Source organism: Amphiprion ocellaris, chromosome 16 (genome assembly GCF_022539595.1).
Source record: "Amphiprion ocellaris isolate individual 3 ecotype Okinawa chromosome 16, ASM2253959v1, whole genome shotgun sequence".
Taxonomy (NCBI): domain Eukaryota; kingdom Metazoa; phylum Chordata; class Actinopteri; family Pomacentridae; genus Amphiprion; species Amphiprion ocellaris.
In genome coordinates this window covers 3,547,061-3,691,239 of record NC_072781.1, presented here as the reverse complement: position 1 = coordinate 3,691,239, position 144,179 = coordinate 3,547,061, and the positions used below count along the sequence as shown (strand labels likewise).

Genomic DNA, 144,179 nt, shown 5'->3' with positions numbered 1-144,179 from the left:
CTACAAACGTTCTGCTTCATCTACATAGATCACTGTCATCCTGCCAGGTGTTTAACACCTGGTGATTGTTCAGGAAACACGTCCATGTCAACTGGGGATAATCACAACTTAACACAGGCTTCCTGGTTAAGAACGAGTCAGAAAACTATTTATTGTCTCACCAATAAAACCCACAACATGAAAGCACGTCCACTGCTGTGTTGTGTGTTAGTTTGTGTGTTCAGTGGAACAGATCCAGAGCAGAACTTCGAGCTTAACTCGGGTTTGTTCTCAGAAACACTCAGACCCTCAGCAGCCTCCCATCAGAACAACACGCAGCAGAACATCAGCTTTATTTGCTAAAATGCATCGGAACAAACTGATGCTAAGTACGGAAAGCACGCGCGAAAAAACGTTAACTTAGCAGATCTTTCAAAATAAAAGCAGTGCAGGCGTATTGCTTGCATGTATTGTGATGATATATATTTGCATTGACTTTTAATATTTTCCAATGACCTCATACGGGCCAGTCAGGGTCGTCCGGCGGGCCGGATGTGGCCCGCGGGCCGTAGGGTGCCCAGGTCTGATTTAGAATATACAGCTTTGGACAAGTAGGCCTACATCTTAAGTTCTTTAATTGTGGGTGAGTTGAAACATGAAAAAAGCCGTCATTAAAAGTCCCGTCTTTGAGCACACATTAACCAAAAAATTGATAAAACAGAAGAAATATATGTGCATGCCACAATAATACAAAACAGAACATACAGAATACTTTTACTGTAAACTACTTGGTCGCAAAATGAAAAAGTTATTTTTGTTTTTTATTTTCAGTACTGATTTAGAAGGTATGACATTTTGTAACACAACTGAGTTCTGGAATTTAGTAGAGTGAATTTTTTTTTTGAATATCTATACAAATATCTTTAATTTCAGGCAAATCACAGATGACTGAACAGATTTATTTATTTTCTGAACATTTTAGGCTATTTGAAACTAGAATCCAAACACTAAATGCATCCATAGCATCCAACAGAAGCAAGTGCATCCATCCGTGAAAATATCACTCAAATTATTCTAAACTGTGTCATCTCACAATAACAAGAAGGACATTTCTTCTCATGAACTATCAAAAACAAAAACTTGAGAGAGAATATATTAAAAATAGAGGTTCAAAAGTATAAACTCAGTGCAGTAAAAATTAATACACACATGTGATAGAAGACCTTTGATCATTGAAACTCAACTGAGCATGCTTGTGATTTCGTGCTGGTATAACAGCAGACCTATGGGCTATGTCCATCTACATGTCTGCATCCTGGCTCCACATGGAAAAGAACTGCCAGATGAACTGAACAATCAGATTATGAGACTTCACAAAGACAGAAAAGGACAGAGGAAGATCTGTGATCAGCTAAAAATCACTTGTAAACAGGGAGAAAAAAAACAAGCCATAGTATCACAAATCAGAGTCACAATCCTCCTAAAATACCCACAGGCAGTGTGCTACTAGTCAAAACAGGCTGGCAAGTGCTTAAAACTTGCACAAAGCTGCAAGATGAAACTGTATTAAAGAAGATAAAAAGAAACTTCATGTTTGTCGTCAGAACTACCACGGTGAATGCATAGTTCTGCCAGTGAAGCACGGAGGTGGGAGTATGATTATGTGGGGCTGTATGAGCAAAACATGTTGAAGAAAAGACATTTATAGAAGTCACGATGAATACCTGTGGATATACCAAAATACTGGCTGACAAGATGATTCCAGAAGTATACCACCTGACTTGGATCTAATAAACACATTTGGGGTATTTTTTGAGAGGAATGTAGAGCAACACAACCCCTCCAGCAAAGAGTAGCAAAACAAAACTGTAGAATGCTAGAAATCTATGCAACACTGGTGTCTTGCATGCAAGGTGGACAAACAAACATCTATTCATCCATTATCTATGTACCACTTAATCCTCACTAGGTTCGCGGGGGTGCTAGCGTCTATCCCAGCTGACTTAGGTTGAAGACAGGGGACACCCGGACAGGTCCCCAGTCTGTCACAGGGCTACATATAGAAACAAACAATCACACTCACATTCACACCTACGGACAATTTAGGGTTGCCACTTAACCTCATCATGTTTTTGGACTGTGGGAGGAAGCCGGAGAACCCGGAGAAAACCCACACATGCACAGGGAGAACATGGAGACTCCACGCAGAAAGATCCCAGGCCCAGGCTGGGATGTGAACCAGAGATCTTCTAGCTGCAAGGCAACAGTCACACATATCAGTAAGTCAATCAGTTTCAACTAGAATCCTCTTCAAACAAAACTGTGCCATTTAGAGTGTAAAATATACTGTTTGTGATTTTGATATGGAAGCTTAAAAGCCCTAAATTTGTCTTTAGTTCCTTGTTTATACATTTATACTGTGTGCTGTGCATCCCAGACGTACAGAAATGGGAGAAAATAAAAAAAGATTTGAACCTCAGCACTGAAAGGCGTTCTGACTTTTGTTGCATTGAGTTCCTCTAGGGTCTGTATTTTGAATATTTTAAATGTGAGCTGTTAGTTTTTAATTTTTCACGATGCCACATATAATACTGTTCATTGTAAAAGTGATGCAAGTACTGTAAGGTGATGCAATTTTGAATCATTTGACATTTAAGTTTTTTATACTGAATTAATATTAACCTTCTATTGAGCAAAATAGAGAGCTTATTTCAACTGTTTAATCATATTCCTTTGATTAACATTAGACACTATTGACAGGCAGGTAGTCTTTGCAAACACACAAAGTGTATTTCCAGAGTTTTTTACCATCAAGTGAAGCCTCTTGTTTAGAAATTTCTGTTTCCAGCATACTGATGGTCAAGAGCACATGGCCTGTAGTGCACAACGCTGTTTCCAAGGAGCAGAATCATTACCGGCTGAAAGGTATGCTCTTTTTTTTAATTTCAGAAAACATTCATAATAAAAACGTCCTTCAATAGGATTCAGTCCAGTGGGTTAATTGAAGGTCAATAACATTAATTCATTATACAATACAATATCATAATCAAATAATCAGTGTAATGCTGGTACAACTAAAGCATTAATGAAATACCCTTTTTTAAAAATAAAACAAAAAACAATATGCTACTTGACACAAGACTTCCATATGCAGTGCTTGGACCTACAAGGCAAAAATGTCAAGTGCTGCCTGTTACATATGATTTTCTACTAAGTGTACAGAAGAATAAAGAATGTAATGGTTCAGTTGAGCAGCTGAAGCAAAATACTTTTTTGTGAACCTTAAAAATGTGTGATAAGAAAGTAGGGTGATGATCAGATTTCTTCATGTTTCTGCAGCTAATAACAGTAAAACTGTATTTTAAAACAATAAAGACAATAAAGTTACAAGGTTAGTTTTCTGAACTGCCCACATTTTACATGTTACCCCAAGAACTATTAGATAATTGTGATAGTTTTAGTTCCATATGCTGATTTTTTTTTTTGAAAAATAAATGAAGCTTTTCTTCAACAGTGACAGTAAATAGACCTTTGTGTTGCTTAAAAAAACTCTTACTTTGAATTGGTTACTTATTCCACAGACCTTGACTATTATTATTTAAATAAAGATTAATAATATTAACAATATTAAACAACACTAACTGTTGCATTAACTTCACAAAAAAAATGCATTTACAGAAAATGAAAGCATCACTAAAGCTATGTTAAGTTACATTTAACAAAACAAAACAACTAGATCAGTTATATATTCTATGTGTGTATTTAAATTATCCCAAATGCTTCTAACATTGTTCAAACTCTAAATAAATCTGTTATTTTATTCAATGTAAAGGTGCGATTAAATTCATCAGTGGCATCATATACATTCATTATCATCATAATCTGACCCTCATTGCAGAAAAGTTTTATATTTACAGGTATTTCAGTTTGCCAAAGATGAGGAAATAAGACAAAATTCTTTTGTGATTTTGCAGAGGTCTGTGTGTGTTTCTGTCAACTAACCACCTGCACAGTCTATTGCTGCTTTCTGTAGCACTTGGATCCTGTAGTTGCATTCAAGTTTCACTGAATGAACTTGACTTAATACATCAGGTGTGGTGACATGGGGTGTCCAATGAGATTTAAGGGGTGGTCATGGCCCCCTCTGAACCCACTCTACAGGCACCACAGCCTCAGGGGTGGAAATTAACACCCCATCTGTCATCATAAAATATAGTAAAACATCAGATTTTTGTTGGAGAAACTGTGACGTGTTGGGTGACTTCACTCATATATTTTGGGATTGCCTGAAGATCATAGATTTTTGGAGGTGTGTGAAAACAGAAATAAAAAGAATACAGGGTATTGATCTACGTCTTGACCTAACCCTTATATTACCTGAAGATCTGATAGACAGAGATAGCAGCTGCCTATTGACAGTCCTGCTCTTGATAGCAAAGGAAATGATCACAATAACATAATGCAATAGACAGACAGAGTAACAAAGGTTGTTATTATGGGGAAAAAAACTACAGCAAGACTACAACTGAAACTAGAACAATTTGAGAGAAGATGGAAACTGATAATACAAACGATACCAGAGCTCTAAATACCTCTTTTTAAAGGTATTTATTTTATTTACATGTGTCGCTTACTCACTCACTGTTGGGGTTATTAGGAAGAAGTCAGAATTCAAGATTGTTGTTGGTATCTATGTAAAATATGTGATCTTGACTTATGTTTGACTTGTTTCATTGCAGCCATTTGCTAAAATCAAAAAAGTTCATTTTATTTCTCATTAATGTACACTCAGCATCCTATCTTGACAGAAAAAAACTGAAATGTAGAAATTTTTGCAAATTTATTAAAAAAGAAAAACTGAAATATCACACGGTCATAAGTATTCAGACCCTTTACTGTGACACTCATATTTAACTCACCTGCTGTCCATTTCTTCTGATCCTCCTTGAGATGGTTCTACTTCTTCATTGGAGTCCAGCTGTGTTTAATTAAACTGATTGGACTTGATTAGGAAAGGCACACACCTGTCTATATAAGACCTTACAGCTCACAGTGCATGTCAGAGCAAATGAGAATCATGAGGTCGAAGGAACTGCCCAAGGAGCTCAGAGACAGAATTGTGGCAAGGCACAGATCTGGCCAAGGTTACAAAAGAATTTCTGCAGCACTCAAGGTTCCTAAGAGCACAGTGGCCTCCATAATCCTTAAATAGAAGAAGTTTGGGACGACCAGAACTCTTCCTAGACCTGGCTGTCCAGCCAAACTGAGCAATCGTGGGAGAAGAGCCTTGGTGAGAGAGGTAAAGAAGAACCCAAAGATCACCGTGGCTGAGCTCCAGAGATGCAGCAGGGAGATGGGAGAAAGTTCCACAAAGTCAACTATCACTGCAGCCCTCCACCAGTCGGGCCTTTATGGCAGAGTGGCCCGACGGAAGCCTCTCCTCAGTGCAAGACATATGAAAGCCCGCATAGAGTTTGCCAAAAAACACATGAAGGACTCCCAGACTATGAGAAATAAGATTCTCTGGTCTGATGAGACCAAGATTGAACTTTTTGGCGTTAATTCTAAGCGGTATGTGTGGAGAAAACCAGGCACTGCTCATCACCTGCCCAATACCATCCCAAAAGTGAAACATGGTGGTGGCAGCATCATGCTATGGGGCTGTTTTTCAGCTGCAGGGACAGGACGACTGGTTGCAATTGAAGGAAAGATGAATGCGGTCAAGTACAGAGATATCCTGGAAGAAAACCTCTTCCAGAGTGCTCTGGATCTCAGACTGGGCCGAAGGTTCACCTTCCAACAAGACAATGACCCTAAGCACACAGCTAAAATAACAAAGGAGTGGCTTCGGAACAACTCTGTGACCATTCGTGACTGGCCCAGCCAGAGCCCTGACCTAAACCCAATTGAGCATCTCTGGAGAGATCTGAAAATGGCTGTCCACGAACGTTCACCATCCAACCTGACAGAACTGGAGAGGATCTACAAGGAAGAATGGCAGAGGATCCCCAAATCCAGGTGTGAAAAACTTGTTGCATCATTCCCAAGAAGACTCATGGCTGTACTAGCTCAAAAGGGTGCTTCTACTCAATACTGAGCAAAGGGTCTGAATACTTATGACCATGTGATATTTCAGTTTTTCTTTTTTAATAAATTTGCAAAAATTTCTACATTTCTGTTTTTTTCTGTCAAGATAGGGTGCTGAGTGTATATTAATGAGAAATAAAATTAACTTTTTTGATTTTAGCAAATGGCTGCAATGAAACAAAGAGTGAAAAATTTAAAGGGGTCTGAATACTTTCCGTACCCACTGTGTGTATATATATATATATATATATATATATATATATATATATATATATATATATATATATATATATATATATATATATATATGTATATATATATATATATATGTATATATATATATATATATATATATATATATATATATGTATATATATATGTATATATATATATATATATGTATATATATATATATATATATATATATATATATATATATATATATATATATATATATATATATATATATATATATATATATATATATATATATATATATATGCACTCACAACACATTGAAATAGTTTTGAAAAATCCACTGGATTTGCTGCCACTTTATTATCAAAGCACAGATCCAACAGACCTGTATAATGAGATGCAACAATCTGGAATCTAGTAGCTGAATTATAGTAGTTTTAATAACGCAACAAAATTCAATGGTCTTTATCACCGCAAACAATCAACTGCCATTATTTTCTGGGTGACATTTATGGCAAAATGCAGACGGAGACAGTCTGTGTTGTGTTCAGCTTCACGTTGTTTATAGGATGAGGAATACAAAGAATTAATTAGAGCTGGAGGGTGTGTATAATTGCCATTAACACTTCAGAAGAATTCATCAGTCACTGTTATAAGGTTAAAAGAGCATGTAAATGTTAAAACTGGTCATCAGTATCTGTCGGCGATATTTAAAAACTCTTCCAGCTTCTGACGCTTTATCATGAGGCCAAATTAAGTGCAATTATTTGTCACAGAATATGTGTATGAAAGTTATGAAAGGCTGAACCACTGCCTTAGCTGGCATCTCAGACACGACATCACAAACTTTGATGAGACAAAGTCTTAAATGAGCTGCTAATGAAGATTCTATAAGCAAAGGCAAGGGAAAAAAATAATTAAAACAACAGTTAGTTGCTTCAGGTGCTAAATATAAACCAAAAACTCAGATGTATCCCTATACATTCAACAAATACACTTTAGACAGAGTAACAAGTGTAATTTAAATAAAAAATGTAAAAATTAACAATAATATATCAAACAATTGTCATTTTTCTTTTTAATTTTACAACATAGCTTTTGTTTTAGAGACTAAGTGTCACTAAAGGTATAATATATTACATTTATGCATTAACAAAATAAAACAATGTTTCTATGCTGAACTTACATTCAACTAGATCTAAGTCTACAAATTACTGCATGTCCAGCCAACCTTGAGCTTACACGTTATAGGTTTTAAATGTATGATTATATATTGATGAAAGCTGCTCTATTTTAAGATCAACATATCAAAAAAAGTCTCTCCTTCTTTCCCAGTAGCTCAGTTCGATGACAACACCATCTCCTTGAAATGAAGTTTTTAAATAGTTTTCTTAGACGTAATGTAACTGAGGCATGTGTTGTGTTCAAGCAGGCAAAGAACTGTGAAGTTTTACGAAACCTTAAAAATATAAATAACTTTTAATAGATAGTGAATTGATTTTCCATTTTGAAGATGAATATCTGGTCGACTGCACCTGACATTCTCATCCAGCGTGATAATTACAGTGGAGAGCAATAGACGGGTAGCGCGAGAAAAGATCACTGATTGAATAACAGAGGAAAGATGGGGATGAGTCATGAGAAGCTGATTATTAGAACAGTGGCTAAGATGTTAGACTTACAAAAGGTCATTAAGATATGGCAGCATTAAGATATCACAGATGAGAGCGGTAAAATACTCAGACAGAGATGTGTGTAGACAGCAAAAAGAAAGCGAGGTGTGTGTTTAATGGCATGTGTTCAAGTCTACTCCCTCCTTGGCATCTTTAAACTTCCCTCTTTCTCTTCGTTTGTCACCTTCTCTTTCCATCCCTCCCCTCGCTTTTGTTCTGTCACACTCTCCCCTTAAATCTCCCTATGAAATCTACTCTTGCCACAGGTAATTACAATGAACAACTTCATATGGCTGCTCCGCCTGCTCCTGAGATAAGGCGTGGTGGCTCGACGCACACACACACCAGCATCCCCTATCTTATCTCCATCGTCACAGAACAACCGCCTCCTGACCAATTCTGCCCTAATCTTCTGCGTAAACAATACTGATATTTCACCACCATCCACAATGAAAGGAGGAGGATGGGAGGAGAAGAACAGAGGGGGAGGAAGGGGAAGGAGAAAAGGACTAAGGCAGGATAGCTGGAGGGTGCAGGACTGATAAAAATCACTTCCTTATAAAAACTCACCTCCCTCACACCCGATTCAGCCTATTAGTCTACATTTATGTGTGATAATTTAGACACACAATATCCGTACAATAGCAGAAGTTAATGTGAAATCATGTAAGCTGCTTCTGAGATACATTTTCACTATTGGATCTTGTGTTTTTTCTGCTACAGTAACCTTGGGAAACCTGTTAGTGGTCGCTTGGTATTTTCAGACCTGAAGTTTCACTTTTACTATACCTCGGTGAGGCTGAGCACACATTTGCAGGTTATAAATCTGCTTCAATGACATCTTTAGCTGTTTAACTGTTTACTGGGATGCAACATGCACTTTCAACCAAGGTTGACAATAATGCACAGTGCATTTTATGGCCACTGCCGCTGTCAGTTTAGGCACGCTCATTTGTTTGAAATTGCTCTAGTTTTTTCTTAAATTGTGTCTATTTGATTAAGGAGGATCATCAAAATAAGAATTTTACTATACGGTGTAACTCTCTGGTTTTCTGTGCATATGACAATAAATCTCTTGAATCTTGACATTTTCGAGTTTCCAAGTACAGTTACTCACTTTAAAACTTAAATTGATTAAACCTGTAACAGGTCTCTGTGTATTTTCTGTGTATTCTTCATTTTTGGCATCCTACATTTTCCATATTAACTATTAGACAGATTCCCGCCTGTCTCCACTCCCTGCAGCTCAAAGCACACCAGCTCACCTACAAGCTACTATCTTATATCAGTTTGTCAAACTAGAGTAATACAGCCATGCACGTTCAAATTGGAAACCAATTCTGAAGAATGAAGATACAGGAAGTCAAAAAAACACCATTAGGGCTAGTAGACACTCAGATTTATCTACCCACGTTGCAGCTGAATTGTCAAAAGGACAATTCTGATTCAGAGCAGTATGAGTCCTGTTTTCCTGTTGCTAGTTTGGTCATCATACCTGATAATCTGTAATGATAACAACAATACATACGCATTTAGTTTCTCAGATCTAAGAATGCAGCACCTTAGATAAACATAAGTCATGTGGGGTAACGAACATGAGCAGTCAGACTAAGTTTTAAACAAAGAGTTTCGCCAAACTTTTTTGCAAAATACAATGAAAGCAAACAGTATAATTGTTACCTAAATTGTGTGTTGTTCATACAAACCTCCTGGTTCAGACTATAAACTGTGACTTGAGTCTATAGTATATAACTACTGTACTTACACACAGTCTTCCAATCAATGCCCTCTCATTTCTAATTTTAGTTCCACATAAAGCTGTTGAAGATAATCTTGCTAAATTATTTGTCATAGTGTCAGATTCAGTCTTTTGCAGACTTTGTCAGAATGTGGTGGATCCACTGGTGGTTGTTTTTTACAAGCATGGATTTTGAGAGCAGTAAGTTCCAGCTGTAAAGAACAAGTTATATTTTTTTCCAGCAAAAACCGTTCTTACAGCTCATGCCCTTTGTGACTCCAGCACAAAGAGTTACAAGAAGCCCAGCAAAATGAAATTAAATGTAAAAAAATCATTTAAATTTTGACAGTCTTAGATTCTCTTTATTGTAGCAGTCTAAATATTGAAGTGCTTGTAAATGCGCTGATAGACTAAACCCTGGAACACACCTACATCAGCTTTGATTGACATCCCACTCAACAAGCTTCAATGGAGGCTCCTGTTGTGAAAACAGTACTGTTTGCTTTTAGTGACCTCAGTCTATACCTCAATGTAAAACAGTGTGGCTCCTCTGAAGTGTCTTGGCATTTAAGTAGTTTTAGCTGACCTGCAAGTCCATAGGACTGAAGCGATCTGAATATTGAGGCTTTTAAGAGGCTGCCCAGCTCCACCGCGGAGCAACGCGAACCGACAACATACCGAGGTTTATGCATATATTTAGATTCATAATTCAGCTCCTACTCTCAGGCAGCTTTCTTCCCTGGAGCCACAACCAAAGGAACACAGACATGAGCTGCATGACCTTTCAGCAGCAGATTGCGACTGGAGTGAAAAAAGAAAGCAATGCCAAGGAAATTAAAGACAATCTCTGTTATGACTAAAGCCCCTCATCATGCTTTGTGTGTGATATCCTGCATGTATATCTTGTTATTTATGTCTCCAGTAAACTACAAAAGCAGCTTCTAGTCAAAGCAGTTGAGTCTCTGTGTCTTCCTGTCATCCTATCAGCCGCCTCCTCCCTGCAGCGATGGTGCAGGATAACCCCCGGGGGTCTGAGCAGAATTAGAAATGAAAGTTGATTTAATCAGCCGTCCACTCACATACACCTCCTCAGTCCAGGTTAGAGGGGGACAAGGTTGTGTGAGTGTGTCATCAAAACACAGCAGCTCAGTCCTTTAAATCAGCCAGGACATTTCTATTGTCAACACTAACAGCAATGCTGAGGCCATCTGTTTTCTGTGGGAAACTGTCCAACAAGCAGCTTTACAACCTGTTCATTCACATAAACATGTTGTTACTTCTACTGTACATCATTATGAGCTTAAGAACAACTGTAGCACCATCACAAAAAAGTATCTGTTGCTAGTTGTTTCTCTCTCAATGGATATTTTAGTATTTTTTAAGTATTAGAAAATCGAGAAAAGTGATATTGTCTCAAAGTTGTGATTAGTAATTAGTCTTTATATGGATTGTATGAGCTGCATGATGATTATATTAAGTCTGTAACTGGCACAGTTGTAGAATAACACATTTTTTTCTTTATGAATCAACATGATGATGTAGAATGTCAGTGAGCAGGACTGTACTTGCATCTGTTTTTCCAGTATCGACTATTGTTGCTTACAAATGAGGGTCTTTCAAAGCATTGGAAGGAAATACTTTAATTAGTTTCCTTTGTTGTTGTAGTAGAAATAATGAAACTACTGGAATAAGCCTGTACAACATTTCGTCATGTGTAAGTTTTCATTTATGTACAATTTAAACACTAACAAATGTCTTCATAACGCACAAAACCCCTGAAAAAAACAAACCAGTTGGCCCTGATCATACAAAGAAAATTCTGAAAAGCTCAGTAAATGAATGAAATAAATTAATTAAATCAATAACAGGTCTCTTTTTATCAACATCAGGTTGCTATTTTTGACATTCATTAATCATTTACAATATTAAAATCTGTGTTTTTTCACAATCCAAAATCAAAATCATTTATACGACTACCCTTTAATAATAAATAGTTATTATTTTGATAGAAAGAACAACAAAAATCTCACAATAACAGCTTATTTTCATTCCCTTGAGGGATGAATCCATGTTTTTGCAGCCTGTCACATCATAAGTAACGTGACGGTAAACATCACACAGCCTGTCCTTAGTGTCCCATAATGAAAGATAACAGTGGACGATACAGAGAAAGTTGATTCCAGGACCTCCGTCTTTAACAAAGTTATGAGGAGTCAGATAAAGGAGTCATCACTTGTTGACAGATTTTCAGTGGGTGATACTGTGAGAGCCCGTCTCAACCTGGTTGGGGGTTGATTTCACTGTGTGCTGTAGAAGCTTATTTGTTGTGGAAAGGATTATGGTGGCCGATCTAGTCGCAAACAAGATTAGTGGCAGCGGATCATGTTTGATTGGGAAGCTACAAAACAGCTCTCGCAACTGTGAGACAAGGTGCTGCCCGGCTCGTAGCCAGCAGACAGGAAATCAGAAGTACATATGCAAATATCAATACAAGGAGACAATCTGAACCCTTTTATTGCTCCCTCTCTGACTAACCTACTTCTACATGTCCCACTGTTTTCTGTCCAACTCATTGTGACAAGCAGGAGACAACAAAGCTCACTCTGAAGTAATTCTGCCTTTAATTTTGAGATTGAGCTGTAGAGTCATGTCTTTTTATAGAGCCGGACACAAACACAAACACACACACACACACACACACACACAGCCATGGTCACACACACTCAGGAGTATCTGTAATCCTAGTTGAGACAGGCAGACACCCTCGACGCATCACTCTCCCATTCATTTCATAGATCTGTCATCGTCCCCGGACAAAAGCACCTCGCCAGGATGACTAATCTGTGCTCAGCTCGCTGTCCTGGCTGACTCAGGCTGCCATGTCGATTCTATTTCAGACGTGACTCAGCAATCACTGGAGCGAGCTGTGATTGGAATGGAGACAAGTCACACAAAGGGGGGACACGGGCAAAGATAGAAAGAGAGCAACGGGGAAGGGGGGAGAAGGAGGAATTTGCATTTACTCTCAACTCATTAAAACTTCTTCAAAAGCTGAGAGGTGAGTGTTTACATCACCGTGTTAGACAGTGTCTCTGCGCTCTCATGTCTCCCCTCCAGCGGTGACAGTGAAGCCTGACACAGGGGACGGCCCACCTCAGCCTGGCCCAGAAACCCTCACCTTGTCTGGGCCACTGAGCACACAGCGGCCCCTCAGTCACCGAGTGTAGCCATCCAGACAGTGATGCTGCTTAGCTGGGGAGCCCGAGACAGGAGCGGTTTGGGGAGTTCGGGTGCAGGTTGACAGGCTGTCATAGCAAATACACACACATACATTGACCTGGACACACACACACACACACACACACACACACACACACACACACAGACACACACTCACAGGGCATATAATATCAATATGATGATAAGTGAGAGAAAGTACATCACTGTTTCCACCTACCGCCAACCTGCAGCGTCCTGACATATCATCCTCAGTGACCCAGATCGGTGCACTAAACCGAGTCTGATGCTCATACACACCGGCACAGACACACAATATACCTACACACCTTACTCACACACAGTCACAGAGCATATAATATCAATATGATGAGAAGTGAGAGAAACTACATCACTGTTTCCACCTACCGCCAACCTGCAGCGTCCTGACATTCATCCTCAGTGACCCAGATAGGTGAACTAAGTAGGGTCTGATGTGCATACACACCGGCACAGACACACAAATATACCTACACATACTCACACAGATACAGGGTAACTTACACAGACAAGTGCATGTTTCCTAAAATGGCAAGAAAACACCAATCTGTGTTTAAAATACCGAGTTAAGACTGGCAAACTGAATTGTCATTCAGATAAAAACTTTGACATCAGCCAGAAAATGATGAAAAAGATCTCTATTAAGATAAATGACATATTTGTGAGTTTTTTCGCTCTTCTTTTGCTATTCACTCTACACATATTCACTTAACTGCTAATTCATTACGATACGATGCATTAAAGCCTATATTAATTCAACAGTGGATATAGTGCAACAAATTTAAGAAATATCAGGAGAAAAATTTAAAACAAACCAAATTATACATATATGCATACATATGCAGCCTTTAGATGTACACTTATATATAACGCAGTAATTTCTGCTGCATCACCAGCCTCCAAAATCCATGAAGTTGACATATTTTTGAAGCTCTTTTGTGTCAGAATCTAACTAAATAGGCTTAATGGCACAATACAAGTGGAATCCAATAGTTTTGCTTTGTGCACTAAATTGCCAACTAAGTGCATTTTATCCTAAACAAAAGGGACTAAAACACAATTTGGTGACTAATGTGTGTTCTTTGGTTTTCTGTGTGTCATCAGAATACATCATGGAAATACAGTGTGTTTTTGTCCTGAGTGGACTGACCAAATGTCTGACACATCCTGGAAACAAACTATAACCAGCAACACAGGACCATCTGCATAAAAAAACCCAATCTGTTGTACTGGGACAAAAAGTTTCAGACAAGCCAAGTCAGCTGTCTGATTTTGGAGACCCTTTCTTCTGGCCCCTCTCTCTCTCTCTCTCTCTCTCTCTCTCGCTGTCTTTCCCACAGATACATTGCAGATCAGTGGGCCTGCTGTCTTTTTGAGGCAGCGCTACACCATTCCTGCTGAATTATTCACATCTTGCGGAGAAGAGGAGCAAAGAGAGGGAGAGAGACAGACCGTATAAAGCCAAGCTAATTAAAGTAGCGGTATTAAATGTGTGCCTGTGTCTCTTCCAAGAAGAGAGGAAAGAGAGATCAGCGGTGATACCTTTCCTCTCCCTGCATCTCTATCACTCGTGCCCCCCGCCTCCCTCCTTCTCTCGCTTCACTTATCCCCCTCTTCCCTCGGCTTTCTCAGGAAAATTACAACCTGACTGCTCACTTTAATATTTCAGCATCTAAGTGAGTGTGACAGGCTGTCCTTTGTGTCCCCATCCCTCCACCACCACCACCACCGTCCCTGCCTCCATCCATCCAGCCGCCCACCCCTCTCTGTTCTCTCTCTCTAGCTGCCCCTACCATCCTCGTGTCGTCTGCTTATAGTTGCCCCGACGGTTCAACTTTTACCATGTGACAGGAGGGAGAAAGAGAAAGGGGGGGGGACAAAAACAAATCAGGCTCAAACCGTGGCCGCTTTGCCAGGCTATCAGGCTGTCTCCCTGTGAGTTCTATGACACGTACACGACCATGAACCCACAATGAGGAGAGGTATCGCTTCGCCCTGATGTACGCCACTCACACTCAGGCTTAGGCGCACACAGGCAGTGTTTCAGAGTGACAGGTAGGGTAGTGATCTCATCCACAGAGACAGACATTGACTCAGAATAGAGATGTGTGTGTTCCTTTGTGTATGAGAAGTCACCTCCTATACTTGAGCCACTTCAGCTCATGAGTTCCCTTTGAAAAGACTGCAAAACCAAAACACCGGTTGTCTTTTTCTGTGTATGCTACACTCATACATATCACCAGGAGTGAATATGAATATGTGCCTGGACACGTATTATACTCAGATGTATTATACATGTTGAGGTGTGAGAGGTGTACTTGTTGGCGGAGTGATAAGAGCATGTTATTGGAGGTGAATAGCCAAGAAGATGGCTCAGTATGTTGTGTGTTCATAGGCACTATGATACACATCAATAATTTAGCCAGTCTCTCCTACTCCCCATTCATTCTATTTTCATCTCTGCCATTTGATATCCCTCTCTGTTTCCACTCTCAAACAGAGCGCATTATGCCCAGAAAGCGAGAAAGAAAATATACAAAGAGCCTCAGGAAACGGGCTTTTTATTCCATTAAGTAGGAAAGCAAACGTGGCGGCACACGAACAATGTATGGACAAAAGCATTCAGGAATTACACGTCTGCACTTACGCATGTACTGGTATGTCTGCACACAAACACTGGCTCGCACAGCAAAAGAATCGCACATACAAACAAACTCTCAAAGTGAGCAGGTAGCGACATTGTACACAGCATTGATCATATAATTTACTCCTCTCTATCAAGCTACAAGGCTATTGATCAAATAATTCCATATGTGGGCCTCGGCTACTGCCAAATTGCTAAAATGGGGCTGCTCTACTTAAAGTGTGTCCCGTAATGGTTTTGGCATTGATCGTGACTCTCCCTCACTCACTCCCAATGCAAACAAACTCCATTCAGCTGCAGGAGTTCAGAGCAAGAAAAGGCTACGTGAATATGGTCAAAGTGATTGCACAAATCACACATTCACACACACAGACAGCTGAGCGGCAGATGCACAGTCTGACACTTCAACATACTCATACAGAACATGCACACACAAGCTTTCAGCATATGTCCTGTTGGATGTTTGTGTGTTCGTCAGACGTTCAAATGAACTATCTGCTGTCGGTGTCTGAGTAGAGTTACACTGCAGAGAGGCAGGAGGGTTTTTACGAATGATTGGAAGATTAAGGGCAGTTGAAAGGCCAATTTGACCCCATTTTTACTCTGATGGCTCAGCTGACCGATTTCCTGCTGCTGAAGTCGCCCAGAGGCTGGAGAGTCACTCACATGTTCACATGTACAGTAGGTGTGTTAATTCATGTGTTCAGCACAAGTGCCTGCATGCATGTACATAAAATACCCGCATATGCATGTTCTGCTCATGAATACTTATCTGCAGCTGGTGATGAGTGTGCAGTTAGAAATGAAAAGACAAGGTGACAAGACAGAGACAAAGGAAATTATAATAGTGCTGAGGCCTAGGTCATAAAGCCTGATTGAGCGATCTTCCGTCACAGCCAAAGGGATGTATTTCTGCTTACGTTTATCTTGAAATTCTTTATTTGAGGCAGAAATATTGTGAAGCAGAAAGCCACTCTTATCTGTCAACACAGGATATGTTTCAGCCAAGTTTTTTTTTTTTCTGTCCACCTCATACACCTGATGGAAAAACATCTTCTATTATAATTAACTCAGCTGTCTGCATAGACCTTGTTAGGGAATTCTGCGATGTCAAGAGATGAACTAGGAGGCAGATTCAGAGACACTCCGGAGACTCAGATGGCTTATGTTGAGAATGAGGTTTACTGATATCAGGAGAAGTGGTACAATGAGCAACACACTGATGTGAGCATCAGCAGCATCAATTCTGAGGATTCTCTTCAACTTTGGGTATATATTGAGTTGGGAGGAATGCCATATTTAGATTACGGCCCCATATGGAGACAACTTTTCTACTCTGTAACATCAGACTAAACAATATCTAATCTTAACCAAGTCATGTTTTTCCTGCAGCAGTTGTCTCTCTCTCATGTATCTTCTTTTGCATCATCTGCCTTTCTCTGGATCAGATTAGGGACGGAGAGGATCTGAATGAGTTCCCAGCCTCAGTTTGGAAGAAGCAAATAGGAACAGGTGTCAAAGATGACAACCTGTAGGATGATTTGAGGTGATCTATAGGTTCGACAACGTGATTTAAAGTGACTGTAGTTTACAGATGCAACCTGCATGATATTCTGGGATGTCTTCAGCTAACAGCTGCGAGGAAATTCCTCAATAAGGGGAAAGACTAATTTTTCCTTCACAGACCTCACAGTTGCTTACATTTTAACTTTTCTTTTTCCTTCATTCTTATCCTTTGCATCTCCATGTTGGTAAAACATAGTTGACCACACGTAAGCACTGTGGCTGATCACATCCTGTAGCCTCCGATAGAAATGAGGACTGAAGCTGCTGTTGCTGATGCGCTGCTTTCATCACAAAGTTTTCTGTAGACATCCACACTAAACTGCACAAAATGTACCTTTTTTCTCTGTGTTTTAGCCATCTGTCCACACCAATGTTCCCTGTAATTTTTCCTGAGTCTGAGCAAACACACAAACTCCCTGAGCGTCCCTTGGACCACTGTGAGCAACATCAGACGTGTGCACTGTGGTCACACCAGCATCACATCCATTCAAGTTACATGGTTCATTAAAAGAATCAAATTACAGCATTTACATTTCTGTTAAAACACTTTGTCAACAGGAGCCAGTTGAAGGCTGCAGTGATTTTAGTGACACTACAATGTATCAGAGTGAAGTTATTGAATATTTGTCTCTCTTTACTGTTGCAGCGGTTTTGCAAATTGCAGACGGACCCTGTTCACTCCATAGACACCAATGTTATTCCTGTAGCTTGAAAGACAGCTACTTTTGATAAAACTGGGCTTGTAGCACATTGTCTGCCTTGCAACAATGGGAAAGAGGCACCGTTTATGTTTTGACAACCTATATCTAACGATTTATTGATGCTGGAAGTCCCAATCTGTGAATATCTTTCCAACTTTACTGAACTTGGGGCCACTACCACCTAAAGAGTGATATATTTAATTTTGAAAAAAGCATTTAGCCATACTTAAAGCTTTAAGTGCTGTATTAACATGGAACTAAAAATTTTGTATTGTTTTATTATCACAGGTTCTGTCTGAAAAGAGGTGGCATCATTTTAAACAGTGAAATCAAACTAACAAAATGTAATGACCAACCAGTGAGCAATACTGGATTCTGCAAAAACATAAACAACATTTTAAAAATCTAAATCTTATCTTAACACAGTTAATGTATTAACTTATTTTTGTGTGTATGCATGTATTTATTGATTTATTTAGTACTGTTAACATATCAGAGTTCTGAGTGAATTTTTCTTAAGATAGGCAAAGGCCATTTATTGATTACATATAGGCTGTTAAATGTTTATTAAAAACTAAAAAGCATTAAAAAAAAAACAACTTAGGCATTTATTGAGTCACTAAAATACTGTAGAGTACAGACCACATCAGCATGATTATAAGCATCCTCTGGTAAATGAACAACCAGATACTGATGTCTCTCACCATATGGACTTCAGGAGATGACTGGGGGATGATAAACTGTGACCTACTGGTTGGGTTCTCTCTGTTCTCATGTTTCTTACATGTTTGTCCCCTGACAGCCAGGTCATAATGTTTTTTGAGCAACACACCATACTATGACGTTTTTACAATGATGGTTCTACTATGGAACCAGTTTAACATGTTCAGGTGTTCTTTGTGTGAAAACTCAGAGATTTCAGGTATCAGAAAGTGGTTTTCAACTTTCTTTGTTAACTTTCTGCTTCAACTTTAAACTAAATTTCCTTGACTAAGCCAGCCCTCTGGACTTCCAGGAAGCTGTGTTCCTATTGGCTGTCCAGGTGGCTGCTTGGTGTTATCAGGAACACCTGAGCAGCTTGGTGTTATCAGGAACACCTGAGCAGCTCAGTGTCTTCCTGCTTTATTTAGCTGCAGACAAACATTTCCTCTGCTTCTGTTCACCAGTGAACTGGGTTTGGCTCCTTTGCTTTAGTTTGTTCTTTAGGCGTTGGCTTGCAGCTTCCAGCAGTAAAATAGTCTTTAATGTGTTTCTTGGTGTGATTTAGGGCTTTGTACTGGATAGTTGTCTTGGTAAATGAGGTTCTTTAGCCACAGTTATCACATGGTGCTAATGTGTGCAGTAATTAGTGGATTTGGTGCAGCTGAGTTGTGTCTTTATCTTGGCTGTAGTGAGTCTTCAGAGGTTTTTGGTCAGACACATTCTGTATTCTTGTGAACCAGCATTGGTTGTCCAGAAGGTAAGAGTTCCTGTCCTGATTCTCTGTTCTCAGAGGTTCTCTGGTAGGCTGCAGGAGACTTTAGCGTTTGGGTTGTGCTAGTTTGGTTTTTGTATGGTTTCATTTGGACGACTGTCTTGAGGCCCCTCCATGTGGTTTAGTGAGGTTTTCTCTAACAGTTCTACAAAGCAACCTGCAGCAGAAGAGACTTTGAGAGTTTTTAGGAAGTTCTGGAGATCAGACTTTAGAGCAGCAGAAACATTTGTCAGCAGTTTGAGCAGGAGAAGGTGAGCTTCAGAGTAGAAATGAGAAGGAAACCTTCTTGACTCGTGTGGTGAGATCCTGTACCAAGAGTTTGAGCAGGTTGTGAAGAGTCTGTAGTTCTTTGGTCTGAAAGTACATGAAGAGTCGACTCATTAAAGGAGAAAACAGGAGATATTGTTGGTTCTTCTGTCGCTCTGCAGTTTCCTTAGACTGAATATCAAGTTTATATATTAAATGATTTCCCATGTTAGCCCAAGAAGACTTCCATAAACTCCCTCCATCCCCTGAACACAACATATTTTATTACCATGTTAAATCTTTTTTTTTTTATGTTTTTGAGTTTTAATCATAGTTTTTTTTGTCTTTGCTTGTTTAGTTTTGTCATCTGTGTAAAAGGTGCTAAACAAATAAAGTTGAATTGATAAACTGAATAATTGACTAACTCATGATTGTGACAACAGAAGTATTTTCATTGTGATTTAAGGGTTTATTTCATTTTCAAGGTTGGGGTTAAAATCTTGACAGAAAAAAAAAAGATTAAAGAAATAAACTACATAACAAAAAGCAATTAAATCAAAGAAAAAAAATTAATACAATTAAACTTTTAAAAGTTTTATTATTAAAAAGATTTACGAAATTTAAGATGTATGTATTTAATGTTTAATGTAGTTAAACATTAAATATGATTAAATGCTATTAAACAGACAAAATATTGAATTAGATAATTCAACAAGATACAATATATGTCATTATGAAATTAAACAAAATTTTTAAAATACAAATATTAAAAATTACAGATAAAATATTTTCCATAATTAAACATTTAAAAAATACAATTAAACAAGAAGAATATGAAACATTTCAAAAAATGCAAAACATTTAATTACATCATTAAACCTTTAAAAAGACAAAACATTTAATTTAAAAAATTAATGTTTAATTAGAAAATTATATCTTAAAGACAATAAAACTTCAAATAGGAATTAAACAGCAAATACAATGAAGCATTTAAAAAGAAAATTAAACATTAAAAGGTGGTAAAACATTTAAAAAGAAAAACCTTAAAGATTTAATCAGAACATTAAATATTGGGAAAGGGAAAAAAAACTCAAACAAGCCGATAAAACATTTGAACAAACAATTAAACATTAAAAAGACGAAACATTTGGAAATCAAATCAGACATTAGAGAAGAATAAAAGGTGAGAAAAGAGCAAAACTAAACGTTTAAGAAGAATCAAACTAAAGACAAAACATTTCGAAAGACACCAGTTAGACTTTAGAAGATCAAATTAAACAGAAGAGACAATAAAACGATCAAAAAGAGCAAAAACAGATGCAGGTCTTAAAGCGTTTTCTAGTCTGAAATGAAAACATCAAGTTGTTCCTTCAAACATTTCCTCTTTCTATGTTCTTGGTTTGATTGTGGACAGATTTACTAAGAATTCATTTCAGAAAACTGCTTTCCAGATAAAGTCTACTAGTAGTTGAAGGCATTTATCAAACTAATGTTACCTTCTGATCTCCACAAACTTTGCTGATTCAGTGAAGAGAATCAAAGTTTGTTGAAGATTTCTAAAAAACCCACAGGTGAAGGTCTGAGAAGAACTCAGATGGATGGTCTAAATGTGAAATCAAGACTCATGGTCACAAGTTTAAAGGCTTCTGTTAACCAGAAAGTTCAAACTAACAGAGAAGTACTGAGAAACTTTTAAGATTTCAGTCCTGAGACTGTCTGAAGGTTCAAACTAACAGAGAAGTACTGAGAAACTTTTAAAACTTCAGCCCTCAGACTGTCTGAAGGTTCAAACTAACAGAGAAGTACTGAGAAACTTTTAAGATTTCAGTCCTTGGACTGTCTGAAGGTTCAAACTAACAGAGAACTACTCAGGAATTTAGAAAATTTCAGCCCTCAGACTGTCTGAAGGTTCAATCTAACAGAGAATTACTGTGGGACTTAGAAAATTTCAGTCCTCAGACTGTCTGAAGGTTCAAACTAACAGAGAACTACTGTGGGACTTTGAAAATTTCAGCCCTCAGACTGTGTGAAAGCTCAGGTCCTGAGGACTCGGGAGGTGTGGAGGCTTTGGAAAGTCTTGGAACTGATGGTTCAACCCTCCAGCACAAAGGCTGAAGTCCAACCTCCTGAGAAAAACGGTCGAGTCGAGACCCGAGTTAAAAAAAAAACTCGAAAACGAAAAAAAATAGATGATAAATGCGCAAAAAAAAGAAGAATTAGTATCTGAGCGAATAGCTCAGGAGGATAAGAAGATAGACTACCAAGTGGAAGGTCGCAGGTTCAAGACCCGCCAGCAGCAGTTTTCTTTCTTTGTCTTTGTCAGGATTTTGATAAAACTTAAGAAGGGTCTGGTCTTGAACCAGCGACCTGCAGCTCCATAGGCAAATCCTTAACTCACTGAGCTACAGATCAGATACAAAGAAATAAATTCGTCGTCCCTTTGGCATCGTAGTTCCTGAAGTGACCACATGGGTGGAGCCAAGGCGGAGTCTGGGTGGAGTCAGGGCGGAGAGTAGGTGGGGAGGTGGGTGGCGGCCTCCCCCCTCTACTCCCCCACCTCCCCTCACCACCCACCACACCTTCCCCCGCCCGACGAGTTCTTCGAGTCTCCACGAGTTCTTCAAGTCTCCACAGGTTTTCCCGAGTTTCTGGAGTTTCCACGAGGACGGCGGCAGAACAAGTTGTCATGAAGAGATGTTGAAGTCGGCCAGGATGGACTGACTTTTAACAGCGACTAGAAGGAAGACCACTAGAAGAGCAGGTCTTTAACCACCATCCATAAAATCCATGGAGTTGCTCCAGAGAAATGAAGGGAGGTCAACTTTTATCAACCTCCATCCAGATGTTCAACTTGATATCTTTACTTGGACATTTTTAGCACCACAAACCTTTAGTATCACACTTTATTATCATTTATTAGGACTTTAATGGAATCCACCAGCAGATTTAGTTTTTGTTGACAAACTTTATTCTTGTCGTCGTGGGACTGCAGTATTTAAAACTGTTCCTTCTATTTGACCTCATGTTTATTAGTTTTAGTGGAGAAAGTTATTTTAGTTGTCGATTAGTCTCTTAAAAACCAAGTAATAAATTGGATTAGTCAAGAGGTTTAAATTTCTTACTTTGTCATATTTTAAATATGACAAAAAATATAAAAATAAAGTGTCTTGAGACAATTTGACCTGTATTTGGCGTTATATAAATAAAATTGAATTCAAATTGTATGTATCTTGTAATGTTGGAGTAATTCAGCCATATGTTGGAAAACACATTTTCTTTTTCCATTAATCTGTTGTTTTCTCCAGTAATTCATTTCTTGTTTTGGTTTATAAAATGTCAAACCCAAATATATTCAGTTACTGTCATAAAAACCAAAAAGATTTACATTCATGATGCAGGAATCAGGCAGTTTTTCACTTTTTATCTTAGTTTAGTCAGAAAGATAGTTGATAATATGTGAATTGTTGCAGCTTGTGAGCCGTAGAAGGTTTTAATCTTTGGGGCCAAGTGTCAAAAAACATTTAGAAACCAACATCAACAAAACACTCTACACAGATTTGAACATCATTGAAGGGAAATCCAACTTTAGCATGACAATGTCTAATTAAAGGACATTAATTTCCAATGTAAATGTGTGATATTCATCCTCTGGAGCTTTCTCTTCACATCGTCTTCCACCTGAACTGGTTTGGTCGGGAGCATGTGCAACAAACATTTGAAAAACTGCACTTTAACATCAATGAATGACACTGAAGTTTAATCGCTACATAAATGAGACTGAGTCTGGATGTGCTGCTCTTTGATTAACTCCTAAGTTTCGGGAAAGTTCAAACAAAAGAGGACAGTTCAGATAAGACTTGAGAATGAGCTTATTTTGAACAAACATCTCAGACTTTCTGAGCTTCAGCACCTCTAGCAAGATATTTTAACAACAAGCAACTCAAGAGATCCAGAAGTTGGAGAGAGTTAGCTTTAGCTGAGCCAAAGAACATGTGGGACGCTAAGCTAGCAAACATTTCAGACTTTTCTCTGTGAATTCTGAGAAATAATTTACTATTTAATGACAGAGCTACACATCTTAACTCAGTCACATTAAAACAGACTCTAATTCAGTGTCATCCATCCATATTAAAGTGCAGTTACCCAAAATGTTTGTTGCATGAGCTCCAACAAAACCTGTCCAGGTAGAAGGCCACTTTGACAAACAGGAAGTGGAAGATTCCAAGCAGATTTATAGACGGGGGAACCGGACTGTACTAAGTATGGTCGAGTGTAGAGGGGTGTTTTGTGGGTTTTTAAGGCTGATAATGATTATTAGTGAGACATTTGGAGTAGATATTCATTTGCAGTAAATGAAAGTATTTAAAATCTTCAGTTAAACTTAGAAGAACACAAACTCTAACAGAAAACTTTGTTGATACGTTTTTGTTTTGTTTACAGATGTTAAAGGAGTTTTATTCGTGATGCATAACCAATCAAATCACTCCAGAAGACAGACCGACCACAGGTAGATAAAGGTTCAGAGCCAAAGTAGCACCATTTTAAAATTTATTTATTACCGTAAATCAGTAAAAAATAAAATACTGATAATCAGTAAATTAGTCATCCAAAGTTGTTTAAATCAATCCAACTGGACTTTAAGAAGGTTCCTTGAAGACTTTTCAGCTCTCATCCAAGAGGCTTCTTCAGTTCTGGTGGTGGTTGATGTTGCCTCAGCTTATAACCTCTGTGAGGTGTGGTCAGTGTCACATTCCGATGACCATTGCCAAGGCCAGTCAGTCCACAATTACTACAATTCTACAATGTATGTCTCTTTCCTTTGACTTGTTATTTGTACAATATACGATGTATATGATGGCGTTTTTTCATCACAAAGGCTCTACTATGATGTTTTCTAAGAGACATACCATGCTACTCTGGTTGTTCTGGTCCTGGGCTGCTGCACTCCTCCTCTGTTGTTTTCTGGATTGTACTCAACTGCATGCCTTCGTCCATCCGGCCTCCGTTGACTCGTCCCGCCTGCCGTCTCTGGAGCTGAAGCTGGATTGGAACAGACCAAAGTACAGTCCAATCACGATGCCAGCTGCCTCTCAAAAGGCTCCTTCATCTGGCAGGTGGCAGCACTTCTTCTGAGGGGAAGCTGAGCTGGCCTGGCAGAACTTTGGAGATGTGTTCCAGTGGTTGGTGGATGTGTGGGGAGATAGACAGGGACCTTTGAATTGTTCAGAAAGGAAAACAGGGAACCCATTGGTAGCTTTAGTTTAGGGTGCTACTGCGGTGTGTTTTTGGGTTTTAAGAGGTGAACAGGAAGAGGTTTTTTTTCGTATTATCGAAAGATATTTCGATTATCTTTTACTTTGTTCCTGGTTGGAATGCCCATCAACGTCAGCGTGAAGTTCACTTTTAGTTCTGTTGATTTATTTTTATTTTACTAACACCCATTTGTTTTTAACCCCCTCACATGTGTTGTTGTAAACTTACTCTTTCAAATAAATTATCGTCTAACCCTCTGGAAACCAGTGTTTGGACTGTTTTTGTGTTGCTCCTCACCTACTGACAGCTGTGGACTAAAGGCTATACTGTGACGTTTTTAGAGCCACATGCTATACTATGATGTTTGTTGGGTGACACGCTATAAAATAGGCTTTTTTAATTGACATATTACTGTGACTTTTTTTTGTTTTAGTTTTTTTTAGCAACATATAAGAATTCGAACACTTTTAAAAGTTACTATACTTTTACTTGTGCAATGAAATTATTATTCTATGGCATTTTTTAGATGACATACTCTGATGTTTTCTTGAATTACATACTATTTTGATAATATACTGCACTATGACATTTTTTGAACCACATATCATACATGACAATTTTAGGCAACATCCTATCATTTTGCGCTTTTTGAACCACATAATAATCTATGTTTGTTTTTTTTTCTTGCCAACATGCTGTACTATGAACTACAGGCCATACTATGTTATTCTTGAGTAAAGCATACTATACTTTGACATTTTATGAACTACATCCTATACTATGGCATTATACACAGAGTGCTTTGGTTACATGTTGATTTATAATCTAGATTTTTTTCTGTTTTGTTTTTTGACTGGATTACCACAGACCTGACTGTGAACACCGTTGACACCCACCTCAGGGAGACGCTGTCTAAGATCTCAAGGCTGCTTGGTCGTGGTCTTTCTGGCACGTACTCTTCCAAGATGAGCCGGGAAGTTTAACACTGATGGAATGACACCAGGTCTAAGCTGACAAACTTCCAATTCCTCCTCAACCCATAGTCTCTGGGAAACCTACATGGAGTAAGAAAAGTAGACAGAGAAGTAATTAAGTCTGTACACAACATATTAAAAAGAAATCCTGCTAATAAATTAAGTACAAAGAACCAAATTCGCCAATATACTGGAGACCAGAGCTATTTAATTTGATAAGTATAACCTTGTTTCATAACATTTCAATTATTTGAGAGCAGTCTTAAAGAACTGCCTGTAATCCCAATCATAAAATGAGTTTGGAGGAAGAACATAGATGGTAATCTGGATACACATGAGTTAGGCTTTATAACTACTGTACTATTACAAATGCTGATACTACTTCTACGACTCTAACAGCTGTTTATACTACTACTGCTGCTTGTACTTTTAGTATTACTACTACTGCTTGTACAACTATACTACAGCTACTATTAATCGTCTGGTATTTGGTTGTCAAGCTGCTAGCTTGCCTTAGCGTTTTGCTAGTGGCTAACTAGTTAGCTCTCATAGACTGGAAGCTCTCAACAAGATTTCATAATGAAAAAAGAGCCAAAAACTATTCTTACCTATGAAAAGTCATTTCAAGTTTCCTTGTCTCAATCGTACGACGTAGTGTGTAATTGTATGCAGCACAGTGAGACGGCATACTTGTTGTTTCCGTTTCCACGCCGTCTACATCAACGGAATGCACTGAAACTTTTCCCCCACTAGCTTAGCCTCGCTGTAGCACGCAGCTCAAAGGGGCGTGTCCTATTTACTCATTCATATCTATGACAACAACGGTAGCTGCACATAAGGACGCCTGACGTTGATTAGCTGCGTAAATACCATTATATACAGTCTATGGTAAATACGTATGTGAATCGCATCATTGGCTGCAGCAGCCAGTTACTCACTGACTCACATTGAAAAATAGCACAGAATGAATTGTTACGTGTTTATTTTATTTACAATTTAGGTTGGATTTTTTTTTTTTTTTTGTGCAGCGCAGATTTTCAGTGCGCGGAGACCGTGTCAGCAGTGCGCAACTGCGCACGCGCGCAGCTTAGAGGGAACAGTGGTCCACACTGACTTGGTATTTCTCAAATGTAAAAGGTAAGTTTAAAAAAATCATTAAAATGCCAACTTTGTTTTTTCACACGGACAGGGAAATTAGTTTGGATGCTGTCTGGCAGAAAATGTAGGAAGACTTAGTTGTGTCTAACTGGTAGAAATATACTGATATTGCATAGATTCTTGCATATGTAGAACAACTGATGTTGCACAGAGTTTTTAAATGTACAAAATCTTCATAACACATTGAAACCTGTGCTTATGAATATTTTGTACATTTCAAAACAGGGGCTGCACAGTGGCGTAGTGGTTAGCACTTTCGTCTTGCAGCGAGAAGATCCCTGGTTCGCGTCCCGGCTTTCCCGGGATCTTTCTGCATGGAGTTTGCATGTTCTCCCTGTGCATGCGTGGGTTTTCTCCGGGTACTCCGGCTTCCTCCCACAGTCCAAAAATATGCTGAGGTTAATTGATCATTCTAAATTGCCCGTAGGTGTGAATGTGAGAGTGATTGTTTGTCTCTGTATGTAGCCCTGTGACAGACTGGTGACCTGTCTAGGGTGTCCCCTGCCTTCACCTGAGTCAGCTGGGATACACTCCAGCCCCCCCATGACCCTAGTGAGGATTAAGCGGTGTATAGATAATGGATGGATGGATTTCAAAACAGGTTTTCTACAAATATACATGTGTACAATATGAATATCCACATATGGAAGAACCAGTACTTCTGTAAATTTTTTCTTCATTTTCATTTTTCACTATCCCTTTTGCTGCTGTAGCAATGCAACCATTCCCACTGTGGGACCAATAAAGGCTAATTGTATTGAACTGTATCATAGTTTTAATCGTCTCTGTGGTAATCATGCAAAACAAATGTTTTCATCAACAGATTTAGTTGTGATCAGATCACTATTTTAAGCAGAAATGAAAATATGTTGGACAGAACAACCAAACTGTGGCTGTATTAGGACATTATATCTATGATAACGGAGAGGAAGGGAGGTTTGAATAGTAATGGAAGACTCCACATGTTGGCTGTGATGTAAAAATGTCCTGTTGTTAGCTAACTAAAAGGAAGAAGAAAATATTTTGTCATTCTCCTTCTATTTAGATGTTTCAGCACAGAGAGAGAGCTGTGCAGAAATGACCAGAACGCATCATTTAAATTTTATGTTTCTAAATTTCCCCAGTTAAATCAGGATTTTTAGAGAGAGAAGGAGAATCGAGTGATGTCTGTAGAGGTAAAGAGCTGATAAGTGTGACAGCGGCGATGCAACACAGGACAGGAGGAGAGCCGGAAATGGACGACAAGGATAGTGTGACAGAAAAGGAGAGAGAAGGAGAGTCCAGCTGGTGGCAGAAACAGAGATGTAAGGATATGACGCCTCCTGTCTCTGCACTGGCCCTCGCTGGTCTTTATGGGAACATACATGACAGCCCTGTCACACTCAGTTACTCTCCCCCTCTCCATCAACAGATATATGGATGGAGGAAGAAAGTCAAACACAGTGGGCGAGAGGAAGACAGAGAGCAAAGAGGAAGGGATAAAAACAAGCAAGCAAGCAAGAAAGAAAAGGTTAAAAGAGACTCTACATTGGCTCACTTCCACTATCTCTCAGCCTGCAACAGCACTAATGTCCTTGGCGTACCACCAGCCTGTCTGCATATGTGATTCCTCTCATCATACAAAACTATCATTTAATCGCTGGGAACTTTCTACAGCTTGTTCAATGAATGCTTATGAGCATCTCTGTCAAATTACTTTGTAACCTTCAACAAAAGTTTTAATCAACAAAAGAGCAACTGTTCTGTGCACACACTCATACTAATAGCCTACTGTCATTTTACTGTAATTGCGCACGTCTCCTTTCTGCCAAAGGCTTTTTGGCAAGTACATTTCAGTTTTGAAAGCACCCATAATATGTAATAAAAAATGTTTTTATGAGGAGTAGAGGCAAGAGTTTGGAACCAGGATTCACAAGAGCTTTACAAGTCTGAAAACTGCTACAAAACAGAGTGATGAGATGGAGATTCCAGATACCAGAAGTCCTGATTAACCAAACAGAGAATTCTACCAGCTTGCAAGTATTTGACCTATGCAATGAATAGCTGGATGGCACTGCATTGTGCAAAAAAAAAAAAGTTGACTCAAGTTCAACTATTTCACCAGACAAGTGTGGCTTTTTCTGAGTCCTCTGCATTGGCGTAACTACAGCGTCCTGCACATGAACCTAATTGAAGTAAATGAGGAGCTGAGTGTTCAAACACAATGCTAATGATGGAAGGCAGTTTGGCTCTAGTGTTGACTGATATAAGGCTTGTGTGGAGACAACAGGTAGTGAATATTCACTTTCCAGTTCCAGCTTCTGTAATGTAGTTTTAACTGGAAAGATCAGGTGCAAAATTATATTTTAAAAAAACGTTCTCTTTGTTGTGAATTTATTGCCAATTTGTTATCATGTTTAAGGTCAGTACTCCTTAATTGGGTGTATGTGTTGGATATGGTTGATATATCTCTAAAAAAAAAAAAACATTATGGATCTCAGACTGTTTTTCAAGCCAAACTTAGAAGAACAGTATTGTCAATAAAATGACTATGTAGACCACTGATTATTATTATGAAGGTAACAAATGTTGCTGAATAAAAGTAAACAAAATACAGATGGTATATTACATTCATTCCTTCCTCCCCTTTTCACATTCACTTTCCTCTCAGCATTCATATTCATGCCTGTAGATGCAAGAGGAAAAAAAAACATCTCTAGGCATCCCATGATTTGCATGTGATAAATAAATGAGGTGAACCAATCAAGGGAGCTTTGGGTGTGTGTGTGTGTGTGTGTGTGTGTGTGTGTGTGTGTGTGTGCGTGTGCGTGTGCGTGCGTGCGTGCGTGTGTGTGTGTGTGTATCACTGTCTGCTTCTGTCCGTGGCGCTCAGTTGGTTAAAATTGCATGACATGAGGAGGATAGGAGGAACCGCGAGAGAAAAAAAAACATCAGTCCGGCACAGTAGTTAGTTTATGCAAAGAAAGAGAGACACTGAGAGAGAAAGAGGGGAGGGGGGCAGAGAGGGGAAATGCAGAGTCTTGGAGGGCCCTGTCGCACCGCTCAACACAATAATGAATTTCAAATAAGTTATTCACTTCAGGAGTAAGTGGCTGGCACCCACTCCTTACAGCTGGTTTGTTGAGATAATTGATTTTCAAATAGTTTTGAGGACGAGGAATGGGGGACGGGGGGGGGGGGGGGGGGGGGGGGGGGGGGGGGCTGGTGGTGGAGGGATGGGAGGAGGGGTGGGTGGTGGGGGGGACGACAACTACAACAGTGTGCATGTGTGTAGCAGTGGCACTTTTGAGCGTGTCAATTATGTGTGTGTAAGTGTGTGAGAGCGAAGTTACAGGGATGTTTTAATTCACGTAGGAAAGAGGCCGTGTCGGAATGAAGGCCGGGCACTAGCTGTAATTAAACAGATACAGCAGCTCTGCACACACACACACACATGTAGGAAAGATGAATTTTTTATGGCTAGCACGTCTACTTCATCTCTGCCGTCTCTCATCCTGGCTCAGGGCGTGTTGGCTAGCTAAACTTTGCGCTGCCTCTCGCCGGGCTGTTAACATGGATGCCTTCCTCTGCTGGCTGCACTGACACAGATAACTGAGCATCCGGGATGACAGCGACACAGACTCAATGAGATGCATTAGTGGCAGGATTTGAATTGACAATGTAATTTACCACATCTCCCCCCACTCTCCACTCTTAACTCTCTCCCGCTCTGTATCTGCCTCCGCCACCCTCTTCTCGCTATCGCTCTGTTTAATTCATAGTAAGAGGGAGAAAGTGAGGTGAGGAAACTCAAGCAGCCGCCAGGGTTTCCATCATGAATATGCTTAACATGTGAAATGTTGTACAGGAGAGGGCCAGAGACGGAGCAGCAGACGCTGACCAACAAACAGCTTTTGTCATCTCGCATCAAATCATTAAAGAAAATCTCTCAGGGGCAAATACCTCATTTTCAAACAACAATTCAGTATACAAGCGCCTACAATGAAAAATGTATAGAAGTCAGCTGCATTGTTTGTGTGTTTATGTCAATAGTAACGGGGAAAAATGCAAAATCAATCAGAATCATGTAAAATTACAGTTTTTAAGTCATAAATGACCTCAATTCTATGTGGAAACACTCATTTACTGTGGTGGAATGATGCTCTCCATAAGCTATCCAAGGTTATTTGTCCGCTTTTCCATTTACGTCAGTGAAAATACTCACATACAACAAACACTGAGATGAACAGATTCTAAAACATTTGAAATGTTTCCCAAAAAGTAACATATATCAGTGGCGTGAGCATTTTATTTTAAGAATATTTCGATTAGACTAGGATTCTGCACTGATGAAAGCCAATTTTTTTGTTTGTTTTTATGCCAGAAGACACATCATGGCTTAAATAAACAGTCAACACAATGGCTGAACATTTCTACCTTAAAACTGTCAATGACTGTCTCAAAAACATGGATTCAGACCTCCAGGGCTTCATATGTCACAAACCTAATGAACCAATCCTGTCCAATTCCATTGTGCAGCTTTCCATAGCATTTTTCTTCTTATAGATCACTGAAATATTTCATTATTGCAATTTGCCATTGTGCAGCACAGTGCAGGTTTACTTGATTTGAGCAGATTTGTAGGTGAGCTGGTGTGTTTGAGCTGCAGCGAGTGGCAGAGATAGAGGAGAGTACTTCATGGATCAACATGTTCTAAAGTAGAGTTACATCAAGGGATTGTTTTAATGGGGAAAACATCTAAATATATTACTTGATTAATGTTTAGGGGTTTAATCAATGACCAGAGATGGATTTTAAGTGTTCCAAAGTCAGAACCAGCTCAGTGATTATGTCCATATTCCATAATAAAGGCATTTTGTCACTATTTCTGAAGGTAGTGTGACTACAATAGCAATTGAATTTCCAAAATCTCAAGTAGCTTTTGCTGCCAAACTTGTGAAGCAGCTGGATTCACAATCACAAGAGAATCTACCTCGCCAAGCTTTGAGCTGTGCACTTGTGGTCCATCCACAGTTAGTTAGTTAATTGGACTGGCAGCGATGGGCGTGCTTTAGTTGTGACAGACAGACGGTTCATCCAATCCACTGCCAAGCATGTTTTTTTTTAAAGTGCCTGCCCTTTTTCCAGACAGTTTCCAAAGACAACTTCTCTGATCTTTCTGTGTAACAACCTATTTGGCTCGTCAGTTTAGCGTAAATGCAATGAACTTTCAAAAACTTTGTCATTGAACCTAATCCAGGGTTTACAGGCTCCTGCACTGTGACGCTGCTGACGGGTTGTGTTGCTGAGCACACCTCCCTTTCCACGACTCGAATTCTCAGGCAACAGCACATTTTGACAGCTTTGGCCTTGGGCCTAGATACTCATTGAGACCATAATTGAGCTATAAGCTAAAAGGGTAATCGGTATACCCTCTGTTTAACACCTGACTGTCAGCCTGTGTGTGTCTGTGTGTGTGTGTGTGTGTGTGTGTGTGTGTGTGTGTGTGTGTGTATGAAATCCACATCTTGTCACAGTGTGAAAGGAGGAGTGAGCAGCAGGATCTGTACAGACATGTACACAACTCTGCAGCCAAATTCTCACACAGGACAGAAGGTTAAAATCAGACACACACATAAGAACGCATGTACACACACATACACACACACACACATATATACACACACACACACACACACACACACAGTGGCTAATTACACACACTTGAAAGCGCGCTCTCAAAACACAATAGTTTTTTGTGTTTGTGTGCATGTGTACATGTGCGTGTTCTTTCTGATTCAGATTGACAGGATGCTTAGGAGGCTGTGTGCTCACTATAATTACACACACTTGAGAAATGTCGGCTCTCAGTGTAGGAGAGGAGGGTGTAATCAACGCTCACACACACACACACACACACATAGACACACACACCTGACATTCTTGCAAAGATTAGCAACACACCTCTTTGCTCTGGAATCCAATCTGAGGATGAAGAAAATAAGTCAGGTACACACACACACACACACACACACACAAAGGAAGCATCACTGTCATCATCGTCATCATCAGTGACAGCTGTTGTCTTATCATCAAATCTGTCACCATCATCACTATCATCATCACCTTCATCGCTGCGTGTTGTTGGCAGCAATCTTTGTTTATTACTTGTTTCAAGCGCTTGTAAAACGTAATCCATTTTCACCAACACACACAGAGAAAGGCTTTGAGTGGTCATACTGAATATTCATAGACCACATCCAAGTTCATTTTGAGGTCAGATATTAGGAGAACATCAGGAGTGGAAAAGAAATGAAAAATGAAAAAAATGGAATGTAATTGGGTTTATTTGTAAAGATAACGTTTACACCGAAGTATGAGTAAAACTACCTGGTTGTGTTACAAGGAATCAGCACTGACCACTGTTTGGTAACATCAAGATTTTTTATGTTAGGCCACTAATGCTCTTTCCTACTGAGACATATTGACAGGACACCAAGTTTTCTCGTCAGGAAATCATAAACAGGCTTTTTTTAAAAACAAATAAATACAGTTAAGAACACATTTTTCTTCTGGATCTGTGAACTTATTTGTTAAAGCAACTTTCTAAAGCCCAAGCTGCCTGAAAGTGTTTGTCTTTTCCGTTCCTACTGGGCACCTTAATTACCTCAGGCACTATTTACCAGAGGCTATTAAGGAACAGCTGTCCCCTCCCTATGTTTATGTATGTATGTTTCTGCCCTCCCATCTCAGCCCTTAGGCTACCAGTTCTGTCTTTTTTGCATAACAAGCGTGCTCTCTGCGGTCCAGGTTCCATGGTCATTATTCTGCACCCTGTGGTCCCTGCATTCCCAAGTGCTCCCCCAGGTCCTGGACCTCCTGCCAGGCAGTGTTGAGGGAACACTGTTTTCATTAAAACGGTCATTTTCTGCACACTGTGATTTGTGTGCGTTCTTTTAAATAGTTTTTAAAAAGCCAGGGCCCCCTTGCATTAAATACCACCGCAGTAGAACTATTAAGTAGAGGGAAGCAGTCGGACGAACTGTCGCTGTTATGGCATTTCAATTCCATCGCAATGGGATGGCGTTAAGACACACACAGGCACAAAAGCGCACATACACTACCTTGGCCTCTGTTATTGGGGCACATAGCTGAACATCTAAACATCCCTATGCGTACATTTTATTCTGTCCTTGTTGTTCTGGCACATACGCTGACATACACGCACTCTCTCCTCTTTACCAACAGCTGCTACTCCCCTTTCGCCAAACTTCAAGACAGGCAAATTAATTATGGACTTCTTGATCTAGAAACAATTATGATTACAGCTCGGCCTCCTCGACGGAGCCTCAAAGTGTCATGGCTGCCACTCCCATCGTCTTTGAAGCCTTGTGCTAGTGGATGGCACCATTAGCACGCCACGGCATCTTATCACCGCGGCCCCATCAACTGCCTAAGAACTCTAAGGAAGTGTACCCTCTAATAATTAATAATTACCAAATATAACTTCAGATAGGTTTTTTTCTCATTAAGAAGGAGATACTTGATCATTTCCCCTTGTGTGTGTGTTTAAATGTGTGCATTGCTGTGCGTATCTTTGCACAGGGTTTTCTCTGGGCACTTTGGCTTCCTCTCAAAGCCCAAAGAAATACATGAGAGAGTATCTCTGTCAGCCTTGTGATGGACTGGAGGCCTGACCAAGGTGTCACCCACCTCTCACCCAGTGTCAGCTGGAACAGGCCTCAGCCCTTTAACTTTGATGGATAAAATTGTGTAGTTAATAGATGAAAGTCTGAGCACACAAAGCAAAGGAAGCTATGGAATGATGTCCTTCAAGTCAGCATGTTCGAGTAGCCTCAATATCACCATGAAAATGCTAATCGTGCTTTAGTTGCAGTCTGCAAAATGTGACCACTTTCACGCTTTCTGATTACCTAATTTTAAAGAAAACCTATACATTTAATTAATACAAAAGCATTCAAGAACATCTAGAATTTACATGCACCAGTTATTACTCAGACATGATGCCACTACCACAATCTGAGCACAAATGATTCTTGCAGCAAGCTTTTGTGAAATAAGTCCCAAAAGCAGAGATAGTACAGAAAACAAATGAAATACATTAACAGTGAAACATTTGTGGCTATGATGCATAACATATAGGCATATATAACATAACACCAGATTCCTGGTTAAAATACTTTGCATTTATGTACATTTTCCTGCATATCTTTACCATGTTGACACTATTCTTTTCAAAATAAAGGCACAAAATGCCAGTCAACCTTGTTCATTATGTTGATGAAAAACAGGAACTTGGCAACATTACATCCTACAAGTAAACTGGTTTGCACAGAAAGTACTTTTAATTTGTTGAAGTTTCATTTGCAGAAGACACTCAAGCACAAACTTATATGCATTATCCACTGTTTTGTCTCAGTGCTCGTCACACTCCAAACTTTATTTAAACAGGTCAGATGCATATAAATCTAAAAAATCATCAGTTCTGTAGAACCGGAGCAGATCCGATTTCCTTAAAGAGTATGAACTAGTATAAATTAATTGTAAATTAACCTAATTTAAGAGTACTTGTTTCAGCATAGCTAGAGATTGTACACAGACATTTTGTTCATCCCCTTGGGGAAATTGAAGGTATCTGGTAGCTCCCACATGTTATATTTAAGAAAAATAAGGAAAATAAGGTGGAAATGGTGCTGGTGCATAAAACCATATGGGTGGTTTTATGTGTTTGGAATTTCTGACGAACAGAAATGCAGGAAAGACTTTGTGTAAGAAGAGCATAAAAACTGTCCTCTGGCATGAATATGATTGTTTGTCCAGAATGGATGAAGAGGAGGAAAGAGGACAGAAATTTTATCTGCCTCCCCTATCATAACTGCGACACACACTCAGTCATGTTCACGTCAACTCACCGTCGGTAGCATAGCAGAGTCTGCAGGGGGGGGGATACACACACATACACACACATACACACACACACACACACACACACACACACACACACACACACACACACACACGCGGCCCAGATTCTAACACAGAAAAGCACTTCATGGACAGGCTGTCTTGGGAAAGGTGCGAACAAGATATTTTGTGGCCTTTTTCTTGGAGCTGCTGAGCTACGCAAATAGTTCTGCATGAACGTACACACACACACAAACGCAAACACACACAGGGCCCAGAGAGACAGGTCTCACTCTGCTATGTGGGGATGAATCTCTGACAGCACCCATGTTGCACAGTAAGAGACCCCTATTTCTGTCACCCAGAGGAGGGCAAGAGAGACGTAAACTAGCGAGAGCGAAGCAGCAAGAAAAGATAAAGTTGTTGCTGTGTTTCCTGCCTCGTCTCGCTCTGGTACAATATGCCAGCAGTCTGAGACCTGCATCTTTATACAGCCGAGCTGCGAAAAAATTGAATTATTTCTCTCAAATGATGTGCGGCCCCAAAGGTCATTCCCTGTTCTCAAGTCTTTGTGTGGCGGTCCATGTTTCCCTGAATGGAAAACCTGCTTATCAATAAAGAGGCCAAGCACTATGAAAGGCCAGAATGTGGAAAAGGGTTTGGTCTTCTGCAAAGGCAGCACAGAAGAAATGGCAAACTCATAAACCCACACTCATTTGGCTCAATGGCAAAACTGACAATAACAATAAAAAGCTGCAACCTGGAGACTTTGGAGTGTGTATTTCTGTGTGTGTTTTCAGATTGTGGTGTACATGTGTGGAATTATGAATATGTGGGCGTATTCTGTGCAAGTTGACTTTTAGCATCATGTTGCTTTAATTTTAGGAAGAGCACAGTGCAAAGATGACAAGACGAGCAAACCATTGGTCGAGGAAATGTGCAACAAAAAGCATCCAAAACAGTACACTATGACCTCTGACTGCAGAAAAACCAAGTAAATCACTCAGCTCAGGTTAGACAGTGAGATGATATGGGAAGTCTGGTTTGTTTGCTCTGAAGTACTCAGCAGAAAAACCTATGAAGGGCTACTCATTTTACAGAATTATAATGTTCGATTCACTTAAAGAACAAAATATTGTCTTTTTTCACTTACCTCTGATGTTTATTATCCATGCAACCAGTTCATATGGATTGTTTTCTTCAGTTCCAATGTTTTCCAGTGTTCTTATCCAGAGTTATTCTGAAAAGAAAAGTCACACTTTTAAATGTAGTTTTTCAATGCTGCGAGCAATGCAAAACTAAATTCCCATGATCTCCTACGTAGTGCTGTGAAATTGTATTGTACTAATTTTGAGGAATGCAATCATCTTTTCGACGGACACATTTTAAACAGCCCTGTATTTAAGTATATTGTGTATTAGAAATGGAAATGACTTTTTCCAGTTACTTACCTTGCATTCCAACAGGATGTTATTTGATTGCCAAAATGTCACTCAGATTACATGCCTGTGTCTTGGCTTGTGTTTTTGCAAAGTGCCGGCGAAAAAGAACAGAAATCTGCTATACAATTTATTTATCTAAAAAATTCAATATGAAAGTATTCTTTAGGATGGAACGCTGCAAAAAAGGTCAAATCCATCAATCAGTTGCCGTTGGTCGTCTCTCGCTGCACACCCCTCCTCCTGCCACTCATGATTTCTGTATTTGTCTCTTTTTGCATCATCCCTCCCTCATCTGTTCCTTCTCCTGCTTGTTCTGAAGATTCTGCCTGGAGGAAAATAACATTACACCCTGCTACTGAATGAACTGTGTCCATGTGTTCAGATGCCGGCGGGCAAGCGGTGGTTTGGGTGTGTGTGTGCCTGTACCTGTTTCCATTCATGCTGTGTTCTTTTTCTTGCCTATGTGTGTGTGTGTGTGTGTGCTAGTGTGAATGGGTTGGCTGGATTGGGTGTGTTAGCTTCACGCCGCCCTTGGCCTCCACACCTCTCCCACAATCAGCCTTCCCCCTGCCCGCCTCGCCACGCTGACCCGAGCTATTGTCCGGCTACAAAGCACTTTGGAGAGCAGGACTGCACCAGGCATTAGCATTTTAATCACAACACACATGTAAACATTGCGGTGAGCGTAAAGCCTGTCAACAGAGAGCCAACATGTCAGTAATAAAATAATCTACATCACAACAGGAACAAGACACAAGAGAAAGTCCATCAGGACGGAATAATAGGAATATTTTTCTCACTTAATAAACTTTATTTCTGCTTTACTACTTTATTTTCCTCACAATTCTTCAATGACATGTCCAGTTTATGCTGATCCACAGGTGCTTTAGCATAATAAAATCTTCTCCTCACTTTGTCCAAGGAGGATATTCATCTGTCCTAATTGTTACTGTTTACATTTACTGCAGTTGTACTTCTCACTGAGCTTACTGCTTTTAAAAGCTTTTACACAAAGAAGTGATTAAAGATAAGTTAGAAGCACCAGCCTTGTTCTTTCAGAAGGAGCCATTTGGAGCAATTAATTTATGCACAGTATGGAAAACAGCTTGAAAAGCTTTAATTTGTAGCCATTACTGTTTGTGTTGTATTGCTGTTTTACGCTGTGTTTTCATACCAGTGTGCACGTTACATGACACGGCTTTCTGTCAATCACTTGACACCCACAGGGAGAAATGGAAATCTGTGCCAGGAAGACGTGTCACACTCAGCTTCACTATAACATCCATGTTTGTCATTTATCTGGGGCATTACTGTAAATTTCAAGTGAATTACTGTGGGCTTGGTTTATTTTGTTTTTAATGATAGAAGCAAATGTCAAAACTTCTAATTGCATGATAACGTGCAACAATAAGATTCAATTCTAAATTGTTTTAGTCTAAATATAAAAAACAGAATATAATATTTTTGCTACTGAAGGAAGTACGTATCAAGTAGAATTCACCCAAGGAGGGGGATGCCTGACGCTACGACTGTACAGATGTGCAAACCAACAGCTGCAGTTGTTGCTATTATACTACTTTCTTAGTTTTTGGTAGTTCGCTTGGATGACTCTGTTTCACACATGCACAGTAGGTCATCTATATATTCCACATATGCACACTTTTGCCCATATGGCGTAGTCGCTACATCTCGGATTGCATGTGGATGTGTGTGGAGGGATTCACACGAACTCTTGGACTTAGGGAGGTGACAAAACTATGTCATGTGAACCAAAAAAGACTCTGGAAAACATCAGAAAAGCCAAACGCTGTGGACAGGTCAGCAGTTCATCAGAGAGTTCATGGTACGTGTCCACAAGGGTGTTTCTAGATGCAAGGAATTACACAGCTCTCCAATACCGGACCCTTCATGAGCAGAGACAGGTTCTCTTCAACAGGAATCCAACACAAGCTTCACCTTCCCACCGCTGTGCAACCACTGGCTGCCCCTGGTTGAATGAATGCTTCACTCAGAGGCTGTCATCTCCAGCATGGAGGCTCGTTTGGAAACTTTCTCTTTTATTAGAAATCATTTGAGTTGAAGAATAAGTCATTCCGTTGTTGAATATGTCTTCATTCTAGATAAATAACGGTGAGTTTGATTATGTTTGATGCTCCTCATTTGCATAAAGTAGCCTAGACCTCAACTTTATGCAAATGAGAAGCAGACAACATGACGGCTCACTCTTTTAAAACGCATTGCAACGCTACTGGAATGCTCTGCAGGGCTGCTTACAAAGCTAATGGATGGGAAGCATCGGTATGATGGATCCTGTGGACATAGCACAGGATTCCTGGACAAATGAGGATTTTTCACTGGGTTGGAGCACCATCATTGGAAAGCAATTGAAGCTTCTCCAAAGTCCAGCAGGTGAATATTTCAATTACAACTCATATAATCTTGACTTTGTGCACAAATTTGGCATGCTTGGACTTCATGTGGATGTTCATGGAGGAGTCTGAGCAGATCCTTGTAGACCCATGCAGGTGTGTAGATATACAGACAAGTGGACGTTGGATGCATTAATTGGCCTTTGGTGTGTCTCTGCAGAATACACAGATCGTATCTACTGCACATGTATGCAATGGAGTCTTTCAAGTGGACTCCAGCATACTAGAAAAGTAGGAAAATATCAACAAAAAATGATTTAACAATGACTCACTTGTCCTGATAAGGCAAACAGCTGCCAGTTTTCAGACATGGGCCAATATTAACATTTACTGGAAGTTCTGGGAACCTCATTTAAGTAAATTCAACATTCACTGTCTTTCTATGGGGAAGAAAAAATGTGGCTCTTTATCTGTTAAATGCTTCAATTTGTTCACCAATGACCGTCTAACTTTGTCTGTTGTACCCTGATGAACATTTGTATATTGAATTCATTTCAGGTTTTTGTTTTATAAACCAAAATGAGCAGAAAGACACTAAAATGTTCCTTAAAACTGAGTTGAGTTAAAGAGGGGTACTAATATAGCATCTCATTTTTATGTAGGTATCTGACCCAGCCCATATATGAAGTATTAACTAGTGCAACTTGAAGCAAACTTTATATTCTATTATTAGATGTTTGTGCCTTAAATGTCTTCTCTCTTAATAAATGACTTTATGCAGCAGGTATCCTGTGTTCTATGTGCTTTCAGTCATAGCAAGATATTTGTTTATACTCCACTTCATGTGTTCCGTCTCCCTGTGTCACAATGTAAACCCTTCTGGGAGAAACAGTGACAGTCGGCAGCAAGTTACCTCTGGTTCCTGCAGATGTAGTGAATGAAATCCCCTCACTTACATGAAAATCACCCACTTATAAAAAGAGGTGTCATGTTCCAGGTGACTCCGGTGCCATAGAGTTATGCCTTGGCTTTGTGAAAAAATATATAATAATAAAATAAAATAACCAAGCTAAAAATATGCAGCCCGTCACACTGAAGGCAATGAGAAGGGGGATGTGATTTCCTCCCATCTTAAAAGCAGTCTTCCTCTTTCCGGTGCCATCCCACTCTCCGATTGGTATAACAGGTAATTAGTGGTGTGTCATGGCCCTGGGGAGCCGAGGAACGAGGAAAAGGTGGGTGAGGAGGGAGACGGAGAGAGCGAGAGAGAGAAATTTCTGATTACCTGACAAGTTAGGGCTGGAAAGGCTACACTTAGCCCATTAAAGATTTTTTCTCCAGCATGACATTTGAGAGCAGCTGTGAAGCCGTGCGCCACCTTGCCATTTCCCTGTACACTGGGCATCCATTTAGGGACAGCGATGGAGAGAGAGCCGGGCAGAGGAAGAGGGGAGGAGAGGGAGAGGGAGAGAGGCCACCAGGCCATCACAGCAGCACAAATGGATTTCATTCACCAAGGTGAACTGTAGTACACTGATAAATGCACTTCCTTGAATGTCAGCAAATGTCACCCGAGAAGCCATTTGCCACCGTTTTAATAGCTTCCCCAGACTTACGGAGGGAGTGACGGAAAGTAAGATGGTATGAGGTGAGGGAAGAAAGATGATGAGTCACACGGAGCGAGAGATAGATAAAGTGAGGAGGACAAACAAATGTGCACAAAAAAAATGGATGGATTAAGGTAGAGAGAACAGATGAGAACAAGGTTGGGCTATTGTCACTTCCACATGATTAAGCAATTAGCTATTTGAGATGTCTCCAACAAGGTGGTGCAGCTCGACAGAAGTGGCTATTTAGAACATAATCCACCTCTTTCTTTTCCTTTTTCTTTTCTCTCCCCCTCGTTCAACTTATCTCCACATCTGTGTCTTTGCACCTGCATATCCCTCAGCCCATGAATGTATTTACAGTATGTTTCCGTCTGCCTTTCTTTCTTTCTTTATGTATGCACTCACACACACACACACACACACACACACCCTTGTCTGTTCAAGCGAGAGTTGGCATCATTAAGTGTAATGTGAGAACTTGCAGGTACAATTGAGGCCTCTGCTTCCTGAGAGCTGTCACACAAGGTTAAAAACACACCAATACATAAACACCTTTTAACACACATGGTTGTCCTGTATGTGTCAGCAGAACAAAACAAAAAAAGGGGGAAAGAACACTAATTACAGCGGCAGAAAATGTGCTAGCGGCTCACTTACCATTATAAGACAGCTAACGAACCCTTTGACCTTTTCCTTTAGGTGTGTTTTTTTGGTAGTAAACCTAAAACTCCTTCTTTTTCTGCATATATTTCACCCACTTAATCCTGTTGTTGCTCTTGCACTTATTTTACTTTTATGTTGTGTATGAAACCTCATTTTGTGCATAACTTTTCTGCTGTTCATGCATATGTGTGCAGTATGCATGAACTGAACAAACACTGTGTGTGTGCAGCTTGTTTTGACTGCATGAGGACAACGCTGGCTGCAGCCAATCCTAATCCCCCATTCATTTCCACAAGCAGTTGCTAAGGTTACAAATTACCTTTGGTGCTGGTAAGTGGTTTCTTTTATGACACTGGACGCCCTAATCCTTTTACTGAATACATATTTCATTTAGGATTAGCACAACAACGGATACAGTTGTTCTTAGAATATTCCAACTCCAGCTCTCTGTTTTGTTCGTGTTCATCAGGCACACCACTTGCATATCAACTCTGGCTCTCATTTAAAATAACTAAATAAATTAATAAATCTCTCGCCTTTTTAAAGCCTGCTCGCTCTTTTTTGCTCAAACTAGAGTTGTGAGAAAGCCTGAGGGAAGTGAAACTCAATCAGGCAGGTACTGTTAGATAAGTAACGACAAGGCTATTATCTGGTAAACAATCCATTGGACCACATTATTCTCTTTTTCACATTTCTATGGTATGTTCAAAATTTTTTTTACAGAAGCCAGCAACGGTTTTCTTTCATTTAATCTCTCCCAGTGGTTGATATGTACTTATTTGACAGTTATAAATTCTAAAAAATAGGAAGGAACTCTTATGTTTGTGAGGAACTGGCTGAAAACAACAAATGACATGATTCAAAACCTGTAAGTGACATTAGCGACGTCCCACTCAGTCCCACTATAACCAGTAAACACTGTGACTGGATATAATCTGATTTACTTCATTTAAAAAAGCGTTAAATTGCTTACATGAAAGCAATGCAAGAAATGTTTACTTACATGCCATCATTTTTACACCAAGGTGATCTACAAAATTCACACAGACGTCGAATTAGAAATAAAGTACAATACATTTAAACAGCTCATTGTTAAGATAGAGACATATAAATATTTGTAATTGAATGATGAAACAAAATAAATTCAAGTGAGTTCAAGATATGCACATGCTGAATAATAGTTCTTAAGATTCAGTAGAAAACAAGAGAATTCTAATCTGGGTTTAAAAAGGATTTTTAAATCTTCTGTGTATGTTCAGTGTAACTAAAAGAAGCCTCTGCTAGACGACCCGAGAGACGGAGAGAGTTCACATCATAAAAGCTACTGGAGGAAAAAATGCTCTTTACCCATGCAGGCATTTTCCAAACAAGCGGCTGTATTAGTTTTCTTCAGCAGGACCCTATCAGCCGCAGCCTTTACAGGTTTATTTGGGGGGAGACCTGAGAAGAGACTGTTAAAGCTCATCCTGCTGGAAATAAAAGGGTGGATAGTTCTTTTTTTAGGAACTTTGTCTAGACTTGAATGCTCTGATTCTGTGTGTGTTTTTAGGTTACAGAGGAGTCAAATACGCACACAACATGCAAGGCTGTCGGTGTCACCCTAGGAATAAGGAAAGAGAATAATAATTTAAAAAAGAAACTATAGAAAGAAGAACAGGGAAGAAAATAGTAGTAATAAAAATAAATATATCACTATATATAGATATTTACAAGCTAGAAAGGAATATATAGACACATTCGTGCAAAACAATAATTGCTAGATGATGATACAGTGCAAAAAGTAGAGAATGCTGTTCTTCTGCAAAAACTGGCATACTTACCTATTTGTCTATTGCTTATTGTACAGGTGTGCAGGAATGGCTCAGCTGTTTATCAAGGTGATGGCAGTGGAGAAGAAGCTGTTCTTCTGTCTGGTGGTTTGAGTGAACATGGCTCTGTAGCGCCTGCCAGGGGGGAGGGGGGAAGAAAACTCTGGAATTGTAGACGACTTCTGAGGAAAACAAAGGTTCTTTTATAATGTACTTCATTCTTTCTTGTGTCCAAGTTGCCTCCTTGTATAAGAGGAGGAGGTGATAACTTAACACTGACTGATTGGGGTGATACCTTCCTACCTGCCTAACTGGCTGAATAAGTTTTGCTGCTACTAACCGACTGGATGCCTGGCTGGATGACTGATGGGCATATTGACTGGCTGCCTGTCTGCCTGCCAAACTGACAGACTGGCTGACTATTGAGGCTTAGTCCTGCTATGTGGTGAGATCATCATCACTGGCAAGCACAACAAAAGACTGATGGGAAGAGGCTGTCTCTCTGTGTGTGTGTGTGTGTGTGTGTGTGTGTGTGTGTGTGTGTGTGTGTGTGTGTGTGTGTGTGTGTGTGTGATGGCTTCATTCCTGTATCAACACAGTTCTCTCTGTGGGTGAGTCAGTAGGCCAAGCCTGACCATCATCCTCTCTCATCTCTTTCTCTATGGCACACACACTCGCATAGAAGAAATCAAAAAGCTCTCAGCGCACACACGCACACAAAACGTGGGCTTGTGGGGTGAAGTGGTGCTTAGAAGGAGTGAACTTGGGGTCAGGGTGGAGAGAGACCAGAGAGGGACAGATAACACTTGTGTTTGGAGACGCTGTGTTTTATTTTCAGCATCTTAAATGGCCGTTTCTGTTGACTAATCCTGCAATTTAAAAAAAAAAAAACCCTCTCTAAACTATTCATCATCTGCTCTGCATTTTTTGCAATCATATCATACTGGAGTTGTATATTTTTTTTTCCAAAGCTCTTCTGCTTTCAAGCATGAGATAAAGAGAGCAACAGAGAAGTGACAGTAAGAGCGGAGCCCTTGTTACTGGAGGGACAGGTGGGGGAAGGGATTTAGCGTAACACCCAGCTGTCTACCTGTCTGTCTGATTGAGGGGAAAGTGAGGTTTTTGGTGTGACACAGAGCCAAGCTGTTCTCCTGCACGGCGGCTATAAAAAGTGTGTGTTTGTGTGCTCTCCTTGCTTGCTCGGTCTCAGGGGCGCCATGGTGAGGAGGAGATAGGCAGACGACCAAAATCTCTCTCTCCTGTCTCCAGTGTGGATGTCTCTATATGAACACAAAGCAGAAGAGAGAGGATGAGAGACACAGAGGAAACACAACAACACAGGCCTTCTCCATGCCAATACAAAGCTTTACTGTACCTCTCACTCTGTTTTTGTCTTCTTTTTATCAGATGAATCTCTATCAGCTGCTTTGAGGATGTATGATGGCTCCATCTTCCTCTTCTTCCATCCTTTCTTTCCAAAGTAAAAGCACCGAGTCTTGCTTCATTCATACACTGTCATCCTCTGAGACGCTCCAAGTTTCTCCGTATTTAATGCCGGTGGTCATTTTCCATCCTACAAACTGTAGAAAACACTTGTGGTTCTTCCAAAACACATATGCTTTTTCCACATTAGTGGCATATAAATATAAGGCCTGCAGAACACTTTGGGTTGTAAAAAACTATCTTAAAATTCAATCAGGATAGAAAACTACTTATTTTTGCATTTTGTTTGCTGCACAATGTCAATGTGCATTAGTTATACTGTCTTTCTGAGCTATTAACTTATATTGAACGCATTTGCAGTTTTAAACACTAAATATGCACAACTAGTATATTCAGTTATAATAGAGAAAACTGACTTTATAAGACTTTATATATAAAAAATATGAAATATTTAATAAGTCATTTTCACGTGTTTGTTTTATGTCAGTTTTCAGCTTCACACAATCTTAATTTTTCCAACCATGCACACATTCACAGGTGTTAAAAGTAAAAAGTGACACCAAATTGCTTTTAAAACAAGTTTTATTGTTGTTTTATTGACAAATCTGAAAGAGAAACTGCAGAACAATCAAGTCTATAAAAGCAGGGTGTCGATTATTTTCTTCTCATCTATAGATAACCTATTTTTTATTTTAAAAAATAAATTTACATTTTTATAACTTTATATGCAAAAATAAGCTGTAAGCTAAACCTAAATAACACCTGCATCCAACAGAAGAGGAATACAATTTAAAAAAAGACATTCTATCCTATAAGAATCCCAGGCTTTAATGATTTCACTTGAATTATCTCCATCATATAGACTTCATTTCCATAATACACACAGTCTCATTACATTAGAGAAAAACCTACAAAAAAATGGTTAAAGGCCTGAACAATGATGCTGTGGCAATTAAAATGGTGGATAACCCACCTGACCTGCAGGCAGTTATCCCTAATGAGATAATAATAATAATCTCTGTACTAAAAAAAGAGAGGAAAAAAAGAACATTTATGTCTGTTTCCTTTCAGCTGCACTGTTATTCTGCTTAAACGTGGATTCATCAGAAAGTTGATGCAAAGGGGCAGAAGTGGTGGTTTGTTCATTATGGGGTGGAGGGTCTCTGACTTCTGTCTGATAGGAGAAATAATTAATGATTTTTGAAGAAAAGTGCAGCAAAGGTGGTTTAAAATTGTTAATGTGTGCGGATGTTTTTGGAAATGTTGTGTTGAACCTTGAGGATAAACTGCAGCAGCCTTGAACGGTCCTCCTGCCTGCATGTGGATATAAATAGACTTCACAAGTCCAAACACAAAAGACTTCTCAGGCAGCCGAGGAGGGATGCAAAGTGCGAAACTCACCAGCACCCGGTGACGTGGTGATGTTGGTGGTTTTTCCTGCCGGGGGAACATTTAATAAACGCAGAAAAACAAACAGGCTGTGCGCAGTTGACGGGGTTGCGGCGGGGTGAGCGCGGTGGCGCACTGGACACATCCTCCGGTAGGAAGGAAGCGGAGCTGTGGAGGAAACAAGAAAAAAAAGAAAAAGAAGAAGAAGAAAACAGAAGCCACGGACGGGTCTCTTTAACCCCGCCGTGAACCCGCGACCTCACCTTCCGACTACTTCCCATTACCTCTGCACGACATCTGGCCCACATACCCGCAGAGCGCGCACGCACACGCGGCATTGTGCGGGGGTCCGTGTGGAGGCTGTGGGGGTGGGTGGAGGGGTGAGAGCGGCGAGGGCGGCGGCGTGCTGTTCATGGAGGGGTCAGGACCAATGAAAACCACCGTGTTGGCAAGGCAATTACAAAAAAAAAAAAAAAGAGACATGGACTGGATGGTCTGTGGAGGCAGAGAAAAGATTCCATGGAAGCATCAGAGGCTGCAGGGATTTCTTTCATTTTTAAAGCTTTTAGAAAACAACTATGTTGCACCAGGATTAAAATGGAGAAGTTTCCTTTTAGCTGTTTTGATGTGGAATATTGGATAGGAGCAATTAAAGTCTGTAAAACTTAATCTATATTTTTAAAATTTGTCTTGATAAGTTCTGTATTTTAGGATTACACAAACAGCCCATCATGTTTCCTGGTTATTACTCTTCCATATTGATTTATAATTACAAATGAATTCAAAAGAATTCAATTTAAAGTAACAATTTAAAGAAGTGACTTTAAAAAAACAGGACAGAAAAAAGACTAAATGATGCTGGGATGTGTATCTACCCAGCAAGGATGATATTAAATAAGAAAAGTTGATCTACAGGAGAATAAATATTTAAAACTCCCTGAGAGTCTAACTGCATTATATTCCATTATGTTTGGATTTGTCAAACTGTGCCTGCATTTAGTGTTTTCTTTGTAAAATTAAAGACATTTCCAACACAAATTGGTGCATAAAACTGAAGCAAAAATCATTCACCAGAATGCAGGACATCAAGTGTTTTATGCTCATAAATTCCCTACACTTCATGTGTCCCCCTTGTACCTTTATATTGTAAGAAAAAAATCAGAAAAGGAATTTATTTCTTATTTAAATTGCATTTTGGTTTGTGATAAGTAGCCTCTAAGCCACAAAAGCAACTTACATCTGAGAAAATATGCGAAGAATAAAATTACTTTAAATTTTCTTGCATATTAAATGATTAAAAATAATAATAATGGTGCCTCTGATGACTCACATCAGAATTAATTGCCGTCTATACAGTCAAACCATTTTGTTATGATCTTTACTAATGTGCAATTAGCTGTAAAGACTAATTGTGTGAAGGGAATCGATACCTTCAAGCAAAGGTTAGTGTAATATTCGTCTAATTTGGTGCTGTGTCGCTCATAGTGACATTATGTAGCATATTTTTTACATTTTTATTCTTGTATTCATTATAGTTTGTTCACTTAAGTCGTATTAGACGTTATATTTAACTTTCTGCGCTATTCGTGATGTTTTTTCTGTCGTTTAATGGACACTTAAAGCTCCATTTTTTAATTCAAAACGATCTATATTCTCTGCTACAAAGGGTTTGGCTTGTCATATACATTTTTTTCTGTGATATAGAGCCTATATGTGATGCTTTCAGATGTTTTCGTTCCTCAGAAGGAGCTGAGCTGCCTCTTAAATGTTAAAAGATAATAGGTTAACCGAGTGGAAAGGTCGTGGCTGCTTAAGAAGAGAAACGAAGCGGCCACAGGAGACACGGCGGAGGGCAGATCCACAACTACAGCTGCCACACATGAATGTTTGATAAGCGGGCGGGATAATGGCTCCTTAAATCAGTCAAACACAAACATCTCCATCACGCTCTGACATCTGCCATCCAGAGCCAATCATCGCCACCTGAATAATGAATGAACAACAGTAACAAAGCTGGAATATGTCGCAGGCGGATATAGGTCAAGTCCACGGTTGGTGTTATTGGAATATTAGGAGGCTGTGTGGTCTGGGTGGCACTTCGGGGGTTTTATTTTGTGAGCTGCACAGAGGAGATGGATGGCAGGTTACACGCATGCAGGCTCCGATGATTCCTGCAGTACACGCGTGTGGAAACATTTATGGTTTCAATAGCGGCCAGTGGGTGTGCATGGTGAGCGCACAGACCTGATATAAACTACTGATACTGCCAGAAGCCAATCAGCACCGTGAGCAGACAAAATACTCAGTCTGGGAATCAAAGAGTTGATCCAGAAGGACATTCTGCTTCCACACAGACACACGGACAGAAGCTAAGGAGGAAAATCTTATTTTCAGGCCGCAGAATTGCGCTCTTTTCATGCGTAATGGTCAGAATCCAATTTAAATGACAGCTTTGGTTATGTTTGATAATTCTTCTACATACTGACATAACAAATGTCAGTATGTTATGGTTTAATCTCAGGCAATAATAATAACAATAACAATAATAGTGATAATAATAATAATAATAATAATAATAATAATAATAATAATTCTTATTTTCCAGCATTATTACACCCAAAATCTATAATGCATGCAGACTGCTTTTTTTTTCCCAAAAAGAAACCTAAATGAGAATAAAATAAATTGACTTCTTTTTTTTGTGAAGTATAAAACAACAGTAGTGCATCAAATTTGTACAATACTTTAGTAAAAGCACTCAGGGATTAGTCTGATTAGTCACCTTCCTGTAGCTACCTGTGCAGTTTCTAATGTTCCTTTTGTATTTAGATCGAGGTCAAACTGTTTAACAACTTTACATACAGTTGAATAGTTTAACCTGAATTTTTGCATGATAAAAAATAGCGGAGTAGAGAGAAATAAACTTGAAACACTCAAATGAAGTACAAATACATCACTTAAGTAAATGTACTGTATTACTTTTCACCACTGTTATATTCATTTTAAGTATTACAACATGCTGTTTTTCATTTACATACATATCACTAGCTCATAACTAAGAGGCCTCATATGCTGCCAAAATGTTGTTTTTATTATTTAACAGGCTACTTTACAGCACAAATAAACTGCCTGTAGGAAAACATTCCACAAAATTTGGTGTATTTAATAGAGATTAAGTTTTTAAAAAACGCATAAAAGGGAGACTAGTGAAAGTAAGTCAAACTTGTACAATACTTGAGTAGAAGTATTCAGTCACTCTCCACTTCTGATCCAGTGACTTTACCTCTGCTACCTTTATAATAGAAGGAAAGATTAATCCTGATAAATGAACCTGCTGGGAGCACAAGGCTAAACTAGTACAACTTCATATATTCCTGAATAACTTAACATGAATTAATACGTCATATTTTTTTTTGATAACCTATTTTGTTGTAAAACATTAATCTGTGCAGCTATCAAATAAATGAGAAACACAAGTATTAATGCAACAGAAGTTCTCAAAACTACTTAAATAAATGTACTCCATTACTTTCTGCCACTAGTTTGCTGTTTAATATGTATTACAGCATATTGCTTTTCATTAATATACAGTCTTATTATCTCATCTACCACGACACAATATCACGAATAAGAAGCTTTTACTACAGAAACGAGTCTTACTTTTTATTAACACAAACTGTCTCAATGCAAAATTTCCATAGAAGTTGGTTTTACGCAGATCTGCTCTGGGTCATTCTCTTACTGACCTGTTGCACCTTACCTGACCTCACCTTTCCTTTCCTCTCATTTCTCTCCCCCCCACCTCTCCCAGACATCATCTATTGATCCGTCGAGCCAAACTGAGTCGCGGACACAAATCAGACCGGACGGGCGCAGCTCAGCCGTGAATAAACGGCTCCTCGTCCCTCCGTTATTATCCTGTAAGCTAATATCCAGGTACAGGACGGTTAGTTCCGCTCCTCACCTCCTCTGATTGGCTGCTGAGTCCAAGCCGCTGCGATGAACTCGATAAGAAATACACCTGAGACTACGCCGGCACTAATCTGTTGCCTAGCAACCACCTCGGGTAACCACGTTTGGGGATCAATTAGCCAAATACTGAATCAATCAGTAAAACAGCGATGTGAACTGCAGAGAAACATCTACACCAGTTAGATGTTGAAGAATCAGCTGCACTTTCTACATTCAAAAGGTGTCAAATGATGAGTAAAAGGAACCGAAAAAGGAAACTCTGGATATATTTTCAGATTCACTGGTTAATTTTGTGAAATTCTTCCTATGTAAAGTGCCTTGAGGTGACATATGCTGTGCATTGATGCTATATAAATAAAACCAATAGAAATGAAATGAAATTTCATGTAGGACCCCAATGCAACTATACAGCAGAAAAACAAAAGCAGCCAAGCAGCAAGAACCAAACCCAAAAGAACATGTTGGGAATAGAAGATAATTCTACCAAAAAATCAAGTCATTTTAGGCGACATAAACATCAACAAACATTAAATAAATACATAAATAGCATCTCTCTCTCTCTATATATATATATATATATATGTGTGTGTGTGTGTGTGTGTGTGTATTCAAAGTATTCCTAGAAAGCCATTTTTGGTAATAATTTAGGGTCATCTAGGCCAGTTTAAGGGAAAAACGTGTTTTTGTAACATATTAAGGTAGATGGGATGAATCTCATTAATGCTAGCAATACCTTCAGATCAGTGTCACAAAATCTCTTCAAAGTCCAGCTGTATAAATGTTCCAGACTGCAGAGTTTTAATGAAGGACAGTCTTAACCTAAATGTGCTGAAAGTAATTTATCCACATGTAAACAAACCCTGCTCTCATAGAAACCCGGACTGAGACTGCTGTAAAATAAAACAAAAATAAAAACTATGAGCAAAAAATGTCCAAGCAGCCTCGGTTTTCAATAATTCTTGCAGGTTTTCTGACATGCTGCCTTCTTCCTGCCTGGATTGTTCTCCTGAACAATGATCAGCAGCACGCAGGCCAACAATCCCCTGCACACTGAGCGGATATGACATGGCCCACCTCTTTTACACTTCATGTCTGCCTCAAACTTGACTTGGGGGTAAACGGGCAATCGAGTGGAGTAATGTCAAAAGCTGCAGTCAAGGAGGGGAGAGGGAGAGAGAGACACAGGGAGACAGGGAGGGAGAGACGTCGGATTTGTTGGTTTTGGTGCCAAGCAAACAGCGTAACAATCAAAATGTGAGACAATGACAGAACTGTGGGTCCTTTCACACCTAAACTCAGTGTGGAACTATAAATATTTCACAGTTACTGACTATAAAATAAAGCTTTGACGAAATTATTGAATTTAACCGCTGAGAAACTTAAATTCTATTTGTTGTGGGATGAATTAAATGATTGTGACGAGCAGCTACTGAGATCATTTACTAGTTTATGATTAATAATAGCATGCTCATCTAATAGAAACATCTAGCAATCTTATAATATAATGGTAAACATTTTCAATCTACAAGAAGAAACAGATCCTTAAGGTTGAATTTAGAGAAGCCTAAAGTGTTGCATTTACTGAAATATCAGCAAAATGTTAAATGATTCAACATAAAAGTGCTCACTATGCAAAATAACCCCCATTTGACTATGTTTTGTTGTATAAAGTATATTTGTAAGCTGAACTATCTCTGCCTCTATCTACCTGAAATTTATACTGTAGTTCTACTTCTGATACAGTGAGGTTACTTCTGCTTGCTCTATATTATGTTATTTAACTATTAATTTTGATGAATTAACATGCAGGAAGCTCAAGGTGACAATTGTTGTATCTTGTAGCTTAATATTAATTACTACCTACTATTTTGAAGGCTATGATATATTAGTGCGTAAAATATTAATTTGTAAGTAGCTAACAGTGTAAATAGTGGAGTAGAAGTAAATTAATCCACTCCAGTGAAGTATAAATACATTAGAACTGTACATAAGGTACTTAAGTAAATCTACTCGATTACTTTCCACCACTGGTTTACTGTTAAATTGTGTTTTTCATTCACTTGCAGCCTTGTGATCTCCTCCACCGTATCACTGGCTCATAAATAAGAGGCTGCTTCGCTACTCAAATGTTAAAATGTAGAAGGTCAGCAGAAGCATGTGGCCTGCAGCCCGCCTGTATCTCAAGCGACTCCGTGGCCAAAGAGTTGAGCAGCCTCTACTGCATACGAGCTGCCTGAGCTGTCCACGTCCCTCACATTAGTGAGCTCTGAGAGCGATATGTCAGCCGCAGTAATTACAGCTCGTCAGCTCTGGTGACACCGGGCTAAAGGGCCACAGCTCCGATCTGCATCTGAGAGCCGCTGCGCGTAATCAGCCTGGACAGGCAAATCCAAACCAGTCTCTTTATAAAAAAGAGAGAGAGAGAGAGAGAGAAAGAGAAATTCTGTCAACATTTGTGCTGATGTAACTCTGGACACTTTACAGGCCTGAAAGTGCAGATTTTGGGCCTAAACGTGCGGCCTAATAGGTGCTGCACAAGAGAGGCTGAAGTAAAGCTGAGGAAGTGGAGAAGGTTTTGTTTTGCTCTTTAAAAAAAATAAAAAAGCAAAAGTCATTGGGGAATGGAAGGTGAGCATCATATGTAAAGCTCGGGGCCATGCATCTGATATGCACCCATTATATTTATTTCCGTCTCCAAATCAGCCCATCTACCTGGAAGAGTGAACACGCGGCCTCCTCCAGCGCTGCTGCTCCCCTGCAACACGGAGGACCGGGCGACTGAGCGGCGTCGAAAAGATACGACACGAGAAAATACGCATTTAATATGGAGTTATCGGCATGAAGGAGGAGGCTGTGTAAGTGATCAGATGGATTTTAGGAACAGTTCTGTGTCTTTAGAAGAATATGGAAACCAAACTGTTTTCTGTCACTATCACCAGCAGGTGACAAAGTGCCAACAACCGGGAGTATAGAAGCCACTTTGTCACCTGCTGGCTGCTGCTGGATGTAGATTTGTCTACGAAATGGTAAACCCCATTATCGTGTACAAACATATTGTGTAACAGTTTTTAAGCGCTCTTCATACTGAAAGGTCCTGTCAGAGGGAACGTTTTATTTACCAATCGCAGCTGGAGTAGAGGCGAAGCTTGGCACAAAATCTATCAGATACAGCAACTTAAATAAGCAAATTATCTCATGAAGGTAGAGAGCAGCCTGGTGGTAGTAGTAGTGGAAATTCAGAATGGTTATAAGGTGCAACTGTACCCACGTTAAAATTAAATAATGAATCCAAGTTGGGTTTTTTAGTTTTAATCCCTCCCAAAATTTGGTGTTTTTGAAATGATGACTGGCGCGCAGGGAGAGACTAGACGAGCCTAATTGATTTTTAAGTGGTGTCTCTGTGGTTTAGCAGAGTAAAGAGGGGAGTCCACTTCAGGGATCTGCCAAACTCCTCCAGTTTGTACCTGAATTGAGGGGCAGTGATGTGTTGCTGATGCGGCTCAACAAGCCACACTGGGGGCCAGACGAGGGGTGGACAGAGGGGCTGGAGTCCGATCCGCGCTCGGTGCTCCCGTGGGGGGATGGAGGACGATGCTAAATGAACTTACTTCTGCAGAGGCAAGAAGCTGACAGGTCAGGCCTCAGTCAACACATAATAGAGGACGTATTTTGTGATAGGGGACAGGCAAACACCGTCCTGATCGCCTCTGATCACACTTGAAGAGATGACTAGACAACCGTTTTTAGATAATATATCCGTTTCAACACAATTTTGTTAGTAATGTGTTGATTTAAAGCGGAATATAGTGAGGTGTTACTGTGCAGATTTTGGTTTACTAAAGTGACATTTTATGAACAGTAGGCTGTGTGCACCACCCACCTTCATTCGACACACATGTTCACACACACGCACACGCACACGCACACACACACACACACACACACACACACACACACACACACACACACACACACACACACACAGCATGCACCACAGACCCGGACCTGCAGAGAAAAAGCAACTCTCCCTGAGTGAGCGGAAGAAAAAGGGGATGGGGGAGAGGGAGGCCGGCTTGCAGCTCCACTCTTCCAGGGTCTCAAACACAAGATCCGGGCGCACGGCTCCATTGAGTACGGCGAGGCTTTTTGCATGGAGGTTCATTAGAAGTAACGAGTTGACACAAGGTAAATCTTAATGTTGAGGCGCCTTTCTCTACCGGCCCGGGGAGGAGCCCTCATTAACTGTCGCTAACAACCCGTGTAAATACACTGATTGGACAGCTCCGATACAAGCTCCCAGCCCTGCCAGGAAGTCCCCCTAATGAGACCACACAATAAAAACAATAAAAGAAAGGAGGGAGGGAAAGGGGAGAGAGACTGAGAGAGACAGACAGACAGACAGAGAGAGAGAGAGAGAGGGAGGGAGAGAAAGAGAGCGATGTTAAAAACTTTTGTACAAGCTTAGCTGTTAAAGTTGGCGCCACATTTAGAGATCATTGTGACAACAATTGCACAAAAACCTGCATATTCAATCGTCGCATTTTTCCATTTCCTTAATTCCAAATGAAGGCAGTGTTGAGTTTAATGCAGCTTCCACAAACAGAAGGGTGACCTATTGCACCTGTGGTTATAATTTAGCAACTGTTCACACTTTAAAGCTGCTGCAGCAGACTCAGTGGTTTTGGCACTGGATGTCAAGCAAATTATAGGCAAAATGGCATGCGTAATTTCAGTTTGGAACGGGTTTAAAGAGGAAAAATAGAATAAAATGGTTACAGGAGCTGGTTATAGGCTTCCCGTGGGAGTAGGGGATAATACACTGCAAAAAATATCTTAAATTTCCAGTCTTGATTTTAGCATATTTTCCGCAAATGCAATGAAAATCTGCCAGTGGCAATTTTTACGCATAAAGAGTAATTTTTACGCACAGCATTTTTTTTTCCAAAAACAAATGTTAGCCTTTTAGAGCAATCAGAATACATTCAGCCCAGAATATCTCCATTACAATTCAGAAAATAACACTGATTTTAAACTGTTTTGAAAAAAGTCCATATGGAAACATAAAATAATCACAATCCTGTTACCAGGATTTGCGCACGTTTTAGCCAAACGAATGATGGATACATTTTCAAAACAGAAATGCCTGTTTTTAAAACTCAGTGTTACAATAAACGACTTTTTTAGATTGATACTTTTTACAGTGTAGACACAGTGTCGAGTCTCCGTACCCTGGAATGGCCAGCATGGGACGGAGGGGATTGTGCGCCCCAACCCGACAGCATCACACATCTGCGCTGCAAAGGCGCAGATCCTCCCCGGTGCTCAGTGATTAAAAATGGCAAAAACACCACATTTAAAAAAGGAGATGCTTCCCGGTTCAAATTAAAACGCCTTATGGGATTTTAAAAAAAACTATAACTATTTTAATAAAGAAATATCCGCAAAAATAATAATAAAAATACTCACAGTTTACGGAACATTATTGGCACCATCGTAGACGGAAACGAGTCAGCTTACAGGTGACAGAACTTACAGGAGCCGCAGTAGAATTTCCATCACGATCTCGGGCACATCGAGCAGTGAAATAGCAGTGAACCGGTGCCACCTCCAGTTGCAAATGGTGACAGTCCGTGGAGTGGTCACAGCTCTGCAGGGAACCAAGAAAGCAAGCAGAAAAAGATAAGACAAAAAAAAAAATAAAATTCCTTACGTGCTTGGCGCAAAAAACGCACTGGGGCTGTCTTCCCAGATCATTAAAATGATATTTTTAATAATCTCTTAATAGGAAATTAACAACTGAAGATCCTCATGCACTTTAAAATAAATCATAAGAAAAAAAAAACTATAATTAGGTGATTTAATTTAGTTTTATTTTTTGGTACGTACCCATCATTTCTCCAAAGTCTCGTCCTGTGTATTGTTGAGATGAATCCAGGATGGAGCAGCAAACACAGAGTCTCTCCTGTGTTTGTAAGGGAGGGGTGTGCTGCCTTTTCTGGCCAGCCTCTGCCAAACTGGGGTCAACGAGGGAGCAAAAAATAAAACAAGACCCTTTCTTTCGTGCCTTCTTTCTCTTTCCCTCTTACCTTTTACAGTCAACACCTTTTCCTTTCTTTCTCTCATCCGGTCCCCTTCTCTCTCTCGCTCACTCCCGTACATGACGTAATATCAGCTTTGTTTATTTGCTCCCCTTATTGGAACAGACTCAATGAAAATAAGTTACTTACTGGCAATTAATCAACGTGGTGACTTATGCTTTAGATTCAGTCTGTGGCACAAGAAGATGTAATGGAATCAAATATTAGTAGTAGCCTATTTCTTAAACAACGAAATTAATAACTTTATTCACACAAAAGTTTTCTAAACAAAGTTTAACAACAGGAATAAGGTGCCACAGGAGCAGAGATGTGGCAGCAGAGCAGAGGAGAAGCATCTGTGCATGCTTGACCAACATTCTCCCAGCGTTTCAGCGTGCAGAATGCTGTTTGTGTTGTCGTGTCTGGAGGTTTAGGCTGTAAATAAACGGACAAGACGCTAAATGCTCGATGTGCATTCAGAGCTCTCGTCCCCCGCTGCTAGGAACATTCAGCAAGCTCTCGGATAAACACACAATTACGGCAGGTGAATAAACTTGTTTGGGGGGTGTTAATTACATGCTTAACGTAAACAAAAGCCATGTAAAAGAATGTGAATTACCAGTGGCTTTCCTCCCTCAATCCCCATTCAGGTTTTACATTTCACCTCTAGTCTCTTCTAGGAGTGATTTCCGAATTGCCTGCGAGGGCTACTCCCAAACAAGGCTCCTCCAGAACATAATGCTGGTTAATACCTGCAGCCTTGGATTCAATGGTGATCACCTAAATTGGTGCACCAGGAACCCAGTCAGGTAGGAGGCTTTGCATATTCGGAGGAGTTGCTGCTAAGCCTGCACTCTCAACTTAATGTTGGGGTCGTGCATGCATGCATGTGTGTGTGTGTGAGGGGGGGGGCAGTAAGGGGGAGAGAGCGGGGAGAGGGGGTATAGGCTAGGAGGTTAGTTTTAACACCAGCATGAAAATACCAGCCTTTACTTCCAGTCCACAGAGCTTTCCAATGGGACCAATTCAAGTGCCACTTGGAATTACTCCTCCTGAGGTTCGTGCAGCAGCGCAGTGGACAGGTTTGATCCCGTGTACCACCCCACCCCCCTCGCACAAACAGGCGCGCACATCCCCAAAACCAAAACGTCTGAGCCTGCAACATCATCACAACCCCACAACTCTGCACCACAGACACTTGCACAGCACGCGTGCGCGCAGCTACACACAAAGTTGCCCCCAAAACGCTGATGCGTAAAGGTGCGCAAATATTGGCAGGGATAATTTCGCACAGACATCCATAAAGTATGTCAGTTGAGGTCAAACGGTGAATATAAACAGGTAGCACTGACGGCACATGCATGGTTTCTACTCACTGTCCCTCCAAGCTTGAAGTCGGTGGTCTATCCGGTCAGCCCCGGAGAATGTGTAAATCGGAGAGGGAAGGAAAAGTTTTGAATTCCTGAATGATTTTGTAGAAAGGCGGCTTAGGATCATTATGTCAGCTTTATTGAGGGCGGATTAAGCGGAGTCTAGATGCTACGCCTTGTACACGGCTCTTTCACAATGTGAGCACTGTTCGTGTTAGAGTGAACTCACACTATTTTAACACCCTGTAAGCCCTGTCTAAATATGAAGCCGTTTTAGCCATAAACATGAAAATCACACCGCCGTGGCTACCGCTGTAAGCCGAATCCTGTGACTGGATGTGGACATTGATCATGTCCTTACCACTAGATCAAATACATGAAAACTGCTTTTATGTGCCCAAGAAGCTTTCATGTTGCCATTTGATTGCAATTCCAATACTAATGGTTTTAATTAGAGGGCCGGACTATGGAAAAAAATAAAGAGCTAAAAGGGCGCTGGCAAATTAGTTCTACAATACCATGATCTGTGTTTAATCAACACAACGCTGCGCATCGATATTCATTTTGAACAATAAATTGTGTTGGTTGGAGAGAAAAGGCAGCGGGCAGGGGGCCAGGGCTGGACCCAGCGTCCCGGAGGCAGGGGCCGGGGACAGCAGGAGGGGGAGCGGCATCACACTGCAGCTTACACCCGGACCAGCAGCACCGAGTGACCACACACCAGCCAGCCCCCGATCATGTCAGAAAAAATGCTTTTTTTTTTTTGTAAAATATGATAAAATCACCGACGAATCCGGGGCAAAAGCCAAACGGTTACAGGACTGTGTCTGATATTTCAGAAAACAAGAAAGCGATAACTTGTTTGGAAAAAAATGCAGCTAGAACACTCTAACGCCTCGCACAAGAGAGAAAAAATGAATGGGCTGATGGAAAGATAAAAAAGTAGCAACTACAGGAAAAACTATGCGAAAATAATGTGCAAATTGACTCGCTTCTATTCAAAACGTGTATTCCCGAGTTGCAGTCATTGGTTGTCCATTTGTCACCCATTTAAAGCTCCCTCTGCCTCCCTCCCTCCCTCCCCGCCCGTCTCTGCTAAGCATCTCCAGTCTACATATCTTCTTTAGCTTTAACGAGCCTCGTTAAGATCGCAATAATATTCCACCCTCTAATTGCTCATTCCATTCAGCAGATAGGCGAGCATTGGCTTGTGCCTGATGCGCGCGGTGCGGTGGGAGGGTTGCTGTGGAGATCGGAGACTCTGATAACCCCCCGTGCGTGCTGCACAAGTGGTGAAAGCCTCGCGCTACGTACTGGCTAATGATTGGCACGCTTGACAGTGATTGGCAGGGCTGCCATGACAACGCTACAACGACACCAAGAAGACCAATAGAAAAGGGAAACAAAATGTTTCAATGCTACACTCAACGGCGGATTTAGGGGGGAGATATTATGAGGCTGGTGTCATTAGGCGATAGCCATTGAATCATTCAATCTTTTTTACTTGCCGTATTTTTTCGGTTTTTCCTTTTTCTCGATAATTTTCTTTCTCTCTCAGGTCATTTCCATGGTTTTCAGATCCCCTTTAGAGCTTTATCCCTCCCATTTCTTCCTGCCAAACTTCGCTGATCGCCCTCTGCTCCTGGCGAACAGCGCTCCCAGCACCAGGTCTCCAGAAGACTTGTCCATGTTTCAGCTACCGACCCTCAACTTCTCCCCGGAGCAGGTGGCGAGCGTCTGCGAGACGCTGGAGGAGACCGGGGACATCGAACGGCTGGGCCGCTTCCTCTGGTCCCTGCCGGTGGCTCCGGGAGCGTGCGAAGCGATCAACAAGCACGAGTCCATCCTGCGCGCCCGGGCCGTGGTGGCGTTCCACACGGGGAATTTCAGAGACCTCTACCACATCCTGGAGAACCACAAGTTCACCAAGGACTCGCACGGCAAACTGCAGGCCATGTGGCTGGAAGCGCACTACCAGGAGGCCGAGAAGCTCCGCGGTCGTCCCCTCGGACCTGTCGATAAGTACCGGGTGCGGAAGAAGTTTCCGCTGCCTCGGACCATCTGGGACGGCGAGCAGAAGACGCACTGTTTCAAAGAGCGGACACGAAGCCTGCTGAGGGAGTGGTACCTTCAGGACCCGTATCCAAACCCCAGCAAGAAAAGGGAACTGGCTCAAGCCACAGGACTCACTCCTACACAGGTCGGAAACTGGTTTAAAAACCGGAGGCAACGAGACAGAGCTGCGGCGGCCAAAAACAGGTTGGTGGTTCTTTTTAAAAACATGCTGTCAAAACGCAACGATGTACTGAAGTTAGTCTAAAACACAGATGTGAAAGAAAAGACGGAATTTCTTGAAACATGTAGTTGTGATTGCGCACAGAGACTGTCTAGGAAAAAGACCAGAGTGTCTGTCAGGTGGAGGGAGGAGGCTGCGGCGACATTTTTGTTCCGAAGTGAAATCCGAATAAAAACAGCGAAAACACAGCTGGTGCTGCTGGAAACATCCACAACTTCACGAAATGTACTAAATACTTTTATTCCTCTTTAGACTGGAATTAAAACATTTGTGGCTGAATAATAATTTAGATGTATTTTTAACAGAATTGCGGAATTACCTATTTTTTTAAAGGCACTACTATTGTTAAAACTCTCCTCTTTTATTCAAAAAACTCTAAATAGTAAAATAATATAATATAAAAACAAACTAGATTTGCTGTTAAAGTGAAGAAACGATTATTGCGCAGCGCTGAGTTTAAAAAGAAACACGTTGTTTCTGTTTCCGTAGCAGTGAAAGCAATAAATGATCAAAAGTGGTGATATTATAAATATGCACATTAGCTACTGGACTTTACATATTTGCAGCATTAAAACTATTTTATTATAATAAAGTACCCAAGCTTATGAATTATTTTTAAACAATATAAAATAAACAACACTGGGTACGTTTCACTGTTTTAAATTAAACGTTAAATCGCTTTATTTCTACTTTTAAATACATTTGGAATCGTCATATTTTACAGATAATTAGAAATAATATTATGCTCGCTGCTAAAGCTGTGTAATGATTTATTTAAGTTGCACTTTATATGTTTGTGTATTTATGTTCTGTTGTGCATTTACGGGTTGGACACCAAATGTCCCTCTGCATTGTTGGAAAAAAAGATTATGTCAAAGGATAATACAGATATTACTGATATTAGTGGACTAAAAGGAGCATGCGTATTAAGAAAAACAGCCATTTGGAGACAAACATAGGCAGTATTCATAACATTAAGTGTAGTATCATTCCAGTGAAATGCTGTAATTGATTAGAAAATACCTCGCAGAGGACTAAGCCATATGAACAGTAGTCTAATCTTTTTTGCTAAATGCAGAGATAGATTTCCACGCTGACATTATCCCGCCGTGATGGAGTTATTATCATGAGTGGATTGGAGAACAACATTTAGGATGATTGGAGTAAACCTGGATGTCACTCATTCATACATGTGTGCCAAAGTCTCACGACACTGCATTTGCACAAAAGCATATAGGTAATATTTTTAGTAGGAAATAAAAGAGGAGTATTGTGGCTTTGAGCGTGCAGAGGCTGCAGAGAAATAAAATTGCGCAAAAATCAGAGCAAATGCACAGAGTAAAAAACAAAAACAGACTCAGCATGTCTTTGGATTGAATTTTTTTTTAAAAAAATGCCACGAGAAGTATTTTTTTTATCCCAGATTGCTGACTTAGGCGTTGGTCAGGCCTACTTTTGCAACAAAAAAACTAAATCAAAACAACAAGAAAAACTCCATCACATCTCTCCCAACATTTGGTAGTCTAATAGCGCTGTGTTTTGTCCCCTGAAAGCTGGCTGGTTTGATAAAAGCATGCATGCATGGCTGGGGCCGGCAGGGGGAAAGAAAAGGCGAGTTTGAACCCCTATTTTGCAGCAGGAGGAGGAGGGGAAGAGGGGACATTCTCAGGTCTAATTGCCATTTCTCTCAATTTTTTCCTTCTCTCTCTCTCTTCGTTTTGTCCCCTCCACCACCACCTCCTCCTCGCTCCTTTTCTTCTTCCAGGCTCCAGCACCAAGCAATAGGACCCACCGGTATGAGGTCCCTCTCGGAGGCCGGTCTCACCCCTCACAGCTCGGCGGAGTCGCCTTCGACCGCGGCCAGTCCCACCACCAGCGTTTCCAGTATGACAGAGAGAGTTGATACTGGGACGTCCATCCTGTCCGTCACATCCAGTGACTCGGAGTGCGATGTATGATACGGAGATGGGGGGAAAAAACCGAGAAAAAACAACAACAAAAACAAACAAAAAGAGAAATATTTACAGGGAAAATGGACCTGAGAGGAAGAAAAAAAAGACTTATGAAATATCGCGGATGAAAAAAGGACCGATTGATATAAATATTAAAATAAAAGAGATAAAAGCACGTCGTTTTTTTTTTATTAAAAAGCGCTTTCAAAGGACCCACGCCTCCCCCTCCTCTTCATACCCCCACACCACCACCACCACCACCGACCACTACTACTAGACTACTTGCATGATGTCTTTTTTATTTTTATTTTTTTCCATTTTGTAATCAGGGAAAATAAACCTGAATGCAAGACTTTTTTTTTTCCATCAGGAACATCGATCAGAGGGAATTTAAAAAAAAAAAACAGATCGTCTTGGTGTCTTCGTCGCACTTTTTTTTTTTTTTTTTTTTTTTGTTGCTCCATCTCCGGTTGAAAGTCCATGTGATGATGATGATGATGATGATATGATGATGATGACGGCGAAGCAGCCGCCACGCAGACAAGATGCAATCCTGTTTTTTGTTTTTGTTTTGTTCTGTTAGTTTTTTTTATTTTTACTTTGTGTTCATCAGACAATCATTTTAAGTCGTAAGCACCTTTTTAATACACTTCTGTCACTGCCTGTGTGGGGTACATGGTCAAAAAAATGTGTCGAACGGAACCGTTTATGACTGTATCAGATTTTTATTTTTATTTTCAAAATTTTATATTGAATTATGTATATCTCAAATAATGCGATCATTCTCCCGGTCTGTAATATACGTGTAGAAATATGCTTGTACATAATTATTGCTCTCCTCCCCCCGTGTCATCCTCTTTTCTATCCCTTCCTCACTTTTCTTGACTTGGTGTTCCTACATAAAATATTTGTCAAAACTTACAACTCCAGTGCTGCAGGCGTTTTTGTTGCTTTTGGTTGGTTACTAATGGCACATTTTTGCAAAAATATCTATTCATAAATACATGAAAAGTGGGATAGTTTCTCTCTGTGTCTCCATGGTGCCCCCTCCTCTCTTCTCTGCAGCCCCAAAGCGTTTATTTACATCTTTTCCCCCCTTGCGTGGTTATTATGGAGCCTCCCATACGTTTCTAAATCAAAAAAGCACCATTCAATTTGTTTTACCTCTTTGCATGATGTCTGTGTTTCCATCCGATTACGGATGAGGACAGTGATAAGTGGCTAAACACATGTTCATATTGGGTCATTATGGGATTGTGGAAGCATTAATGCTCATCATGGCTTATGGGTCCCCGGAGCAGGTTATACAGTCAGAGGGCTGAACTCACTTCAAATGAGTTCGGTTTGATTTCCAGAGCAGCGTTCACTTGTGTTTTAATCATTATTTATCACATTGATTTGAATTATTTGGTATTTAATGATGGAAAAAATGCAAACTAATGTTGGAGTTAATTTCTCAAGATTGCTATATTTTTTATTGTCCAGAGAAAAACATGCTTCACCCCATTTTTATTTTATTTATGCACGCCAATATGATGTTGGTAACGTCGTCCTATATGTCTGCCTGTATACAAATTCTGGCAAACGTCAACGTCATGCAGCACTTAAAAATGTGAGTGCTATTTCCCCTTTTGTTTACCGTTGCTAGTGAATACAGAAATTAAGTAAACGCGCCATTAAATGGGCTAATCACGATGGGACTCCTCCCCTGTCCCAATCTCCCATTGTGGCCCCTGAAAAGAGCTTTTCTTCCTCGGACGAGAACCATTTCCCCCCTCCAAAAAAAGGCTTTCTCTCCTGCAGTCCCTTTTCCATCCAAATCCCCAACCAATTATGCAGCAGACTGGGGCAGATTTGCTATAGGACACTGTTGCATGAACTACAGTTTTTTGGTGGAAACACTTTCGCTAAAGATTTGTCTCCCAGAAGCAGCGCTGAGGATTTCCCCTCCATGTAAATATCTGGTGCTGTAATACGCGTCGAGACTGTGAGGCTGCAGTCGTGTCTTTAGCAGCAGAAAGTAGGACAGGGGGCTGCTGCGTGGCTCAGAGAGACAGCAGGACTTGTAGAAATTGAGAGTGACATAAAAATCTGCGGAGAGGATATCAGCTGCGGAAAACCTCCAGTTCTTTAATCGTGGCAGGTTTTTCTCCCTGCTTCAGTGAAACTTTACTGTCTCCAACAAGTGCTTCTTTGGGGCTACTGTGCTCAGAGATGAGCAGGATGTTTGGATATTTTCCAGGATGTTTGGCATTTTTGTGCAGAGTCTGAAAGTTTAAATATAAATGACCATTGGCGACGTGGGTTGTGTGTGTGCGTAAATGCGCACGAAAAAGAGGCTGAATGGAAGCATTTAACATTTAGAATAGAGACCAGGAAACCAATTCTCTTACAAAAACGTGCCTAATTAGACTAGTTGCGTTTGTTAATCTAATGGCTTTAAGGTGTTTACAAAAGAGGATGTGGGTACGTTGTGTAAAAACACAATTATATCTTATAAATGTAGCTGGTAAAATTCTAGTTCTGCTGTAGTTCAGTGAAACTCTCTCTGCTAAATATGAGACAAAAGTTGGAAGAGACAAAATAGTAAACTTTGTTGTTGAGGTCTTCGATTTGACAATGGATTATGTTCTTTTTTTCTTGGTAAATGTTTACTGGATGAAATGTGCACAAAAGCTATCTCCATGCATAAGTCGTTCCCCAGATGGATACCAATCAAAACACAAAAACAAGTGGGTCAGGAGCTTCAACCGCACGACTCAATGGGCTTCTGATCCTGAAATACTCGAAGCCATAAACGCAAAGCTCAGCTTCCCGCTTGGCTGAAACAAACCATCTCCCGCAGCATTCATTGGCGAGATCGCAGATGAAGTAAATCTGTATCATATTTTAAACCCATTCCGGGTCTTAAATCGGCCTGCTAGAGACAGATAGGCCCTATCAAGAGCACCGAGGGGCCATGGCACCGCCGCACCACCAGACCCTTATCATCCGCCCCCCACCTCTCCATTTACTCACTCCACAAGTTTTATTGGCTGCGACAAGTCCCGGCTATGATTGAGATTAAATTAATCGTAAACTGAAGAGCATTTTTATCGGCAAAGGAGGACACGAGGATTAGGGCTATATCTGAGAGATGGAGCCACAGATAGGGACTCATGAATACAAAACAAGCGATGAATGGGCTTCATTTGCGCAACATTACGTTCATTAAACCCACGGCTCTGGAAAACAGTTTAAATATGCACATAAACTTAACTTACTTTAAAAAACCTTAATAAATGCAATGTGTTTGCTTGAAATGTCGCGTTAAAAAAAGTCAGCTCAAGATGCAAACTTTGCTTTTTACGCCCCTTCATGCGTCTGTAGCGCATGTACTTCTAAAGCCAAACAGTGTATTGATAATAGATTTCCTTGAGTGCTACTAGCAACTGATGTTTTACAGAAATATAACAGGATTTTGCAGCTAGGATGTGACACCAGAGACACGCCAAAAGTCAATATTAATTAAATTTCATAGTGATTTTCCCATTAGAGTGCGTTTAACAATGTAAATGAGACGCATGTAAACAGGTACACAATTGTTCTCTGTGTACACATATGTAGGCCAGAGGAGCAGGAGTAAAAAAAGTGCTGGAAGTGTGAGTCTATGTGTTGCTGGCTGGGGTCATTAACAGTGGGGGGGCTCTTGTTCGTGATCTGTCAACTCAAATATGGATCACAAGACAAAGGAACTTAGCGAGGAGTAATCTCTGTGTGTGATACTTACATGAGAGTAAACGAGAATGTGAGACAAGTGCGGCAACAATGGAGACCCGCATGGTTTTCTCTCCCCTTTTTCGCTCCCTGAAGTTGCTTTGCGTTTATCTGTGCAAAAAAAGAGAGAAGTGCGTCTGTCAAACAAGATTTATAGTAACATCCAGCTGCACGTCAACAACATAAAGACGATTAGTTTTTATGATGGTTTCCAGATTTTAAGTGATTTAAATTATCTTTGAAATTGACAAAAGTACAAGCTGATGCTCCTCTGAGAAAAAAATATAATTGATTTGTGTTTGGATTGATGGTTGTTTGCGTCCTGGTGATCCGCTTAGAGGTCAGAGTTTGCCTTTGTCTTCATTCCCAACTAAAACATCTTGTATGGTGAAGTTAATGCAGGCACTGCCAATCCAACTATAGGGAACAAGAGGAAGGAGGAGGGGGAGACTATTAGGCCGGAGTTTGGCGGTGAGAAATACTTGCCCTGCCCTGTTTTTTTCTCGGATTTCACCGGTTAACTGAACACAACTTTCCCATTGGTGTGTATTCATGCAGCACCCAAAGAGCACCAGTTTCCCTATAGCCTCACCAGCGCGGCTGTCAGTGCAGGAATGAGCGGGGCCCTTTGGACTAAACTTTCTGCTCTGTGTCTCCTTTCTTCAATAGGTAAGACGCAGGGGCAGCAGCATTCCTCTTGACTGAGTGGTAATTATAGTTGTATGACCATGACCTGTCATTCCCGTATTTTAGACGCAGAACTACTGCTCTCCTTTTCTGGGTTATTATGTGAAATATTAGCAGCAATTAAGGCATTTTTGTAAAGGCCAAAAGAACCGAATCTGCATTAATTTCACATTATAGTTTTACCTTGAAACAACAACTATCCTGAAATACATTTTAGAGGAATTAATGCAGGGTTTTACGCAATTTTAGTAGTTTTAAATGGATAAAAGTAGGCAAAAAGTACCATAAAAACTAAATAAATTCAGCTAGAAACATGTTAGGTAATAGTGAGTATTTAAGGAGTTACTATTAACAACTTTATAATGAGACATAAACGTGACGACATGTGTGATATTTTGACTTTCTGAGTAATTTCGATTATGTGCGTCCGTGCCAGATTGTGCGTAATTTTACCAAAGCCAGGCGCCATGCACCTGCTGCTTGTCCTCAACTGATCGACTTCCCCTTCCAACCCAATCACACACACACACACACTCTTACCATTCATCACATGCACATAGACCCTGTAAGATTTAAAAAAAAAAAAAAAAAAAAAAGCTCTTAAATAGCAACGTGGGGGTCACACAAGACTGTAAAGATACAGCACCAGTTTTCATTTATGAAGGTTACCTACATAGGCAGATGGGATCATAGGCTCCTCTCCCTTATAGGTTGGGAGGAGTTTGTGCGTGTGCGTGTGTGTGTGTGTGTGTGTGTGTGTGTGGTGGGGGTGTCAAGAAATACTCCAGCCTAATGCTTATTAGTGTGGACTGCCATTGCACAAGCCTCATCTTTTTAAAACAAGCATAACATGAAAGCAACCCAAATCTAGCTTACTCAAGCGAACATTACCACCCCTCTCCCTCTCTCTCGTGCACACACTCACGCACGCGCACAGCCTTGCACGGACAGCACATATGGAGCCCGGCTGTGTGTGTGTGTGTGTGTGTGTGTGTGTGTGTGTGTGTGTGTGTGTGTGTGTGTGTGTGTGTGCGTGTGTGTGTGTGTGTGTTGGGGTTGGGGGGGACGCATGGGTGCAGGCTGTGATCTCTCGCCTTGTGCACACCGAGTGGACAGAGGGGCTGAGCAGCTTAAATAGAGCCCCAGCACCTGTGTTTTCTGCCGCCGTTCTCAGGCCTTCTTAGCATGGCACGGCACAGTACAGCACTGATGCATGCACTGAGAAACGCGCAGACATTATACACACCATGTGCCACAAATAAAAAACAGGAGGTTGTTTATCTTCAGCCCAACTGAATGAATAAACCGAAAGGACGCTTGTTGTAGGGTTGCAGCTGCAGCTCCACCTTTTCAGGACATGTTTGGGTAAAATCATTACAAGTTAATTAGGATGCATTCTTAAAAAATATTTTAAAAAGCATCAGACGCTCTAATAAAATACACCTCAGCTTCCACTTGTGCCACCCAGCCTTACTGATTCTCACCACATTTCACAAACAGGACTATTTGTTTATGACTAAGAATCCACTAGACTCCGTCCTACTCCCGGCCTTGGTGCATTTTGGTGACACTGTCCCTCCTCGCTCCCCCCTTTCCTTCCATGAATTGGTGATTGTTCCCGGGTCTGATGCTGAGGCCTATTGTCTGTCAGCTGGAGCTCCTGCCTGCTCTGGTACTGAAAGCACTGAATGAACCTGGACACGGACACCCGGTCCCGCTGTGCCCAGACACCTCACAATTACTTTCCCCAATTTTTGTTCCTTTAACCACTAAGATTTGTGACGACAATACACGCAAAAAATCTGTCTGTTTTGGAAGAAAAACAAGGTTCCAGGTCAACTGCGTAAATTGGCCTATTGCCACCCAAGGCCTTTTGCATCACAGACTATAAAAGCTGAATTAAAACACAGATACATTTTTGACATTTCTTAAAATTAACAAAACTAAACTGGAATTGTCTTGTAATGTCAAACTAAAAATAAAGAAAGTGAAATTCTGTTCTTAGAAATTTGATGACAAAGTTACAGATTATGCCTCTAAATAAACCAGCTCAAACTGTTTTGGGTTTTTGTGACTGAAAAATACCCAAAAATATATTTATGACATCATAGTTGACCGGTTTAGGGTCCTTTAAATGTTTGAAAATCAGGTCACTGATGGCTCAATTTATCTAAAAATACATATCATACTATAACAGTTGGTCATATATGACAGTGGTTGATCTAATATGTGACGCCATGAAGAAAAGCCTCAGCCCGCCTTAGTGAAGCTTCCTCCGGTGACACACCTCCTTGCTGTGCCCGTGCAGTGAACAAAGGGTCGAGGATTGACTGAGGTCTGGGTGTCCTTATCAATTTAACCTCCATTTGCACAGCTATAGGATGGTTTATCCCGGATGCCTCCCGCTTACTCCCCCCCGAGTCACAACTTGCCGCCCGCACCAAGAGAGGACAGCGGCGGACCAAAGCGCAAAACCAAGCCGGGAGCCAAACGCGCTCCTCGGCTGCCATCTAGAGGAAGGATATGGAATAAAAATGACTCCAAACTGATGTCTTTCCAAACTGTTACAAGCTGCTCCATTCATGTCAAGTTCAAATTAAAGGGCTCAGTTCAGTTCTCATGGTCCCTGCACTGCGTTACAAAGGAGGTGTCTTCATCTCTTAGACATATTTCCTCAAATTTCAGCAGGTCCTGTTTGTATTTGTATGAGTAACTGTACTCAACATGGACTTGTGCTAATGGAGTCACCAGTGATTCCAGCAGAGAGTATTTGAAGTGGTTTTCCTCCACTGTACTTGCTTGCAGTCAGCAAGACAAACCATTCCATCAATGTGCCAACTGAAGCTTGTGTTTGACTTCTCTGTTAAATCTTCCTTGTGCTCTAGTTAATGTCAATGCAGGCACGAAACATACACAGACATGCTGGCACTATGGGGACAGCTGCAGGAAGTCATACTATACATACTGTACACTCACTGTACAGGGTGCCTTTATTAAAGTTTCATTGCATGAAAGTCAAATGATGTTGGAACGGCTCCTCCATTTAGTGCAAGATCAAGGATTCAGACACCAGAGAGTGTAATGGAACCCCCGACCCCTGGTTAATTTTTCAAAACTGATACCCAGAGTTTCACTGAGGCTGCCAGGGAGCCAAGTGACTGACTGGTGTGCAAGAGATAGAGGAACTGGTGGTGGTGGTGGTGGTGAGGAGGGGAGCATAATGGTGTCCGCTGGAGCGCGGCCTTTTAGAGTTTAACGCTCCTATTGTGGAGAGCAAAGGCAGGGGGAGGAAGAGGAACAGAGAAGGTTTCACTGTAAATGGACAGTAAAATGCTTACGGCAACCGGGTCTGAATCCACCATTAAATCATTGCAGGGGGAGAAGGGTATGCTGGCATGTTACATGCCATGAGCAAGAACTTTCTCTTTATTTCCCCATTTTGTACTCACTCATATGTCCAAAAGTGGTTTCAGGCTGATTTCAGGTTCACATGAGTGTAGAAGCCTCCTTTATTTAGGGTCATCAGAGTCGATTTACAGTTCAACCAGTTAGAAGGAGATACAGCCAACGTTCAGAGACATATTAGCTAACAGACCCTGGAGGTAAAAAATGAACTTTGGATCTGGGATCTTTCATTCACCATTTAAAAGCATGCATGTTTCCGAAATCTAAGAGGCCATAGAATATTAAGTGCATGTTAAATAAATAAATGGATTTAAATAACATACCTGCAGTCTGTCTGAGAAGACAAATTGTTGCATCCTGCATGTGAATTGTCCATCACTCCACACATGTTCAGCTCCCTTCATCCAAGTGAAAGGTTTTACTTGTCTTAGTTGCTCCTGGATGGAGATTAACCATCTGGAAAAAAAGGAGAAAGTTTAATGTAAGTCTTGTTTCAAATTCACCCTTGCAGTTCATTGTCTATGTCTATCTACTTAAGAGGTGCATGCAAGATGTACCTTGCTGGTTAATAACTGGCTCAGGGCTCCAGAGGCCCTCAGCTGAAGCCGGCTGTTTTGTCCGACCACTTTTTCTATATTTAATAGGTTCCCGTACATGAGTCGGTCGTGGAGCATCTTTAAAGCGTCCTATTTAAAAACTGCCTCTGTCCCGAGGTGGCCTCCAAAACACATGCATTATTGAAGCATACACTGGCCTTGTCCTCCGCACTCCCTTCACTCAGTCCAGTTGAGCAAACAGCAGCACCAGCAGCAGCTGCACGGATCCCAGAAGAGCCGGCAAGGAGAAGGAGAACACGGCCCGGTGTTTGGAGCTCAGAGACCTAATGTATGTCTGTGGAGGTGAATGACAGCGGAGCAGTTAGAGGTCAAAGCAGCAAATACCCCTCACAAGTTCACAGTGTCGCTGAACTTCACGTGTTTTTGCTCAGCTCAACAATGCTGTGGAGCTTTTCCATGAGGTGATTCAGTCTGTTAGGGTAAATACAAATACACAGAAACATCAGGGAGCTAAAAGGAAAGATGATAAACACTGGGTAGCGTTTGTTCTGGGATTAAGATAGCACTTCCTCTCGTTCATTCATTCAAATGTCACATGTGCACGCAGGGAACAAGCGCTGCATGTACGAATGCAGATACACGCAGGAACATAATCTGGCACACACTGTCACTGCATTTACAGTCTTTCTGCACTTAACTGCAGCTGTCTCATTATGTGACACTGCCATCTAGTGATCCATCCACCAGAAGAAACATTTCTGCTAACCAGAGTGCAAACTCTCATTCTTAGATTACTGGAATTCATTCATGAACTGCTAAAGAGGGATTGTTTGAGGATTACTTTCACTCTTTTTAATTATCCCATTTTCAGCATGTAAACATTTGCCCGTTTTACAGAAATCAGCATGTATTTGCTCAACAATCAGCCTAATTGAGAAAAAGTAGATATAAGTTATTCTCTGAAATGTCAGTCTGTGACAGCTTAAAGCATAAGCTGTGACTATTGCTGAAATTGTTACTACAATAACATTCATTAAATCTACATTAAATGAACCTGTGGGAATGACAGACTGCTTCAAAGTTAATTTGGTGAATGTCTTTCCAAATAAATCTTTTTTAATTTAAATTGTATGCTTTTCATAGCTATTAGTTTTTGATGTTATCTCATTTCATAACTCCACAGTTTATTATTGCAACTTGAATACATTTCTGTATTAAAATATTATCACCGTGACAACCTTGAGTAGCTGTTTAATCATCATAAGCATCTCCTCTTCTTGACAACCACTATGCCCATGAGCAAGACACAACTATCTCAAATTAGCTTCTAAATCAGCAGAAAACTACAAACATTCAATTTTCAATATTCACAAGTTATTTGCTGCTCTAAAACAGACACAGACCTGCCATTATTTTAACTGTGGCACTGATATTTGCATTATGTAAGCAACGTCTATTATACAAAGAAATGCCCGACTTTAACCACAAGGGGTCATCAGGAGATCAGTCTTCCTATTGATGAAATGATCCCATGCAACAGAACAGAATGCATTCCATGTAAAACTACTCAGTGTACAGCGTCATATATTCACTCTAAAGTGCACGCAGCATTTCCTGTTGTCTATTCAAGCTGCTAATGGCATCCATGGCTTCCAGATCCATTCCAGTAGTTACACGTGTGTGTGTCAAGTCAAGTGTACACTGAATTACAAATGGTGTATACAGAAGCTTAAGGTCACTGACACATACCCCCCCTCTGTGCCTACCTCTTATTGTGTAGTGAAATTATACCCGTGGCATGTTTTCTGCATTTCTCACAACAAAATTTCTTTGGCTGAAACCCAGGAGGGTTTGAAGTGCAGCGGAGAAGCTAATCAAGCAGCAAGTTAATGTCAACAAAGCAAAGGAGACTTCAAGCAGCTGTCACTGCTGTGGGTGAGAAAAAAAATAACAAGAGGAGTCCACAGCTTGGGAGCCAGTCTAGTGTAAGTTATCAGGAAGAATAAGGCAGAAGGGGGGAGGAGGGGGGAGGACGGAGAGAACAGAAAGCTGGAGTTTGTGCTGTTTTTTGTCTTTTCCAATTTTCATGGTGACTTAACCTAAAACACAAATTGAACAAGCACATGCAGTTGCGAAACATTAACGTCAACCATACTGATGTGATCCACCAGTAAAAATGTACCTGCCATCATGTGGCAGCATCTTTTTCCATTAAGTTGTCTTTTATCACAGAACTTTCAGCTGCTACAACGTATTCTAGCTTCTTCGTACGGCAACAAGATACTGCACACACGGCATGAATATTGTTGCAGGTAAGCTTAGACATAATTGGTGATGATTAACAGAGAAAAGTTTTTCTTCTGTAACTGTGCAAAGATAACGCCGAGGTTCCTCACAGTAGTACTGGAGGCCAATGTAATGCCATCCAGAGTAACTATATGCTTTGAAAGCAATTTTCTAAGATGTTTGGGGCCAAATACAATGACTTCAGTCTTGTCTGAATTTAGTAGTAAGAAATTATAGGTCATCCAGGTCTTTATGTCCTTAAGACAATCTTGCAGTCTAGCTAGCTGATTAGTTTCATCTGGAATGTTAAAGTCACCCACAATAATGACTTTATCTGAGCTGAGCACTAAATCAGATAAAAAGTCTGAGAATTGAGATAAAAACTCAGAGGAAGGAGCAGGACGACGATATACAACAACAAATAAAACTGGTTTCTGAGCTTTTAAATCTGGATTAGAGAGACTGAGAGTAAGATTTTCAAATGAACTGTAACTAGGTTTAGGTCTCTGGTTCATTTTTAAGCTAGAGAGGTAAATTGCTGCCACTCCTCCTCCTCGGCCCGTGATTCGAGGAACATGACAGTTAGTATGACTAGTAGGAGTTGATTCATTTAGACTAACATATTCTTCCTGCTGCAACCAGGTTTCAGTCAAACAGAACAAATCAATCTGGTTATCAGTTATCAAATCATTTACTAACAGATTTAGATGAGAGAGATCTAATATTTAACAGACCACATTTAATTGTCCTGTTTCTTCGCTCAGTTGAAATAGTGGTATTAATTTTAATTAGATTTTTATGGTTACTATGTCTTTTGTTTATTTTTGAATTGTTTAATTTATTGAATTTTGGTGGTCGGGGGACAGACACAGTCTCAATAAAGCTAACTGAATTACTGGAGAGTGACAGCTGTGAGGAAACTGCAGAGAGGTGTGGAAGACTACAACTCTGCATCCTGGTCTGAACTCTGGGTTGTCATGCTTTAGGAGTTCTAATAAAATCAGCCATATTCCTAGAAATGAGAGCTGCACCAGCCAAAGTGGGATGGATGCCGTCTCTCCTAATCAGACCAGGTTTTCCCCAGAAAGAGCTCCAATTGTCTATAAAGCCAACGTCGTTTGCAGTACACCATGTAGACACCCAGCGGTGAAACGACGACATACGGCTAAACTTATCATCGCTGGTCAGATCAGGCAGGGGTCCAGAGAAAACTACGGAGTCCGACATGGTTTTGGCAAAGTTACACACCGATGCCACACTAATTTTGGTGACCTCCGATTGGCGTAACCGGGTGTCATTACCGCCGACATGAATAACAATCTTACTGTATTTACGATTATCTTTAGCCAGCAGTTTCAAATTTGCTTCTATGTCGCCCGCTCTGGCCCCTGGGAGGCATTTTACTACGGTCGCTGGTGTCGCTAGCTTCACGTTTCTGACTACGGAGCTGCCAATGATCAGAGTTGGTTTCTCAGCGGGTGTGTCATTGAGTGGGGAAAAACGATTAGAAACGTGAAGCGGTTTGTGGTGTGCCGGGACAGCGGGCTTGAGCTTAGGACTACGTTTCCTACGAACTGTCACCCAGCTACCCTGACTTCCTGGCTGCTCGGGAGCTGCTAGGGGACGGCTAGCAGAAGCTACACTAGCAGAAGCTACACTAGCAGCTATGCTATTGCGGTCCGCACCGGCTAAGGTGGCCTGGCTAACAGCTAGCGGGGTGTTTTCCATGGTGCGGAGCCTCGCTTCCAATTCAGAGAGCCTCGCCTCCAAAGCTACAAAGAGACTGCATTTATTACAGGTATCGTTATGACTAAAGGAGGCAGAGGAGTAACTAAACATGTGACACACTAAGCAGGAAAGAGAAGGAGAGGAAGAGGGAGAAGCCATGCTAACAGCTAAGTGCTAGGCTAGCGGACAGAGATGACAGATTAATTTAGAATTAAGTACTGAGAGGGTGCGTGAAGAAAACGAGTGTATGTTACGATTCAAATATTACTGCTACACACAGATTTAATGAATATCAAATTAGATGGAGTGGATAAGGTACAACAGTCACAGAACACAACATAGCACTACAACAGGAAGTGACGCAATACGCTCACCGTAACGTCAGACGTCAGCAGTCCAAAGCCATCAATGAAGTGTGGAATATTGCTTTTTTTTGAGGTGGTTACTGTCAGCCATTTTTGAAGCATTTTCCTGACACTAGTTGCTGCAGTATTAACATATGAATTAATCAATTTATGTATTAATTCTTAAACATGAGTGTAGATCTTTACTCTTGACCAGGATGTTGCACAACCAATACTGCTGCCATTTTTTTGGGTTTTATATGTCGTTATATTTGTCTTCTGTCTCGTCTACTCTTGTTCTGAATGACTTGTCCTCTTAGTTTCCTGTGTATATGTCAGCCATGCAAAACAGAGTCAATAATACATACTGGCCCACCTTCTATAAATAAAGGCTGCATGAATGAAGGAATTTAATTATCGACTATGATGATGATGATGATGAGCCATGATGGTGTGTCTTTTTAGCCTGTTTAATTGTGACATTTTTGACAGTAGAGTCTGATTTTGTCGTCATGTGTTTACGTTCATGTCTATTTTATTGCACTGCACCTACCTGAGTATCAGATCAAAGCTGTTATTGTCTTGTTCACTTCTGTGCCTTGTATATGTGCAGTTACACTTACTGATCACTAGGTGGCAGCAGCGGTCAGGGTTGTCAGTCCTTTAGCTCCACTGCTTTCCCCTAAATTTTGGAGAAAACCAAACAGTTAGCTTTCATCACTTCAGTCCTGAGGTTTTGTTACTCTTTAAACAAATCTACACAGCACTAAGTGGAGTGAATACAGTGTGACAGTGTGTGTCTGTACAGTGTGTGAGTGGAGCTGTGAGGTTTCCTGGGCATATATGTGTCTCAGGTGATGTGTGTTTATTGTTGTCATAGGATCATGTGAAACTGTTCATGTTTATTAAGCAGACACGTTCATTTATACTCACGTACACTTGTCTTTTCTCCTCCAGTTACAGGTTGGTTGCCATGGTTAAAATCTTCCCAGCTCAGGTGCAGAAGACTCAAACTTTTTTCCTTTTTGTAATCAGTTTTACAGAATTTCAAGTCATAAAGGCATGAAAAAAGTAGCTATCTTTGATGATATACTCAGTTTGTGCTTGACTAAGTGGCTGTACCATTTTTGCAAACTAAAATGTGAAGAATATTGATTTTGTCACCTACAAAATACTTTCTGTACATGCTGTCATGTAGCATACATCATAACTGGTCTGTGAATTTGTCCTGAGCAGTTTCTGAAAACAGTTAAGTCTTTTTATTTTCGGCACAGCACCAACATTAAAGCATGTGTGCTGAGTCAGTGGTCTGGCAGGTTGAACCCGTTACTGTGTTTAGTTGGAAACAGACAAACCTGTACTGTACACACACATAGACAGACACACACACATAGACAGGCCGTGTGTGCACAATCAACTCTAATACTGATTGATCAGAATCAGAAGGAGGCTCCACTCCTGACATAGTACAGACAAGCCTGGAGCAGGATGTAAAATGAGTTGCACAACATTTAATCTCTTAAAGCAACAACTAGTTTCTAGATAAAGTTGCATAACAGTGTTTCAGGTTCATGACCCATCTTTTCTTTGTTTCTGTTGTCACCATTGTCTGTGAAATACTTGAGAAAACATTTAGAACAGGGAAATTTAATCAAAATTAGCTCACATTGTGCAACCTAAAGATTAAAGCAAACACACAACAACTATAAAGGAGCTTTATTTAGCGCAGGAAAGATTGCAAAATGATTCGTATTCGAGTTAATTAAGTGTCGAGCTTATGCAAAACAACAAAGTCAGCTCTTACACACAAGAGTGACAGAGCTAGAATCAAAAATTTTTGGTAGGAAAGGGGGTTTTCTACTTTAAATGTAATTGCATCTGCATCTTGTCTTAAAGTAGGAAATCAAACACCTACCTGATGCGGGTAAATCCAAAATGACAGCATGTAGAAGTTGTCATACATCAGTGACTCAGCTATTTGTTATCACAGTAGCATCACACATTTCACAAGTTTCAGGGTGCAAAGACAAAAGAAAAGAAACAATGAAGTATAAAGACATCCTTAAATTTGTACTGTTAAGTTTCAGTGAACATATTCATTAGGATGATTTAAAATTTTAAAAAATGCGGTGTTTCCTGCACCAAAAAACAAGGTATTCCAATTATAATCCAGAGAAGACTGAATTAAATGTGTTTTTAATAATGAGCAACAATCGTCTTTAATAAACTGCTATATCATAGTTATATTTTTAGGATTATATAGTAAACCAAATCAAATGAATAAATAATAACTAAGAAAAAAGTACAAAAAAAATCCTTGTATTTTTATATGTTATTGTAATATTAGAGGAGTCCTGAGTGTAAAGCAAAGAGGCATTAAACTGATGAATGGACTAGTTTCGCAATAATTTTTCCGAGTGTCACTGCGTGCTGCTAGTTGATATAACATCAAGTAAAAATCGAGATAGACTGACCGTAAAATACAGTGCTATGAAAATCTTGTGCATGATTTAACCTGCCCTTTGGTGCTCGGAGTGAACACCCAGTGAAAGCAGAAAGAATGGTGTAGTTAATCTTTTTGCTGGACAGATTTAATGGAACGGTGTCAAGTGACAATAGCTGGAAAAGCCATCGGAGTGAACCTAATGCGATCAGAATAGCCCGTGTCTGTCTCCCATCTAGGGGTTTACAGTGGGGGGGGGGAAGCCCAGGTGAGCCCTCCTTAAACCCTGGTGCACACACACACACACACACACACACACACACACACACACACACACACACATTAACACTACAGCCTTTCCTGTGTTACTTTTTACATTAACACACTCAAACCTCTAAAAAAATCTATAGTTTTCACAGCAACACTTAACTTCAAGTCCTCTTACTCAGCATGTATAAGCAGTTTATAAAAATTGGTTTACAACAGACTATAATAGAGTTGTGAGCAGATATAAGTAAAATTTAATTCATCATCCATTAGTGTAGTCTACTAAATTAAGAGATGATGTGTGTGTCTTTATAATTGCATGATAATTTATAGCTGTGCATTAAGAAACACCTCTTTATATTGACAAACAATAAGATTATTGTGTTCATTCTCAGGTCAAGAAACAATAAAATGCATTAAAAAAACATTATCACTGTTTAAAGGAAGGAATCTGAGGAAGTTAAATGATCTTCTCTAAGTGAACTTAATTCCTTGATCTGTCTCAGGTCAAGAAACAACAAAATGCCAAAAAAAACAACAATTTGTTCTGTAACTGTATATAGATTTGCTTGTTAAATGAGAGATATCTTGTATAATTATAGTAGGTTGACAAAAAAAAGTTGAATGAATGTGTTTTTATTGGTGTATAAACTACAAGCAACAAAATGCTAAAAATAAGTATTTCTAGTGATATCATTTTGCTGTTGTTTATTTTTTAAATTTGCAGTTCCAGTATCAGTCAGTCAAATAAGTCCCTGTTTAAATGTAAATGTAGCTGCTGAAGGTGAGGATGTAAACTATTTGACGCTAAGTGAACTTTATTTCTTGATATGTCTCAGGTCCCTGGATGGAAGTCAGGTGACCTTTCACTGAGTACAGGGCGCCTACATTGCGCTTACGTATGCGAGCGTGCGTGTGTGTGTGTGTGTGTGTGTGTGTGTGTGTGTGTGTGTGTGTGTGTGTGTGTGTGTGTGTGTGTGTGTGTGTGTGTGTGTGTGTGTGTGTGTGTGTGTGTGTGTGTTTTGTAACAGTAGGCGTCCAGCTCACAGGGAGTGCATTAATGCTTTACTCCCCTGACCATCTCTCTCTCTCTCTCTCTCTCTCTCTCTCTCTTCTGACCGTAACTCGACACCCTGCACCCCCTTCATCCTCTTCATCCTCCTCCTGCTCCTCCAGACCCCCTACAGTTTTATCCTGTTTTATAGGACACACCTGATACAACCAAAAATGCATCGTGGCTGAGGAGAGGTGAAATCAATATGCTCATCGATGAGTGTTTGACCTCTGAAAAACAAGAAGCAAAAGGCAAAAAAAATAAATAAAAATAAGTATTTTCAGTAATATATAATATATATAATTTGCAGTACTGGTATTGGTCAGTCAAATAACTTCAAGACCAAATCTTTCTGGACTATATGAATTACAGATTATAACTAAAAATATAGATTGCTTTGTTGAGAAATATTGCAACAGAACCAGAAACTATTCATATCTTTAATTTCATTTCAGTGTTACTTGATGCATTACTACCAAACTATTTTGAAATACTTTGTTCCAAACTTGTGTTTTAAATTCTAGTATTCAGATTGAATGGAATGTTTGCATTTTACTCCCAGGATGACTTGAGTCTGTTCTCCTTCAAACAGGGTGTTGATTTGAGAGGAATAAGGACATTTTTAAAATCATAGTCTTGTTAAACTTTGATTATATTCTTATTCTCATAGTTTTTTTGTCCTGGACATGATTTTATCTGTTCCTAAAAACTCTATCAGTTCAAATCAGAACCATTTCCATTTATATGTGAATGCATATTTTACTTTGCTGAAAAACTCCCTCAACTCAACAGGCTTTTTCCACCAGACACTGTGGATTTATTTCATACAAGAATAACAACGAAGCTATTTTAAAATATTTTCATAAGATGACAAACATTTATAAAGGTTTTATTAAAAATAATATCAACTACTGTATAATAGGAAATGCACAGGTAAATTTATGATAATAATGATATGATAATTTTTAAAAATCATGATTTTTGGGGGGTAAAATTAAGTGGAAAGTATATTCTTGTGTTTGAGTTTTTAAACTAAGATGTTCACGTCCAGCTTCCCCTCCTCCTGACAACGCAGCTCTTTCATTGTCCAGTTGTGGCTTTTCAAGTATGAAAGAAGAATTTCAGTATGAAACATGTTATTCCCATTCCACTCGACGGTTTCATCTGTGCTGATAAATCGCCTGCTGTTATCTCCAGCCAGGGAGAGAAGAGTTTCCTACTAACTGAATTTGACATGCAGGTTAGATCCAGTAAAGATGAATATGATAAACATGTTGAATCCAAAGGAGAGGTTCCTGATGAGAATTCTGACCTGACAGCACGATAAAACGATGCTTTCATGTCATTTAAAGCATAATGTTGTTTCTGTGGCTGCCTGAAGCATAAAATGTGAGTTTAATGTGAGTGATGGTGCAAACAGTTGGTGTCTCTCTGTCGTCTGACTCGGCCAGCTTCCACTTTGCAGTTGCATTGTGTCAGTAACTTAAATCCCAGCTGTCTTACTCTCTTGTTAGCACCAACCTCTGCAAGCAACAAGTGGTTTGCATTGTTCAATATTCACACTCATACATTCATTTGTCTCTGGGATATTCGTTAATCTTCCTCGATTATCTTGGGCGACATCTGAAGTCAGAGCTCAGTCATTTGCTGCATATTTTATCTGTAAAATTATCAAGATTTTATATTTAGACGAACACAGTGGTTCAGCAAACTATCAGTGAATCAGAGAAGCTGAACTTAATCTCTCTGTTCTGCTGAAGTTTCCTTGAGCAACACCAGCGAATCCCTTCCAGCTCTGAGGCTGCAGCTATAAAAGTTTGACCTCTGACCTCTCTGAGGGGGGTCGAAGTGAAAAGAGAATTTCCCCACTGGGGCCAATAATGTGTCACATTATAACCACCGTCACTGTACCTGACATTTCTGTGAAGGTTTTAACATCGCTTCACAGATCGTCTGCTTAAATGAGAGTGAGCTGCTGCTGGATGATGCCAATTAAAAGCTTGGTGATATTTGTGCATTAAAGTCACTAAGACGAGATAATTTCATTCTAACTTCCAATGAATTGTTGCTGCTTTTCCTTACTCTACAAAAGAAAAAAAAATCTTGGAGATGCAGTCTGTTTGGACCCAACAACAACAATCCAATGTGTAATTTATTATTGTGATCAACTATGATTATTTTTTTTGTTTGTTTTCTAAATATTCCCTGCAGTTTATTATCAAATTCAGTGAAGCAGAGTATCTTTATCACTTATTTATTTTATCAAGAGGGCTTTCTGGTGTAAAATCTGAACTGCTGATTGATTTTAAATAATAATTTAAAAAAATAAAAAGAAGAGAGAAATCAAAGTTCTGAGTCAGAGCAGTGTTTGTGCTCAGTTTGCTGCTCCTTCTTTCCGTGCTGTTTAAATACAGAAGACTAAAAATTAAGAAATAAATCTTTCATTTGCTAAGAGGAAATCCTCCTTTTAAAAGCGAATAGACCGAGTTACACACAGACATCCCTGTTTTAATGCAGCTTTTACGCAATTCCTTTAAAGAGTAAGCCAGCGTATAATACTCATTGATTAAAAGCAAATTATTACTTTTAAAATATCTTTACTTTCTCTCTTTTTTTGGGCCATATTAGTGTCACGAAAGCCGAATACACACCTGATGACTCCGAGGTTCGATACAACCCAGAATAAAATAAGAAAAACCTCATGTGTTTTGCGCAATTAGTAATATAACATTTGATATTTTCCCCCTAAAATTAGGAAACGTGTTTCGCAGCTCGTTTGGAACACAAAAATAACAGAAAATATGGTTTTAAAAATAAGGTCGTCATTCAGTAAATAAACTCAGTAAAATGAAAATGCGTAAAATAATAATAGCTGCCACAGACTGCGCCAGCCAGACAAGTTTAATGTTCAGTTAAATATGCTTTCCCAACTGATCCTAGAAATTAGCAACAATCTAAACCTACTATTTGCTAAAACAATGAAAACGTGTCTATAAAATGCTGCTGAGTTGATGACAAACACCGTCCAACAATAATTAAATGTAGCTCATTTCTTGTCATTGTCGGTTCAGTCATGGACCCAAAAACTGATCTCATTTCAGAGCAGCTCAACGACTGCAGGCCGTTTGCTTATTGTTCTATAAAAGCAAATGGATGTGATCTTTACGAGGCCAGGACTCAACATTCTCCCCTGATTGTTTCACCATTTTCTGCCTGAGGCAAAGCAGCATTAAACATCTATCCTGCGAGATTGTTTGCGTAAAGTTGTCGTACACTTCATCTCGGCGACATCCTCACACTGCATCGACCCGACAGGCCGCAGATGGAGGGACCAGTTCACACCTGTCCAGCTGTTGCTGCTGCTTTCATTGGGATGGTCGTTATCCCCACAAGCCAGCTTGGCAAAAATCAAACCGGCGTGTATAACCAGCGCCTCTTGTTAGGCCTTTTTCTTCAATGCCTGGCGGTTTTCCTAACATCTCCTGCCCACAGAACGTTTTAACAGCCTCCCCCTCTTTCCAGGGGCACACATGGCGCACTCATAATACCAGTTCAAGTTCACATTTCAAGCCTTATGGGAAACAAGAGAGAGTGAAAGTATGAGGAGACGAAGAAAATCGCAGCTCTTTGTGAGGGTTACAGGGTTGGTTTGGTGAAAGGCCAAATATTCCGTGTTATGTCTCCTCACAAGCCGCTGTTATGGGCTTGTTTTGAATAGACCCATATGCATCGAGATCCTTGTTAATTGTCAAGTGTGAGCTTTGAGCTGCATGTGTAGCCTAATTGACCTTCATGCGTCCAACAAGGTGCGACTGATCCTACAGCAGGCAGACACTCCACACCGGAGCCACACGGATAATTACTACCAAAACGGTGCTTTGGTCTTGTTAATACAAGAAAAAAAGTTCTCTATCTGTTCGCAGGCGAACCACAACAACAACAAATCTTTAAAGTCGCATACTGGAAACAAATGTATAATTACGCGCATCCATCAAATGGAAAAGAAAGAAGTCCACAATAATAAACGTACAAACATGCAACAAAATTAGCCAGGAAAAATGCTACAAAATGCACCAATCTATTGATGAACTGAAGAGGGGGAAATTTGAAATATGAACGGCAGAGAAGATGTTGTTTTAGGTTTGTTCTGCAGCGAACAGCTCGGGCTGCAGACTGGCTGAGTGGGGGGGAGCTGGAGGTGTTGCTCGGCTGAAGCTGTTCAAACAAAGTGTCTTCTTTCAACGCCCGATTCCAGCTCTGTTCTGCTTTTTTTTCTCTCCCCGCCAAAAAACACTACGGCACTTTTGTTCTCCTCAGCCGAGCGCGGAAAGATAAGGTGTCATCACTTGAACATCAAGGTCTCCCCTAGTTGGAAAAGCACGTCTGAATTTCGCCCAGCTTTGCCTATAATGGCCACATGCCACATTGCTTCAGACTCTTGACTTGTGTTGTTTTTACAAAGGACTGGAATCAGTGTGGAGTTTTCTTTCCCTCGTTTTTTTTTTTTGTCATCTTAACGTCACTTGGATGAACTTTGACCTTAAGGGATCATTTTAAGAAACATCCACAAAATATCAGAAACGTGACAAATACACTCCATTCTTTAAAACTCTGCAGTTCAATCACAATGCTTGATTATATTCCATAAATGTGAAAAAAAAAAAAGAAAAACCCCACGGCACCATCCAGGCTTGTGGGAAACGCGGAGGAACAGACAATTTGCCTCCTTAAACACTTCCCCTAGCAGCATTTATGATTAGACGGTAGATAATCCCGGGGTATCGACCCGTGCGTGCCGGCAAACTGCCCACACGAAAAGCACAATATCCCCTTTCCCAGAGCAGGAATACGTGTCAGAGGCTAAGAGCTCCTGATTTTAGGTGATGCTATCTGATTATACATAACTCAGCGCACATTCAGAGGAAAGTGGAAAGTGAGATTTGAACAGGCAGTTCGCGTAAAGAGCGCCATGTGTGCGCAAAAGTGCCCAAAACATCCAGAACTAAAAGCGCAAAGACACCATTCGAAATTACGCACGCGTTAAACCTCCTAAAGCATTTCTAGTGTGGGAAAATATTTTCTCAAATGTCCCCCTGCATGCAGCTTAAATAGTTTAAAAATGCTTTAGATGACTAAGTTGACACCGCAGGAGGTAAACAAACAAGCTGTTATTTTTCTGACAAGAATCATTCACAAAAATCCTCGATTTTCTTTCATCCATGTGTTTCTTTTTTCTTTTTATTGTAAAGGGTATATGAAACTATAGGTGAATCGTTTTATGTTTCATCATTTATCGCAAATAACTTTACATGCAGTCTCTTTTCCAAATGAAAATGTAAATAATAATATCAGGAGATTAAGATATTGTCATCTCATCACGGCTCGTATAAGACACTTGAAAATATCATACCCCGTCAGCCCACCCTGCTAAAAAACAACAAAAACACAAACAACAACAACAACAAAAATGTAAATGCTTATGGCTCTCTTGGAAAACCCGATGTAAACAAAAAGGCATGGGGTACCTTTAACTTCGTGCCTACAGAGTCTGCTGATACATCTAAACCCCTAAAATAACAACGGTAATAGTAACAAGAATTAAGACACTTTATTGTTATTGTTTTCAACAATATAACATGTTACGTTATTACATTCCGGTAAAATACTTTTTCCCTTTTTCTTTCTTTTTTTCTTTCTGTGCCACTACTGCAAAAAAATTATGCGTCTTAACAAGTCATATAATCTCAAATCTATTAATCGTTTAAATTATATTTCCCTCAAGCGCATTACGGAGAAATAATATGTGATTGGGTGTGAAAATATTTTTAAGTGCTCTGCTGTCGACACTTTTCTAAATAATCTCCCCAACAAGGTGAAGTTTGATTCGGATTTTGCCCCCATTGACGGATTTTTTTTCCCCACTTGTTGAAAAAAAGAACATTGAAAATGCAGAATATGAGACTAGATGATTTGTTAGGTGGCTGGTTTCGCAGTGTTCCAGTCTGTCTGCTTTGCACCTTTGCCGCAAGTGCTTGAAGCTTTGCTCACGCCACCTCGCAAATTACTTCTCCAAAAAACAACAACAACAAAAAAAAATGGTGCTCTCTGTCCCCCTTTTTCTGCGCCATTTTTAGGAGCCAAGGTCCACTAGATTAGAAGACATAGGGTTCAGTATGGTGTCATGGTGCAATGAGTGGTGATGGTGCACCGAGTCTGCGCCGCTTGGTACCGGGATTGCGCTGGGTCCCGGCGGGGGCGCAAGGCCGTGCAGGGACGGCAAACCGCTGTTGGGGCCGAGCAGCAGAGCCGGACTCGGAGACGTGTGATCCGGTGTCCCCGAGGGGGTTTTATCGTCGTCCGAACTCCCCAAAAGAGTTTTATTTCCATTCATGGAAGAAGTCAATGGGTTGTGACTATTGCTGTTGGAGTTCTCGTTGTTTTCTCTGCGAACAGGAAAACAAAAATGACATGTGAGTCTGGTGCGAGTGCAGAAAAACTGGAGAAAAATAGTGAAGAAAAGTTGATTCATGTTAATTATGCAGAATAAAAACTACAAGAACAAATATGCAAATTAAGTATTTGCAAATTGGCATTTTAAAGTTGCTTTTTTTCTTTGAAAAACGCACGCACACATATGTAATCCTTTAGTGTGTCCTGGAAATAAGAGTGACACCATATTTACAACATCTCTAATAAGCTCATTAATGTCTAAATGCTCAGTGTGCTAATTTATTAATGCATCCATCAGTAATGAATTCATGTGCACGTGTGCCAAGTTGCAAACAACTAGCATGTCAGTGAAATAATTAGAGGCTCAGTTCAGCAGAACACGGTGACTGAAGACAATAAATCTATTCAAAGACTCAACCGGCATTTGTTTAAATTCATTCAACCTGTAGAGGCTCAAAGTGCGCAAACTCTGGGCCTAAACGCAAAGTTCGTCCGCGCTGTCTGAATACATGACAAGTCTAATCATTGGGAGACGTGTGCTCGCTGCGTAAAAGGCACAGCTCATGTGTTTGCAGTGAGGCTTTTCTCAGAGGGAAGACATGATTTACATGCAGCTTTCAGCCCGAATTAGTGGCCAGAGGGTGAAAGAAGACACCAAACCCGGAGAGTACACCTGACTGGAACACCTCTCTCCTCCCGCACGCCTCAATGATCATTTTCAAACTTTGAAAATGTACAAACGAGTCCTAATGAAATGTCACCGGGGCTGATGTGGAGGCCAGACAGGCGAGCCACATCAGTTACACCGCAAAACATCTTCTAAACGTGTTCTGAACTGCTTCCTTACACGCGCTCTGTGCTCACTCCAGTATCTGCAGGGTTAACAGGGTTTTCTTGTCTGATCTTAATGTAAAAAGTCGAAGTTCACGTGATAATAAGTGTGGTTACTTAAAACATAAAAGTGGGGTAAATGCAACGTTTATAACCTTGTAATTTACCTGACAACTCTTTAATTTCATGCTTTTCAACTTTTAGACGCGGCCTGCACAATTATCACAAACAAACAAGCAGGAGTTGAGTTTAAATATGAAAAAAAAAGTCTAATAGAATCCAACAGAGACACTAAGCCGTGGAGAGAAATGTGGCGATTAAATAACAACCAAGAGATATTCAATATTTTGTGGGCGCTATAAATTATCCAGATGTAGGTCAACAAATTATTTTTGCACAGGCGCACAGAGGTAAGAGTGGCTGTTAGTGACTCAGCTGCACTTCTCCTAATAAATTCTGCCAACTTATTACTTCACTGATAAGCAAAAAAGTAAAAGCTTAACCTACTCTGAGATGTGTGTCTTCAGGTAAAAGTAAAGACAGTCTTACCTTTCCTTCGCCTCAGCTGCTCGGTCTCGCTGCCGTCGGTTTTTGAACCAGTTGCTGACCTGCGTGGTCGTGAGTCCCGTGGCCTCGGCCAGCTCTCTTTTCTCCCGTGGGGATGGATAAGGGTTGTGGGTGTACCACTCCCGCAGGACGCTCCTGCTCTTCTCCTTGAAGCAGTAGCTGGTCTCCTCTCCGTCCCAGATGGAGCGGGGCAGGGGGAACTTTCTCCGGACGCGGTACTTCCCCACGGCGCCGAGCGGGCGGCCTCTCAGCTTCTCCGCCTCGATGTAGTGCGCTTTGAGCCACAGCTGCTGCAGCTTCGGGTGGTTGTGCGGCGAGAACTGGTGGCTCTCCAGGATCTTGTAGAGCTCTCGGAAGTTCCCCCGGTGGAAAGCGACCACGGCTTTCGCTTTGAGGACGCTCTCATTCTTGTGGAGGTGCTCGCACGCCGGGAGGGACCAGAGGAAGCGCCCCAGCCGCTCGATGTTCCCCCCTTGTTGGAGGACTTCGCAGACACACGCCACTTGTTCCTGCGTGAAGCCAAACGTCGGAAGCATGGACATGGCGACAACGTAAACCGATACAGATTAGATTGTGCCTTACTTCCACGTCTCTCCTCTTAGTCTGTCATTAAATCAAAACGCGTTAAGTCCATAAGCGGCAAAAAGGTCCCCAAAAGAGCTTAAAAGTGCCCAAGTTTAGGCGACATCCAACTGCGTATTGTGGAATAAACTCAAGTCCATTCAGCCGTGCAAAACCCCAGGCGACAATTCCTCATAAAGTTGTTGAGAAAGAGAGAAAGTTGCTGCTCCTTGCACCGTCCTCCTCCACCTTTTCTATGCCGTTTCAACATAAACTACTCCCGGAGACCGGGCTCGCTGGTTCGTTTTAATAATATTATTCTAAGCTGGCAAGACAAGCGATTATATGAACTCTGATTGGTCGGTTATCTGACCCGGGGATGGTGAGGATAAGACAATAGCCTTAGTCAAATTATTTGCCATGGTTACGCTGTCACTCAAAGTAACCCGATACGCTTTGAGGTGGCTCCCTGGCAAAGTCAACCCGATTGTTCTCTTCACGACCGGCCCGCCTCCCCCAATAGAAATATTGCTCAGATTTTTCCTCTAAAACACTTTTTTTCTTCCCCTTCACTTTGACGGACACCTCGAGCAGCCAAAGAGCGCGGAGCTGCGGGGAGCGTGGGGAAGGAGAGCCGCGCTGATCCCGCAGCTCGGGGAAGGATGGCGCCAGAGCGCACACAGCTGCAGTGTGTCGCTGGCAGCTCACACAAATCAATCAAGATTTCCTTCAAGCCTGGAAATTTAAAGTTAGTTATTTCATTGCTTCACAGGAGTGAAAAAAAAAACCTGCAAAAGGGCCACAACAAATGACGCAGCGTTTCATGGAAAGTTTGCAAAAAGTACCATGACCTATTTAGGGTGCCTGTCAAGAAGCGAAAAATTATATAAACAGCAACAAAAATAAATTGGATTAATTATGACACAGAGAGAGGCAATTTATATTTTCTCACCTGCATCCAGTCTAAGCTCACTGAAAGCCGGTAAAGTGGGTTTACAGGTGACTGGAAATAACTTTACGCAAGATATATTAGTGAAAACAACCTGCATGTCACCAGTGTGACCACAAAAGTGCGTCGAAGGAGAGATGTGTTTCAAATAATAACAAACTTATATATATAGATATATATAAAAATAACACGTCAGGCCTATCAAAAAGTACAGAAAGTTATTTATCTAGAAAAGAAATCATGACAAATATTTTAAAACTTTGCACATATAGGAGCGTGTGCGTAAATGTTCCAAAAGATGCGTAAATTTCTTATTTTTAACACTTGACTTCCAGTGAAATCAATTAAATTAAATACGACATTTTAATATTTGTGATCCCTATATTTCTGTCTGAATGTGTTGCTGCAGAAGTAATTCTAATAGTGCCGTGATAACAGAGATGATGAATGTCTAGATGAGGGGTGAGGCAGTGGAAGCGCACAGAAGGACAAACAATCTGAAGGTGTGCAGCCGCTCTGATGGAGAAATGAAGCGCGCACCGTGGAGCTGCTGGGACAGAGAGCCGAGGAGGAGGAGAGTCTGTCGGGCAGCAGCAGGAGCACCAAAACGGTCTGCAAGCGGTGAGAGAAAAATTTCCGTTTGTATTTAAGCTGACAAGAGTGGATGGAGAGGGAGAGATGATCCAAATGACAAGGAGGATTAGAAGATACGGTATGAAGGAGATCAGTTCAGTATGACAATTTAAAATGAAAAGTTCCAGGATTTTGGAGGTGGAGAAGAGGATTTATGATTCACGAAGGAGAAAGAAAGTGATGTGAGCTACTTGTTGGTGGTTGTCCTGGATTCAGGTGGACTCAGACTCGTGCCTCACGGGGGAGCAGACGTGCGTTATTGACTGTTGGGCCAAAGATTGACCAGTTGGTAGATTTCTATCGTCTCACCATGGGACCTCTTCATTAGAGATACGACTGTCAGTTACACCCACACTCAGTATCACATCACTCGACACTGCTGCCTCAAACCACACACACTCTCTCTCTCACACACACACACACACACACACACACACACACACACACACACACACACACACACACACACACACACACACACTGCTGCTTCTTTTTCTAATCTTGCAAACCTGTTTCTGCGGATCATAAGTTATTATCACCTGTGCAGCACAAAAAAGTTCCAACATTCAGAGTAAATGAAGTGTTGTTGATGCTTGATGCGTAAAAACATAAAAAAAGAAATTGAAATCATTGTTATTAATAATTTTATTATTATTGCTTAAATTAAACGTGCGCAATTTGATGCTCAAATATTAGATTTACAGTTTTAAAATCTAATTTCCCCGGTAGAAGCCACCTGAAATCTCATGTGTGGCCTATAAAAATGTAATCTTGTCATTTTCTGATCAAAATTATTTAATTATTGCTCATTTTTTGCTTCCAGTTTGTGCATATTTATTTCGCTCTACGGGGCCTCTGCGATTCCATCTAAGCCGCGTCCGTTTGAGAAGAAATTATTAGTGTAATTATGAAGTGAGTTTATCAGCGGAGATGGAGAGTCCTGCACAGCAAATTTGGAAGTGTTAATTCAACTCCTACAGAGTTAATCTCAACACTTCTAAAGTGTTTATATTGGTCCACTCTAGATCGAGTTAAAACAACACTTTTGAAAGTGTTCAACAGTTTACACTGTGACAGAGTTGGAACAACACTCTCAGTAGTTGAAATTTAACACACATCAGTGTTGAATTTACACTATACTAGTGTGTAGTGTTAAAAGTCAACACTATTAGTGTAGTTTTTAACACTGAATAAGGTTTAAACTATATTAACTCTATGGAAAGTGTTATAAAATTCTAATCTAAATAAAAATCTTTTATTATTTAGTTTAAAAGTACTACTGGGAATCAAATAATAACCCCCAATTTTACTCCCAAAACAATGCATGTCACTTGACTTTACAAAGAAAACAACACAAGTTGCAGTTTGAATCAGCCTGTATTTCAAACAAGCACACCACATAAAAACAGCACTGCTTTGCAATACAACACAGGTCACAAAATATGACAGTGTGGCACAATGTATATTTTTTCACACATCTCATTAGAAAACTGTTTGTCATAGGGTCTGTGATAAATCAGTTCCTTAACTGGGAAAACAGAAAATGAATCTGCTCTCTCATCAACACAGTATGCATTGAAATGATCATCAAAATAAAGAGTGTCCACTCTGCAAGTCAAAAGGAAAGCTTGCCCATCATGCACAATGATGTTGGTGATCTTTCTGAAAATAGGTATTTCCATTTTTGTTCCAGTACAAATAAACATACCAATCTGATATTCTGTTCCATAGTTCTTCACCCAATTCGTGGTTGACACTTCACAATATAAATTAACATCAAAAACAGAACTTAAAACCTCACCTCCCTCGAGGCGATCAATGGTTTCGTTTTTCACTGGACCAAACTCAAACCTCTGAAAATTAAAATTCTCCCAGTGGTAAGCTAACTGTCTCTGGTGTTGTTTCACCAATGATTTTGTGATATTTTTGAAATTTTTCACTGATCTTTTGAAAAAGTTGTGTTTGGCCTCAAACCTCATGCACCATACATGAAGGAGTGGACCTATTTTTCGAATACAACGTGGATAATGTAGCATGAAATGATGCTTTGGAATCAATCTTTTTTGTGAAAACAAACATTTAAATAGCTTATGGTGGTCCTTAATCAAGTGCTTCAAATAGTATGTCATACCGTTAGTTACAATGGGTGAAAAAACTATATTCACAATCTGAATCAAGAGGAGGAGCAGATTCCAGTAACAGTTATTTCTTTCCAATACATCACCAAAAATAAGAGGAGTATTTCTTACAAGACACCATGACTGAATTGCATTTAATCCAAGATCCTTGCTAGCCTCATCCATTTTCAACCCACTTGGTCTATTTTTTCTCTCAATATAACCATAGTTGAAAGTTTGGATCCTCTGTGACAATGATTCCAAAGACAGATACTTCTGGTTTACAAGGTACTGAAAGACAAGTTTGAGTTCGTACTGTACTACACCTTCAAGTAAATCGTGCATTATGTCAACTGCATAGTTGTCAGAGGTGTGGAAAAAATGCAATGTATTGAGCAAGCATGTCTTTTTGACACCAAATGTGGAACTCAACATAGGATTTTCATGTAGAGCTGCACAGTGTTTTGCATGGATTTCCTTTGTACGAAAAATCATGCCAGGGTCATCTTCAGTAAAGACAGACTGTGACTCATCCTTACTTGTCAAACAAAATCTACAGAAATATGTAGCACTGAAGGACTCAACAAAACCGAACAGTCCATGTAAACCTAGGTTGTCACCCGTTACTTGTATAACAGAACCAAGTAATGGTGAGTCTGAGAAAGGCACCTCAATTCCTTGTGTTTCAAGTATTTTAAGATCGTCAACAAGAGGCTTTAGGATCTCATCAAACCCATAAGTCTTCAGATCTTGTGAGTGAAAGAGTGCCACAACATGTATATTCATCAACACAGAATTATATTTTGGGGGCAGGTTCCTCAATATAAAGTAAATACAACCGAGTTTGTGAATACCTTTCTTTGAACCTAAGGGATTTGCTGTCTCAAACTCGTCAAAATAAAGTTGAATCTGTAGAGCATGCTTTTTCTGAGAAAACAAAATGTTACTCTTGAAGTATGAACCATCACATATGTCTTTATAAATGCCTTCTTCGTGATGTTTGGCTTGGAAGAAACTTTCACATAATTCAGTGTTCTTGAACATTGACTTAAGAGTTCCCAGGATGGGTGTGTACACAAATTTATCTGTTACAGGGACCTGACAGTAAACGCCAGTTGTTTGATCTCTGCGAACATCAAATCGCACCCCAAGAACATATTCGACAGGCTCAACAATTTCCCATTTGTCCTCAAAGAACTTCTGACGTTTTACTCTTGTGTTCAAGGATGAGAAAGGATTTCCTAGTTGATCAAAGCACTTTTCCACCTTCTTTTCCAAATCCGTACCTTGAATTTCTGAAGAACAGCTGAGAACTGCCTCTCTTGCTTGTCTATTAATGTCATTTACAAGGTCCTCCATGGATCCCACCATTGCTTGGACTGTGCTCTCAGCAACACCAGATGCTTGCAACTGTGCTACAACAGAAGCACACATGTTTAACACATGATCATTGTCAACAGAGAGCTGGGTAGTTGTTGGAGAGGCTTTGGTGACTGTCTGTGAAGTTGAGGGCTCATCAACTTCATTCTGAGTGTCCACATTGTCAGCAGTATTAGTCACAGCAACATCTCTGTGGAAATGAACAAGATGCTTCTTGAAACCTGAATAAGTGCAAAACAAAGAAGAACATCCTGGCTGTCCACATTTTAAGCGTAATGTCTTTCCAGGATATAGACCATGGTGAAGTCTTAAATGCTGACAAAGCAGTGCAGAACTTTTGTGGCATGCCTTACAGACATAACAAAGAAAAATATTTGCATCCATGGATATTTATCCCCTCAAGCATCATGAAAAAATCTTGCTCTTAGTTCCTTGACTCTGGGAGTTTCCTTAGCCTTTCCGATGTCAATGTTAAAAACTGTGGTTTGGATGAACGTATAGAAGTTGTAGAGGGATTCATGGTAACTGACGCTGAAGATGAAGTGTGCTTTGAAGAGCTCATCGAAAGCTGCAAGGGATGTCTGTGCCTTGCAAGGGATGGCCTTGTGATCAATGATGACATAGTATCTTTGGATGCTGCTCTTCTTTTCACCAACACCAAGGAGGAAGGGCTGGCCCGGCTCCACACCAGCAAGGAAGGTTTCAACACTGGCTCCCATCTTGAACAAAACATAAAGAATTATGAGAAAATATGCCGTTGTTAAGTTCAAATGTCTACCTAAGCAAATATAAAAAGTGCTTCAACCCAAGAAGTAGGATCATCAGAATAATTGCAACACTACTATTTGCATACCTGCAAATATCTCACAACATGGTCAACAGCCTGGCATGGGCTGATTTTAGCACTCTTCTTGTGGCCTTTGGGGGTGGGAGGAAGCAGGTGAACCAACAGAAGAATGCTGGACAGATCACTGTCCCAGCCTAGGGGAAAAATAGGAGAAATATTAGACTCATTCACATCATAAATAATTGAGACATTTCAAAGAGAAGAATGAGCCAAGCTAACCAGACCCACCTGAGTCATGCTGCAATGACATGAGTTCTTCAATGTGCTCATTAGAAGTCAGTTTTTTGCAGTCTGCCAGGATTCTAGGCTTGAAAAAGGTAGGCCATTTTGCCAAAAATCTGCCCGACACTTCCTCTCCAAACATCATGGTGAAGTCTTGTTCAATCTACAGGAAAACACACACTGTATACTCATGCACCTTAAGCATATACTTTGAGTAACAATTCACTTACAAAAGAAGTTGTCTTTCTTACCAAGCCAGTGATGTCGAGGAATCGTGGGAAGATGTCAAAGACTGTCGAAGAGCACTGCTGATCTTGAACCAGTGTTTGACGGTACTGAAATGTGGCCCTCATTCGCTCTTTGATGGCTGATTCATCAGTTGAATGTTTCAAAAAGGATATTGCTTCATGACAGTGCTCACCAAGCAGCTGCTTATCAGTGCAGAGAACATCCCTCTTTCTCTTTGGACTATCTTGATAGGTTGTGCTTGTGGAGCATCTCTGGGGCTGAGCTGCAGTGTTGCGCTGAACAGTCTTTATCCTCCAGGCCAAGTAGCCAGATCCACTCTCTGGGTCATAGAAGTGTTCCTGTAACATTAAAACAATAGATTGTTACATAAATTCCAAACATATTACTGGTCCATAAATTGACATACAAGTTTTTAATTTATAAACTTACATATCCCTTGTCCGAATATGGATCTCTGAGGCTGGGAAATAGAGAGATGATGCCTAGAGCACATGTACTTCGAACAGAGATGGGTGGGCTCCTCCTGAAAGATAAACATGGCATTGCTACAACAATTCAGTGTTTAAAAGATACAAATTTTGCTTTTTCTTGCTTCAGTTAGTAGCAGTCCCTCAAATTTAGTTTTTGTATAATGTTTTAGCCTTAAAACATTGCTTTACTGATATGCAATCCCTTACAATGAGTATGCTTGTTTTAAAAATAATTTCTATATTAAGTAAAGAACATTATGAATATGAAACTTACCCATGAATTTCAACCATGTTGGCCACAAGAAGGTTTACCAACTTTCTCCTTGTGCTATCCATCAATGTTTTCATTTTGTCATATTCATCCAAAATAAACTGTCCACCTGGTTTAGCCTTCAGAGCATTTCTCACCATCTAAAAGATAAAGAATAATAGTTAGAATTATCCATCACCATCAGTTTAACTATACAACATCTTTGTGTCTGATATCTGATAACTAATAGAATTTGTTACAAAAGCAACACACCTCTTTTGCTGATTCCCGTTCAGCATGGGTTCTCCTCCCTCCGTTTGTATGAACAATCACTGTTGCATCTGATGAATCAGAGGATGCTAGCGAGGACACTCCTGACACTGACCCAGATGAGCTGTCTGACATGGGTGACTCCAGCGAAGTATATGAAAGATCATGCTGAAGTACAACTGTAAACAATTTTTTACCAAATGTAAACACAAAATAAAAAAAAAATCATGTGTTCTCCACAATATTCATTATACTCCTTCCCTAACAAGGTTGAGTCTCACCTGTTGACTTTTCCAATGCCACCCTAACAGTGAGGTTCCCTGCCTGCAAGAGCTCCTCAAACACATCTGCATCAACTTCTGTCCCTGATTCATCTGTCAAGTGCAGCTCAGTCTCAAGTGGAAGATCTAACTTTTGAATAACTGATAAAAATATTAGATTTAGAGCAATAGAAAAAATACAATAAGAACATTACCTGGCATTTTCCATGCTTGTTTTTGGCAGGACATGGCTAACATAAACAAAATATTCGAATACCACATAAATTCAATAGGTGTTATAACATGTAGCCAGAAACGTTGTGGGCTGTATGAAAAGTGATGCCAACCTTTTTGAAGAAATGTGTTGAAATCATCATAGCCATCTTCAGTCTCAGCCACTCTGACATACTTCTGTGTTTCACCAAATCGCACCTTAACCAACATGATGCACTATGAAGAAAAAAGGACAAAAGACATCCACACTGTGCCATCATTTACACTATGATCACCATGGATGTGTAGAGGCAGGAACATTTTGCCTAGCTTTACTAGACTCTGAGTATTCGTTTTAAGTTTTAGCATTACTTGCTACCTGGACGATGGGAGCCACCAGCACAGTGACGTGCTACTGAAGCTTGGCCTGCTTGCTAGAATGACGGCTCGCTAGTTATTCTGCTATAAACACCCACACTTACCCGTAAACAGCGGTACACTATCAACTATGCTCCGTTAGCTTAGCAAAATAACGTCGCCCTGAGACATAAACGTGGCAGCGACGTTAAGATGCACAGCTACGTAAGTGGTATTCACCAGCATGTGTGGCTGCGGTAACGTTAGCTTGAAAAGTTAGCGTTTTTTAAACTTAAAATGTTTTAAACGAAGCAATGCTTGGCGTGGCTGGTGTGGTGGCCCGGTGTGTGGAGGTGTTCCTCCGGTGGAAGAATACAGCAGGAAGTCTGCAGCAGCTGTCTCGGGCAAGCAGCAGCAGCTCAACCGAACCCCCACCCCCGCTCCATGTAATGCCAACAACCATTCGACAAGACTAGATCAAAGCTAATTGCACTCCTCACCAACTTGACATGGATTTGATTGTCGAAATGACAAGTGGCCTTCAGATTTTTTTCTGGGAAATATTTGGTTAACCTGCCATGCACGTGTTACATCACTTTAGCAAACTCTGACCCCTTACAAAATGTGCAGCTGTGCAAATGTAGCATGTTAAACAAATGTGTATTCATGTAGGTTACACATATGTTTGTATATTTATCGACACTTGTGTGCAAAAGCGACAAATAGCATACAACAATCATGCTAACTTACCTTGCCGCGATGTTAGCTGCAGACAGGTTTCAGCGACACCTATTGTTGTCACAAATAAAATACTATTGCATAGAAGTGTTATTAATTAAACGTGCCGACATTCATTTAAGCGCACAAAGATCCTCATTTGTACAAGGGAAAAGACAGTTGTGCTCCGCTGCAGCCGCTCTATCCGTCCCGCTCTTTAGGCAAACACGTCACAGATACGTTGGAATGCTGGGAGTTACTCTATTAAGTGTTGATTTTAAAATCAACACTTTACAGAGTTGTTTAAATGTAACTCTGTGTATTATCACCAACTCTTTTGAGGGACTAACTCTCAGGTAGTTGAATTAAACTAAACAAGTGTTGAACTGACACTGTATTTTTAACTAGCAACACTAACACTGGAATTTTAACACTTTTGAATTTGCTGTGTGTAAGACGAGCCTGATCCCTGTTTCCGCGTTGTGTTCTCCCTCTGTTTAATAAATTGACTTGGGTTTCGCCTGAAGCGCAGTTCTGCGAGTATTACGGCATTAAGCTGACTGATGGTAATCGTCAGGGGACCGAGGCTGAGAGGGGAGAGTGAGAAAAACTATTTAACCTTATATAGACATAGAGAGAGAAAATACCACCGAGAAGGAAAGTTCAACTCCCATAGAAAACATAATAATAATAATAATAATAATAATAATAATAATAATAATAATAATAATAATAATAATAATAATAATATGTGCGATAATTTAATATTCTCATTTCTGACAGTTCATAAAAATCGGATAAAAGCTCCACCAAGGCCAATGAGTGAAACTATAAGCGCCTGTAAACACATTTTGACAGACATGAAATCTTAACCTGATGTCAGATAAAACCTATCGCCTCCATCCATCTAACCCAAACACCCCAAACGCCTCGTAATTGAGCCCAAAGCACCAGCTGAGCTTCTCCCAAAGGCGACAGAGGTGCTACAATTCCACCCTCACAGTGGCCACAGTATTCTCCAGTGGAGTTTATTCCTCGTTTCATATCAAAAGGCCTTTCAGATAAGAGCTGTAAAGCAGGAGTGAATTATTTATCCGTTTGACCTTACAAGGAAGAAAATACCTCTTTCTTTTTTATCTGAGCTGCTGTGAGAAACAAATGTAGAAATGTGTGTTTTTGTGCTTTAATTCAATTTTTGCTGATGTTTTCTGGTAAAGTTCTTCATTTAATTTTTTACTTGAGTCTCCCTGCAGGCTAATAAACCTATTACATCTTGAGTAATTTGAATTCTTTTTTGAGAATGCTGGCTACTAATGTAGACATAATGAAAACAGGGAGCTGGACCACCTGTTGAGGACCACCATGGCCCTTCTAAGATGCTATTCTGAGCTGTTTATCACCTCATTTATTACTGCATCCAGCATTTTTGTTCACTTCTAGACATACTGTTTGTGCAGATTGAGTTGTCTGGGATAAAATGGCATAAAAATCAAACTGTTCTACTTACCTGCTGATGTGTTTCAATCAACACCTGTTAGCATCTTGTGACCCCAGGATAAGCCTGCTGCATCTACCTAGAACTTCTCCCAGAGGGTAGAAAGGTTGAAGATGCAGGATCTGGCTTGTAGCTGCAGCACAGAGGACAAATCTGAGCAAGCAATTAAAATATGAAGATAAACACAAAGCATCGTTGTTGTGCTGGGCTTGGCATGGCCGGAGCTGCTGGGTGTGTGACAGGGGTCCCCCGTCTGGCCCCTGACAGTGTTTGTAAACCACTTGTTTCCACGGATCAGTTTGATCAGAGGGCTCCAGCTCTGCAACGGTAATTATTACGGCCGCTGATGAATGGAGATCACGTTTCTCCTAATAGCCAACCACCTATTTTCACAACCTCCCATCGCTCACCTCGACCACTCTCCACCACGACCTCCACTAATTGAGCTGATTATTGCAAGATGTGTGTTTCGAGTGTGTGTGTTGCACGGGCTGTGGCATGCAAGAGTGGGGTGTGGATTTTATTCTGCAAGACTTCTACACACACCGACATGAGACAAGCGCAACAAGGGGTTGATTAGTATCATTCTCTTGCACGGACATCCAAAAGTTGGGCAGAGAGAATGAAATTATTAAAGCCAGAACCTCTGTGTCTCTACTGGTTAAGGGGATATGAATGAGGGCCTATCCAATAATTGGTTGTTTACATCTATCTTGTTACCCCAGAGGCCAGGGCTATCCTATAGCGCAAGAGGGAGATTTCACTAAACCACACAGGCGAGCAGGGATGGAGGGGCGGGTCGGAGGGGTGGGTGAGCTTGTATTGGAGTCCTGTCTTCATTTCATAAAGCTGCGACTGGTCGGCAGGTTCATCAGATTGGACAGTTTACATTTCAGGCTCACTCTGGAATAAAGAGGCCTGCGTAAAAACACAGCGATTTAAAAGGCAGTTAAAAGGTCAGCGGAGCATCACCTTTAGCTGGAGATCATCACAGGGCACCAACACAGCAGCATCAACAAAATCGGGCAGAAAACATACGGACTTATATCTTTTTATTTTATCTACTCAAAGCCAAACTGTTGGATATAAGAACTGGCCTCTATGAGTTTAGTATGAAAGTGGTGTTGAAAATGACAAATTAAATCATGTAAATTCCAGATTTGTGCTAATATGAGCTGGCAATCAGTTGCAAATATGAAATTTTTCTTACTTTATATATCAATTTTAGACAGGTAAAACATCCAATCTTGACTAATTATTTTACTCCATTAAGGGGAAAAACATCCAAAAAAGACAACATTGGCAATACTAAATTCATCTATGAAACTATGGTAATCAAATTTTATGATAACAAACCCTTTAATAATTATTTTTTTATTATTTGCAGAAGCTGTCATGTTGTCATTTGATTAAATACCTAAATCTAACATAAAATAATCAAAGGGCTGCATTGGGTAGAAATATAAACTGATAAATGTCACTGAAACTACCAGACAAGTTGTTTTCAGCAAATAAAAATCACGCTCTAATTGCTTTAGGTGCATTTACATTGCACATAATTGCAATTTGACCATTTTCTGAAGAGAAAAAGAAAAATGAAACCCCCTAAAATTAAGCGCACTCAGAGCAATCATGCAGTAAAATCAATTACCCGGTGGCCACTGCTCACCCACCACCAACACCACACTGCTGTGGAACAAACTTACACCCAAATTACAGCTGGCCTGAGCACTGAAGCAAACAGCAACAAGTGTCTGTTTTTCTACAAGGCCGGTCATTGGAGCTGATGAGTAGATGTGTGTGTGTTTAAGTGAGAAAGTCAGAGCGAGAATGCTGCTCGCTGCTGAGGTTAATTTATTCGATCAATCACTCCATTTGATTCCTGTTTATTTTCAGGAGTCGAATGGTCATTTCAGCCGCACACTGAGCCCTTTATGCGCTGCCAAGGCGTTTCCCCCTCGACCACTGAGGCTGTAGAGCATGCATTTGGCTATAATTTGGAGAGGAGAGCGGTTCCAGCACTTCTCAGATATTTCACGGTTGCTAACCTTTATGGTGAAATCCCCTCAGACCTGTCTCTTGTCAAACTGGCAATGTGCAGACATGCAGGTATACGAGCTTCACACATACACTGATTTATATCAACGCCTTGGGCTTGTTTTAAACGACTGTGAACACACTCCAGTGTGGAATTAGGCCGTATGTATTATTATCATCTATAACTTGGCAAATAGGGCTACAGGCTAAAGCGTGCAGCCTCTCTGTGTATGTGTTTTCTTTTGTATGGGCTTATAGACTGCAAGATCTTACTATGATTTACTGTGAAAGGATTTTTTATTTTGCTAAAAAAGATTAGCCCTGCTAAAGATAACCCCTTAGTTTAAGTTGAAAAATGTATTTACTGAATTGCAACAGTTTATATGGATTTCCATGTGCAGTCGCTGTAGTTTGCAGTTCTGCATATTCACAATAAATCACAAATCTAGCTCGAGATTAACCTGCTCCTTCGCCTTTGGCGTATTTTGTTACGGCAAGCAACTAAGAAACCACCCTGGGACCAATATGTAGGATCAGATAAACCTCGGCCTGCTCTGCATCAAAGTAGACAGAAGGCTGGGACGTATAATTGGATCATGATAACCAATTGCTTCTGATCATGTAACATTTGAAACAGCAGATAAATCCCACTTTTGGCCAGAAACATGAGGGAAGAGTTTACTCCACCCCTAAAACAAATATAAAGACAGCCTGAATATGATACCACAATGTTATTTCGCTGTGACTAAGGAGGGAGCTGGAATCAGAACCTATTTTGGAAACTGGGTTTACCAATACAGTGAAGGAACTGGAACACAAAACAACACGTTAAAGTACCAACAGAGAGCTATACTGTTGAAGGGTTTTATCACATTTACTCAGAAAAAAATGACTTGGATGGCCGGGCTTCTATTTTTGCTCAAGATGTTGAGTGAATTCTTTAAGAGAATTTTTAGTTCAAGTCAAACCAGGTACTCCAGTGATATTCCTTTACATACAACCTAAGCCTCCTACTTAGAGCTATAACTCTCCAGTATTCCTTAATGTTTTTTCCTCATGCAGCATTCTTCCTTTTTTTACAGTGCTGGAACTCGTATGTCAGGAAAGAATTTATTAAAAGTGGCCGCAGTAATTAGCAATGTGCTAATGCTTGAATTTGTATCCAGTCCTGTATGCAGGGTTTTTACTACACTTAGTGGTTTCACTTGAAACACAAGGCTTGACCCCGTGTCACCGGCCATATGGGCAGTAAATACTTCCATGATAGAGTCAGTGCTTGCACTGATACTGTACTGCAGAGAAATGTCTTATTATACATCATATCACATGGTGTGTTTATGGCGTGAAGATGACTGACAATGAATCTTTAGTAACGGTGATTTGTTTTACTGTGTCCAGACACATCGGATTGAAAAGTTTTTCTTTTCGTAATAATTCTCAGTTGTCTACAGCTCTGCTACAGTAGTGGCCCTGCTAGTATTTAATTTACATGGTAATGCCAGGATTGCAACATTCTCACAGTGACAATGATTTGCTGATTTAATATTCAAGATTTTCACTATCCAAGTTTAGCATGGTAGCATTTTTAAATTAGCACTAAACACAAATGGTAAATTCTGATGGTTAATTCAGTAGTTTTGACAGTATCTGATCATAAACCAAAGCAGTGGACAGATTAAAATTTTAAAAAAGGAAGAAAGGATTTCAGTAATATTATCATAGTTATAACAATTCATCCCGAGCAAGACATCATATTTGACTTGTTGTTGAGACATGTCTTTTAAAACCCTAACCGTCAACCACATGGTTGCACTAGAGGAAAAGTCAGGCAGTCAGAATCATTATGATATGGCATCTGGAAAGAACAAAACTGGTGCCAGTCCATAGGTTGTTTTCTCAACAGGTATTTGCTGGAGGACACGCACAGGTAAAAAGAAAATTTGTTAACAGCAGCCCAGTTCTATTAAGTGGCTCAGTCAGCTACAACAGTGTAAACTTGTTCCTTGGTATGACCTTGCTAAATTGAGATATTGGAGTTTTTCCCAAGAAAACTGATAAGAAGTCAAATGGATCATCAAAGTCATTAGGATTCATAATTGTGGCACCATGAACGTGCCAAGTTTCACAGCAATCCATCCAATTTAAGTTGAAGGTTTTTCTCTGAATACCAAAAATATCCCTCTACTGACAGTGCTCAAGATTAAAATCTGAGAATTATACAGTTTAGCAGGATTCACCTTCTAGTCACCAAGATTTCAGACATTTCAGTCTGAACTAATGGATGTTAATGATAAATTGTTAATCAGTTAAGTGTCGTGAACAATTTGATTGATAAAAGATATGCTAACCAATAAGATAAGGGACATACATGTGAGGAAATGTATTGTAGAGTTGATGTAGTACCTGGATGTCCCACCAGGGGCACCTCTTATGTGTTAATGAGACAGGGTTACAGGTGTGTTTGCTGATCGCCTGTGTAATGGTATGAAATGAGTGCAGTGGTGCTGATAAACTCTGCAGTATACAGTTGTGAGAAAAAGATGTCTGTCAGCTGTCTAGTTTAGCTAGCTACCTGAGGCTAACACTAAACCAGGGTTTAGATGCTTCCAACAACGTTCAAACTAAAGTGATAAAGTGTATTGGCAACACTCCACACTGAGTATGACACATTTAATAATGATGGAAGTGAATACTGACAGATTTCCTGGGCTGATAAATTTGCTGCAACAGTACTTGTGGACATCTGTTCCAGCTGAGCAGCTGTTTCCAGCAGCTAGACTAATCATGCAGATCAGGTATGAAGATTATTTTGAGATCAAACCGCTGTGAAGTGTCTAATAATGTTACAGGTTACTTATTGTGGCCAGCTAGTTTGTTGTGTTTAATACTTTGGATGTTTTCGGGCCAATCATTGGACAGCAGTTTTGAACGAAACCATTATTTTTTGCTGTTTAATTTAGAATTCCAGTAACCTGGTCCTGTTCTTTAAATTCCTAATGTAACAGAGTCCATTTTGTGGCAGACATTAAGTAGCAGTGGTTAAAAATGATTTTATCAGCAGATGGAAAAACATCCACTGCGCTCATTCATGTCTACTCTTGACTAAAATGACGAACCAACCAACAGACCAACGCTGTCTCTGGAGATGTGCTGCTAGCATGGCTAATAATAATGAATACTAATAAAATAAAAGCAATGACTTGAAAATATAAATTCTCTGAAGCTGGCTGCTCATTTTTCCCAGTGAACAGTACAGTAACTTTGATTCTGGACTGACTGATGCTGTCGTCACAGCTCAGATCACCACAAGAAGTGAAGGGTATTCTTCAGATCACTTGTTGGTTGGCTGCTGCTGTGCAGAAAAGCTGTGACTTTCATTTTTCTCATTTTTGATGCATTCAGTGTTTTAGTTATAGATCTGCAAACCTCATTTCTACTCTGAAGCCTTCAAGAAACCCATTAATAACGTGTCTCCTTTCATCATCTAAATGACTTCTCTCACATTAAACCAAACCATCCATCAAACCCTTTGTTGTTTTCTGGTCTCTGATGTGAGATACTGTGAGGATGAAGGCGAGTGTTTACATTGTAAATAGAAGTGTGGCACAGCGTATCACTCATTTGTTTTTATATGGAAGCATTGGATTTCACGATTGCTTTTTAATTCTGCCTGCAGGGTATATTAAATGCCTGCAAACCTCTGAACACTTTGTCCAGGAAACTAACAATTATAGTGAGTCTGAGCATATGGCAACCACAGCTATTTGAGAGAAAAGATGGGGCTTTGGCTGATGGACCGCCGCATGCATCATTACACTTTACTAAGGTTTAGTTTCTCCATATAGGATTGTTGTTCATGCCAGCGGTTCAGCTTATTACTTTTTAAAAACTTCTATTCAAGCAAGAACAAAACTTTAAAATTACAGCAATTTGTATTTGGACTCACAACTATAACAGTAAATCTCAAAATAGAAAAATGTCTCTTCAGTAGGTACAAAACTGTAAACTGTTTTCTACACTTTGTTTGAAAAGGTGTCCAGTAAGTCTGATCTCACGCATATTTTTTTCTAGTATTTTTATAAATATAAGTGAGTGATCTGCACACGTATCTTTTTCAACTCCTTTAAGTCCTGCAGTAAATGGTAATGCTCTTGTAGCCTGAATACTTTGTGATTTTGGGAAACCATCAGTCAAATAATACTACAATATACATTCATATGTGACTAATTTTCAACCAAAAATATGTTTCAAAACAAAATTGCCAGGAGCAGGCTTCTTAATGAAAAAATATGTATCTGGAACAAGTTATTGCTGCTCTTGAGTAAGAAAAACACTTCGGGTTACGGTTAGCAAAAATATACTACCCTTGGTTGAGTTTTTTTCTTTTTAAACAGCGACTTGAGGTTCAACACCATACACACCGTCTTTGTGTCCAACCAAAACCGCAATCTTACCCTGATTTTAACCAAGAGTTTTAGTATCTTAAACTAAACAACATGTGGGACACAAACTTTGGTCTCTGGCTTTATAGTTCTGTGCTTAAAAAGCCAAACCAAATCAATCTCTTTCCCTTGATTTCTACACAGTAGCTCCAACACAGCACGCTGCCTGGATTGAAAAAGAACTTAACGTTGTTGATAAATGCACTGAGGACAGTGGAGAAGCAGTTAGCACCTTTTACATAACCTTTCCACCAATACAAACTGGGTTCTATAGTCCTGGGCTGGTGCTGTTTAGGAATTGGTTCAACTTGGGAACCTTCTAAGAGCCAGTTTGATTTTCTACGTGCTCGAAAACCACCGCAGAGCCACATCATTATGTCACTGCATATGTCTCTTTGAAAACCGGTTTTATATTGAAGTTCCCTCTAGTTTTTTCTGAACTTTTGGACAGAAGTTCAGAATGAATTAGAGGGAACTTCACTGTGAAGGTTCCCTCTGGTTTATTCTGAACTTCTGTCACACTGCAACAAGACAGTTTGTCTTCCCAATGGACGCACTGCTGCTTCAATTTCTCATCTAAACTGAAGCTCTGTTTTTTCTTCTTCTTTCAATCAGACAAACAAGCTCTGTTAGTGGCAGACACAAAGATTTAGTCGGTCACAATAGTCCCGCCATCAGGCCCTGATGTAAGCATTTCTTGGTTCTAGACCAGCAAAGAGTCAATGATGCTCTTGAACCATTTTTTTTGGCTGAGAGCTGGTTTTTAGGTCATCAACGAACAAAGAATGGATTTGAGATTAGGAATCAACCCTCACTCTGCCTTGGTGGAAAAGGGATATCAAATCCTCAGCAACAGAGTGTAATTGCCACTCAGACGAAGAATAATTGCCCCTACCTCCTATTCAGAAGTGAGGAGCAGAAATTGTCTCACCTCTGAATGAAGACTTTCTTTTGTTGGTCAGGTCTCCATACCACCATAGACCGATATAAACTGCCATATTACAGTTGCTTCCTGTTGTAAACTGAAAACAGTGTCATGAATTAATGTTTGTCTGTTGACTGCTGTGAAGCAAGTGGTAATGCTACGGCCAGATTCTCTCTCATAAAGTCAGCTGAATATGCCTGCATAGATTGCCGTCTGCAAGGATTTTTCCTTGAGTTTAGGAATTCGTTGTGAGTAGAGAGGCCTCCCCAGACCACCTAGATAAAGTTCGAGATGAGCTGAAAATGATATGGAACATGCGCTACGACAGACCCACGGCTTTTCCTACCGGCTCCGGAGGTCATCTCTATGAAGACGTGCCTCTCGGCGGGCAGGGGGATGATGAGCTTTCACACAAGCAGAAAGAGGGGATTACTGTCAATTGCTCGCAAATTGCAATAATACCCACTGCGGGGCCACCCACACATGTGCTGAGAGACAAGTGATAAATTGCTACATATGTCCATTCCACAGTGGCACCTCCTGCAACCAGCACACTGCCCACAACCATCTCCATTCTTAACGCTGCACAACATGTGGAAGCAAGCTGAGCAGCGTCCACTGAGAATCTAGAATGTTATTATGGGGTATGCGGGTTCACAACAGAAAGCTGTTTCACTGACTTGATATGTGTAGCAGGCTAAATACTTTTTATTTTAATATTATATATCTGTCTCTCAATCAGGAGCTTTCAGAAGCCAAGAAAAACAAGCTGAAGTCTCCATGTTTGAATATTTGATTAATCTCACATTCTATATCATGTATTTAATCTCATTTTACAATCTGACTCTTGGTGCAATCCTTAATGTTTATTTGCAAAATGTGCTCTTTATATTCACCTTTCAAAAGCAAGTTTCCGAATTTTAACAAGACAAACATAACACTATTACATTTTATCAGTAATATCACATGGAATGATAAAGTATGAAAGAATTCCACCTTGCAGGAAATGTTTTAGCAGCTCAAAATGAATACGGCACATCATATTTTAAAACTAAACCCTCCAATGTGTTCTTATGAAGGGGATTCATAGTAATTAGCTCTGATCGTATCACTTCTCTGCCAAAAAGCCAAGCAGATGGCTAATCCGGCACCACTATCTAATCAGAGCAGTCATTCTAATGACAGCATAATTTCATAAGAGGCCTTTGTCTCCGAATATTCAGAAGCAGCAAGAAGGGGGAGATCGGAGATATTCATCATCAGCGCAGATTGGAAACAGGCCCTAATAAATGACACATTTGCTTCCTGCCTGTGTGTGTTAGAGGAATGGCAGAATGCAGTGAATGTGGTACAGTGGGCTTGTGTGTGAAGAGGGGGTGGTGTGGTTGGAGTGTGTGGGTGGACAGCAGCTGCATGGATCTCCGTGGGCTTTTCTGAATGCGTCTGTGTAGTGGTGTGTGTGGAGGCTAAGTGTGTGTGTGCTGTATCTTTACCTTGTGAGAGAATCAGTCAAGCTAATAGACGAGGCATTAATGTAGAATTTACACCTTCAGGTCAGGGCAGCAAAAACCTAATCAGTGCTTGCAGTGCAGCTGGTGGTTCAAAATGTGTGTGTCTTCTTACAGTTGTTTTAGCAGCACTCTGATCAGGATTCGCTCTCTCTCTTCTTTCTGTTTCCATTAAATAATGATAAAGAATGTCTGATACTCTCTAATGCAGCCACAAAAGAGGAATGTAAAGAGAAACGACACCCATAAAATCAGATGCGGCAGTAAAATCCGGCCGTGCTCCTATGTGTGCGCCGCATGGAGACATCAACCGGTGAAAAGACATATTATTTACAGCACTGCGGGAAGTCACAGCCCAGCATAGACAGACAAAAAATATATAGATGCATGAGGACAGGATCTTCTTTTAGCCAACTGAAGACTTGAGGCCGTTTATCATGACCGATCTCGGCTCGCTGCTTCCTGCAAAGTGCACGTTGTGCTTCTACATTGGGAAGGAGTGTCCTGGGGTCAGGAAGTGAATATGACACGCACACAAAAAACACAGGGAATCTTTGACCGTCTTCTTCTCTTGTACACACAGCCACACGTTAAATTCATTCACCTACACACAGGAACGCAGATGCTACTCGGAGCTTTGCATTAGGCTGACAGAAGGGGCAGGCAGGGCGGCTGCAGCCGGAGTCATATTTACATCAGCCGGTGTAATATTATCAATAAAAGCCAAGAAGACAGCAGCTCGCCATAACTCACAACAGGCAGGGAGCAACACAGCTGTTCAGAGTTCAACTTCCCTCTCGAGCAACGGGGGATATGAAAAGAAAAAGTTACAGCAGTGACAAAGAAGCAAAGGGGGGAGGAGAAAGGGCAAATGGAAGGAAAAGAGCACAGACACAAAAGAAATCAAAAACTGATGTTCGGCATGATGCTACTTCACCAGGTTGGAAAATAATCACGATTAATTTTAGTATCGATTAATCTGTTATGATAATATGTCAAGAAAAAGTGAAAGAAAATGTTGCAAAAATGTCTTGTTTGCCTAAGCAATGGTGCAAAACACGCAAATATTCTAATTACAACAACAATAACAGAGACAAACTACATTAGAGAAGCCGAAACTATAGAATAATTGACATTTTTTGCTTCATAAGTGACACAAATGAGCAACTGATAGATCTGATTAACTTTATGTCAATAAATTTATTGACTGCCTTATTGTTAAAGCTTTTGCTGTCATAATTCATCTTCTGGTGACATGACTGTATGATCAAATCATACTGCTGTAGGCATAGTTCAGCCGCTCAAATGAATGATAGCACATGTAACTGTAAGGAGACTGCAGGAAACTGTTTCTATGATGTATTACTTAACAATGGAGCACAGGTCACTCCTCTGAACATCTGTTCGATCAGTCTATATCATTATTTCATGATATGCTGAACATCAAAATCAGAAAATAATATTCCTTTGAAAGCGTTTAATGCACCTGTAACCTTCAATCTTCCCTCCAGTTTAAGAGCTTGTCAACAAACCTCTGATTGCAAACACAAATTGATTTCCTGACCTGTGGTGAACTGATGAATTCAATATGGATCACTATGAGTTCATTCGCGTGCATGCCAGCAATCATGTTTTTTTTCCCCCTTTTCTTTTCTCTTTTGGTGAAATTAGGTGTCACGTCTCATTTTGGAGCGATGTTCTTCAAATACTTCATCACCGGCCGTCTCGGTTTCACTGCAGACGCTGGCTGACCTCAATAAGTGGCCTCACCAATCACAGATCAAAGTCGTCTGGTTTCCAGCTGGTCAGGTTAATCAGGGGACCACCCCGAAGAACCAATCAGGTAACTTCTTACCAGACTTAAAGGAATTAGGCCCCTTTTGTCGAGCGACTGTGTACGTTTCCTCTTGCGACGTTACGAAGAACGTGTTTGAGGTTCATCTGTTTTCTCTGAGTGCTGCACTTAATCTATTGTGGGGAGATCCAATACTTTGATTTCAGTTACATCAGTCAGTTTAATTTGAATTTGGATACACGCAAAACAATAGTGAGTGAGTCAACTGGAGGGGAAGGAAAATAATTAGAGGCTCAAATGAAAAGGAATTAACTCTAAAGCCTCCTATTGTAATGCTACATATTGTCTATACTTTTTGTTTTCATTTTTAGATTAGTTTGCACAGCAAGCATTTAAATACAAATGTACCGTTTAGAAATTAATCCATGAGTACAAATATTCCAGTCACATTGGAAACTGAATCGTGTGTGTGTCTGTACGTGTGTGTTGGTAAGAATGGAGCGCTTGTATCACTTGCCCCCTTTTGAGGGGAAGTGACATGAGATACTTAAAGACCAAAATTGCCTCACTTAGCCAAACAAACTGGCTCTCCTGACGTACACATACTGACACACACACACGCGCTTTTACTTTCACACACTCACACACACACGTCTAGAGCTCTCTAATGGCCAATAAACTCAGGATGTTCGTTCCTCCTCTCAGGCTCACAAAAACCGAACAGCGAAATTATTGAGAGTAAACGGATTCCACTGTAGCTCTGCCTAATGACCACACACACACACACACACACACACACGCATGCACACACACACACACACACACACACACACACACACACACACACACACACACACACACACACACACACACACACAGTTTGAGGGTCAGTGGAGGCTGAAGCAGATAGGATGTACATAATAACCCTAACATGGCTTTTATAAGCCTGCAGTTCTTTTGAAAGGACATCGGCTGGGAGAGAACCCAGGCCTGCATATAAAAATACTGAGCATTCTGCAGCAAGACTTTGAAGTTTTCTCTGCTCCACTGAAAAGACTCTTAGGGAAACTACATGTGTCCGTGCAAATATCACTTCTGAATAAGAAGATACTTAGTCGAAGTTGCACTTTTTCACATGAGATTAAAGTGAAAAGATTAAAACATGTCCAGAAACGGATCCAGAGTTCAGACTATTAGTGACAATCCCAACAAGGAAAACCTTCAAGCCTTCAAGAAGTTAGATTGAGTATAAATGAGTTGTCATGTAATAGAGGATCTTAATAGGGATTCTTAGCTTGAAGAGAATACATCCTGTGGTGCTCTTAACATAAATAACTGCAGAAGACGATAAGAAGTAGTGCAGAATAAAGTCATATGGGTTTTGATGCTGAGAAACAGACATCGCTCCCCAAAATTTACAGGGCTTTTCCTTCCGTGCCTTAATACTCCCACTTCACCCGTTTGCAAATTATTGTCCCGTCTCAGCTGGTAAATTCACTTTTCCTCCAAAGGACAATTTTTGCACTAATCCCCCTACAAATTTCAAGAATTCTGTCATTTTATGGGGACGGCTAAAGGGTGGATATGGAGCATGTACGCTGTTAAGTGTGTGTGTCTGTATATGTGTGAAAGAGAAAGACAGAGACAGCCCCACCTCACCTCCCACCTCCATCTCCACCCCAATACGTCTAATGGATTCTTTCGGGACCATATGTCCTTGGGTCAGCACAGCAGCAGCTCAGCCTCTACAGTTACAGTCGGCATCGGTGTGAAAGACAGACATGTTGTTTAATAGAAGGTAGGAGGTGGAAGGTGGAGGGCATTAAGTTGTGTGTGGAGAGAGCAAGGATGGAGGGGTGGTGGGTGGGAGGGAGCTGCAGAGCGTTGTTGAAGAAGCAGATCTCTCCGTATTGCCTTACCATCAATAAATCTAGGAGCTCAGTATAGTGCTGACATAAATTAGCCTGCTCAACCCAACTACCACCTCAACCTTTTCTTAAACATGCACACGCCTCCTCCGGCTCCTTAAACTCCCGCTGAAACTTTACAGCAGTGGGTGTCATGCTCCCTACACATGCTGAAATGCAACAAACCTGCAAATACATGCATCCTATCATGCTTCACACTCTCACATTGAGCAGCACAGACACCCACAGAGTTTTGGGGGGTAATTAGTAGTCTTTCTCTGCGGTGAGTGCGTTTCCTCCTCAGGGTCACTGATAGCAAAACGCTTGTTAAACTTTATATTCCCTGATGGGGTGAGAAACAGAAGGAGAGTACACTCATTAACACGGCGCTTTGTGTTTGTGTGTGTGGAGTTTGTGTAGCTGTCTTTGTGGCGTTTCCGTACTCAGGCCAAGGCTTGTAACAGTGAAAAGATACTCTTTAACCACAATTTAGACAGAAATTAAACTCTGCACTGTATATGTGACTAGATAAGAGACAATAAGTGCATTTTATACCGTGTATTGAATTAGTTGAAGGTAAATGTGGAAAGAGTGTCAAATTATTTAGAAAATCTTAATAAAATGACTATGACACTGGCTTTCATGGAAAAAAATGCATTGCAAGCATTGCAAGTGTGAGGATTTTGCTGCTTTTCTGTGTCTTACTTGATAGTCAAATGAGTATGTTCAAGTTTTTAAAGTGCTGGTCCTACAAGACAAATAATTTGAAGACACCAGCTTGGACTTTAGGAAATCCTGATGGTGAAAAATTGAGATTTTCTACACAGTTGTATTACAATTTATGCATCAAATGCATAATCAATTTGTCAAATAACTGGTAGATCGACTCAAATTTTAGATAATCCTTCTATGCAACCTAAAAATTATCTTAATAGGAATTTACTTATTATGCGATTACTGCAAGAACTGCCTTCCATGTGTAATATTTTAACAAAATAAATGAAACATATTCTGTATATAAGTGAATAAAACTGAAAACAGCTGTTGCAGTAAGAAGTAAGAAAAAATAAGAAAGATGTGAAACCATATAATAATAACTATCAGTATTTGCATCTATGCACACTGGTTCACTTTATCACATCATTTTCCTGTTTACAAAAAGAGGGATGTGGGAAATTTTAATGGACTCAGCAAAAAAGAAAAAGCTGCTCTGAGGCACTTTGACATTTTCGAACACACACACTTTTGGGGAATTAAAGAGATTCTGTAGATAGCTCTGAAAGCTTATCCTGTGCATGTCAGCAAATTCTGAAGCCCTTTTTCTTATGTGATCATTTTAGGTAATTTAATAAATTCCCAGAGCTCTGTGTGGAATTAGAAGAAGCTAGACTTTGGTCAGAGGAGAGCTTTTAAGAAACCGGGGGAACGTACATCAGAGGCCCAGCAGTCGATGGTAATGCAATGAACGTTTACATTTACCTGCCTCTCACCTTACCTGTTGGTATATACCCACAATCTAAACTGCACTTGTCAAAGCATCAGTCCAGTTTGTTTTCATAAATATACTGTATCTCCTTTTTTTCCCCTCTTCGTCCCTGCTTCAAAAATGAAATATTTGGTGTTTTAGTGAGGGGGGCGAGGTGTGTGTGTGTGTGTGTGTGTGTGTGTGTGTGTGTGTGTGTGTGTGTGTGTGTGTGTGTGTTGGGGGGTGGAGGTGGCTGTTCACGATGCCAGAACTAGCACTTCTGGCTGGAAAAAAGGGGTCTGAGTTTTCGTCAGACGTGTAGCACAGACAGACAGGGCGAAGGAAAGGCTTTTTGAAAGCGCCGTCCAAGAGCAACAGAAAACACTCCCTCTTGACCATGTGGTCAAAAATGGGTGTAGAGGGGAAAGGCGGCATCTGGCGGGACGCCTGGAACGAAAGGGAGAGGGAATATGCCCAGAGTCGGCCCGCAATGTGCCCCCTCCACTGCCAGCTACATGCATGGGTTTACAGTAGGAGAAGAGAGAGGGAAGCAGGTACAGTGGAGAGGGACAGACAGGCAGGCAGACAGACAGATAGACGGAGCATCAGTGAGAAAGACAAGAAGACGCAGAGACAGAATCCCATAGAAAAGCACCAGGGAGGAGGATACTGAGAAGCATGGAGGCGTATCATGAACAAGGTCAGAAAGACATCGCTTGGCAGAACAGGAAATGATACAGGATATATCTTCTCTTCCACTCTCTCTCTTTCTGTACTCTCCGAGGCCTGTGCTGTAAGTGGCAGCGCTGCAGAGGGAAGTTGACATTGCTGAAGTATGAATTTCACCCATTTGTGTTTTGCGGAAAACACGGAATCGAGGCTGTCTGTCTGGATCAGAGGCTGGGCCCTTGACCCTGGAGTGACCCCTCCGGAGCAGACGGCAGGGTTTTATTGGCCAGTCAGATTCAATTTATTAAACGCTACGCGACTCTAATCTCAGCTTTTTGGTGAGTCTTTCCATATGAAACGCATTCAGACGGCCTCTTACTTTAGATATATGCTGTGGATAGCATGTATGACGATATATAACACAGATGCATGTCTAAACGGCTAAAAACAATGCATTTTTGAGAAAATGTATGTTTTGGAACTTTCTAAACCAGTATACAACCCGTGTAGAGCCGGGCAGACTACATATAACAGATTCCTTTGAAAGGAAAAAAGAATGCATCAAGGTAAAACTGCCCCAAATTTCAAGGTGAAATGAGAGAGAACACACAACTCATGCAGCTCGATTCAGTCAAGACGAGACCTTAATCTGAAACGCAAACAATATGCATGGAGATTGCATGCTTACATAGCTGAATACTCATGTATATTTACACACAGACACACACACACTCACACAACGGCAGGTAACGCGATACGAACAGCTATGGAGTGGTGGGGTAAAGTGAGACCTTCCTGTAATCAAAAGAAACAGTGTGCTACAATAAAGGCTGTTTTGAAACGGTCTTTGGCCTGAGGGATGGATCCCTCTGTTGGAATGAGGAAGAGAAAATGGACACTAAGCTGTGTGTCACACAGAGAATGGAATAAAGTAGAATACAGCTGTACAGAAGTGGCTGGACGCACAGTCTCAGCGACATTGTGCTTTGTTGAGTTGATATCTCTTTTCTGCTCTTCCTTTGTCCTCTCTTTCCTCCTCCTCCTCTTCTTCTTTTGTCCCCTCGTTTCTCCTGATCCTGCAGGTTGCAGTGTGTTTGTGAGCCTCTTGGGCGACATCCATCAGGTGAATGGATAGAGGCAGAGCTGTGGTAAAAGGAGGGCAGAGCGTATTCCCTTTCCCCCTCCAAAAAAACCTCACAGAAACACCAGTCTGGAAACAATCTGGTATCACACTACTGGCCCGAAAACACACACAATCGCACACGTTTTAATCTTTAACCCTGGTGAGTCGGGTCTGTGCTATTTTTCATCTCTGTAAGTTTATGCGCTATAATGTCGTGTCAGGTCTGGTGTACGATTCTACGCTATATCTCCGGCTTCACCTGCTGCTGAAGCTCTTAACCAGAGCACTGGGAGTTAACTGCTGCCATAAATAGTCAAAGGAGTGTGTGCAGCGATCTGCAGGGCAGCGCAGGGCAAAGATATATCTGACAGGAAAGGAGCAAATCTCCTCTCCATGCTACCTGCTGTAAAAAGTCCCGTTTCAGCGCTTCAGATCAGCCGTCACATCAGAGGCCAGCTGATGTTTTTTAAGAGACAAATAAATAAGTGAAGAGAAAGCATGTGAGGTGTGCATGGCACACTTAATTTGATTTGCCAGGTGCTGTCTCAAAAATAGATTACACATGGGCAGGGCATTAACAGCAGGAGATAAACCAAATGAGATCAGGGTGAAAGAGAATCTGAATTCATTTTGAATTTTTAAAGTACGCAAAGCATTTGATTTTACGTAAAAATGTTCTCCTTATTTTGTGGCTGTCTGAAGTGGAAATAAATATCAATAGTACATATTTATCAGATATTTAAGTCTAGAACAGAGTAGTATGTAATAAACAGTATAATAATAGAGGTTTGACAAAAATGTCGAATTCTTGTTTCATTTTTTTCACAAATAAAAGTAATTGTTATTTTTTTCCCCCGTTTTTTAACCAGAAGTGGCAAATTCTATGCAAAGTTTAACATAAACCATCTTTAAAATTATATATAAGACCGCCATGCAGCTTCTAATGCCAGTAATATTTGCAGTGCAGAATGTGATTCACATCTCTGCATGTACATGCAGTACTAATGAGGGGGGTTAGACTTCATGATCGCACAAGTGAAGACTTGTAAAAAGTTCGACTGATTATTGGATCCAATATGTATCATTTTTCCAATTATTGTGTTTTTTATGTAATTTCTAATAGAAAATAAATCAATTTAAATTAGTTCTACTTTGCCTCTGATACATCCAGCTCTCTCAGTGTGTAGTGACTACTCTGTATTATCGAACAATATCTTCCTCTCAGTGATATCTGACTGGTAAAACTGCAAGAGTAGTATTTTATCATCATCAAAGAATAAATGGTCAAATCTCTTTTATTTGAACATATGAAAAATGTCAATGAACAAAGATATTTCAGTCTAATTTGAGTCCAGATTTTCATTTTAACTGCAATTTAACTGTACATTGGTTACAAACATTGGTTAATGGTCTTATGACTCATACTCTGTATGGATATCGGCCCTGGAAAAAACCTAGCAGCCGACCTCTAATGCTGTATGACAGAAAATAAACTGTTGGTAAAGGCTGCCCTGTTTAGTACATGCACTTCATGATATGAAAATGTCAGCGGGAATGTAAAACACTGAGGATATTTTTCTGTTCTTGGGTTTGACCAGGAGCTAAATATGTAAAATTAGGGCAACGCTACAGGAAATGCTGTGGGTTTCTTTCAAACTAAAATAAAATGAGATTATGAAGAGCACTTTAAAGGAGGCTAATAGAGTCCAAAATGGAAAATGAGTTCATCCTGTGGTGACAATAAATGTTTAGAGAATTTTATGAAAGGAAAAGGAAAAGAATGGGAAAAAATGTAGCTTTTTTAAAGACAAAATATATTCAAAGCACATCTGCTGGAAACTGGTCGAGTGTTGGATGTACAACAAACCAAACAACCAACAACCAATTAAACCGATGCACAAACCTGTCATCAATCGTGACATTAGCAGGACAAAGACTTTATTTTTAGAAGGATAAAAATGACTTTAAATTGTTTTATCATATCTGTATTATGAGGAGCTATTAAAAGCCTCTGTAGCACATTTGTCACAAAGCAAAATCCTAAAAGAAACAGATCTGATTGTCTGATTCCAAGGCAACACTGATGCTGATAATAAGCCAAAGTGGACACTACTCTCAGGTCAAAGAAGCCCCTGTGTGGCTCATAAAAATGAATTATTCCCCATTTCTAATATGCTCTGAGCCCTTCAGAACCAGAGTTATCTATCAGCCACCCAGCAGCGACTCAGGCTGAGCCTGCAGGGCCACAACACTCCGGTAAAATGAACAGACAGCGTATTGTTCCTCTGTGGCTCTTTGCTGCCTCACCTCTGCCTCTGCCTTCTTAATTAAAGGTTAATTGCGTAGAATAAGTATGCGCCTCCCGCGAACGCTCCACGCTTCCATTTCCATCGACGCAAAAGCCCAGTTTGTGTGTGTAGCGGGTAGGATATCTGGAATTTATCAACTTGTTCAGGAAATGAGAGCCAAGCTTTTACCTAACTCAGTGTGTGAGCAGGTACAAAACCAACATATGGGAGAGGGTGTGTGTTGCACAGCATATGCATTCACACACACACAGAAGAATTCAGAACTCCCCGTGTCATTTTTAATCAAGAATATGATCCCTCGTCCCATCTGGGGTTTTCTGACTTGGTGGGCTGCAGCGTGCACACAAGAGCATATCTGTGTATGAAGAAGCTACACACACACACGCACACACACACACACACAGAGAGAGAGACACACATGCATACATATACAAACATGGACTGACAATCTGTGGGGTGGCTAAAGCTGAGACCACCAACTGCATGCTGGGAGTTTTTGGCCTTAGCCATCAAAGAGCAGATGGTACTACTCTATTATTCGACGGTAGCCAAACACACACATAAAGTTGCTCAGAAGCAACGCACATGACGTGTAATGGGAGAAAATGAAAGCAGAGCAACATCATATATCTTGTAATTTATCTCAGTTATAAGAGTGTGTCTGTCTGGTGTCATTGTTCTCCTTCAGGTTGATTTAGTCAGTAAATCCCACAACCAGAGGCCTCCTTATCACATCAGGATCACCCCTGTGCACTTACTCAATTGGCTTGGGTGTGTGTGTGTGTTTGTGTGTGTGTGTGTGTGTGTGTGTGTGTGTGTGTGTGTGTGTGTGTGTGTGTTTGTGTGTGTGTGTGTGTGTGTGTGTGTGTGTGTGTGTGTGTGTGTTGCATGTGTATGTACGAGGACACAGGTCAGTAAGATAACATTTGGTGGACCACCTGCCGGGAAGCTCAGTTTGCCAAATACAGAGTCTCATCTAACCCATCACTGTGTGTGCTGTGGATTTACCTGAATGGCTGAGGTGCAAATGTATTTGATTACTGATAATGTTATGGGACATGTGAAAAGAAGAAGGAAAAGAAGTGCAAAACACACAAGCCGTGACTTTTAAGCAGGAGACGTACGAGATCAAACAGCCATTTGAATGCAAATCAAAAGCAGACACAAAAACACGTTGTTTGCACACACAAGTCCTCTAAGATACTGCCATGTAGCTGAACTATTATTCTAACTTTGATTTCAAAACAGCGAAAACAACTTAGACCAATTTAGACAGACAAAAAAGCAAGTTTCTGAACATTTTTTGTTCCCATCATGTTTTTACTCACTGTGGGCTTTTTTCATAGCAATACAAAGTCCTGTACCTCTATGGAAACAGTACAACCATGGCCAGAACTCCATTATATCAATATCTGTGCAATATGGCAAAGTTAAAAAGATATAAATCACAAAAAAAGCCAAATTTCTTTGTTTATTTTACAGAAATTTGGAAAGTTGGAATCAACATGTAAAACATTTTCCCTCAGGTTTTATCCAGTAGTTGGAAAAAACAGGCAACTATACATTTTTTACTACTTACATTTTAAATTTCTTTCCATACTTCTCTACCATCTGCTCTGTGTAAACACTGCCTGCAGTTCAGCCAAGAAGTGTCTGAATTTGTGTCGTGTTATTTTTGTTGGCAGCTGAATCACTAATAGCTTCACAATTGCAGCAAGGAGGCAAGAATTGTTCTGTTTCTTTATGGACACTATTTATATTTAGCAAATTTTGAAATGAGTCGTAAAATAAAGAGATTTTGATGAAATATGATTTCAAGCTAAGATTTGGTTATGTTTCCTGACAGAATGGTGGGATACCACACACAGAAAGAAGGTTGAAGATCCCACAATTCTTTCGTTTCGTTTTATCAGTTTTTTGCTCTGATAAATGGTGGAATTTTGCTTATTCTTAAAACCTTTCAAACTAGAAGGTGTTGGGGTTGAGAGAGTTAACTGGCTTGTATTTTTAAAAGTGTCACTAACTGGGGTCTACGGTGTGAACGCACAACCACGCATAACCTTCGCTTATCACTATTCTGGAGTGAGAAGTAAAGTGTGACGATTGGAGTAGACATTAACAAGTTGTGCTACCAGCTCACTGCCTCATAACCTGGAGGAGAAGGGTGTTGGCTTCATTAGCTTTAACTGGCTGCACTGATTGCAGCTCACAGGGTGGTTCAAGTACAAAAAAAGAGAAAGAAAGAGGCACAGATGGAGATAAAAATAAAAAAACAGAAAAAAATCCTACAAGTTTGTCTTCTGTTGTGTCTCTGTGTGTGTTATAAATGGCATAAACCCGAGCCATTCAGCTAACTGAGTTGTACAAAAGTTGAGGTTCTTATCCCTAGAGATTAAAGATGAGTTTGTAAAAGGGTGTGCACACTGTGGATGTGTGTGCACGTGCCTCCCAACCAGAGGAATTTTAATTGTCTGAGACAAAGGAGGATTTTATTTTTTCCCCCAGTACATGTATCTTTCACTCCTTCACTCTCCTTTGCTTCTTTTTTTTCACCCTCCTTTCTTCCATGAAACAATAAAATCGTCTGGCCTCTAAGTTATGGAGAGCTTTTGAAGTGGCTGGAGGAGCCAGTAAATTTAGTGGGCACCTTTGGGAGCCGGTTCAGTGGTGCAGTGGCTCTACCTATATTTCATGTGAGCATGTGCACGTGCCTGTGCGAGTCGGTGTGTGTTTGCATGTGTGTGCAGGCTCACATGGCTGCAGTTTAGTCTGTGTGTGTGTGTGTGTGTGTGTGTGTGTGAGACACAAATGTGCTTAGATTTGGTGTGTGCACGTGCACGTGTGTGGAAATGTTCATGTTGCTCTCTATTTCATAGTCACACTGATTTGTGGCCGTCTACATCAAGTTTCCCAGGACGCCGTAAATCTGGCTGGACAAACTGCATTAGAGATAGATACACATGCATGTGCTTGTGTGTGTGTAGGTGTGTGTGTGTGTGCGTGCATTGTATGGTTGTGGGTACTTTCCACTTTTGACCATCTGTAGTCAACCTTTGCCTTTTTTCCAGTGCATTCAGTACCAGTGGTGTCAGTCAGATTTTACTGGAAGTTGTTTATTACAATGAATCGACAGCAGAGAAAGTCAATAAAAAAGATTTCTCTGACTATTTGTTCGGTCTAGTAAATCAGAGATTTCATCCATCTTCTTCACCCATAATCTGCCTTCTTTCTTCTCCACTTTGGCCCTTGATTCTCCTTTTTTACAGTGCCAAAAGAGACCAAAATATACCATATAACAAGAGTTTAGTTGCAGCTTTTCAGCATAAATTCTCAGTTTGTATATCCCACATATTATGAGCCACATCAAGTACATGTTAAACTGTTAGCTGCAGAGCCTACGTGCACTTTAGAGGTTCGCTCACTTGTGTAAAGTCTACAAAATGACACAAACATCATAACCTCACGTTTTTTGGTGCCACCGCTTATTTGAGGTCAGTTTAGTGTGTCGCGGCCTCAGTCCATTTTAGACTGGTGACCTGATCCTTGCTTTAACCCCACTCTGCTACTGCAGCTCCATAGAACTCCAAGCACCACAACTCTGGTCACAGTTTTGAGAGATGTCATTCCTACTTTGTGTTATAATAGTTCTAAATTTTGTAGGTGACCACGCTGTCAGGTGAAGGTCCAACTAAAAGTCAAGCAACCCGACACCACTCGGTGACAGGAGATCCACGGTTGGTGCTCATATCAGGTTATTAAGAATAATGGATGTGAACTGTTATCTCAATTTTAAAACAACCAAAAAAAAAAAAAAAAAAAATCAAAAGAAGTTTGCATTTAATCCCGAATTAATGTAACACTCCATGAAGAACATGGTATTGTATTCTGTCACTAGTAGCTTATGCTAAATTTAGTTAAAGTACTATGGAATCTTTCTTATGAAGTCATCATTTCAGCAAGGAAATATGATTGCAGACTGACCCTTTGACCATTGGATGTCTTTTCATAGACAACCCAGGCATCCAAGTCCCTAAATCCTGTGTCACCTCCTCATTTTTCACTTAACTGCCTCTTTATATCTACCAGTATTGAACGCCTACTAGAAAAAACGCACAAGATATGAGTTATCCGTCTAAAGTTTTAAAATTCCTTCTTTTAGGCAATACTGGCCAGTGTTTTAGAGCTACGCATATCTCTGTGCCATCCCTCCACTCATCTGTTGCATCCCAGAATAATAATCATCACATTACAATGCATTCATAACACTCAACGCAGTATTTTAGGTTGGCAGCAGAAGAGGCAGGAATGTAAAAACCAAAAAAGGACAGATGTGGACACAAAGATATGATATTCATCTGGAGGAAATTAATAGCTTTTTCATATAACTCGTCTCTGTCTCCTTCCGCTCCCGTCTGTCTTTTTCCTCCCCTGCCTCTCTCCATCTCCATCTCCTCTCTCTCCGTCTTTCTCTTTTTGCTCTCTCAGTTTTCCTAGACACCTGTGCAGGTCTAGTGTTTCAGCCGAGTCCCTGAAAAATAAATGCGGAGCTCCAATCTCTTAATCCACTCGGCTCCACGCAGCCACGTCACATGACACCGCCGCAGCCATCCCGATGCCTAGACAACGTGATTGTTTTCTGTGTGTGTGTGTTGTCGGGCTAAAGACAGCCAAAGAAAGAGAAAGTGAGGATAAAGTATGCAAGTGCTGAAGTAGCAATAAGGTGAGCAGTGTTAATAGGATGTGTTTGCATCCTGAGATGGACTGCTGGATGTTCAGTGCAGTGTGTTCATTGCACTAGTGGTTTAAGGGTCTGCATACTGTATGTGTCTTAGCAATGAAGCTAAGTTGGGAAAGGAGAAGACGACTAATCTTTTCTGATTCAAATCAAGGTCTTTGGTCCATGTGTCGTGTGTGTGTGTGTGTGTGTGTGTGTGTGTGTGTGTGTGTGTGTGTGTGTGTGTGTGTGTGTTTTGGGATGATACCCTATCCACAGCAATCAGTCTGACCTCCACTCTGGAGTGAACTGCTCTCAATGATTAATGGATCTGCCTCCGTGCTTGGTCGCCAAGGCAACCTGAAACCCGATAGCCCTCAGGAATTCGCTAGCTCGCCCTCAAAGTTAGCTTGTATGTGTGTGTGTGTGTGTGTGTGTGTGTGTGTGTGTGTGTGTGTGTGTGTGTGTGTTGCTAGGCTGTGGGTGGGAGACAGAGTGAGGCTAAATGTGACTCTTTGGAAAGATGGAGTTGGCTGTGGTTAAGGTGGGAGAGGAGGTCCAGTTCAGTCAATAAAACAGGGTGATTTCTGCATTTTTCAGTGCTTTATTGTTGTCTTAAATTTATATTACTCATTTTAATGTACTGACAAGTCAGCCTGGCCATTTATGTCCAAAGCAAGTATTGTTTTAGGCCGGGCGGCATGTAAAACAGCACCGTCGTCGTTGGCCGCCTCTTATGGTGTTATGTGGTTTAAATCACCGGCACCATTTTTCACTGTTCGGTAATCTATTAAGCATGAATATCTGCATGTGTGAGTGTATATTATTATTTCTGTCTGACTATGGTTCTGTGTGTATATGCTCGAGTGGGCAAGTCCACCAGTCTGAACCTGGTGATGAGTAAATCCATGTTAACAAGATGGCAGCTCTTCAGTTGAAGTGCTGCTGTCCAGCTTGTGGACTGTTCACTTGACAGACCAACTTAACACTACAGTGTTATTTTCAAAGGGCCACTTAACACTTTATTGATCTGGAGACCATAGGGGCTCATTAGACAAAGGCTCAGGGTTGGTATGCTATCAGTGTAGCACAGTCTGCTGCTTTCATGCCAATGCTACAGATATATTCTTCACTTTTTTAGTCTCTTCTTGTGGGCAAAGACTCCATTTTTCCATTGAAAATCTGCACATAGTTAAGTGAGTTAGTCTAAAAGATAGTCATACATATGGATTTAAGCTTTTAAACAATAATGCTTTCTAACATTTCAAGCAGCTTATCTCTTAAATTAGGAACTCTTTTAGTCTCTTTAGTGCATCTCTTCTCACATGTAAGTGATTAAAAGCTCAACACAAGCATGTCTACTGCGTGTTTGGATGGGTATCGTGTATATATCTACTGAAGGATGAATCTCTAGCAAGAAAACCACACAGGCAGCACATTTCAACACTCTGCCCTGTCTATGTTATGGACTGAAACACAATACCAGCCTGTGACTGTGTGATTAAGTGAGAGAGAGGAAATGACATTGAAAGTAGATACTTAACGGAGTGATCTCGAAAATTTTGTGCCCTTTTGCGACAACCATGGTGATAAGCAGTAACTGAAGGGGTGTTTTGGAGACTCAACTTCCCAAAGGTCCAAATAACGTCACCCGAGTGATATCATTAAGCAGTTGGCAGTTGGGCCACATCTTCAAAACAATATAAGGTCAAAGTGAAATGACAATAATGTTCTATGAGATCAGAAAACAGCTCCAGAAAAACAGTAAGTGGCTTCATGTTAGCTCCACCTACTTTCTCCTGCAGAAAGATAACCACTGGGTGATGGAACATGCATCAGTAACTGGGATTTTGCACAGAAATGACACCAAAGACACTCAGTTTGTGATACTATAAATGCACGGATTTTCCTCAGAAGGTCAGGCACTCATTCCCCATTGGGCTCATTCATTTGGCCATAAACAGTAACTTAGCAAATATTTAGTTACATGACCAAGACATTAGCCTGATTGATGTGACCAGTTAATTATCTGTATGTGATATTTTCTTAGATGTTTCACAGTTGTAATTTAGGATCCATAACTAACCATAGTTTTTCTTACTTTTTTTTTTTTTTTTTTTAACCATTGTAGGGTACCATTATGGAAAGAAATGCCAAATTGGACAACTCTCTAAAAAGTCTGTATATAATAGCATCTAAATGACATAAGAAGCAGTTAAACGGACACACCTTCTGCAGATAAAGAGCTCAAAAAAGACAAAATTGTAGGTTGGTAGGTAACAAAATTTTTCAATTTTGGTGATAAAAGACAGAAAAAATTTCACATGCTTCTGATGCATGTTCAGCAAACATGTCTGTGAATTTCTCTCAACACTGACTATTAAATATTTCAATTTACATCGGGTAATTTATATGCTAATACTTCAGCAAAAATCAACGTTGCTTGTTTTTTACACGGTCACATCTCTGTGGTTATTAATTTCAGGCGATTTAAAGTATGCATATTTCTCAAAGTGAAGATTCTAATACAAAGTAAAAAAGCAACTAAAGCTGTGTGATTAGAATGAGTCCAACTGTACTTTTACTAGCAGATACTCATCAGAGAATCGTGATGTTCTAGTTTAAGTGTACACATAAGAGTGTATATGTGAGAGGGAAAGTGTGTGTGTGTGTGTGTGTGTGTGTGTGTGTTTACACCGTGTGGTGTTGTGTGTGTATGTGCTGAGTGACGGACGCAGCGGGGGTATCTGTGACTGTGTCAGGCGTGTAAACCCCGACTGACCTGATCTGCTGCTGCCCTGCAGGTCTGTCAGCGCACACACAGATACATACTACACTTTTGTTTCTCTGTTCCTGACAAAGTTTCCTGCGTTCTCACACTAACTGAGACCATCTCACACGTAGACCTCTAGAAGGATGCTGCTGTAAGTTTAACTAGCATAAAAATCAGCTGCAGCAGTCACTGGCTGTTTGGTGGGAAGCATTTTATATATTTATATTTATCACACCCTGGCTTTTCCAACTCCACTGTACGCAGGAATGACAACACACACACATTTAGATTTTCTTGTAATCAATTTTTCCATATAGCTATTTCTTAACATAATTCTTCAGCTATATATATTTTTTAGTTTGATCAAAATGACAGAGAACCTAATCCTTCCAGGGAGAATTTACTGAGTTCCACTCAGTTAAATAACAACAAATAAATTCATTGCCTCAGTCACACAAACTTTCTATCCATAATATAAGCATAAAATATTAAATGTTGAAATAAGCTAATAACATTTTCGCTGGGTGTTATATTAAACTCTCTTCAGTTTTATTGAAAAACATTTTTAATCACTGATTATCTTATTGTGCTACAGTTTGAGTAAAAATAAAGTCAGGAAAATTAAATCATTACATAGTTTTGAACACTTTCACCCCCTTGGTCTCCTTGCAACTATTAACTTGCTTTCCATTCTTATAGTACATCTTACTTTTAAATGTTTATTCCCAACCTGCAATATTCTACTCGTATCTAAACTAGGAGCTAACAGACAGGTGCAAATGAGAGTTAAATCATGCAGAAGAGAAGTTTAGCTCCTTGCAAACTGTCAGCACTTATTATCTTATTATTTATCATCTATAAACGCAGTGCAGTGTGCAGGAGTTTCACTTTTTTCAGCTGATTCACTGGGAGTTTAGAGGGTGTTCTAACACATTAGGGTGCTAACGGGAATATGTGAGGTGTTACATAAGAGTGTTAGAGACAGCTGATACCTTCGGTGTCTTCATAATGTTGTACCAAGAATTTTAATCTGTAAACTGAACTACGGCTGCAAGATACCAGGAGGGAATGGAAACAGACGCATCGCACACATGTAGCACCATTTGTGTAATTCACAGGTAGTATTAAAACAAGCTTTTTGAGGTGTTAGATCAAACTGAATCTGTAAAAACATGCAGAATGTTATTGACATTTGAGCTGAGGACTTTTGAATGGACAAAATAAACACTATCCATGGAGCAGAATGTTGATGACACAGGAATACTCATGCAAACTAATGAGATCAGAGTGTGTGTCTAATATTTGAATGCATGGTTTGATGAGAAATAACTCAGACAGAGGCTGCGGGCTGTAGAGGTTTCAGTAAAAAGCAGAAATTCAACCTTCTATACTGTGTGCTGGCAGATATACAGTGGTAACTGTGTATGCAAACATTATTGGCGTATGTGTGTATTTGCTCATTTGTATGCGTCTATAAACAAGGTGAAGTCACATGAAGTTCAAGTGGACATATTGCACTGCATTTTCAACCACTGAAGCAAAAGTGGAACATCTGACACATCCTCCCATCTGAAATAGTCGGGAATAAGTTTGTCTGCTTAGAAACACCAATGAAGTGTTTATGTGTGTTTGTGCGTAAATATAGTTCCACCCAGAGACATGACGATTGTTTGCGATACTAAAATGAAGCTCTCAGGGCTTCTTAAGCTGTAATTTTGTGTATGTGTGTTGAGAAGAAGATGGCAGAAGAGAGCAGCAGACAGATTTTAGATAAGTGAGGAGGACAGAAGAGACACAGGGAGTGTAAACATTGCGCAGTGTTTTTGGATGCATGTGTTACAGACAGGCGTATGAGGAAATAAGGAAAAACACCTGAGATTCAGCTCAGGTCATCTGTCACAGCTGACAATAAGCCAGGGTAAATCAATGATTGGACCGGTCATTTGTTGATGAATACCAGAGCGGTATTTAGTTCGATAGTATTAGGTTTAACTGCATCTGTCAGCCCGTCTTTCACACTCTCGGCCCTGATGAGTGTCTTAAATTAGCCACAATCATAACATGGACCGGTGTCCAATTTGGAAAAGCTTTTTGGTAAAGCGATAGAACAACTTGTTCTCAAACATTTACAGTGTCTTATCGTTGTGTCCTCCTTATTTATTGTGCTGTGTATTTATGGCGCAGTACTTAAAAGGGCAGGGGTTATGAATGAAGGGAGCCTCTTCCATCTGTAGGTTAGGGGTAATTTTGTCTTGAAGGACAGGTCTGGTATTCTGTTTTTATTTGCCCCCAACAGTCAAATGAAAAGACCAAAAACAACTATTGCCTGACGATCCTTTCAGCTGGAGAGCTCCACTTTTGTCCAAAACCGATTAAAAACACATCAATAAGCAGCACAAGGTGGCATGCTTCTTCGTTAACATAAGCAGTAATTCACTCAAGTTCACTAAAAATAGTTCCCAGCTGTTTCAAGGAGTGTTTTTTTCAACTAAATCATTGACATTTTTGGTACAACTAGATCATTTAGGTAGTTACACTGAACTATACCTTGTTAAAATCTCTGTACGAGTGTATACAGCTATATTGTATAAGCTTTACTATGACCGCACGTACACATCTACCTTCGAGCCAACGTGGAAAGCCACGGGTTAATATCGCTGCATGAATGCACATGTATATTCTCACATGTGTGCGCCTGACAAAATGAAAGGCGGCGAGTGGAGCAGGGTTCAGTACAGGCCAGACCTCTAGCCCTAATCAGGTTACATGATTAATGAGGGAGGGAAATGGGCTCATGTTGTATTAAGAAAATGTGTGTTTGAACCCAAAGCGGCGGGTATCAGCAGCCTAATGCATCAGCCATCGACTGGACACCTGAGATCCACGGTCTGCTGTGCTGTTAGCCGAGTCCCAGCGGAGAGACGCTGCATCGATTCTCCTAAAACTCCCTCTCATTCACTCACTTTCTTCCTGTTTCTTTCTCTTTTTTGTCTTCCTTTATCCTCCACGTCCTTCCATGCCTTTTCTTGCATTTATTTCACACCTCCTTTGTTTCATTTAATTACCGCTTTTCCTGCTTTCACTCTCCGATCCTTAATCTGTCTTCCTCTTCTTTCTCCACTGCAGCCTCACTGGGTTTGCACACACTGCACAATAGCATCAGTGTTTTCTGTGTCTGCTTTTCTGCCTCCGAATGATTTAGGTACATTTCTGGCGTTGGAGCGATGGCCAACACTCAGCCCTCGCAACCCAAACACTGAGCAGTCATTTAATCTCTGCGACTCGCTGCACCACAGACTCGTCTGATATATTAGCTAGCGCTGCCTCATCCAATAAAGGCCCTGTCCACTCTGGAAGTGTGTGAAACATACTGTAGGAGCGAGAACGCTTTTTGACAAGACAAAGGTTTATTCATTACTCATGTACCCAACTTTCTGCTGAAAAAAATGTTTTTGAAAAAATCATTTGTGTCAAAGCAGGATTTACTTTGTGAGCAGAGCAGCGGTTTTAGCTCAGCGACAGTCGGATTCTGACTCAGCTCCTGAAAGTTGTGTTATTGCTGGGAGCCAATTAGACAGCCTCTCTGGCTGTTTGAAGCCGACTGTATCTTGACTCTCTGGGGAGGTGAGTTGTTATGTGCACAGTAGCCGTCGCACACAGAGAGCTGATGAGTGATTAGTCTGGATTCAAAGACAAACACAGCAAAAACCAGAACCGTGCTCATTTTACCCTGAAACAATATTCAGCTTTGGGTCTTATCAACAGCAGCTATTGTGGCGCACTAAACGGTCGTGTTAATAACGATTATTAAATATTACTATTTAGCTTTCCTGGCTCCGCTGTGTTTAAGAGGCTGCTGAGTTTATTGCCGTGAGGGATAGTGGCTGTGGTAAGGAAAAGGCCGAAGGGTCACGAGTTTGACGGTAGCTAAAGTGTCCTTTCGGCAGCATGAGGTGTGTTTCCCCAAATTGAAAAGTAATAGCGTTTGGTAATATAAACAATGAATGAATACGGTTCGAAATCAGGATGCAAAGATGTTATGACACTGACAAGGTTGAGTTTTTTCCTGTTCGTGGTGTAATTTTCTCAGAGTTTACTCCCTGGGTCATGTGAATATGCCAGATTTATGAATAATCAGAGTGCAGCCTGTGTTTGCTCTCCTCAACTGAACCATCATCTCCAATGAGAAAGTTTACTCTGAAAAGTTCAGTTACTGACTCTAACAAAGGAGAAGTATAAGGCGTTCATTAAAACAAAATAACCCCCGGGCTCACAGAATCAAAGCAATAAAGCGGACTGGATAAATAAATAAATGAATGAAATGAAGATCATGGAATGGAGTCAGAGAAACGTTGAGGAGACCACAAGAAACCCCTGAGATATGGAAACAAACCTGCAATATATAGACAAACGATTAGCGTACCATGTCATCAGTAAAGATGATTCATTGTTGCATCCTGATGTGCACACACGTAAACACGCATCTAAACACAAACATACAGCGCAAGCACAAACACACACAAGCACACACAGACACACACAGGCTGCCACTACGGATTCTGCAAAGACAGCAAGGAAAATATCTGTGTTTTGAGAGTATTACCAGTCATATTTTCATATTTCTTTCCCCCTGCTGTTATAATTTTCTCCCCTGTCAAACAAATCAAAAGGCCAAGACCAAACGGAGGCTGAGGGAGCGGCTCACATTTTCCACTGTCAGGTTCACAAACGCAGTGCTCTTACAAACAGGCTCTGTGCAAGGAGACATGACCTGTGTGTGTGTGTGTGTGTGTGTGTGTGTGTGTGTGTGTGTGTGTGTGTGTGTGTGTGTGTGTGTGTGTGTGTGTGGATGATTTTCATGTCAGGGAAAAGTGTACAGCTCACTCTGTTTGAAGTGCACCTCCCGAATAAGCATGAAAACATACAATTAGTCAGTCAAATGATCGTCAAATTAATATTTAATAATTCAAATAATAAGTAATTTGAGGGGGAAAATCTTAAGCAGGCTAAATTAGAATTCATAAAGTTACTATTTTAAGTCTAATCATTCAACGTAATGCCATTTTTTTTCCTTTTTTCTTTTCTTCTTTTTTTTGTCTGCATTTATTCTCATTGTTTAACTCCACAAAAGAGGTGTCAACATTATATGAGATTGATGCATATTTTAGTCTTGCAGCCAAATATTTTAATATTTAGTGCATGTGTGTGACCATCACCAGCGTACTCATCAACGTAATGCCATTAATTTGCTTGAGTTATTACTTAAAATGATTTATACAATCAAGTCTTAATTTTCTATTCTGTAAATTGACACTATTGGCTTAAAAAATATAGACAAGATTGATGCTCAGTGTAATCTTGTGTGAGTGTTTGTATGATGTTTTAGAATCGCGGTTTAGATTTCATGACAAGCGATTGTGTCTGGGCAGCAGATGTTTAACCATTTCAACATCAGCCTCAGCTCCATTCAGAGCTACGAACAGATAAGTAGAATAAGTATAACAAACACATAGACGAGACAAAATGTGACTTATTCGGTAGATTATGCAGATTTTTAAAATTCTCAACACTGTGATTCGAGTCGATACAGGCGAAATGAAATCATCTACCTCATACTGATTCTTTCCTCCACTCTCTGCCTGCAACACTAGACTGAAACTAAATATATAATGGCAAAAAAAAAAAAAACTGGGATGATGAAGCAAGAGTCCATTTCATTTCCCAAACAGGATGGCCGGGCGATCCGCTGCCTCCTGGTTACATTTCCCCTCAGAGCGCCATCCGTCATCGGGGGGTCAGGGGTCGGGAGATTCATCAAAACAGTTTGTGCAGCGTGAGGTACACAAAGGAGCCTCTCAGGATTAGAGATGGCCTGCTGTGTTTATGGCTGTCTACATTAAGACCTATCCCATCATCACCCAGGCCCGCTTGGTGTGAACTCATCAACCATTCCAATGGGCTGACACGGCAAACCTTCACACACCCGGACGAAGCTCTTACTGCACCCAATCCCTTTGCAGCTTTGCATTCACCAGAGAAGGAAATAGTACTTTAGTTACACTTTTGAGTACTGCTGCTTTTTTTTTTTGAGTACTTCTGAAGGCTGACCAAATGGAGCCAGAGCTGTAATGGTAAGGACTAACGACAACTGATGCATGTTTATAAGGACACAAAGCCACTTATTTAAAGTTTTAATATGAACTTAAAAGTTCCATTTTTTACTGAGCTTCTGAAAAACTCCCTCATGTTTTCAATCAACTTGGAAAGAATTCTTTCCACCGCCGTCTCAATGGAAAAAGTGCAAATAGTAGAAATTTACTGTCTCCATTTAGGGTGGCTGAACTAATGGAAGAGCCCACACAAATCTGCAAATCCCACCTCAGCAGCGTATTTGCTGTGGTATCAGAGCTAACACAGTAGTGATGCTCTTCGCTTCGGTACTTTGGCCAGTATATCTCCTCACATGGTACTCATCCACACACTCTAGTTGATGCCTATTGTGTTTGACATGCGTTGATTGCTCGACAGCCGGCGTAGAAGAGGAACTCGCCCCGAGCATCCCAGTGTCCTATTTAGCACATAATATTCTTTGTCATGTTATATTTAAGGCGGTGTCTTTCTGGGTTTTGTGCAGCAAAGTGGCCAAAACTATCTCCATGATGAAGCTTGCTCCACATGCTGCCCATGAGTGAAAAATCTCGCATTGACAAAATGAAATCCATACATCTCACTGGCTCCATTAGCTGGTGTTTGGACACCTGTAGCTGCTCGGGACTCAACGAGGAGGGCTGTCAACGAGGGGCTTTGGTAAATCGAGAGATTATCCAAACAGTGGGACACTGGCTAATAACAACAAGCCCCCCGTTCACTGCATTAGTGCTGCATTAGCGCAGAGGGGACGGAGAATGGGGACCTGTGGGTCTGAGTGATGCACAATCCAAAAGCTGTTAAAGGGATCTTCTGTAAATAATTAGTGATTTATTACTGGCTGTATTTATTAGATTAGTTATTAGAGTGTTTCCTTGTTTGAAACAGGCAGTTCTGACACATACATCTGTACTAGGAAGCAAGAAAAATTCCATATTGTGAGAAAAATATGGTAGATCCTTTTAATATATTCAGGAAAAGTCTTATGATTTTAACTGAGGAATTCTTTAATAGCTGAACAATGAGAATTATACTGTCGCGGAGGAATGTTAAGAAACTTTGTGTCAGTATAAACAACTGAATTTATGTAATTATGATAACTTTGAAAATGATACGTCATTTTCAGCTCAGTTTTCTGCAATCGAGACATATCTCTGTTTCAAATCCCTCCTTTTCAAATCTCACTACAAATGACAAAACGTGACAGAATGCTAATTAAGAAGCAGCTTGTTCTTGTTTTATAGTCAGCTGAGTTTTCAGACGGTGTTCCTGCAGTTCCAGAGAATACAGTAAGCACAGTATATTATTTAGTGCCGTACAGCAGCCTGACTCAGGGTGTGTACACCGGTCATGGGCATAAACTTCAATTTCTGGCCATGACATTTATTAACTCCTACAAATACGACAGCTGCTGTTTTTTCTCTCAAGGCACGGAAAATGAAATCATCTAATTTCCTTCACATAACCTTGGCTTTTTTTGTGCAGTTTCTCAGGGTGAATTAAGGGAATGGTTTCAATGCATTAAATCATTTATTTACACAGTGAAATGCCTCCTTTTCCAACAGTGACCAACACAGCGTAGGTGCCTTAACACACTGTAATCCATTTATACAGACAGTTAATACATGGGCAAGGGGTTAAGGGTTTAATTTAAAGCAAATTAGATTGGCTAAAATAAATCAGCTTCACGTTTCTGACAAATACATAAGCAGAGTTCTCACTGTTCTCACATTTAACTTCTTAGAATATGACATTTCTCCAGAATACATATATTACATAAATATATTTATTTGTCTATTTCGTGATTTGCAAATATCAACTTTGCATATATTGTATGAGTGGTTTTAATGCTAATAACTGTTAGTGAGACAGCATAATGCCATTAGGGGATAATTGCAGGTCTCGGAGGTGCTAAGGACACTGCTGGCAATAACTCTCACAGAGAGGGAATTTGCCTTTTATTAAAAACTGCTTTGGTGACTGGGAGTAAATTCATTTTCTGACTCTATTAGCTCAGCAGAGAGGGAATAAACTACTAAGGAGGTACCATAAACGGCCTCAGGCAAATGTGCTTGTGCATTCTGTATATGAGCGTCTTGTTTTATTTTATTTTTTATCAGGACTTATAAACAAGAGACTGATCAGTGTCTTCAGCGGTGGCTTTGGGTTCACTGCACTTCCACTTTTTAAAACCATAGATGCTCTGATTTTCTTTGAAGGCAAATTTATGGTGTAAAAACTGTCAGTGATGCATGTTATGTTCGTCCGAAATACTTTTTTTTTTTGTCATAATCATAATTAAGGAGTTTTAAAACACGAAAGCTTAACTTTCTTGACTGTCAACTATTAAATTAACTGCCAACTATGTTTTGATAACAGATTAATCAGTTGGAGATTTATTTAAAGAGTGGAAATTCCAATTCCAATTTAAGCTTCCTAAGCTTGAACATTTTCTGGTTCATTTCTTCCTTATAACAGTAAACTGAATATTTTGGGGGTTTTGGGCAAAACAAGACATTTGCTGATGTCGTCTTGGGGTTTAGGAAACAAAAAGCAACATTTTTCACCACTTTCTGATATATTATAGTCCAATCAACTGATTGATTAATCAAGAAAAAAACTAAAGATTAACTGACCATGAAAATAATCATTGCTTACAGTCCTAGTGCTGACCAGTAAATTGTATTTTCATCATCTTTGCAGTATGCAAATGCATAAAAACACGTCACAGAAGACAGCCTGATGTGCAGTGAATAAGAACAACCACTTCATTTACTTGCAACATGCATTTATGCTTAACATCCCATCCCTTAGAATAATTAGGTGAGGTTACCCAACGCGACGGTTGAGGATAAAGAGAAGAGCAAGGAAAATGCTCAGAGAAGTTTTCACCTGGTTTAGAAAGAAATATTTGGAAGGGAGCAGCAGGGGAAATAAACTTGAATTCTTGTGGCTATACAGTTTTATTTAAAATAAGGTTCTGTTCAGTTTGTAGTCGTGCAATTTATTTTTATTTCGTTATTTAGTGACATAACCTGTTGTGGTCTATGTTAGCAGTGCACCTATTAATCAGACAGGAACTGTTCGAGTAATCCTTTAAATATTTGCTTTTTTTTATCTCAGTACTGAACAATGTTATCGCAGATTTTCCTCTGACTGTGAAGGTTTAGTTTAGGACTTTCTTGTTTTAGTAGCTGTTACTTAACTTAACTATCTCGTCTTTTGTGTTGTTATACAGACCATATGTGCATATGGTGTGGCCCTTAGCAGTCATTTATCATGTGCGCATACACATCGAGTCATTTATATCGGGGGAAACAGGCAATCCTCGGCTCATCCTCTCCATCCTCCCATCCTGCTTGGATTTACAGCACAGAGCCCATTTCAGCCTCTGTGCAACCACTCATCTCCCACCACTTCACCCAGTTCTCTCCTTCTACCAGCCTGGTTCTCCTTATAGCCCAGAATAATCCCCCCCAAAAGCCTCTCCTCGGGTCTGCGTTTCCCTCCAACTCTCAGAGAAGTAGCACAATGGCAGCGTTGCAAGAAGTGAGCAGAAGAGATCAGTCAGTTTGACGAATGCGTACACATCTGTGGGAGATTTCCTCTGTAGATAAAATGAACACTTACTGGTTTTTAGTTTTTGTCTTTCCGTTTTCCTCCTGCTGCCATGCGTTAAATATGGATCTGAAGGTCTCTTTATCAAGGGTTTGAGAAAAACGACATGAGAAAGTTCACAAATATTAAAGTTAATGTCTTGTTTCAGTTTTTCTCGTGTGGAAAATGTGTTAAAGGTGCTGACACTGACACAGAAACTTACAGCAGATCACATTCACTGTCAGGTTCCAGCTAAATGCTAACAATCCGCAGGAAATGTAAACTAAAAGCGATGCCCACACCGGAGCACTTGTCAGGCTGGGTTTGCTTTGTCACAGCACCCAGTAAGAGTCACCCAAACATTTAACACAGACAGCACAGTGCAATCCTTATCTGTAGAAGTCAGCCGTGATACAGGAGCACGGCATCGAAACGCCTAATTTAACCTCATCAGCGTCTCTGTTCCCTTCACTGTGACGATGCTGCGGTGTGGAGACTGGAGGTGAATAATTTGTTGGTGAGGCGGTGACAATGGAGGTAGGAGCCTGCAGGGGTTTAGGGACCAGACTGTGTGGTCCTATCAGATTGCAGTATCGACCTGGAGTCTGGCTCGAGTTGTAAGTGAGCGCTCAGAATTAGAAAGACAGAAAAATCAGTCCGTATATGAGAGAAGGAACGAAATAAAAAGCGATACAAAATCTAAAAAATAACTGAAGACTATTCTTTATACTTGAGTGATCAAATCATAGGGCAAGATGATAATTTAAAACAATAAAATAAAAATTGACTTATTTATTGCAATAAAAAAATGGAGCAGCAGACTGTAGTGACCAGTTATATTTATAAAGCTGTTGGGTAACATGAGTCAGCAGTGCTCTATGGTAGTGACTCCAACAAATACTCAGATTACGGTTTTGTATTACTAGACGTAAATCATCACGAGTAAATCATCAGAAATACTTTTGCAATATGAAATAGAGCTGGATGTGTTTTCACTTTTGAAAATTTCCCAAGCTGGAGATGAATGAGACGGCTGAGTATTAATATTCAGAAGATAAATTAAAAAGACATTGACTTAGGTGGAAAGTTCCTATTCTGAAGTGAATAAAAATGCTGTTATATATGACTGAAACTAAAGCCTGAATGCAGTGAAAAATGTTGCAATTGCCATAATAAATTCCTCTGTACATTTGCTATGGGTCAATTATAATTCTGATGAAAGATGAGAAAAAAAATCTGAAAATCCCCTTAAAGATGGATTTCATTTCAAATCAATATTCTCACGTCTTAACTCAGAATATCAGAATATCCAACATATATTATACCTGACAGACAAACGACAGTGAAACATGATGTGCTCTAGATTTCTATGATTTTAATTAGGCCACTGGAAAAAAAATCCAAAGCTGTTTCTGTTTTCTGCTGTTTCACATTTACACAAACTTCTGAGATTTTAAACTTCCCTCAAAAGAGAAATATCCAAACTGATTCCTACTTCACAGATTTTTTTTCTGTGTTGAAGGGACAGGACTTTGCAGGGCGACTGCCTTCCATGTCGGGGGCCAATCAAGAACAGATGGAAGAGGTGATGACCCCCCTCGCAGGCGAGAGCAACAGTGCGACTGCCACTCAAAATCCCAGCGTGTGGATGTGTGCGAGCGTGGATTTGTGTGTCGGAGGACGACGGGGGGCTGTGTTATGGCTCTGAGGGTGCTACGGTAAACAGGGTCCCCCATACAAGTGAGTGACACTCCTCCTCCAACATCTGTTCCATGGAAAACACTTCTCTCTTCCTCACTCTTCCACTAACCATCTCCCTGCTTCTATCTCCTCCACACACACACACACACACACACACACACACAGAGTTAGATGATCTTTTCATTTTACAGTAAAGCCGAGAGGAATGGAGAAATTAGATTAGGGCCGAATAAGATACTCCATTTATGATGTGGCTCTTTGCAGGGTTCTCTGCATGGTTGACGGAGGAGGCTGCAGACGATGCCTTTACCCTTTTCTTCTCCTTCCTCCCTCACTGTCGCCCCTCCACCACCTCCACCTCCTCCACTCCTCGCTCAGCGATCGGGTTTCTCTCTGTCCATCAGTGGAGAGGCAGAGGAGAAGAAGGGGAGGAGGTGGGTTGTTCTGATCAATGGCAGGAAACCAGAGGATGGGAAGGGAAGACGTGAAACAGATAGGCCCCCATAACCTACCTACCTACCAGAATACCGCAATCACATCTCCCTCTCCATCTCCTCCTGTTCCTATCTGTAATTCGCACACACACACACAACACAGTCCAGACACCACACATACAAACACGCATCTGACCGCAAACATGCTGGAAAACACACACACACACACACACACACACACACACACACACACACACACACACACACACACACACACACACACACACACACACACACACACACACACACACACACACACACACACACACACACACACACACACACACACACACACACACACACACACACACACACACACAGCAGTACCTAAGCTTTGGCCTGACACACACACTGTTGCATACTGCCTACCTGCCCCTTATGGGACAACAACTAATAATAAACAGAATTAGAATATATTTTTCTCGCAGCTCTATGCAAATCTCAAACATATTGCTTTCTGTCTCCAGGGGGCCACACATTCCCACACATGAATACTTAGAGGGGCGACCGAGAGGGGCACACACACACACACACACACACACACACACCTCACCCAAGATATGTGTAATCAGGACGGACGGAGAGGGTGGCTGTCTCGTTTGAGTTTATTAATTTGTGGTATTTTTATTACCGTTTATCGCCAGCGTTTTACGGTGGACAACGCCGCCGCTGCTCGTTCCTCAGGGCAATGATTAGCTGAATGAGTATTTGCCGGTTATTTAAATCTATTCCTCTGGATCAAATTATGCAGTATTAGATCCTGGCAAAGTTATGAAACCAACACTGAAAACACAATGGAGGAAGACGGAGGTCTACATTCTATACTGTGCTAAACATGATCTGACTGCTTCATGTTTCAGGGATTTATTTGAAAATACTTTTTAGCAGAGTTGACCGTGATGCTGTGAGTGCATCCCCGTACGTATACGTGGGCAGATGATCTTTTTCGGTGCAGACTGCTGAGCTTTCTTGCCACTCCAGCTAACTCTTAACTCCTGTCAAAACACGGAGCTTTAAATTGAATTAAGACCGCATGCTGCAGTCCCTGCTGAGCCCCCCAACCAACGCCTTTAACGCCATACGCTGCTCTGGAACACACACACATGCATGCATTCACAGACATTTTATATGCAAATACATATGCACATACAGGAACACCAATATCAGATTTATACATATGTCTACATTAATGGCAACCAGTAAAAACTGGAGCATGATTTCAAAATCAGCTGGAACTACAGGGGTCACAACGAGAGAATATTTGAAGTAGGATGAGGCCAACTCAGCCTTGAAACTCTGTCACTGATAATTCACTGCAGCTGAAAAGGAGACAAAGATACAGTTTCAGTGTCTGTAATGCTGGCAGGAGGGTTTTTCTTTTTGTTTTGTTTTTTTGTTCAACTCCAATCGAAGGATTTTCCCTGGCCTGTTTGTGTGGTGAGTTAAAATAAAGCTGGTTGTGTGTGTGTGGTCAGATGCCTTTTATAGAAAAAAGGAGGATATTTAAAATACACACAGTATTCATATATAACATGTAAATGGTTTTACTGAATAATGTAATTTTCTTGTCATATTTTCATGTATTTTTTTGCCTCTGGTGTTGTATTTAGAAGTACAAGAAAAAAGTCTTGCTGCCAAGCTGAAGTCATTTTGTTTTGATTACAGGATAAACCTCCTTACAGACCGTTGCTAATACAAAAACAGCCTACAGTAAATGAAAAACACCAAAAAATGTGAGCCATGTGGCGTTCAAACACAGCAGAGATATTAGCCAATAATTCGGCCCCTCCTGAGCTGCTCTGTGTGTGTCTGTGCTTCGTCCACTGCACTTTAGTTCATGCAGCAAAACTGTCAACGTTCTGTTTTTTATCCAAAGATTGCTCTCCAATGGTGGCAATTCAAGTTGCTCTATTAGAAATCATGCTAAAGCAATATTGTCTAAGTGAGAGGCTCATTAATCATGAGGCTGACAAGAGCTCTGGACACTGTTGACGAGTAATGAGTGTGTTGCTAACCTTTAATACATTTGGGCTGCTGCTAGTCAGGTGGATAATTAGTACACTGATGATGGTACAAACGTATTCTGTACGCCATCAATTCTGGTGATTATGTGTCATTACTCAGCTGCAATAAAAGGCAGGAGTTTTGTTTCATTTTTTTACAGCTTACAGAACATTTGTCTGCTGCCACATGTTTGGAGCAGAGATTCAGAGGTTTGCAGGAGCAGCTAAAAAAATCTTACCTCATCACTGTGAGTGTGTGTTGATAAATGTGTGGATTCTTTATTTAATTTTGTAAGGACATTGAACAGGAAAACATTGATTAAATAACTTTATATTCAAATTATATTTTTAGAGAATAAAAAACAGTAATGTGAGAATAACATATCACTTAATGCTGCTTTTTGCTTCATGTTAGACACATTATTTATAAAGGTTTGTATCGGCTACATAAATTTATGAATGAGCCGTTCTGGTCTGGCTCCCGCAAATGAGACTTAAGTGGTGTGTGGGGCAGAACCTTTGCTTGGGGACTGAGCAAAAGGTTACTGCAGTGTGTGTGTGTGTGTGTGTTTTGTGTGTGTCTGTGTGTGTGTGCATAGTGAGTATTGAGCAAAGGCTACTGCAATGCAACCCAACACCGGCTCTTTGTCTGAGCACCACAGCCTGCTAACCAGAGTGCCTCACTCTTTTCCAAATTCAATTCTTTAATAGTGTATATGATTTAAGTTTCAAGTGACCATAGCCTGATAAAATTACACAAGCATCAATTATGTCATTATTAATAATTAAATGAATGTAATTTGTTTTCTTGTGTCACTATACAGTTTTAACGTTAACATTTTAACATGTTTCTTTGGACCAAAGGTTGAATAAGTGTATGTTTGCTCCTGCTTCAGTATTTCTTTAATATATGTAGCTCAAAGTAAATCCTGTGTTAATGTAAAGCAGAGCTTAAGAATGTATTTTATCACTAACAATAAAATTCACAGGTTTAATGAGCTATACAGAGGTCACCAATTTTCCCCAGAGACAAAGAAACAACAGGATGTAAAGGTTAAGACCAGGAAACTTCTCACCTGTTTTATACTGTTTTGACTTTTTTTTTTTTTTTAAACACACCTGTTGTGTGTAAGGGAAACAATAAAAAAGATATAAAATTTATAATTATAGGGAAGTTTTCATGAGGTGAAACGCAGACACTAAAAGAAGTGAAATACTGATAGTATAGCTTTTAATTTTCCCACACTGCAGCCAGGTTCGTGTTACCACATCTAGCATAAAATATTGGGTGTGTGAGGCCGCTGCTGTGTGCCTTTGTGTATATGCACATGTGTTTCCATCCCTTCAGAGACATGATAATTGTTTGTTGTGATATTGTAATGAAGCCCTCAGGCCCTCTTAAGCTAATCAGCCTCTCCCTCTCTCTTTGCAGATAGATCAGTTGTCAGGGCCGTGGGCAGGACGGCGCACTGAAGCACGGCGTCTGCCTTTTGGCCTTCGCCTTGCGTGACACACATACTCTGCCATTCCTGCCTAACACATTAGCATGCAGCCTGCCCATCAATCAGCCAGTCAGCTCTCCCATTCCGTCCTCCAGCTGTTGTTTCTTGTCGCGCTCGAGGTGATGATACATGAGCAACATTTTAAGGTAATACAGCTCAGCTTTGCTGCCAATGTTGATGCCAACGGTATGAGAAGGGATTTAAACGAATGATATACATGTCAGTTTAAGTAAAGTTGTGACTCTGAATGTGTACTTAAGCTTCATTCAGACCTGATTTGTTTTTAAATAAATGTATACCATTCTTTGTGAGAATAGAAGTTTCCTTTATTAAGCTGATAATTTTTTATGTTGCCAATCTCCATTTCTAGTGAATGTACACCTCAGCTCTCCTGCACTTCTGTGTGTAAAACCAAACATTATAAATCTAAGTAAAACATGAATTTTGTCAATGCAGATTTACACACTAGACTGCAGTTTTAATGATGTGAAAGAAAAGACCTGAAAATACATGAAAAGCTACAATAAATACACTTTTTCAGAAAAAAAATAAATTTTAAATGATCATTTAACCTTGCATTGAATATAATAATAAAATAATGGGAAAAGATACTTGAATATCTATTATTAAATTTATCATTCTCTCTTTTAAACTAAATTGCAGCTTTTCTCTTCTCTGTGTTCGACAACAGGAAAGTAATAGAAATCCTCAGTTAAACCTGGGGTAGGTAAAAATCTGGAAAAGGGATGCAAAGGGATGCAAAAGCCAGAATTGAAAATAAATTGCAACACTTTCCTCTCACCAGATTCACTTCAAACATGTAAAGACAAACAAGCTAAAAGTCAGCTTAATTTGAGGCTTCACAAGGGATTCAAACCCTGCTCTGCCGAGTCCACCATCTAACCTAGTGCTTCACCATTTCCTACTCAGTTTTATTGATCTTTATACTATCTAACCTGCTCCAGGTGAAAAGACTTGTGACTGGCTAAAACCTCCGATCACAAGCTAAATATTCTAAAGCCTTAAAGTACAGACTACTGAATACTGCCCCCTCTAGCTTCTAAAAAAAATACATGCAGTTTTGTACATGTGTGATGAAATTGAACACTTTGTGGGTGTGAACAGCTGCATACCAATGACTTTTTCAGGAAGACTTGTTACACACCGTGGACACTCAACCATTTACTTTGCGTTATCTTCAGGAAGAAACTTCCTGTCCAGGATGCTGCAGGCATCGCTGGCATATTTTACATACTTACTACATTTGCGTGTCTCCAAGACACCCTGAGTGGTACATAATGGATGCATTCACATATCTACTATGGGCTGTGTGCTTGTTCATACAGACACAAATACAAAATCACACGCAAAAACACAAAGACCTAAACATACAAGAATGAAAGCAAAGACACAGAAGCAAAAGACCTAAAAAAGTCTAAAAATAAATGTAAAATTATGAAATAAAAGCCCATTTTCCCGGCATGGATCGATACTGAGATACAAAGTAAATTGTTGAGGACAGGTCAGGGCTGTATGGATTTCGCCGGCGGCTTACGGAGCTTACAAAACAGATTACTCTCCAGAGAATGAAGTGAAAGTTAAACAAAAACAACACTGGTGTAAATGAACTGTGAGTGAGGATCTGGGTCTGAGGCATGCAGTGTGTGTGTGTGTGTGTGTGTGTGTGTGTGTGTGTGTGTGTGTGTGTGTGTGTGTGTGTGTGTGTGTGTGTGTGTGTGTAGCGCCTGTTTGAACATGATGATGACCATGATGAAAGTGATGATGATTGGTTAATTGCGGGCAGCTTGCAGTTGCCATGTAGAGCTTATTCTCTCTCTCGCTCTCTGTTTAGTGTGTGTGTGTTGTTCACAAGTTGTAGTGTGAAGGGAGTGGCCTGTGGTGGCTGTGAGAGGCATGTAATATGTTTAAATAGAGCAAAGTAGTGTTTGGAGAATTGGTAATTACTTACATCCCTCTCTGACCATAGGGACACTGTCCAGATCCCCTTCTAACTCTCTCATACACTGATCCACACATACACCAAAACACGTACACACCAGCAGGAAATGCAGTCAAACACACAAATACAATCTGCCAATCAACAATCATCAACAGAAGGCGACGTAAGAAGCTCACAAAGCAGATTAGCAGTAAAGTTGGTAGTTATAATGTAAAATGCCACCAACTTGTAATTACAAATGGAACTAAAATAGTAAATGAAATGATTTCTTTGTGCAAAACAAGCAATTTCTTTGGGGTTTTCAGCGCTGATCACCAAAGGTCACCAAAGACGATCCCTGGCTGGCTGCAGCAAAACCTAAAACTCCTCTCACCTTAATATACGTTACTGTAGCTCTTTGTGTGGAAGAACGGCAATAAATTACATTTAAATAGCTAAAGTTTTCTGACTTTAACATAACTTTTACAATAGGAAAACATTTGCTCAAAGTCCAGAGTATTTAACAACAGCTTTGCTCATAATCCAGCTCTTGGCGACAGAAGGCAAAATGAGAAGATGTGTTATGAGTTATTATGTTATTTAACCACTATTCTTATAGTTCTGAGTCACATCCACAGCATCTTTAAGTCTACGCCTGACTTTGCTACTGTATTAATATCGATAATGATCCACCGCAGAGGGAAGCAATGTCAAAAATCCAGAGACATGTAAAGACTGTTGTGGTGGTTTCTTGTCACATTGCAGCAAAATGTGCAATTGATATGTTAGTGATATGTTTTGTCTGAGCTATTTTTGTGGTGGAACCCAAATTACCTGGAAAACAAACAGAGCTTTGTGGTTAACATTGGCACAGGTGTATTTTAACCTAAAGCATGGTCTTTCCCTAAACGTAACCAAGTCGTTTTAGTGTCCAAACTTTACCAAAACTAAAGCAAAAGCAAACGGTGACTGAAAGTGCCAGAACATAGCAACTGAAGTGGTCGAAAAGTATCAGCTACTAAAATGCAAAGCACAAAAAAAAGGTCCTACACTTGAGTTGAACTCCAGTCTACTGGGTGAAAGTCCTGTATTTGGTCAGTCCCTCCAACCTTCTAATGCAGAATTTGCTGCTCGTAATGTGGATGCAGGGCAATTGAGAATTGACTAAAAACTGTTTCAGGGCAGTTTTGCTCGTCCCAACTACAGGAGAAAAAAGTAGTTCCACCAGGGTAGTGACCTTTAATCAACCCTAAAAAAACTGCTGCATAACGCTCAGTGCTGATTGGTTAAACTCAGCAAAAACAACGAGCACCATTTTTTAAAGCCAGCAACTGTAGCACTCTTCTCCTCTCAAGCATCGCTATCAACAACATAATATTTGACGTGCCAGCTAACACAACAAACAGTAACACAGCAACAAACTTGGTTCACTACACTGGTTCTGCTGTTTTGATGCACTCAGAAATGACATTGCAGTTTAAGCTGCTGCAGAATTATCACAGATACTTTGCAAGTCCTGTGGATCTTAACCATAATGGAAATTAAGAGCAGATTAGGTGGCTGTTCCTGTAAAAGTTCACCCAAATAAATTCACCTCTCATCATGGTGATTCCAATAATTCTGCCGCAAGATTTTGCTTTAATGAGCGCTAAAGTTAACAGGCCTTTTGCTGTGTCCAAATCTGTTTTTTTAATCACATATCTGGACACAGTGCACTTCTTAGAACACCTCTTTTTTTTTTTTTTTTTTTACTTAACCTTTATTTAACCAGGTCGGTGCCGTTGAGATACAATGACCTCTTTTTCAAGGGAAGCCTGGCCGAGACAGCAGCCGGAGAAACATTAAAATTGCAACAATTAAAAACAGACAACACCAACTCACACAACAAAATGAATAAAATGCAACAGGATTAAGAATTTACATTCAAACAACAAGTGTGATAAGTAGCTACTGCAAGATCTTTCATATGGTTTTTAAAAGTTCCACTGGTGATGAGGTGCTTTAAAGTCAATGTGTTCTGCAGTGAGTTCCAGGCAGCAGGTGCAGAGTACTTAAATCAGTGTTTCCCACATTCAGAAAGAACCTTTGGCACGTTTAATAAGTACAAATCATTGGAAGATATACCATAATTGCTGTAGGTTTTAGAAATGTAGTCACATAGAGAATGTGGAAGTGCCACTATTATTGTGTATGAATGCTATTGTATGGCTTAAATAAATAAATCCATATCCTGCTGGAATAAAATATTGCATACTTTTCTTGGAAGTCCAAAATGCACTCAAGTAAATAAACAAAAATAATCATTATTTGATGAATAATTAATTTGTGAATAATTGTGAAGCTTTTCATGTGTCTTGAGTTGAGAAAACCGAAATAAAGTCTTGACAATTTTAGCGACATGTATTGATGTATAAATATAATGTAAATGTAAGAGAAATGAACTAAAAGTGCCTGTGTGTGCGGGCTTGTAGATGTGTGTGAGTGTGATTTGGGTAAGAAGGTCACAGGTGGCGCCAAACTAGATTCCGGATGGAGTTTAACTTGAGTTTCCACTGTCTGTCTTTTACCAGGTCTGCACTTAGTCCAAGTGAGACATCAAGATGTGACCGCAACACCACATTCTGCGTGCGAGGACATTTTTCACACTCATAATATTGACTCTGATAATGTTTTCAACGCCGCGCGGCAACATCAGATCAGATGAACAGCACTCGGCGCAGACCAAACACTGCATGAGTGAAGGACAGAACAAATGATGTTGCTCTTACCTTTCTAACCTCTGAATCAATAAAAGACGCTCTTTCACTTTTTCCTGAGTTGAAAAAGCCCGTGTGTGCCGCTCGCTCATCGAGTCGCACACACTTACTGTGCTCTAAGAGGCCTATCATTCTGAGTGTTTCAAGGAAATGGACATGAAAATATACAGAATTGGCTGTAATTATATGTGAAGGTTTATTTAAGTTTGAGGGTAGCGTGAAGAAAAAAAGACAGGCAGACAGAAATCCAGATGAGGGTCCTGTATGGCTGTTGAGCTGAGTGGGTTTAGCCTGTGTGAGAGTGTGTGTTTTTCACATTGTGGCTTGATGATGTTGTCTGGGCCAATCTAGCGGAGTGAATGGTTTGAATTTACTAGCCCGCGACAGTCAAATTGTCCTAATCACTAAGTAAATAGATACTTCCCCAAGCTATCAGGGCACACACGCTGACAAAACTGCCTGCGAGGAGGGGTGAGGAAAAAAGAGAGAGAGAAAACTTTCACTGTTAATTGTTGTTTTCCTTCTTATTCCAACCTAAAAACACCCGGTGTAATTATTCATAAGTGCCACTTTGATTCGGGCAAATTTGTTTGAAAGAGGCTTAAGGTGTTTCACTTGAGTTATTCTCATACAGAGTTTGGGTTATGCACGAAGGGTCTTTCGCTCGCAGCGTTTTCACTTAAATTGAAGCTGAGAGCCGGGGTTTGGATAGAATTACACACCTTGTGCCCTTTTCTGAATGACTT

At 40.3% G+C, this 144,179-nt stretch overlaps 3 protein-coding genes and 2 long non-coding RNA genes across 14 annotated transcripts; 2 read left to right on the top strand and 3 right to left on the bottom strand.

The window, feature by feature from the left end:
* Positions 1-45,770: 45,770 nt before the first annotated feature.
* Positions 45,771-59,218, bottom strand: LOC118470146 (uncharacterized). Of its 2 annotated transcripts, XR_004847176.2 has the most exons (3): positions 56,454-59,098; positions 56,034-56,214; positions 45,771-54,944 (listed from the first exon to the last, which is right to left on the bottom strand). It is a non-coding gene; the product is annotated as an uncharacterized LOC118470146 (long non-coding RNA). The 2 variants fall into 2 exon arrangements; XR_008604406.1 differs by having other exon boundaries at positions 45,771-56,214; positions 56,454-59,218.
* Positions 59,219-59,430: 212 nt separating this feature from the next.
* six3a (SIX homeobox 3a) lies at positions 59,431-63,186 on the top strand. The gene is made up of 2 exons (XM_023268341.3): positions 59,431-60,273; positions 62,076-63,186. Exons 1-2 carry the CDS (start codon positions 59,582-59,584, stop codon positions 62,266-62,268), a joined length of 885 nt encoding a protein of 294 aa, XP_023124109.1. The 5' UTR covers positions 59,431-59,581; the 3' UTR covers positions 62,269-63,186.
* Positions 63,187-84,378: 21,192 nt separating this feature from the next.
* On the bottom strand, positions 84,379-87,179 carry six2a (SIX homeobox 2a). The gene is made up of 2 exons (XM_023268340.3): positions 86,620-87,179; positions 84,379-85,232 (listed from the first exon to the last, which is right to left on the bottom strand). The coding sequence occupies exons 1-2, from the start codon at positions 87,177-87,179 to the stop codon at positions 84,920-84,922; spliced, it is 873 nt and encodes a 290-aa protein (XP_023124108.1). The 3' UTR covers positions 84,379-84,919.
* Positions 87,180-87,798: 619 nt separating this feature from the next.
* LOC129350826 (uncharacterized) lies at positions 87,799-143,487 on the top strand. 4 transcript variants are annotated; one of them, XR_008604358.1, is made up of 5 exons: positions 87,799-88,768; positions 108,211-108,382; positions 134,561-134,778; positions 138,669-138,884; positions 143,248-143,487. It is a non-coding gene; the product is annotated as an uncharacterized LOC129350826 (long non-coding RNA). The 4 variants fall into 4 exon arrangements; XR_008604359.1 differs by lacking the exon at positions 143,248-143,487 and adding an exon at positions 135,004-135,173 and having other exon boundaries at positions 138,669-143,191; XR_008604356.1 differs by lacking the exon at positions 143,248-143,487 and having other exon boundaries at positions 138,669-143,191.
* Positions 90,139-96,577, bottom strand: LOC118469901 (uncharacterized). Of its 6 annotated transcripts, none has more exons than XM_055018561.1 (10): positions 95,541-96,577; positions 95,193-95,295; positions 94,867-95,007; positions 94,589-94,764; positions 94,340-94,476; positions 94,025-94,118; positions 93,598-93,933; positions 93,353-93,509; positions 93,131-93,258; positions 90,139-92,996 (listed from the first exon to the last, which is right to left on the bottom strand). In XM_055018561.1, exons 2-10 carry the CDS (start codon positions 95,287-95,289, stop codon positions 92,676-92,678), a joined length of 1,587 nt encoding a protein of 528 aa, XP_054874536.1. In that variant the 5' UTR covers positions 95,290-95,295; positions 95,541-96,577; the 3' UTR covers positions 90,139-92,675. The 6 variants fall into 6 exon arrangements, with proteins under 6 accessions (XP_054874536.1, XP_054874537.1, XP_054874535.1 ...); XM_055018562.1 differs by having other exon boundaries at positions 96,166-96,577; XM_055018560.1 differs by having other exon boundaries at positions 95,193-96,577.
* Positions 143,488-144,179: the final 692 nt, after the last annotated feature.

What these genes read in the sequence shown, in the direction of transcription:
- six3a (XM_023268341.3), top strand. Translation starts at nt 59,582, where the DNA reads ATGGTTTTCAGATCCCCTTTAGAGCTTTATCCCTCCCATTTCTTCCTG. An exon ending in GCTGCGGCGGCCAAAAACAG is followed by an intron (nt 60,274 to 62,075) that starts GTTGGTGGTTCT and finishes TTCTTCTTCCAG; the next exon opens with GCTCCAGCACCAAGCAATAG.
- six2a (XM_023268340.3), bottom strand. Translation starts at nt 87,179, where the DNA reads ATGTCCATGCTTCCGACGTTTGGCTTCACGCAGGAACAAGTGGCGTGT. An exon ending in GCAGCTGAGGCGAAGGAAAG is followed by an intron (nt 85,233 to 86,619) that starts GTAAGACTGTCT and finishes TCCTGTTCGCAG; the next exon opens with AGAAAACAACGAGAACTCCA.
- LOC118469901 (XM_055018560.1), bottom strand. Translation starts at nt 95,289, where the DNA reads ATGTTGGTTAAGGTGCGATTTGGTGAAACACAGAAGTATGTCAGAGTG. An exon ending in AACATGGTTGAAATTCATGG is followed by an intron (nt 94,119 to 94,339) that starts GTAAGTTTCATA and finishes TTTATCTTTCAG; the next exon opens with GAGGAGCCCACCCATCTCTG. An exon ending in TCCTCGACATCACTGGCTTG is followed by an intron (nt 93,510 to 93,597) that starts GTAAGAAAGACA and finishes GTTTTCCTGTAG; the next exon opens with ATTGAACAAGACTTCACCAT.